Source organism: Pristiophorus japonicus, chromosome 2, assembly GCF_044704955.1.
Source record: "Pristiophorus japonicus isolate sPriJap1 chromosome 2, sPriJap1.hap1, whole genome shotgun sequence".
NCBI lineage: Eukaryota > Metazoa > Chordata > Chondrichthyes > Pristiophoridae > Pristiophorus > Pristiophorus japonicus.
In genome coordinates this window covers 348,976,578-349,120,756 of record NC_091978.1, presented here as the reverse complement: position 1 = coordinate 349,120,756, position 144,179 = coordinate 348,976,578, and the positions used below count along the sequence as shown (strand labels likewise).

Here is a 144,179-nt window from a genome sequence, read left to right as displayed (position 1 = left end):
ACCCTATTAGTGGGTGTCAATGGCTCCATCCCGGGCCGCATTCTCCACTGTGATGGCGTGAATGTCCGTTCAGCCTGCCATTGTCTCTGTTGAAGTCCTACTCTGGGAAGTGTCGGACTGCCCCTGCCTGCCTGCGGGGCTCTGAGTCGCATTGATGATGTTGACTCCCTGATCCATCGCCGCATTAGAGGTAGAATTGCGCGCGTATATTATTTTCGTCTCTTCCTCCCCCGCCATGAAAGTTTGAGCTATCAACGCCGCCGCTTCCAAGGTCAAATCCTTGGTCTCAATTAATTTGCAGAAAATTCCCGCATGACCAATGCCCTCGATAAGGAAATCCCTTAGCATCTCTCCCCTGCAAGTGTCTGTGAACTTACAGAGGCTGGCCAAATGCCGGAGGTCCGCTACGAAGTCCGGTATGCTCTGTCCTTCACGGCATCGGTGGGTGTAGATTCTGCATCGGGCCATATGTATGCTACTCGCCGGTTTGAGGTGCTCCCCGATTAATTTGCGAAGTTCTTCAAAGGTTTTGTCCGCCGGCTTTTCGGGTGCTAGTAAGTCCTTCATGAGTGCGTAAATCTTTGGTCCGCAGCTGGTCAAAAGATGAGTCCTTCGCTTGTCGGCCGCTGCAGCCCCCAGCCATTCTTTCGTAAGAAGCTTTGCTGAAACCTCTCGACAAAACCGTCCCAGTCTTCCCCAACACAGTACCATTCCTCTGTGCTACCGGTGGCCATTCTCGTGGGCCATGAATTCCCGTTTCTCGTCGCCAATGTAAGGTCCTTACTCTACAGCATGAAACAACACGAAGCACATTCTGGGGACAAGGTCACTCTCTGACCTTCGCTCTTTATTCATAGGACTCAAAAGATGATGACCCTGCGTAGGACCTCCCTTTTTATACCTGTGTGGTCAGGTAAGGAGTGTCTCCCACAAATTCACCCCTTGTGGTCAAGGTGTGCATCTAGGTTGAGTGTATACAGTAATACAGTGGTGCTACATTGTGGTTACATACATGACACTTATTTTGCATGCAGCAATGAGTTTCAGAAATGCAGTACTCCTTCTGGACCTTTTGCAGGCATGCAGCACTATTAACACCGAGCACTCACTGCTTCTTGATTCCAGCAGCTGATTTCATTCCACAGCACTCCTTCTGGCACCAAAAATCAAGCAGCTTCTTATCCCTTTAAAGATGGCCGATTGCCAAATTTCTGCGCTACTGCGCATGCGTGGACATCGCAACCCGACTCCAATGTGCAGACGCCCCGGCACTGTTTTCAGCGCAGAACACTGGCTCCACCCTGACTCCGCTGGCCACGCTGCACGACGACCGAGGAAAGGGCAGACAGGGTCCAAAGTGGGGAGCGATTTTTTTCGGAGCAGTTTTCAACACAGAAAGTTGCCGCATCTCCGGTGAGTGCGCCGAAAAAACGGGTGGGCCTTAGAAACTATTTCCTCTGATGGGGGAGTTAAAAATGAGGGGACTTAATCTTAAAATTAGAGCCAGGCCCATTTAGAAGGGAAATAAGGAAACACTTTTTCACACAAAGGGTAGTGGAAATCTGGAACTCGCTCCCCCAACAGTCTGTGGATGCTGGGACAATTGAAACTTTCACGACTGAGCTGAATAGAATTTTGTTAGGTAAGGGTATCAAGGGTTATAAGCTGAGGCGGGTAACTGGAGTTGAGGTACAAATCAGACATAATCTAATTGAATGGCGGAGCAGGTTCGAGGTGCTGAATGACCTTCCCCTGTTCTATATTCCCAAGAGGTTAGTTTGCACTGACACTAAACGTGCAATGGTAATGCACCCAAAGATTGTTCCACTAGCTAAACTATCATCAAGGGACCAGAATGGACACTTTGTAAGGCGACCTGGGCGTAATTTAACAACAATGACTTTCATTTATATAGTGCCTTTAATGTAGGAAAGCATCCTAAGGTGCTTCACAGGAGTGTTATCAAACAAACTTTGATACAGAGCCACATAAGGAGATATTAGGACCAAAACCTTTGTCAAAGAGGTAGGTTTTAAGGAGCGTCTTAAAGGAGGAGAGAGAGGTAGAAAGGCAGAGAGGTTTAGGGAGGGAATTCCAGAGCTTAGGGCCAAGGCAGCTGAAAGCACAGCCGCCAATGGTGGAGCATTTAAAATTGGGGATGCGTAAGAGGCCAGAATTGGAGATATCTGGCGGAGGGTTGTAGGGCTGGAGGAGATTGCAGAGTTAAGGCGAGGCGAGCTCATGGAGGGATTTGAAAACGAAGATGAGAATTTTTTAATTGAGGCGTTGCCGGACTGGTAGTCAATGTAGGTCAGCGAGCACAGGAGTGATGGGTGAATGGGAGTTGGTGCGAGTTAGGATATTAGGGGCAGCAGTTTTTTCGGGCAGCTCAAGTTTATGGAGGGTGGCAGATAGGAGACCGGCCAAAAAAGCATTAGAATAGTCAAGTATAGAGATAACAAAGGCATGGATGAGGGTTTCAGCAGTAGATGAGCCGAGGCAAGGGCAGAGATGGGCGATGTTACGGAGGTGGGTGGGCAGTTGTCACGATGGTGTGAATATGTAGTTGGAAGCTCATGTCAGGGGTCAAATATGACACCGAGGTTTGGTTCAGCCTCCGACAGTTGCCAGAGAGAGGGATGGAGTCGGTGGCGAGGAAACGGAGTTTGTGGCGGGGTTGGCTTCAGTCTTCCCAATATTTAGTTGGAGGAAATTTCTGCTCATCCTATACTGGATGTCGGACAAGCTGTGTGACAAATTAGAGACAGTGGAGGGGTCAAGAAGGCAGCCGTCGGTTGCCTGAGGAAGAGAATTTTTGAAGACCAGGACCTCAAATCTGGCACCAAGCTTATGGTCTACAGGGCTGTAGTGATACCCGCCCTCCTGTATGGCTCAGAGACGTGGACCATACACAGTAGACACCTCAAATCGCTGGAGAAATACTACCAATGCTGCCTCCGCAAAATCCTACAAATCCATTGGGAGGACAGACGCACCATCGTCAGTGTTCAGGCCAATATCCCCAGCATCGAAGCACTGACCACACTCGACCAGCTCCATTGGGCAGGTCACATCGTCCGCATACCCATCACAAGACTCCCAAAGCAAGTGCTCTACTTGGAACTCCTACATGGCAAGCGATCCCCAGGGGTGCAGAGGAAACGTTTCAAGGACACCCTCAAAGCCTCCTTGATAATGTGCAACATATCCACCGACACCTGGGAGTCACTGGCCAAAGACCACCCTGAGTGGAGGAAGAGAATCCGGGAGGGCGCTGGGCACCTCGAGTCTCATTGCCGAGAGCATGCAGAGACAAGCGCAGGCAGCGGAAGGAGCGTGCGGCAAACCAGTCCCACCCTCCCTTTCCTTCAATGACTGTCCCACCTGTGACAGAGACTTGTAATTCCCGTATTGGACTGTTCAGTCACCTGAGAACTCACTTTTAGAGTGGAAGCAAGTTTTCCTCGATTTCGAGGGACTGCCTATGTTGATGAGGTGAGGTAGAGCTGGGTGTCATCAGTGTACATGTGGAACCTGGTGCTGTGTTTTCGGATGATGTCGCTTAGGGGCAGCATCCAGATGAGAAACAGGAGGGCATCAAGGATAGATCCTTGGGAGATTTCAGAGGTAACAGTGCAGGAGTGGGAAGAGAAACCATTGCAGGTGATTCTCTGCTACGACAGAATAGTTTAAGAGCAGAGATGCACTGCTCTTTAAGTATTTAAGTATCAAACTTTTGCGCATGTGTGCATTCAGGGATGCACAGTGATGTCTCCAAACTGGTGATTTAAAGGGGAAGAAATTCAATATCATGCACCCACCTTACAGTCATAAAACAGGTGCAACGATGTTAACTTTAGCAGTGCAACGATCTGTCCCCGATCTGTGCGTTTGAGCAATACGGTGGAGGAGGATTTCCTGGAGTGCATAAGGGATGGTTTTCTAGACCAATATGTCGAGGAACCAACTAGGGGGGAGGCCATCTTAGACTGGGTGTTGTGTAATGAGAGAGGATTAATTAGCAATCTCATTGTGCGAGGCCCCTTGGGGAAGAGTGACCATAATATGGTGGATTTCTGCATTAGGATGGAGAATGAAACAGTAAATTCAGAGACCATGGTCCAGAACTTAAAGAAGGGTAACTTTGAAGGTATGAGGCGTGAATTGGCTAGGATAGATTGGCGAATGATACTTAGGGGGTTGACTGTGGATGGGCAATGGCAGACATTTAGAGACCGCATGGATGAATTACAACAATTGTACATTCCTGTCTGGCGTAAAAATAAAAAAGGGAAGGTGGCTCAACTGTGGCTATCTAGGGAAATCAGGGATAGTATTAAAGCCAAGGAAGTGGCATACAAATTGGCCAGAAATAGCAGCGAACCTGGGGACTGGGAGAAATTTAGAACTCAGCAGAGGAGGACAAAGGGTTTGATTAGGGCAGGGAAAATGGAGTACGAGAAGAAGCTTGCAGGGAACATTAAGGTGGATTGCAAAAGTTTCTATAGGTATGTAAAGAGAAAAAGGTTAGTAAAGACAAACGTAGGTCCCCTGCAGTCAGAATCAGGGGAAGTCATAACGGGGAACAAAGAAATGGCAGACCAATTGAACAAGTACTTTGGTTCGGTATTCACTAAGGAGGATACAAACAACCTTCCGGATATAAAAGGGGTCAGAGGGTCTAGTAAGGAGGGGGAACTGAGGGAAATCTTTATTAGTCGGGAAATTGTGTTGGGGAAATTGATGGGATTGAAGGCCGATAAATCCCCAGGGCCTGATTGACTGCATCCCATAGTACTTAAGGAGGTAGCCTTGGAAATAGCGGATGCATTGACAGTCATTTTCCAACATTCCATTGACTCTGGATCAGTTCCTATGGAGTGGAGGGTAGCCAATGTAACCCCACTTTTTAAAAAAGGAGGGAGAGAGAAAACAGGGAATTATAGACCGGTCAGTCTGACCTCAGTAGTGGGTAAAATGATGGAATCAATTATTAAGGATGTCATAGCAGTGCATCTGGAAAATGGTGACATGATAGGTCCAAGTCAGCATGGATTTGTGAAAGGGAAATCATGCTTGACAAATCTTCTGGAATTTTTTGAGGATGTTTCCAGTAAAGTGGACAAAGGAGAACCAGTTGATGTGGTACATTTGGACTTTCAGAAGGCTTTCGACAAGGTCCCACACAAGAGATTAATGTGCAAAGTTAAAGCACATGGGATTGGGGGTAGTGTGCTGACATGGATTGAGAACTGGTTGTCAGACAGGAAGCAAAGAGCAGGAGTAAACGGGTACTTTTCAGAATGGCAGGCAGTGACTAGTGGGGTGCCGCAAGGTTCTGTGCTGGGGCCCCAGCTGTTTACATTGTACATTAATGATTTAGACGAGGGGATTAAATGCAGTATCTCCAAATTTGCGGATGACACTAAGTTGGGTGGCAGTGTGAGCTGCGAGGAGGATGCTATTAGGCTGCAGAGTGACTTGGATAGGTTAGGTGAGTGGGCAAATGCATGGCAGATGAAGTATAATGTGGATAAATGTGAGGTTATCCACTTTGGTGGTAAAAACAGAGAGACAGACTATTATCTGAATGGTGACAGATTAGGAAAAGGGAAGGTGCAACGAGACCTGGGTGTCATGGTACATCAGCCATTGAAGGTTGGCATGCAGGTGCAGCAGGCGGTTAAGAAAGCAAATGGCATGTTGGCCTTCATAGCGAGGGGATTTGAATACAGGGGCAGGGAGGTGTTGCTACAGTTGTACAGGGCCTTGGTGAGGCCACACCTGGAGTATTGTGTGCAGTTTTGGTCTCCTAACTTGAGGAAGGACATTCTTGCTATTGAGGGAGTGCAGCGAAGATTCACCAGACTGATTCCCGGGATGGCGGGACTGACCTATCAAGAAAGACTGGATCAACTGGGCTTGTATTCACTGGAGTTCAGAAGAATGAGAGGGGGCCTCATAGAAACGTTTAAAATTCTGACGGGTTTAGACAGGTTAGATGCAGGAAGAATGTTCCCAATGTTGGGGAAGTCCAGAACCAGGGGTCACATTCTGAGGATAAGGGGTAAGCCATTTAGGACCGAGATGAGGAGAAACTTCTTCACCCAGAGAGTGGTGAACCTGTGGAATTCTCTACCACAGAAAGTAGTTGAGGCCAATTCACTAAATATATTCAAAAGGGAGTTAGATGAAGTCCTTACTACTCGGGGGATCAAGGGGTATGGCGAGAAAGCAGGAAGGGGGCACTGAAGTTTCATGTTCAGCCATGAACTCATTGAATGGCGGTGCAGGCTAGAAGGGCTGAATGGCCTGCTCCTGCACCTATTTTCTATGTTCTATGTTTCTATGTTATCAGGGCATTTTGGCATTGGAGTCATTTCAATATTGAAATAAGGGTCCTGCACCCATTTCAGGACCTGGTTGTTAAATTCATGAAGACTAGTTGGAGAATGCGCTGTGCATGCTCTGACTAGTTTTTATATTCCGACAGCAGCCTAGCCAATGGTCTTTAAAGGGACCACTAGATGCTGTAGATAAAAGGCAAATCTTTGTTTTTTAGCTCACAGTTATGTGACGCCTGAAGTGTGAGAAGCAGGGTTGCTCCTCTCGACTCCACGCTTGGCCCCCACCCCGCTCTCTTCCTCCGCCGCCCCCCCCCCCCCCCGCCCCGCATGACATCATGACATACCTTGGAATTGCTGCCGGCGAGGAAACTGGCTCAAATTCGATCCAGCCACACATGTGTGCTGCCACTGCAGGCATATCAGGCAGCAGCAGCTTGCCTTGAATGTTGCAATGACTGTCCAGCATGGGTTCGGGTGTGCGCTGGAATCGCGCCCAGTTATGTGCCCACAAATGGCCCATGTTGAATTTGTATGCCAAAATTTCAGCCCAGCAGTGTAAATAGGGTTCTGTCTGGCTGCAGCTACAGGTCTGAGACTGGTAGCTAGCCAAATGTACCCATATATATAGTGCTAAACCATCAGAAGTGTGGGATGTTAGCTATTTGTTCATTTATTGCCTTATCATCTCACATCTAATTGCTGCAAACAGCTTGAATGTCAGCTTGAACCAGCTGGGTCTATTTTCAGATTTATTAGTAAAACTGAAAGAAGGTATGACTGTATTTAAAGTATTTTAATATGGGACTACTTTGATCTGAAATGAAATACTTTCAGATGATGTTGCAGCATCTTAAGCCTCTAATGAGAAAGAAAGTTAACTGAGATACTGTTAGCGTGGCCTTGAGGAAACATTTAACAACAGCAACTTGTATTTATATAGCGCCTTTAACATAGTAAAACATTCCAAGGTGCTTCACGGGAGTATTATGAGATAAAAATTTGACACCAAGCCACATGAGTAGAAATTAGCGCAGGTGACCAAAAGCTTGGTCAAAGAGATAGGTTTTAAGGAGTGTCTTGAAGGAAGAAAGAGAGGTAGAGAGGCAGAGAGGTTTAGGCAGGGAGTTCCAGAGTTTGGGGTCTAGGCAACCAAGGCACTGCCACCAATGGTTGAGCGATTACAATCAGGGATGCTCAAGAGGGCAGAATTAGAGGAGTGCAGACATCTCACGGGGTTGTGGGGCTGAAGGAGAATACAGAGGGGTGAGGCCATGAAGGGATTTGAAAATAAGGATGAGTGTTTTGTAATTGAGGCGTTGCTTAACCAGAAGCCAATGTGAGCACAGCGGTGATGGGTGAGCGGGACTTGGTGCGAGTTAGGACCTGGGCAGTTGAGTTTTGGATCACCTCTAGTTTACGTAGGGTATAATGAGGAGGCCAGCCTGAAATGTTAACTCTGCCTGGGTGAGCGGGTGAACCCCTTAGGAGCGGCACAGCAGAGTTTAGCATCCCACCAGTCAGCTCCCCGCACCTCCAAATGGGGGTTAAGGTGCCATTGGGGTCCGATGTACATCATGGGATCATAATTTTGCATAAATGCATGAGGTTCTCACCTGATTGAGGCGGGAGCCCCCGAGGCCTAAAAAATACATCGGCCACGAAATTGCCGCAGTGCGGTACTGAAGCAGAAATCAATCGCATTCAATTTTAACTCCCACTTTACTAGGTTTCTGCCGCCAGGCAGGAGGTCGGGGGGGGCAAAGGTGTTGGGGATGAGGGGCGTGTTAATGTTCCCACTTTGGAGTCTAATGATGGCCAGCCATAACTGCTTGAACAGATGCCAACAGAAAGATCTTACAGTTTGAATTTAATATTAACACGATGTCTGAAAAATCAAATAGAAAATAAATCTTTTATATACTTCTGGGACAGAGAACTCTGGCAACAGTGTTTTCATAACCAGTAAAATATAGGGTCCTCTGCAATGTACAACAGGGTTGAGTAATAGTAAAGGAGTTATCTGAGGACATATAATTGCACAATAATATTTTCTTGCGTTTTGCTAGATTAACTCAATAACTTTCTTTAGATGACGCACACAAATGGCAAGCCACCTTGAGTAAAAAAAGCACAATAAAACATCAGTGAATTAAACTAAAATGCCTATATTAGTTTACATGCCAAGATGCATAATATAAAGTCCAGTTAAATCCACTTTTGTGCAATTTGAATGTGCCCATGATCTGTTATATAATTCACACTTGAAACAATCAGTTTTCCCTTATCACTTAAAATGCATATCTGTCTATTTAGATTCATGTTTCTATATAGAAGCTCCGATGAGAAACGAGGATTTCATTGCAGTCATTTAGGAATGGAATCCTCAAATTTTGCAATGGAATCCCCAAATAATTAAACAATTTAGACAATTCTAATAAATATAAATATTTTTAATTTCAATTTTACTCATAACTACCTTCATTACGCTAAATACAATAAAAATTTAGTTTTAGGAAAAATAATTTTAAACATTTTAATCCGGGCCAATATTTGCATAAACTAATTTTACGTGCTTGTGTGCCATTTTTTATTTTTAAATGGTTAAGATTTATAATAACCCTTACACTGATGAAAGCAGGCCCTATGCCTGCTTTTACCAGTTTTAAGAGTTTTGTGGAAAATTGCTGGGTAGTTGTTGAGCAAATAGCGCAACTCCTTACCAGCGAAACTGATTTTTGTTTCAGTTTGTATGATCTGTCAAAGCGTACATTGACAGATCGCAAGTTCCAGGTTTGTTGTGGGGCCTTTCAGAAGGATTACGACAGCATACGCTGAGTGTACTCCGTCAAAGACACTGTAATTTCAGGGCCATTGTTTCAATACATTGTACAGATTAGATTGGAAATCAGCTTTAAATGAAACCGGAGTGAATTGTGGTATGCCTGACTTTCAATGGTATTTAAAAAAATACAGGTAGAGAGTCCGAAATCTGGAGGGCCGAAATTCAGAATGTTCCGGGAATCCGGACACCAGGCCGATCCGTGGCGGGGTCGTCCTGAATCCAGAAAATGTTCCAAAAATCCAGACCTGCCACTGCCTCCCTGCTCTGCCACTGGACTCCCCCGCCTTGGGCCGCCGCCAACCTCACCCCTGCCTTGGGCCCCCACACGCCCCCCCGCTCGGCCACCCCCTCCTTAAGACTTTCCGAAATCCAGAACTACTCAAACCTCGGCCCGTGCATTTCTGGATTCGGGACGTCAGAATGACGTTATGAAATCTGTAAATACCCGATATCCGGAACGGCCTCGGTCCTGAGGTTTCCGGATTTCGGACGCTCCACTGTATAAATATTTTATCATAAGATGTGAGCTGTTAATTAAACTTTGTATTTGTGTGTAATTTTTTGATTGTCGATTATGGGTTGATAAACTTCAAATGATTACAACACAATGACTAATCCATCAGTCTGGACATCATCATCCTCATTAGCATGTATCAATCACACAGAGGGCACTATCAGTATCTGCCAATGTTATCCACTGTTAAGAACAAAATGGACCTGAAGCTAAATTAAACTTTCTCTTAAACTTCACAATCTATAAAAATAGTCAAATTATGACCTGGTCAAGGATCACAATCTACAGCATCTCTTTTTTTAGTGAGAAGTCACATTGAGCTCCGTAATGGTGATGGATAATGCAAGGCACAAACTCTGATGTAAAGAATTAATCTTTCATCAACTACCACTGAAAAACTCATTTTGGACACCAGAATTACAGGCTCAGGGTATGATCCCTGTGCCTGAATGGTGAAGGCCAAGCTACTCCCTATATTGGGGCTCTGGCTGCATTTCCAGAAATCGGCTGAGCCTCAGAGAATGAGAGGCAATTTGCTGGGGCAAGCGAGGTTGAAGATTGGGCCACTGCTATGCCGGCAGAGGCCCTCAGGTAATTGAGGAAGGGCATGACAGGGGAGGGAAGGGGACAGGGGTGATTTGTAGCCGGGTCAGGGCATCGCCAGCTGGGTGAGGGCGATTGGTGGCTGGGGGGATTGCTAACTGGGTCAGGTCGATTGGTGGCCGGGAGGGTTGGTAGGGAAGGGCAGCAGCCCACGTTATTTCAACTTGGGCACAGGAGGGGCATTGTCTGGCTCCACATTCAGCTAACTATATTTTTTAAAACTTACCTCGTTGGTTATGGTCCAGCAGACAATTCCTTTAAGGACCAGCTATTAGGAGGCATGTAGACTTGTTTTCCCTGAGTGGAGCCAGCACTGGTCAGGGCAAAACAATCTAGCAGTGGGGGCTTCAAACAGGTGTTAGGCCTCTATTTGTCTGTGCAAAGGGACCAACATTTGTTTCAGGCATGGATACTGCAACCGATTTTTTGACCTTTACCAATATGGCGGGTGGAACACTTCCAGCTCATAATGAGCTTGCGCTTCCTGCCCACCATATTGGAGGATTAGGAGGCCATTTAGCGCCTGTAAAATGGGCACAGATTTCTAGGCCCAGCTCTTTAGGCCATTGACATACAATTCTCATTGAAATATGTTGTTAATTTGATCTGGTCACGCTACAGTGATTTTCAAATTTATATGTGCAAGGAACCCTTTTCTGTACAAACATTCTCATATACTCCCAAGGATTCCCTGCAAATATTGACGCTCAGAGGTTTAAGAAGAGGGTGCCCCAAAGATTGCTGCAAATACACCTGAAGCCAGGCTGGATGATTAATTATCAACCCGGTTACCTGCCTGGTTCAGGTATCAGTCTACCAGGTCTAAGACAGAAGCTTACCTTAATTCTGAACATCAACTTGACGTCATCTCAATGCCAAAAAGTTCCATCACTAGTTGGTCTTTAAAGAACCGCAAAGTACAGGTTTGAGCTCTTTGTAGGTGCGCAGTAGGTAACACAAACACACAACTCATCGTAAATCATCATCCTTACCATCATCCTCCTGTTTACAGCATGGACACACATGCTCTGTCAATAGGAAAGGAGATGTAAGTGTATCTCCTGGTGTAGAGAGCCTTGGCGACTACCCTGGTACATCCGTGCGCTGTGAATTGTGAGATGTTGCTGATGTCACCTGTTGCTCCCTGAAAGAAGCCCATGCTTTAAAGTTGAGGGCGGCGGTGGTCTTGAGAGCCACAGTGATTGCCCATGGCCAGGTTTGAGGCTGTAGTCACAACACCACTGTTCTGGGAACATTCTATAAAGATGCACTAAGTTAACCAAAAATGTTTCCAATATGGAGTATCCGCTTTACTGCTGATACCGCCACTATTATAGTGGTGTTCATTTGGATGGATCTTTTACACACACTAACTGGGGGGGTTATTGGTGGAGAATTTGGCTAAATCCACCTACCCCCATTTATGTGCTGTGGAGAAAGCATTGGGCAGGTAATAATTGGGACTAGCCTTTCTGTGGGAGGAAAATGTTAGTGTCCAACGTTTTGACACAGCTTTGTGATGGTAAGCCAAAGAGCCTGATTTTGCTCCTTTTACCACCTCTAAAACAGTCAGTTTTAAGAAAGAAAATCCAGGACTTAGGGCTAGATTTTCCACTTTTGTGCAGGTCGCCCAAAAATGGGTGTTATTTCCGGCGTGGGCGGTAAAAATGGGTTTTCAGATCGCAGGCTTCTCGCCCATTCTCAAAGCACCTAGTCTTCATTTTTGAAATTGGGCGTTACCACGAGCGATATGAAATGGGTGGTAGCGTTAAATCTCTCTGACCTTCTGCTGTAAAGTGTCGCCGTCCTTAGCAACGGCATGGTAACGCTCGATTCCCGTGATTCAGAAGGTCAAAGGTCATCATTACATGCACAGAAGAGGAGACAGAGAGAGAGGGAGCCCAGAGAGACTGAAAGTGTGTGTGGCTGTGGTGTGTGCTTGACTGGCTATTGTGGGAGGCACGAGGGAGATTCACCAGCAGCCAAAAGCCGAATGAACACTAAGAACATAGTTGGCACCGTGTTTTTGTCCAACAAATAAGATATAACAAGGAAGGGATGGTGGAGGCCCTGGAGCTGGTAGCCAGGAACACTGGTGGCAGAGGGCTCCCAGTAGTCCCAGAGCGCTGCACTGCACCCCAAGGTGCCGCACCCCCATTGCCAACCACACACGAGAGCCAGGAGCAACATATTGCTTCTGGCTCGGAGCACGTTCCCACCGTCCTCTCCTGTATCCATCCAAGTAGCGGTTCGGCCGTCATACCCCCCCCACCACCGCCCCCCCCAAATGAAGCATCGCCTGAGGCGTTCCTCGGCCAGGCGGCTTGGAGCCAGTAGAGGAAGGGGAAGGGTTAGAGGTGGGGTGGAGAAGCTTGGGGGTGGGGGTGGGGAGGGGGGAAAGGTTGTTTTTTACAGAAATACTTATGATTTCAGACAAATGTTCGGTTTAAATGTTTTTTATTCCACAAAATCTTGTTGCGCATTGGCTCAGATACCTGCACCGTTACACACTGGTGATTCCTTAACATCAAAGAGTATAATTACACTTAACTTCAATCAACTTAAACTTTAACTGTCACCAGGTGATGCCCACCATTGATGTATGACCTGCACATCCAGCAGTGGGCCAGCCTTGTAAATACCACCAATGTTCTTTCAGGCAAAGCACTCATTGGTGAGCTCCTGACGTAAAGCTCTTGCAGCTATCATGCCACCACGGGCCCTTTCATGCGGTCTACAGGGGGGGTGGGGGCATGGCTTCAGCATCAGCCTGATTGTTTGGGCCGATGTCAGCGTCCGCCTCCTCGTCCTTCTCTTCCTCTCTCTGATGAGGTGGACTGTCAGACTCTTCAGGCAATTCTTGTCCCCTCCTGATAGCAAGTTGTGCAGCATGGAGCACACCACCACGAATTGAGCTACCTGCTCGGGGTGGTATTGGAGCTCGCCTCTTGAGTGGTCCAGGCATCTAAAGCGCTGCTTAAGCACGTCCGTGGTTTTCTCCACGATATTGCGCATGGCTCTATGGTTCTCATTATATCGCCTCTCGGCTTCGGTGTGGGTGTCATGCAGGTGGGTCATCAGCCAGGTGGCGAGGCCATATCCTTTGTCACCAAGCATCCAGCATTAACCTTGTGGCTTATTGTTAAACAAGTCAGATACAGTGCTCTCACGCAGGATGTGAGCGTCATGGATGCTGTCTGGAAATTGAGCATTCACTGCCAGTATAATTTGCTGGTGGTCGACAACGAGTTGGACATTCAGAGAGTGGAATCTCTTGCGGTTCCTGAAAACCTCTGCATCCTGAAAAGATGCCTGCATCGCGATGTGCGTACAATCTATTGCTCCCTGCACCTTGGGGAAGTTAGCAATTCTGGAGAATCCCAGAGCCCTCTCAGTCTGTGCTTCCCTGGTCATAGGGAAGCTGATCAAGTCCCTCCTGCACGCGTACAGGGCTTCAGTGACCTGTCTAATGCAGCAATGTGTGGCATGCTGAGACAGACCGCAAATGTCGCCAGCTGAGGCCTGAGAAAAACCCGACGCGTAGAACTACAGTGCCGCAGTGATTTTAACATCGATGGACAGTGCAGTACTGATGGTGCTGGCAGGCTGCAGACCTCCCCTTATGAGCTGGCATACCTCAGTGATAACCTCTTTGTGGAAGCGCAGTCTCTGAAGGCCGGTGGTGTCAGGCAAGTCAAGGTAAGACCGCTTGTCCCTGTACTTGCGGGGGGTGTAATGTCTGGTCCTCCTCATCAGTTTGGCATGTCTTACATTGGGCGCATAATGCTGTGGAGCATACCTTCAGCCATCTCGAGTCTGCAGTATGTAATTGGTCATCAAGAGAGCGTGAGAAAGGACAGGCCACATTGCAATAGCTCTTTTTTTTCCACCGATTGGTCACAAAGAATGAATGTCCCGACGAAGACACCTATTAAATTTCAATCATTCACAGTGTGGTAAAGATGTTTGTACAGATGTTCACATCACCTCCAAAGACCTCCAGAGTACATCCGTATTCCCCTGAGGTTGAAGCAGAGCAGCCTTTTAAAGGATGCGACATGTGATGTAAAACTAATGCCCGGTTAGTTCCACTTTTTCTGGGTGGTTTCTTGGGCGAGCGATATTATAGACGATATGTGTGCAAGGTGGTGAAAGTGAAGCTGGGTGATCTCCTGGGCGTTATTTCGGCAAATGTGATCTTTACGACAAAAGAAAGTGGGTGGGCGGTATTATTGAATCTCGGCGGCAATTCCGTGCGGAAACTAACGCTGGGCGATATTATGGGCATACTGTACTGGTGATTCCGCGCAAAAAAAGTGGGCGGGCGGTATTATTCTTTCCCAGCGTTACACACATGGGGAAAGTAATGTTCGCCAATAAGTTTCCGAAAAATGCCCGTGAGTTTCCATTTTGTGGCTAAATGGGCGATATATGGGCGTTATACATCATTTCAGTGGTAAAATGGATGTTAAGTGCGTGTTAAGAATGCAAAAAAAGTGGAAAATCTAGCTCTTAGACTTTGCTATATGGACAGGATGGCAGCAATGGTTTTAGGAAGTTAGTTTGTGGGAAAATACCCATCAATTGAAATGTTGCTTTCCATATGTAACGACCTGACAGCTATTTGCACAAGTCCTTGAATACTTATGAAATAATAATGTAAAATAAAACCTGATCAACAATGTGAACAAATTATGGGAAAATATTTTATATTATCTGTGAGCAACTCTTCCTACACACATAATTAAGTTTTACCATGAAGATTTCTGCACTTCAATTTAAAACTTTTAACTTAATATTCTATTTAATAAAGAATTCTTGAAGACTTTTAAGAAAAACTTGTGGCACATTAATAGGCGTTGCTACTAGCAAATACCTAAATGAAATGTTTGATTCATCTATCTGCATAAATAAAATGTTCTGTCTGATGTGTCTGGAGGACTCAAAGCATGCTATTTTGCTCAAATTTCACATTTCACGTGAAAAACAACCAGTCAAAAAATACATAAGACACAAACAGAAACAGTGCACTGCAGCATCTCTTAAAAAAAATTCCCATTTAAAAATAGGAACCGACTGCACACTTGAATATTTTTTTCTAAATGATCCTAAAAAATGAAAGTCCTTTCTGTAAGCATTTGATTCTCATTCACCTCACTACCTCACTGCATGCTGCTAAACACTACAGGGTCGAATTTCCATGAGGGGTCTCGTGATCTCTCACCGTAAATTGGGTAGACACCTCGGAGAAACAGTAATTTACATTGTTTCTCTGGGGTTTTGGCAGATCTATAGCCAAAGTTATGGTGGGAGATTGAGAGAACCCGCCATGGAAATTCTACTCCAACATTTTTTACAGTTGTCTGCCAACTTACTGCATACTTTTGTCTATACAAAAAAGTTAAAATAGAAATTAAATACATAAGTAAAAAGACTTGCATTTATATAGCGCCTTTCACAACCACCTGATGTCTCAACGCGCTTTACAGCCAACAAAGTATTTTTTGGAGTGTAGTCACTGTTGTAATTTGGGAAACACGGCAGCAAATATGCGCACAGCAAGCTCCCACAAATAGCAATGTGATAATGACCAGATAATCTGTTTTTTGTTATGTTGATTGAAGGATAAATATTGGCCAGGACGACAAGGATAATTCCCATGGTCTTCTTTGAAGTAGTACCATGGAATCTTTTACATCCACCTGAGGGAGCAGATAGAGCCTCGGTTTAATGTATCTTCCGAAAGACAGCACCTACAACAGTGCAACATTCCCTCAGCACTGCACTGGAGTGCCAGCCTAGATTTCTGTGCTCAGGTCCCTGGACTGGGATCTGAGTCCACAATCATCTGACTCACAGATGAGGGTGCTACCCACTGAGCCACGGCTGACACTGACTAGTAGAGGAACATGTGAAAGCCACACTGAAAGATTAGGAAACACACAGATAGAAATAGGGGATCATCATCATCATCATAGGCAGTCCCTTGGAATCGAGGAAGACTTGTTTCCACTCTAAAAGTGGGTTCTTAGGTGACTGAACAGCCCAATATGTCACAGGTGGGACAGACAATCATAGAAACATAGAAACATAGAAACATAGAAATTAGGTGCAGGGGCAGGCCATTCGGCCCTTTGAGCCTGCACTGCCATTCAATAAGATCATGGCTGATCATTTAATCTCAGTACCCCTTTCCTGCTTTCTCTCCATACCCCTTGATCCCTTTTGAATATATCCAACGAACTGGCCTCAACAACTTTCTGTGGTAGAGAATTCCACAGGTTAACCACTCTCTGAGTGAAGAAGTTTCCCCTCATCTCGGTCCTAAATGGCTTACGCCTTATTCTTAGACTGCGACCCCTGGTTCTGGAACTCCCCAGTAACGGGAACATTCTTCCTGTCTTTAACCTGTCCAATCCCGTCAGAATTTTATATGTTTCTATGAGATGCCCTCTCATTCTTCTAAACTCCAGTGGATACAAGCCCAGTTGATCCAGTCTTTCCTCATATGTCAGTCCTGCCATCCTGGGAATCAATCTGATGAACCTTCGCTGCACTCCCTCAATAGCAAGAATGTCCTTCCTCAGATTAGGAGACCAAAACTGAACACAATATTCCAAGTGTGGCCTCACCAAGGTTCTGTACAACTGCAGTAAGACCTTTCTGCTCCTATACTCAAATCCTCTAGCTATGGAGGCCATCATGCCATTTGCCGCCTTCACCGCCTGCTGTACCAGCAAGCCAAACTTCAATGACTGATGTACCATGACATCCGGGTCCTGTTGCACCTCCCCTTTTCCTAATCTGTCACCATTCAGAAATATACTGTCTTCCTGTTTTTGCCACCAAAGTGGATAATCTCACATTTATACGCATTATACTTCATCTGCCATGCATTTGCCCGCTCACCTAACCTGTCCAAGTCACCCTGCAGCCTCTTAGCATCCTCCCCACAGCTCACACCGCCACCCAGCTTAGTGTCATCTGCAAACTTGGAGATATTACATTCATTGAGGGAAGGGATGGGTGGGACAGGTTTGCCGCACGCTCCTTCTGATGCCTGCGCTTGTTTTCTGCATGCTCTCGGTGGCGAGACTCAAGGTGCTCAGCACTCTCCTGGATGCTCATCCTCCACTTAGGGTGGTCTTGGGCCAGGGACTCCCAGGTGTTGGTGGGGATGTTGCATTTTATCAAGGAGGCTTTGAGGGTGTCCTTGAAATGTTTCCTCTGCCCACCTGGAGCACGCCCGCAGTGTCGGAATTCTGAATAGAGCGCTTGCTTTGGGAGTCTTGTGTCAGGCATGTAAACAATGTGGCCCGCCTAATGGAGATGGTTGATTGTGGTCAGTGCTTCAATGCTGGGGAAGTTGGCCTGGTCGAGGACACTCACGTTGGTGTGTCTGTCCTCCCAGGGGATTTGTAGGATCTTGCGGAGACAGCGTTGGTGGTATTTCTCCAGCGATTCAAGATGTCTACTGTATATGGCCCACGTCTCTGAGCCATACAGGAGGGCGGGTATCACTACAGACTTGTAGACCATAAGCTTGGTGCCAGATTTGAGATTAGGAAACACACAGATAGAAATAGGGATGCAGCCTGGCCGGCGGGCAGGAGTGAAGTCCAGCGGCAGAAGACCGGCATTGGGGGTGGGGAGGCCGATGATCAAAGCTGGGGGAGGCAGAAGGCTTCCTTGAGGCACCTGGGAGGAACACTCCTGCTTCTCCTGGCCAACAAGGAGTGCTGAAAGAGGCACTTAACTTGTGGAGCCAGCAGCTCCCACTTCCATCTCACAGCTGAGTTTCCCGACTCCGGGAAAGCCGCGCGGCAACAACCACTTTTAAATCGGTTTCACAATGGCACTGTGGAAGCCCGATTTAAATATGCTAATCAAGTATCCCGCCTCTCCACGGCGGGATACTCGGACATCCCAAAATCCCCCATCGGCACATGCGTGGGTTGGGGTCACATTCCCTGCTCTTCGCTCTTTAACCCCTACTCTCTCCTGCCCATTGTCGGGGCGGGTTAATAACGAGAGCATGGACACTGCAAAGAGCTCATTATGAGAACCATAAAGAGAGAAAAAAAGTGAAAGGCACATAAATAGATTCAGAATGAAACAGAGAAAAATAAAGAGTAGGAAAATATAAGCGAGGCAACACAGGAACAGAAACAAATCTGTTTTTATTTTTCTCCTGGAGCTACACCAGTCCTTGGGCTATCAATTAGTAATATATATATACTTTGACATACACTTAAGGGTCCCTTTAAGGGGATGGAAGTGTGGCAGGGAAGGCTTCCATCCACCACTTACGCCAAACATTGCACCGCCCCTAGTCGCAGAGATGTGCCTGTAGCAGCTCAACAGAGGCGCAGCCTCCCTATCTCTGTAATCTCCTTCAGCCTCACAACCCCCCGGGACGTCTGCGCTCCTCAAATTCTGCCCTCTTGAGTATCCCTGTTTATAATCGCTTAACCATTGGTGGCCATGCCTTCAGCTGCCTGAGCCCTGGAGCCCTCCCTAAACCTCTCCGCCTCTCTACCGTTCTTTCCTCCTTTAAGACGCTGCTTAAAACCTACCTCTTTGATCAAGCTTTTGCTCATCTGCCGTGGCTCGGTGACAAATGTACTTGTTTTGTCTTACAACATTCCTGCGGAGTGCCTGAGGCATTTTACCTCGTTAAAGGTGCTATATAAATACAAGTTGTTGTTGTTGAGGTGGTAGTTAGATTGGAGCCCTTCTGCTGCTAGAGAGGTCACTCTGAGGCTGAGAAAGAACATAAGAAATAGGAGCAGGAGTAGGCCATTTGGCCCCTCGAGCCTGATCCGCCATTCAATAGAACTGAAGAGTGTCAGTGCCCTTCTTAAGGGCCAGCACAGGATCGCTGGGCCTATCTAGTAATGAGCTGTGTGGAAACTCCCTCAGATATGCCTCTAAAGTATAATCAGCGAGGCCTATGAGGAGCCCACCCTGTCCAACTGGATTTATTGGGTAACTTAAGAAGGGTAAAAATCTGGTGGATCTGGGTTTGCTCCAAATTGTGGTTCCTTGCCCGGAGCAGGTCCTCACTCTCCCCTACTCTTTGCAGTGTGGAATTCCTATCCTTTGTGGTTATGAAAAGCAAAGCAAAACTGCAGCATTGATTTATACATTTTGAACCCACAATTCACATGGCAAAAACATTTTATCCCGCATAGTCATTATCCTACGATCACAATCACATTTTTTCCACATCACCTTTTCTGTAAAATTCATTTTAAAAATAAAGATTGTGTTTGACTTTTGGATTCCAGTTGGTTATTAAGAAATGATTAATAGCTTTTTCTAATGATGAAAATATCAATAATAACATATTTGTGAATTATACTATACAAATATAGTTATAAGATTTACAATATATGATGAAACACAATAGATAATACCATGTTATACATAAAATTAAGTAGGATGCATTATAATTATCTATTGGGACTCATTAGGCTGTGACTTAAGTTAACAATAGTAATATTATTCCTCAGTGCCATCTGGAGGTGAAGTTGAAATGTGCACTGTTACACTTTAATATTTTTTTCCTCTTTACCCCTCTTGCGCTCTACTCTTCCGTCTCTTCCTCTCTTGTCCCCCAGTCGTGTCACCTTTCATTTCTCCGCTCTTGTGTATTTTTCTTCCTTGCTTCCCCCATCCCTACTCCAATGATTCATTATTCCTCGGCCTTCCTGCTACCACAATCCCAAGCTTGAATCCCTCTTGGGAATAAGCCCACAGCTATCGTCTGTCATGGCATTATCTGAAGGGCGTGCCAAGGCACTCGTCGTAGCCTCCTTACTAACTGCCCAATACTCTTCTCTCGCTGACCTTCTCTCCTCATGCCCCCACTGGGGGCTAATCTCACCAAGCTCCTTTCACTCTTACTCACTACACCCCCCCCCACACCCCCCCACCCGCTTCCCCACACTGATCTCTCGGACTCTATCAGCGAATCAACAATCCCTGCGCCTCTCTGCATCTGCCTCCAGAATGTCCATTCATTTGCAAAGGAGGCCCATGCCATCCATAATCTTATTATGGATGACTGCATTGACATCATGGCCTTGATGGAAACTTGGCTCACTGGTGACAACACCTTGCCCCTTACTGAAGCCTTCCCCGCCTGGCTCTACTTTCCACACCTGTCCTGCCCAAACTGCCACAATGGCTGTTGTAACGTATGTACCTTTGCGTATGCTCACAGGTTTGTAGAGCTGATGTATTGTGAGTGGCTTAGCCAGTCACGTGATGTTCACAAGACTCGCTAAAACCCCAGTCAGTTGGATCTAGGTTATCCACGATGAGGCATGCAGTTGTGAGCCTAGTGGATGAACTGGTAATGTGTAGTTTGATTGTTAAACCTTTGTTAATAAATCAACTAGTTCTTAATAGCAATAGGGCTAGACTTTCCCTAAAGGCTCTCACGCCAGATTGCCCACTGAGAAAAGCCGCTAACATTCGGTAAGACAAGCTGGCGAGAATTTCCATTTTAATGTTTAAAGTAAGTAAAACTAATCACCCGGCAAGAAAATGGACGTTGCATACTCATTCTCGCCGGGTAAGTGGAAAGTTAGCAACATGGGCGGTCGTTACCGGAATGGACGGTAAGTACTAAAATTTAGTCCGAGGCTGCGGTTGGGCCTTGGGAGGGGGGAAAACTTAAAAAAAAATATTTTCGTTTAAAAAAAATTAAAACATGCAAAGCATTCCCAAGACAGTTTTAAACATAATTGCCATTTTAACATTATAATAAACAAATAAAGAACCTTTAACTTAACCTTTCTTTGCAGGGTCTCCCCTTACCGCCCTGTTTGAGCAGCTTTTACAGGGCGGGTCTCTCGGCGATCTGGACATCGGCGGTTGAGGCCAAACTTACATCCTGGCGTTGCACATGGGCGGTTTGATCCCGGTGGACGACTTCAGATGTGGGCGAAAAAACTTAAGTGGAAACTCTCGCTGGGTGGAAAGCAGCTGTACCGCCAAGAAAATCGCCGACAATGAAGCCGAAAGTCTGGCCCCTTGTTCTTTACCTCCCACCCAAGCCATAGCCCGAGTTTCTCACCGAGATATCCTCACTCATTTCCTCTCTCATCCTCTGCACTGAACAATTCCGCATCCTCTGTGACTTCAACCTTCATCTCAACTCACCTTGCCTTTGCCTCCTCTTAAAGTGCCGTAACCTGTAGGTAATTGGGATTAGATTGGATAACTTCTTGTTGGCTGGCGCAGATATGATGGTAAGTACTGTAAGGAATCGAATACGGCCAGAGTGATCTGGACTGGTTTCGATCACCTGGATGGGTCGGAGAGGAATTTTCCCAGGTTTTTTTCCCCAATTGGCTAGGTTTTTATCTGGTTTTTGTCTCTCCCAGGAGATCACATGGCTCTGGTTCGGGTGGAGTGTAGAATTTTTCAGTAAGGAGTGTCTCAGTTGTGATGGGCGGACTGGTTGGGCTGGGTGCTCTTTACCTTTCCGCCATTGTTCATAGTAACCTTCAGGGCTGCTGACCGAGGGCCGTGCGGCTCTTTGTCAGCTGGCACGGACACGATGGGCCGAAATGGCCTCCTTCTGCACTGGTAAATTTCTATGTTTCTATGAATTCATTTCCCTCCTGTCTTCCCTTAAGCTCTCACTCCATGTAAACTCTCCTACCCATATTAATGGCCACCCTCTTGACCTTGCCATCTCAAATGGCCTCTCTATTCCCTTTTGTCTCAATCAGAGACAAGGCCATCACTATCACTTCCTGTATCCTTTACCACTCCTATCCCCTTTCCAACCCCAATTCCTTCTTCATTTGCATCTGGAAACAACTCTCCAAGTCACTTAACACGGTACTTTCAAACTTCCAACTTTCTAGATATTGGCCCTCTATTTGCCATATTTCTGCAGTTACCGATCTGCTCAATCACAATCTCACTTCCATCTTTGATGCACGTTGCTAGTAAATGCCTTACTTTCTTCCACCCTGGTTGTTCCTCCTGGTATGGCCCGCATCTTCACTCCTCAAGTCCAAGGGGACACACTTGAATGTAATGGCGCAGTACTGGTTTAGCCATTAATCGCTAGATCTGGGTGGACCATATCAAACAGTTCTGGGCCAGCTCTCATCTGCCAAAATGGCTCACTACCCCAGAATCATGCTGGAATGCAAAGATAACCCCCGGCTTCTTTTATCCACTCTCAACCATCTTCTTAAACCCTTCTCCCCTGACCCATTTATCTTCATCTCCAACAACAAGTGCAAAGTTTTCAAAGATTTATTTTGTCACTAAGATTCAGTTCAGCTGCCTCTGCCACATCCGCCCTCCCCCTTGCCCACCAAGCCAAGGTTAACCTCCACCCTAGCCATAAACCTGTGTTCTCTAGTTTCTCTTCTATCTCCCTTCATGCCCTCTCCAAGCTCATCTTGTCCAAGAGACTCACCTCCTGCTCTCGAGACTTTATTCCCACTAAACTGCTGACCACTCAACTTCCCTTCCTGGCCTCCATGTGAGCCAACACCTCTCATCTAATGTCCAGCTGAGTGCGACTGTCTTTGCTTGGTTCTATTTAAAAAAATCTAATTATAGAATCATAGAATGGTTATAGCACAGGAGGCCATTTGGCCTGTCGAGCCTGTGCTGGCGAGAGAATCATTGCTAGAGAATCTCCAGCAATAGTTTCTCTTCCTGCACTGTCGCATCTGTACTTTCCCAAGGATCTATCCTTCGCTGCTTCCTATTCCTCCTTCATGTTCTACCCCTCAGTGACATCATCCAAAGGCATGGCACAGAATATGATTCTACCTCTCCACCACCTTTCTCAACCCCTCCAGCGCCTCTGTACTGTCAGCCTGCTGACTCCTTTTGTGGTAGATTTTGACACCTCCCTTAAATACAATACCTCATAATTTTACAAATCCCTCCATGGCCTCGCCCCTCCCTATCTCTGTAATCTCTTTCAGCCCCACAAGATGTCTGTGCACCTCAAATTCTGCCCTCTTGTGCATCCCTGATTATAACTGCTCAACCATCGGTAGCCATGCCTTCAGCTGCTTGGGCCCTAAGCTTTGGAACTCCCTCCCTAAACCTCTCCACATCTCTACCTCTCTTTCCTCCTTTAAGACGCTCCTTAAAACCTACCTCTTTAACCAAGCTTTTGGTCATCTGCCGCAATTTCTTCTTCTGTGGCTCGATGTTAAATTTATCTGTTTTGTCTTGTATCACTGCTGTAAAGCGCCTTGGGACGCTTTACCAGGTTAAAGGCACTATATAAATACAAGTTGTTGTTGTTCTAAATGAGTTTAATTACAGAACGGGATGCTGTTAGCTGCATGTACTGTATATGTGTGGAACATCTTCCTTGAAGTTGTTATTACCAAATGGGCAATTTAACTTTGTCATTCAGATTCGAAGTCATGCATATACTTCCAAACTGCACTTTAAAAGATTTGTCAGGAAAATTACAAGCAGCAAATTATGTTCTTACTAAAAGTGCCACAGGGGACTGTTGTTGCTAGTTTTAATGCATGGAGTGATCCCCCTTTGACAATAAAAGGGGAACATGTTAAATCTACTCTTACAGTGTACTGGGGATATTCTCCATGTATGTCATGTCCAAGTTATATGAGACTACATTGAAACCTGTAAATTATGGACACCTTAGGGACTGGCATCAACTGTCCTATATTTGCAGGTGCCCTTATTTTCAAAATGGTCATTGTATGAACTAAAGATTTTCCCAACAATCTTGAAGAACCAGCTGAGATTATGATCAGCATCGAATGAGCTACAACAATGCTAAGTAGAATTGTAGCATCATAGAATGTTTACAGCACAGAAGGCCATTCGGCCCGTCGAGCCCGTGCAGGCTCTCTGCAAGAGTGCTTCAGCTAGTCCCACTCCACTACCTTTCCCCATAGCCCTGAAATTTTTTTTCCTTCCGATACTTATCCAAATCCCTTTTGAAAGCCATGATTTAATCTACCTCCACCATCCTTTCAGGCAGTGCATTCCTAATCATTTGCTGCATAAAAAAGTTTTTCCTCATGTTGGCTTTGGTTCTTCTGCCAATCACCTTAAATCTGTGTCCTCTGGTTCTCGACCCTTCTGCCAATGGGAACAGTTTCTCTCTACCAACTCTGTCTCGATCCCTCACAATTTTGAACCTACTCTGCTCTAAAGGGAACAACCCCAGCTTCTCCAGTCTATCCACATAACTGAAGTCCCTCATCCCTGGAACCATTCTTGTAAATCTTTTCTGCACCCTCTCTAAGGCCTTCACATCCTTCCTAAAGAATTGGACACAATACTCCAGTTGAGGTCGAATCAGTGTTTTATAAAGGTTCATCATAACCTCCTTGCTTTTGTACTCTATGTCTCTATTTATAAAGCCCAGGATCCCGTATGCGTTTTTAACCGCTTTCTCAACCTGCCCTGCCACCATCAACGGTTTGTGCACATATACCCCCAGGTCTCTCTGTTCATGTACCCCCTTTAGGATTGTACCCTTCAATTTATATTGACTCTCCTCATTCTTCATACCAAAATGTATCACTTCGCACTTTTCTGCGTTAAATTTCATCATGCGGCGTGTCTTCTTGAAGTCTATCCCTATCCTCCTCACTGTTCATTATACTTCCAAGTTTTGTGTCATCAGCCAATTTGAAATTGTGTCCTGTACTCCCAAGACCAGGCCATTAATATATACCAAGAAAAGCAGTGGTCCTAGTACCAAACCCTTGGGGAACACCACTGTATACCTTCCTCCAGTCCGAAAAACAACCGATCACCACTACTCTCTGTTTCCTGTCACTTAGCCAATTGTATCCATGCTGTCACTATCCCTTTTATTTCAGGGGCTTCAACTTTGCTGGCAAGCCTCTTTTGTACACTACGCCAACCACATTACCCTCATTAACACTCTCTGTTACATCATCAAAAAACTTGATCAAGTTAGTTAAACACAATTTCCCTTAAATAAATCCGTGCTGGCTTTCCTTAATCCACACTTGTCCAACTGACTGTTCATTTGGTCCCAGATTATTGTTTCTAAAAGCTTCCCCACTACCGAGGTTAATCTGACTGGCCTGCAGTTGTTGGGTTTATCCTAACACCCTTTTTTGAACAAGGTTGTAACATTTGCAATTCTTCAACCCTCTGGCACCAGCCCTGTATCCAAGGAGGATTGGAAGGTTTAGCCAGTACCTCTGCAATTTCCACCTTTATTTCCCTAAGCATCCCATCTGGTCCTGGTGACATCTACTTTAAGTACAGTCAACCTTTCTAGTACCTCCACCTTTTTAATTTTTATCCTATCCAGTATCTCAACTACTCTTTCACTATGACTTTGGTAGCATCTTCTTCCTTGGTAAAGACAGATGCAAAGTAGTCATTTAGTACCTCAGCCTCCAAGCGTAGGTCTCCATTTTGGTCCCTAATAGGCCCCACCTCTCCTCTTACGATCTGTTTACTATTTATATGCCAAAAGAAGACATTTGGATTTCCTTTTATGTTAGCTGCCAATCTGTTCTCATACTCTCTCTTTTTCCCTCTTATTTACTTTTTCACTTCCCCTCTGAACTTTCTATATTCACTTGTATTCCCAACCTGACATCTGTCATATGCCCCCTTTTTCTGCTTCATCGTACTCTCTATCTCTTTTGTCATCCAGAGAGCCCTGGCTTTGGTTGTCCCTACCTTTCTCCCTCGTGGAAATGTACCTCGACTGTACCCGAACCATCTCCTCTTTAAAGGCAGCCCATTGTTCAATTACAGTTGTGCCTGCCAATCTTTCATTCCAATTTACCTGGGCCAGATCCATTCTCAACCCATTGAAATTGGCTTTGCTCCAATTAAGTATTTTTATTCGCGATTGCTCCCTATCCATTTCCATAGCTAGTCTAAACCTCATGATACTGTGATCACTGTATCCTCCTCCCTCAAACCAATGTTCAGCTCTGTGCACTTAACAGTTTTGCATCCATATTCCCGTTTCATTTCAACCTGCTCTCACTTGAAGGAGAGTGTAACTTCAGTAATGCTCAGTTCTCCTTACAGCATTAGGGCCGTCACAGAACAAATAAAAGGGGGAAACCATAATGATGGATGTGCCGGTATATTGAAGCTTCCAAAGGCAAGTCTTAGAACAGATTGAGAACATTTGGGAGGGCAACCATAACCAGTGACATTATGTGTAGGAGTGAAGCTGCAGTTTTCTGGTTGAGCAGTGAGTCTGCAAAAAGACTAAGTGAGAGTTGGGACTCACAGGCCTGTCCACCACTCTATAGAACAGCACAGAGACCCGGGGCAGCCATCCACCTTCATCACCACCTCCCCCATCATCATAGGCAGTCCCTCGGAATCGAGGAAGACTTGCTTCCACTCCCAAAGTGAGTTCTTTGATGGCTGAGCAATCCGATACGAGAGCCACAGATCCTATTACAGGTGGGACAGACATTCGTCAAGGGGAGGGGTCGGTGGGGCTGGTTTGCCGCGCACTCCTTCCACTGCCTGCACTTGACCTCTTCACGCTCTTTGCGTCGAGCCTCAAAGAGCTCAACGCCCTCCCGGATGGACTTTCTCCACCTCAGGCGGTCTGCGGCCAGGGTCTCCCAGGTGTCAGCGGTGATGTCGCACTTTGCTAGGGAGGCTTTGAGGGTCTCTTTATAACGTTTCCGCTGTCCTCCTTTGACTCATTTACCATGAAGGAACTCCGCATAAAGCATTTGCTTAGGGAGTCTCATATCTGGCATGCGAACTATGTGACCTGCCCAGCGAAGCTGATCGAGTGTGGTCAGTGCTTCAATACTGGGGATGTTAGCCTGGTCGAGGACACTGATGTTGGTGCACCTGTCCTCCCAGGAGATTTGCAGGATCTTGCGGAGACATCGTTGGTGATATATCTCCAGCGATTTGAGATGCCTTCTGTACATCGTCCATGCCTCAGATCCATACAGGAGGGCGGGTATTACTATAGCCCTGTAGACCATGAGTTTAGTGGTAGATTTGAGGGCTTGGTCTTCAAACACTCTTTTCCGCAGATGGACGAAGGCTGCGCTGGCGCACTGGAGGCGTTGCTGAATCTCTGCAGCAGTGTCTGCCTTTGTTGATAAGAGGCTCCCGAGATATGGGAAATGGTCCACATTGTCCAGGGCTGCGCCGTGGATCTTGATGATTGGAGGGCTGTGCTGTGCAGTGATGACAGGCCGGTGAAGGACCTTTTGTCATACGGATGTTAAGCATAAGGCCCATGCTTTCATATGCCTCAGTGAATACATTGACTATATCCTGGAGTTCAGCCTCTGAATGTGCACAGACGCAGGCACTGTCCGCATATTGCAGCTCAATGACAGAGGTTGGGTTGATCTTGGACCTGGCCTGGAGGCAGCGTAGGTTAAACAGCTTCCCACTGGTACTGTAGTTTAATTCCACTCCAGCGGGGAGCTTGTTGATTGTGAGATGGAGTATGGTGGCGAGGAAGATTGAGAAGAGGGTTGGAGCGATAACACAGCCCTGTTTGACCCCGGTCCGGACGTGGATTGGATCCACCCCCCCAAGCCAAAGCCAAAGCCCCTCAAAGAAGTGGATCCAGCAACAGAAGCCGAGGGAAAGAAGACGATGGCAGGGTCAGGGGGAGGGGAGCTGCCAGCAACAGCTGAGTGTATGGACACAATGCTGGAGCAGGGAAGGATGGCCCCTCTCGCTGCTCACATGCCCCTTCCTTGATTCGGGAGGCTGGTGAGGTCAGTGCATGCAAGTCAGCATGAGGCGGTACGGGTTTTGTGAAAGAAATGGCTTTTGTCGACTGGGGAGTTCTTTACCCAACATCCATAGGGGCAGAGAAACCACTCTATCCCTGGAATAGAGCCATGCAGGCATTGAATCCTAGGGATGGAGCGGTTTCTCTGTTGCCATGAATGCTGGGTAAAGAACTTCCCATTCAACAAAAGTCGCTTCTTTCACAAAACATGCTACCGCCTCGCTCTGACCTGCATACACTCATCTTGTGAAAGTGACGGGCCCAAGAGAATTTGGGGGCAGAAAGAGAGCAAGCTGAAAGGGGAAGAACCATTGATCCCGACTCAGTGAAAGTCCCAGATACAGCAGTTTTGCAAATGGCTTTGGCCTGTGTTTTAAGTGGTAAAAGGGCTTGGTGCATTGAAGCCTGCTCGGAGTTCAAAATTCAGTGGTTTCAGAGTGCTTCTTACATATTTTACCATGTAAGTTATTTGGGTCTCTTAATAAGTCTCCCTTTTTTGGGGGGAATGTTTATTTATACAGGTTTCACAATACTTCTCTCTGGAGTTGGGTACGGCCTCAAGTCTAGGTTTGTACTGCAACCACTTCACAGTGATACTGACGTTGTTTAAATGCCCCCATTATTTGGAATGAACTCTTTGTTCTCTATTGACATTTGGATGTTGGTGAGTTCTGTGAGCCTGTACATATAAACAAATTTACTTGACCAGCATAAAGCACAAAGATAATAAAATAAAACAATTGTCCAATGGATCGCAGGCAAATTATTTATTGGGGCTACTGTTACTTATTACAAAAGAAGCATATGACAGCACGAATGGGTGAATGACTGAATTAAAATAGTCCCATTATTGTCATTATTTTGTGGTTAGTCGTGGCTTAGTGGGTAGCGCTCTCACCTCTGAGTCAGAAGGGTGTGGATTCAAGTCCCACTCCAGGGACATGAGCACAAAAATCTAGGCTGACACTCCAGAACTTCGGATGAGACGTTAAACCGAGGCCCAGTCTGCTCTCTCAGGTAAAGGATCCCATGGCAGATGGCACTATTTCAAAGAAGAGCAGGGGAATCATCCCCAGTGTCCTGGCCAATATTTATCCCTCAACTAATATCACTAAATGATCACATTGCTGTTTGTGAGAACTTGCTGTATGCAAATTGGCTGCTGCATTTCCTACATTACAACAGTGACTACACTTCAAAAGTACTTCATTGGCTGTAAAACGCTTTGGGATGTCCTGAGATCGTGAAAGATGCTATATAAATGCAAGTCTTTCTTTCTTTTCAAATGTCCAACATTTGGGGTGCAGCCACAGGGGTGGGGCCAGAGATGGCAATTTTCTGTGTCAGGTTTATTCCCACCACTATTTTGAATCATAGAAAAGTTACACTTGTCCCTCATGCTAGACCCTCATAAGATAAGTTCTGCCCTGATCCCAGACTACTGGGTGAATCCAAATTCAACTTTTGTATATGTTCCCGACTGAATCTTTATATGATTAGAAGAGGAATAGTAAATATAAGACTGTGAATAAATATCTTTTTAATGGACCAAACTGGTAAAGCATTAAATAGTTGACCTGTATATGGCAGAACCTTGATCTCAGATAACTGTCCTTGCAGTAAGACTTTTGTTTTTCAAAATCTTGTGTTGCTTCGTGAGGAAGAAACACGATGAGATAATCTGGGGGAATATTCTCCAACAAAAGCACATAATCGATACTCCAAGGGAATCTGACAAGACAGTTTCAACTCCGATAATGATTTCCTCAGATCCTGACCCTAAAAATAATAAAACAAAAATTAAGATGGAAACCTTAAACTTGTGAAAGATTTATAATGTTACTTCCCCTTTTATAACAAACAACTTTATTTGACACTTGGATCCAACTTGCAAACATGACAGGCGGCCATATCAACTATTATTTCTGGCAGATGCTGTCAGCAAACCATGGATGTTGATAGTTTCCATTTATCATCTCTAAGTTGGCAATTTTGGTACAGGTACTTCTGCGCTGATAAAATAAAGTTATAGAAGTTCAATGATTCTTCTCACTGACATTTTAAAGGAATCCTCACTCCTTTATATCACAAAAAATCAAGTACTGCTGTTAACAATAAACTATGTGAGTTTGTTGGTTACTAAGGTTTCAATTCAAGCTCTTAAAAAAAAATAGACATGCAATACTTATAGAAAACTCTCCACGATGCCAATTTTTATATTATACATATGACTCATTCTCAGACCACATTGATATATTCTAGCAGCTTTGCTCTCATATTTTATCATGTTATTGCTTTATAACACATACCAGCCCATACTATTATGTATTACCATGCTAACTGTATATTATCCCTAAATAACACCAGGTTCCAACTGGCATATTGTATGCGACACCTAGCCCACTCACAAATTATTTTTATTTTTTGCAATAAACTTGCTTTTGCGCTATTTTCTTTTGCTTTCTCACTAGTTCCATGTCCCCTTCCTTTCCTTCCTTAAGACATTGTTGAGATACTGTTCCATGTGCATTGGTCACCTTCCAGAGTCTGGCTCCAAGTGGCTTTTATTCAAGTGCAAGCTTCGACAGTGAGCTCTGCAATGCAGCAACACCACAAGTGACCCCTATCTTGCCCTCAACTGATGTCTATACAGTTGCACTAGCAGAAGGAGTCACCAGATGGTGAATATGCATGTAAAATCCAGTTTATTTGCCCCTTTATAAACCAGAGCAATTTTCATACCCTTACAGCCACCCCTGCTAAGATAAGATAATGCAGCACAGAATGTAAGCTGGAGTATGTCTTAGATATGTAGCAAAGATTGAGATTCAGAGACCTATCAGGGAAACTTAAGGTAGTCACTGTTCTATTCTAAATATCTAGCATCTTCTGGACCAGAAATTTTGGGCATGTGAGGAGGGAGCAGGGTATGTGCCCTGCACCTGAATGTTGAAGGCCGAGGCACCACTGATATTGGGTCAGGAGTGACAGCAATCGGTGAGTTGAGAGCAGCGACGATCGGGGTTGGTAGAGGGGGTGGGGTCAAGGGTCAGGAGCGGCAGTGATCGGGGAATGACAATTGGGGAGGGAGGGGAGCAGGCAAGGAGTGTCAGTGAGCTATCATTAAATGTGGGGTCAGGAGCAGCACTCCCCCTCCTCCCGGCTCCACATTCAGGTTGGCAAATGTGAAAAACCTACCTTGTATATTGCAGAGTGTCCCAAGTTCTGGTTTTACTGAGTGCAGCCTCACAGCAAACCAATCTTGAAGCGTGGGCCTCAAACAATAATTAGGCCCATTATATGCAAAGGGCATAACAACTATTTGAGGCGTGGGCCCTGGATGCTTATTTTATTTCCCTTTTTAATATGGCGGGTGGCACACATTTGGCCGAAAATGCGCGCTTGCTTCCTAAGCGCCATATTGGGGGCTTAGTAGGCCAGATTGTGCCCGAAAAATTCAATTTTTCAATTTATAGGCCAATATCTATGTAAAATTCCAATAATATATCTTTTTAAAAAAAAGTAATTTCCTATACTTCATCATTTGTATCCTCATGTGAGATTGCCATCTTTGCATATATTTTCTTTCTTCTTTGCTGCTTGTACTGTTGGCTACGATGTTGTAGTTTCAGTTCGAACTCCTTGCCTTTAGAAATGCTAGACATCAGAAGGAGAAACAATTACCAGATTTCAAACAGCTATTTCATACGAACGAGCAATGTCACTATTTTTAACAGAAGCTCATCTTATGAAGTGAACTAAGAGGTTGGGGTTGTGTGTGTATGTGTGTGTGTGTGTGGGTGGGGGGCAGAAAGATAGACAGTTCCTACAGGAACTGAGGACTGCAGGGGGTGAAAAGTGCTAGCATGAAATGAGGATGGAGAGATGGATGAGCGCCAGGATGAACTGGGAGGAGCAGGCGAGTGCGGCTATGAACTGAGGGAAGAAAGCAAGTAGATTGCCAAAATTAATTAGGAATAGGAGTTGAAAGGGAGAGAGAATTGAGGGAGATTGTTAAAGATTGGGAGTGCCTCTGTGAAGGTGGAGGGAGTGTCTGCTAATGGCAGGGGAGTGACTGCTGAGGTAGTCATTGGGAAAGTAATGACATGGTTGATCTTTTTGAACATGGATAAACCCAAATGTCAGTTATTCTCCTAATTTTTTTTAAAATAAAGTGAATGTGAAAGATCCCATGACACCATTTGAAAAAAAAATCAGTAAAGTTGTTCTGCCCAACTTTTATCCCTCAAGCAACACCACCAAACACAGAGGCCGGGATTTTGCTCACCGCAGCGGGTCCGTGACGGGCAATATCGGTGGCGGGCCTTAGCCTGCTCCATCCCGCTCTAAAAAATGAATTTATGTTAATGGGGCTTGTTGAACATGCCCAGTGCGTTTCCCAGCCCAATTAGAGGAAGCAGGTCTGGTGACGTCATTCATGACATGTTATCAGCCGGTTTTCTTAAAGGGACCATGGCCAACTTACTTTTGACATTTGTGCTGTCAGTGTTCTACAGCATCAAGGTGCTGCAAACACTGACAATCATTGCACAGAGGTGCAGGCTGCACCCAGGTTCTCCCATGACTCCCTCCATGTGCTTATGGATACGCAGTCACAACACGCAGGGAGGTCCGTTTCCCTTTCCATGGGCAGAAGGCACCTCCCCGTAAGACCAAAACAGCCTGGTTGCACATTGCAGAGGAGGGCACAAGCAGGGATGTGGTTAGGAGGACCAGGCTGCAGCGGCGCAAACCTTTCAATGATCTCATTAGATCACAAAATGTTAGTACGAAGCCACACACAACCTCATCCTGCTGTGCCTCTTATCATATCCCCATCACTCGGCCTTCCCTACCCTACTCCTGTACACCCTTACTCACACTAACTTACCTTGCACCTCCACTCATCCCTCTCTCTCTAACTACATTATCACTTCTCCATCTCACTAGCCACCCCTGACACTCACCCTCATCCTAGTTCAATCATACCAACTAACAACACACAAAGGGAGGTACTTAGGAGTTTTAGCCAATGTTCATGTAAAGTTAATGTGCTGTAAAAATTTGAAATCTTTATTTTCAACACTTGGACAGATTTGTGCACATCTTTGGAAGTGGCTCAGTGAGTTGCAGTGAATGGTGAGACACAACGTTACCGCCCGCAATGGTGATGAGTGTGAAAGGAATGGCTTGGCCATTGTGGGGATGTTTTATGGTGTTAGTGTGGAGTGGTGCCAGCCTGGCGCATCATGTGGCAGCCAGGGTGTACAGTGTAAAGCTAAATAAATCTGGCCCTGGCATTCTGGGCAGCAATGTGCTCAGGTGCTGATGCCCTCCCTCTTGTGCAGCATCACGTGATTGTGGAGAAGGTTGGTGTTGTTGTTGGTGTTGCTGGTGTGCCTGGTGCTGCTGGTGTTGGGGCTTATTGCGGTCCAATTCTGAGGACCAAGGTGAGAAAGTATAAAGGGCACCCAAGGTGATCGAATAGATGGCAGGTGAAGTACAGATGAAAGAAGTGATCTGTCAATGATGAGAGAGATAATGAGGTGAGACAGGATGGAGGTTTGTGGAAAGACTTGCAGCCTGGAGAATCTGTGCTGGAAATGCAGTGAGGAACAGATTGTGGCTGAGGAAAGTGATCTCTGTCAGGTGGGAGGTTTTACTGTCCATTTGAAGCTGTCAAGGAATCAGCTGAAGCAATGGCCACTGAACTCCCACCTCAGGTTAACAGACGTGGTCCCCGAACAGCGTGGTTCTCATGGCCATGAAGTTAAAGTTAAAAAGTAAGGTAAAAAAGTAAGGTTAAGGGTCTGGTAAGTACATTATAATGAGTTTAATTGGGTCACTTGCGGCTGCCTGTCGGGTCTCCTCAGCACTGACAGACCCGACATTGGGAAAGGCACGTTGTGACGGGTTGATAGCGGGTTCTTGACCCGCTGTAAAAAAGGAAACACTTTCCCATGCAACCCGCCACCGATCCTGCCCGCTGACACCCCGTAAAATTCCGACTAGATGAATTGGTAATGTTTGCTCTTTGTGAGACCTTGCTGTACACTAATTGGCTGCTGTATTTGATTATGTAACAACAATGATCACACTTCAAAAGTAATGTTTTGGCTGGGAACGTCCTGAGGACATGAAAGCTTCTATAAAAGAAAATCAAAGTTTTTTTGCTCTTTCTTCCATTTGGTTTACCCTGTCTGAGAAAATCACAGATTAAGCTTTTAAAAAGAATGTTGCATTTCCATTTTCTGTCAAGTAGGAAGTGAAGAGAGTTTATCGGGTAGATTTCTCTGCATATGGTTTTTGGTAGGCCGGCCGGAGGAGCACTGACTCTGGGCTGTCGCAATATTGGGCATTTAGTGGCCAGGCCGGCACTGCTGCTCCTCCCGGCCCCACAAGAATAAATTAAAACATACCTGCTTGGGGCCCTCTACAGTTGCAATGCAAGCTAATTCAGGGCAGAATGTGCATGGCAGGTACTCTCCCCAATACAATACTATAAAGGCAATCGGGGCCCTATGCACATTATAGGACCCTAATTTGCATATTGAAAGGTCCGACTGCTTGATTCAAGTGGAGGCTCAGGTCAACCAGCGACCTTGGGAAGACAAGAGTCAGTCAGCAAGACAGCCAGCTGGCTAGACTCTGTCAGCAAGAACCAAGCAAAAGTCATGCGCCACCATTTTGGGGCACTGCCACCATATCTCCATCTGGAGGGCGACCTGAGAATCTCCCCAGGAGTGACAAATCTGGGGGAAGTTGGTTGGTTTGCGTCCTGGGTATTAGAAAGAGTAGTACAGGAAGGCTTTCTATAGATTGATAACTCAAAAATTCAATAGCATATATTTGGCTAGAAATTAACCAGCCTTGCGCTCGTTTTTCTTAGCGATATTTCGCCTTTTTTGATGGTAAAAGGTACTCACCTAAATTGGACAAAGTTGCGTGCCGGCGGTTTTGAAATACCGCTGAAAAGCAGACCACCATCGTGCAACACCAAATAAAATGCGAACCGCTTAAAATTGGCCGTTCGGCACACCCGTAGTTAGAAAGGAAAAAAACGCCAGATAAAAAGCTGCGTTGCAGCCTCAGAAACAGCAGTAAGTACAAAGACCTGCGCAAAAAAGGTAAGTTAAAGTTTTTATTTTTTAATTCTTTTGCAGCGATTACTTAGTTGAGGGTCTTGTAAATGTTTTGTGATTTTTGATTTTTTGTTTTTTGCAATTTTTTTGTGTGTTTGCCCTCCTCCCAGGGCCTGTGTTTTTAGCGGTAATCGGTCTCGGGTTAAAGCTAAGGTTTCCACTGCGAATCTTCGTGCAATGCCGATTTGTACTGTCGGGCGCATTTTGTTACCAATTTTACCCTTTTAAAAAATAGCAGTATTTTTAACGGTATTTTGGACGAAAAATGCCGGAAAAAATCTGCTATCACCAAAAGACCAATTTCTAGCCCATGGGAGTATGTATATTTTTACATACTAAAAATTGTGATTACAGTTGTACACATCTTTGAAAAATGTCTAATCTTAAGGTACCTTACCTTGGTTCTTTTGCTTTTCCTTCTTTAGGCTCTTTTTGAATAATTTTTTCCATACTAGTGCTCAATTTATCTTCATTCTTTTTCTATGTAACGAATGTGTAATTGATAATCCAAAGAAAAAGAATAGATTTAATGTTATTGCTTTATGGAACTTAAGGCACTGGATTCTCCTCTGAAATTCCGCCTGAAATTGGTACGAGATCTCCAGAGAATGACCGAAAATTTGGGCAATGAGGCCTACTGACACCTCAACATTATAGCCAGGATCCCCCTCCCCGGGACTGCCATTGGGAAGCCGTGGTTACAATCCTGGGTTCCCCCAATGAAGGAAAAGAGCCTCATAACAATCTCTTCTTCCTTTCGTATAGCTTCTAGTTAATTTCTGGGTAGGCCTCAGTCCCTGCAAAGGTCTGCAAGGCCGTTGATTTTCCCATCTTCAGTCTCTTTGACTGCCTCTTCTGGTACTGCAGTGGCAGTACTGCCAGGGAATCATGGCCAGATCAAGGACGGGCTCCCTCTTAGTGCTGGGTCAGAGTTCACCTGTCGGGAAGGCGGGTGGAAGTCCCATCCCACCGGAACACCGTCCCACCCCAAATATTCACACAGGATTTCTTATGTCAATTCCACCAAGCCTTTATGTACTCTTCCAGGATCCACAGGGCATGTGACCGTTAGATCACGGAAACTGAACCATTTCACGTACAGAGATCGATACTCAGGTTTGAAGAAAATACCAAATAGCCTTAACTTAGAAGCTTATTTTTATCCCGCTAATATTTCACAGCCATTCTACAAGCTAAATACAGATCAAATGGATGAAAATCATAACTGCACATACAGACAACTTCACACCATTCACAAGTTACATTCAAAGGGCCAGCTTTCGATAAAAGTCATTAATCGCCGAATAGCTTAAATTCATGCACTTATGTGCATGGGCAGAACCCACAAGAGACATAGTATTCCTCTTTCTCTGATTAGAGTTCATTTTCCACATGCAAATGAATAGGAATTCATCCAAATGGACAGTGACAGGATAGGGTACGTTTAGAATTTTTTACAGGGACGGGGGAATTTTGAACTTCCATCCAAAATAGTAAGTCGACAGAGCAGTCATACTGCCTTCCTGAAGCTGGCATTGGAAGGCCCAACTGTTTTGGTTTTTGGACCTGATTTGAACACTGCTGTTGGTGCTCTACTACAGCTCGCTGGTTGTGGGAGAGGCGGGGGAGGGGTGGGGGACAGTAGTTCGGGCCTGGGGGGTTGGGGGAGAATCTGATCCCAGAGAGGGTTGTGCATTATGGCCAGCAGAAAGTCGCAGTATATTTGTGGAGTCAGGAGGCAAAATTTGTCGGCAAAGAGATTAAATGTTAGGACGTATTTGCTTTCACAGAGAACCATCGCCCTCTGGAACTGATTACTGAAGTGAGTGGTGGATATGAATTCACTGCAATCCTTCAAAAGGGAGCTGAACGAGTTGCTGAGAGAGAAGGACATTTCTAGGTATTGCAGGGTAGCTGAAAATAGTGAGATTTAAGATTAATTACAGACACTCGGAGCTTTGCTTAATTACTTTAGGGAGTCAGAGAGGCATATCCCAGAGTTATTCCTAAATTGGCATCAGGTTTTTTTTTTTACCTCTCCCACAATATTACATGACTGTGTTGGTGCTAGCAATAGTGTTAAGAGTCATGAGAACCGAAGTGCCAGAAGAGAGAAAACAAATACAAAAAATAAGTGGTTAAGAAATGGCTGAAGTACACTGAGCTAAATATTACCTTTTCACAACCTTACATACACTGTAGCAGCCATGGACACTCATTTCACATGGGAGTGAATATGAATGGATGTGCTGCGCACACAAGCATATTAGGAAATGGCATGCCGGCCATCCACATCCGTAAATTGATCTGTAAATAAAACTCCTCCCTGTTTCAGGCAGTCACTTCTTGCACTGTTCTTCCCTACCCATGGGTAATTGAGCAGGATACGAAATGGGTGGTGATCCGGCCTAGGAGATCTCTGCCCAGTTTTAGCGATTGGGATCACCAGATTCGCGATTAGAAAATAATCTTAGTTTAAAATTCTACTGACCTACTGCCAAGCGAAGGCAACAGGCAACAATGCTGAGCAATGACGATCTCAACTGAAGGTTAAAATGCAGAAAGGAACCAATTATGCTCTGAGTAGAAATGGTGAAGAAAAACTACAAGAAATTTGCATTAAAAAATTTGCAATGGTTAAATACGCTACTAAATTAACTAGTACAAAATGAATTGGAGAAGAGTATTGATTTAAACAGTGGTTGAAGAGCTGTTTACTGGGGGCGGGCGGGGGAGCTCCAGTAGAATGGACTTGTTACTGATGGGAGAAAAGGAAATCAGGAGGGCATTTATATTGAGACCTTACCTACAGCATGTCTCGGGGATCATCACATGGCGTGACCAAGGCAGGAAAGTCTCATTTGCACAATGTTTTATTTACTTGTATGTGGAGAATGAGAAGCAAACTGTAAACAGTACCAAAATTGCTATTTTAAACCTGACTGCCAGTAGGTAAATTCTAGTTTTCCCTTGGCTGACTATTTTGTTAAGTTTTCGGTTTACACAACATGGTTTCAATTTTAATTTTATGTGCCCAATGAGTAGTCGGTGGGTTGTTACCGGCATGAGGCCCAAGCTATTTTGAGGTCCGGGCCTCATTTATATGCTGCAGACATCAACCCTGCACAGAACTGGCCAGCAGTTGGCACCTGGCCCCATATATATATTAATTTTAAAATATCTTCAGCTGTTTTTTTGAGCAGCCTCCACAGTCACTCGAAAATTGAGGATTCATTTCTCTCATGTTGGGAAGGGGATTGGAATGCAAAAGTGACAAAGTGATGCTCCATCTGGAGTATTGTGTTCAGTTCTGGGCATTGAACCTCAGGAAGGGTATATTGGCCTCGGAAGATGGGCAGCACCAGAATGATACCAGAGCATAAAGGGTTAAAATATTAGGACAGTTTGCACAAACTTGGTCGGTGTTCACTTCAGTTTAGCAGGTTGAGGGATGATCCAATCGAGGCCTTTAAAATGATAACGGGATTCGAAAAGGTTGAGAGCAATTTTAACCTAAGCCACCCATTGGGAAACTGATGAGATCTGGTGCAATGCTGGCTTTCCCTGCCCAACTTTACACTCCATTGACTTCAAAATAATAGGGCCCAGTATAAAACCAGCATTGCACCCGATCTCGCAGCATCCTGACAGGCTAGGCAAGTTAAAATTATCCCTATGACCTCTGGTGGGAGAAGCCAGAACAAGGGGGCGTAATCTTAAATTTAGAGCTAGGCCACTTAAGAGTGAAATCAGGAAGTTTTTTTCTTCTTCACACGTATGCTAGTGAAAACCTGGAAAACTCTTCCCCAAAAAGCTGTAGGCGCTGGGTAAATTGAAACTTTCAAGACTGAGATCAATAGATTTTTTTTCGATAAGGGTATCAGGGGATATGGATGAAAGGCAGGTAAATGGAGTTGATGTACAAATCAGCCACGAGCTATTTGATTGGTGGAACAGGATCGAGGGGATAAATTGCTTATTTCTGTTACTTTGGCCCCAAGTTTCCACATGATTTGCTCCTGATTTTTAGGAGCAACTGGTGTAGAACGGAGTATCTTAGAAATCGGAATTCTCGTCATTTAGTTTGCTCCAGTTCTAGTCAGTTAGAACAGTTTCACTTTGGAACAGAATTTTTTTTCAAAAGGGGGCGTGTCCGGCCACTTACGCCTGTTTTCAAAGTTTCGTCAGTGAAAACTTACTCCAAACTAACTTAAAATGGAGTAAGTGAAGATTTTTGTACGCTCGAAAAAACCTTGTCTACACTTAGAAAATCAGGCGTAGGTTACAAATCAGGCGTAGGGAATGGTGGGGGGGGGGGGGTTTAAAGGGAAGTTTACAAACATTAAACACTTCAGTTTTACAAATAAAGAGCCATCATCAATAATAAATGATAAATACATCAATAAATCAACCAATAAATCAATCAAAAAAAATGAATAAGAAATAATTTTTTTTTTAAATCAATAAATAAAACATTTTCTATTTAGCGACAACAGCACCGGGAGCCCTCCAACAGCGTGCTGGGATGCCCCCCTCAGTGTGTCTCTATCTCTCTGTCTGTCTGTGTGTCTCTCATTCTCTGTCTGTCAGTGTCTGTGTTTCTCACAGCGAGGGGAGGGGGGGAGGGGGTAGAGGGAGAGAGGGAGGGAGCAGGGGGAGGGATGGGGGAGAAGGGGGAGGGGGAGAAGGGGGAGAAGGGGGTGGGGGAGAGAAGGGGATAAAGGGGAGAAGAGGGAGAAAGGAGATGGGGGGAAGGAGATTGGGGGGGAAGGAGATTGGGGGGGGAAGGAGATTGCGGGGGGGGAGGAGATTGGGGGGGGAAGGAGATTGGGGGGGTGGGGGGGAAGGAGAAGGGGGAGGCAGGCTGAACGGGCTGAGCCCGAGCCTTCGGGCAGGGCCCGTCCCCAGCACCAGATTTACGGGTAGGTGGCGTTGGGTCGAGTCGGGGGGGTGGTGGGAGGGAGGTCGGTTCGGTTCGGGTCGGAGGGAGGGAGGGAGAGGGAGGTCAGGTCGGGGGGAGGGAGGTCAGGTCGGATCCAGTCCGGGGGCGGGGGGGGAGCGGGAGTCGGGTCCGGAGGCGGTGGGGGGGGGGGGGAGCGGGTGTCGGGTCCGGTCCGGGGGCAGGAGCGGGTGTCGGGTCCGGTCCGGAGGCGGGGGGGAGCGGGTAGGGAGGAGCGGTTGTCGGGTCCGGTCCGGGGGGGGGAGCGGGTGTCGGGTCCGGTTCGGGGGCGGGCATGGGGGTGGGGAGCGGGTGTCGGGTCCGGTCCAGGGGCGGGGGGGGGGGTGGAGTGGGTGTCGGGTCCGGGGGCGGGGGGGGGGGGGGGGGGAGAGCGGGAGTCGGTGTCGGGTCGGGTCCGGAGGCAGGAAGCGGGAGTCGAGTCGGGTCGGGAGGAAGCAGGAGCTGGCCGTGGGAGGAGCCTTATTCACGCAGCCCCAGTGAGGCCATTGGGCCAGGGCTAGGGGCTGCGTGCTTCGGGCCCCTCCCACACAGTTTCGGGCGCCTGGAGCTACTGCACTTGCGTGCCCACTGTAGTGCGCATGTGCAGAGGTCCCGGCACTGTTTTCAGTGCAGGGACCTGGCTCCGCCCCCTGCAGCTCATGCTGCGCTGTGCCGAGGGCCAGAGGACTGCAGGGAGGTGGAGAATCTGGAGGGTTTTTTTAGGCGCACTTTGTGGCGCAAAAAATGGGTGTCCAGGTTGGAACTGCGCCGTTCTTGGCGTGGCTCGAAACTTGGGCCCTATGTTCCTGTGTTCATTCGTACTATGTCATCGAGCCGGGAGCACTAAATTGAGGCAATCGTGATCCTGTTCTCACTAAAGATCTACACATGCGCACTTTGCGGCAAAGGTCACCAAACAGCAATCAGGAGTGAAAAGGGTAGCCGATTCTTCCTTCCTCAGGCCAAGAATGCCAAATGCAATTACAGCATCCTTCCTGTCACCCCCAGCTGAGATCAGATAACTCAACATTTGGGACCTTCTGATCTGTATCGTTCAGTCACAAATTGCCCTTTTCAACAAATATTAGGTGACCACTATCGGACTTTTAGAATAAAATGTCACTGAATTAGTCAGGCCAGATTTTGCTGGAGCAGGGCATCTTGCAGTGTGCCCCGTTAGACTTTTTTCTGCACCCTTCAGTCGTTTGTGCGAAGCAAATAACGGAGTGGCGCAAGTTGAGCAGCAAGTTCAGGAGAACGCACCTCGCGGCCTATCTATTAATCCCCCGAGCTTGCTGGCCCATTTGTAAGATGCAGCAAGATTTCTGCCACCGATTAATATATCTGACACAATTCTCCTCCTTTAGATTATTTGAACTGGCAAGAAATTAACATTTTCTCTTTCTCTCTAGACCCAAAGCACTCAAACAAACTTGATGCAGTGTATCTATTATTTTACCTGACCAGTCATTAACGGTACCAGCTTCTTATCACATTGTATATTCAGTTTCTTCAACTGTTTCTTCTTCCTTCAATCAAAAACATATGAAATTAATAATCAACACGTGATGTTATCAAATATGCAGTTAGAAACACACACACACACACACACACATATATATATATATATATATATCCGTACACAGATCCAACAGGAAACCATTGTAACGGGATTTAAAATTCTGTTGCTAACATGTGAAAAGACAGATCCAAATAATTTGGAAAAATCGCGTTCCAAACACTGTGCTCATTTGTATTAGCTCATTCTCCCTCTCACAGACTCTCTCTCACACTTGCACATTCTCTCTCTCTCACACACTCTCACTCACCGTAAAAATCACCCTCTTCTGCCCTTGCTTTGCTGGTGTGTGTGTCGCAGACGTTGGGAACGGGGGCAGGGCCCGCACCGGGTTCCAGGCACAGAACCTGTACAAGCATGCTGGTAATGTCCATCTTTTGTTACTGTTTGTAGCTGATTGTATTGATTCATTAAAGTTTTAACTTATAAATGTAAACTCGCCCTAACGATTGTATTTATTCATTAAAGATTTAACTTTAAAACGTAGACTCACCCTAACGGAAAAATCGTTTACCCGGAATAGCCCAATCCCCGAGGGACCCGGATAATCGAGAATTGCCTGTAATTCTTTCAAATATCAAACTACAAACCCATGAAAGAGCTTGGTATTGTTGGATTGGCTCAAGATTTACGAATTATGGCTGCTGCCTTGCATAATTACAAATCGATGGTTACATACATTACATGGTTACATACCATCTGCACATTAACCAAGTGAAAAATCTGCAAAAGGACATAGACAGGCTAAGTGAGTGGGCAAAAATTTGGCAGATGGAGTATAATGTTGGAAAGTGTGAGGTCATGCATTTTGGCAGAAAAAAATCAAAGAGCAAATTATTATTTAAATGGAGAAAGATTGCAAAGTGCCGCAGGACAGCGGGACCTGGGGGTACTTGTGCATGAAACACAAAAGGATAGTATGTAGGTATAGCAAGTGATCAGGAAGGCCAATGGTATTTTGAGCTTTATTGCAAAGGTGATGGAGTATAAAAGCAGGGAAGTCTTTACCACAGCTAAATAAGGTATTGGTGAGGCCACATCTGAAATACTGCGTGCAGTTTTGGTTTCCATATTTATGAAAGGATATACTTACTTTGGATGCAGTTCAGAGAAGGTTCACTAGGTTGATTCTAGGGATGAGGGGGTTGACTTATAAGGAAAGGTTGAATAGGTTGGGCCTCTACTCACTGGAATTCAGAAGAATGAGAGGTGATCTTATCGAGACATATAAGATTATGAGGGGGCTTGACAGGGTGGATGCAGAGAGGATGTTTCCACTGATGGGGGAGACTCGAACTAGAGGGCACGATCTTAGAATAAGGGGCCGCCCATTTAAAAGAGAGATGAAGAGAAATTTCTTCTCTCAGGGAATTGTGAATCTGTGGAATTCGCTGCCTCAGAGAGCTGTGGAAGCTGGGACATTGAATACATTTAAGACAGAAATAGATGGTTTCTTAGACGCTAAGGGGATAAGGGGTGATGGGGAGTGGGTGGAGAAGTGGAGCTGAGTCCATGATCAGATCAGCCACGATCGTATTAAATGGCGGAACAGGCTCGAGGGGCCGTATGGCCTACTCCTGTTCCTATTTCTTCTGTTCTTATGAAAGCTCTTCTGATGTTTCCACAGAACTGCTGGGGGCCTGCCCAAATAGCTACCATTATTCCCTAGCGAACACCACAGATTGGTAGAAGCTCTGAAACCGTTGGTAGTGTAGCCGCTGCTCTGTCCTAAGCTCAGAGGGCATAGCCAAACAGCACATCAGGCACCTACATGTTGAATGGTTCCACGTACCAAAGAATAGTTTACTTCTGTGACGCCCTCATTTGCACAGCTTGGAAGCATCTGCAGCATTAACATTGAATGCAGTCTTTATCTTGACTTCCACAGGGAGGGCAGTGCTGACTGACTGTTAGCCATGAAATATGTCATTCAGAAGGTAGCACAGGTCAGTAGACATTTCTTGGCAATGCAGTACTTTCCCTGAGGGACAAGTTGCTGCGTGTAAGTCCATACATAGGGCCCTGGGGTAGTTAGTATGGGTGATTGCTAGTCTACTATGAAGCCTTTTCTTCTGCTTTCCCCTGTGTCTCCTATGGAGATACGGATAACACACATTGCAGCTGTAATATTCATCAGCCAAAGATACGAAAAGGTTGATTTTCATTTCTGTGCCTCCTCCGGTCGCCTGACAGTCGAGTAGGCTGAAGAGGTGCCACATCTGGGAAGGAAGTATAGCCCAATTTTCCTGAGCTGGACTATTTACATTGCCCAGGCACAAGCCCAGTAATGGTATGCACTCTGGCATGGACTTTCCTTGGGATATAGGAGGACAGGTGAGGCCAGCAGCAACATGAGCCTTCGGGCTGCGGCTGGAGTGGATCACCACAGGGTCCTTACAGAAGCCCCACCACCAGATTACTTTGGGTGCCTCTCGACTTCCGCACCCAATGGGCAGGTGAGCAGGAAAGTGAGGTGGGAGACTAGGAATCTATCAAAATTCCCTGGATTCTGGGGCGGCCCCAGCGGATTAGAAAACCACAAATGTAACGCCCCTATTTAAAAAAAGCAGACAAAAAGCAGGAAACCATAGGCCAGTTAGCCTAACATCTGTCGTTGGGAAAATGCTGGAGTCCATTATTAAGGAATCAGCAGCGGGATATTTGCAAAAGCATAATTCAATTAAGCAGAGTCAGCGTGGTTTTATGAAAGGGAAATCATGTTTGACAAATTTGCTGGAGTTCTTTGAGGATGTAACGAGCAGGGTGGGTAAGGGGAACCAGTGGATGTGGTGTATTTGGATTTCCAGAAGGCATTCGGTAAGGTGCCACATAAAAAGTTACTGCACAAGATAAAAATTCATGGGATTGGGGGTAATTTATTAACATGAATAGTAGTTTGGCTAACTAACAGAAAACAGAGTCGGGGTAAATGGGTCATTTTCCGGTTGGCAAACAAAAACTCGTGGGGTGCCGCAGAGATCGGTGCTGGGGCCTCAACTATTTACAATCTATATTAATGACTTGGATGAAGGGACCGAGTATAATGTAGTCAAGTTTGTTGATGACACAAAGATGGGTGGGAAAGCAAATTGTGAGGAGGACACAAAAAATCTGCGAAGGAATATAGACATGCTAAGTGAGTGGGCAAAAATTTGGCAGATGGAGTATAATGTAGGTAAATGTGAGGTTATCTACTTTGGCAGAAAAAATAGAAAAGCAAATCATAATTTAAATGGAGAAAAATTGCAAAGTGCTGCAGTACAGAGGGACCTGGGGTCCTTGTGCATGAAACACACAGAGTTAGTATGCAAGTACAGCAAGTAATCAAAAAGGCAAATGGAATATTGGCCTTTATTGCAAGGGGTTAGAGTATATAGGCAGAGAAGCCCTGCTACAACTGTACAGGGCATTGGTGAGGCCACATCTAGAGTACTGCGTAGTTTTGGTCTCCGTATTTAAGGAAAGATATACTTGCATTGGAGGCTGTTCAGAGAAGGTTCACAAGGTTGATTCCGGAGATGAGGGGATTGACTTATGAAGATAGGTTGAGTAGGTTGGGCCTATACTCACTGGAGTTCAGAAAAATGAGAGGCGATCTTTTCGAAACATATAAGATAATGAGGGGGCTCGACAAAGTGGATGCAGAGATGATATTTCCACTCATAGGGGAAACTAAAACTATGGGACATAGTCTCAGAATAAGGGGCCGTCCATTTAAAACTGAGATGAGGATGAATTTCTTCTCTCAGAGGGTTGTAAATCTATGGAATTCTCTGACCCAGAGAGCTGGGGAGGCTGAGTCATTGAATATATTTCAGGCGGAGATAGACAGATTTTTGAGCAATAAGGGAATAAAGGGTTAAAGGGAGCGGGCAGGGAAGTGGAGCTGAATCCAGGATCAGATCAGCCATGATCTTATTAAATGACGGAGCAGACTCGAGGGGCCAGGTGGCTTACTCCTGCTCCTATTTCTTATGTTCTTAACACTCTCTCCAACCTCGTTACTATGCTTTTAATGGTCCTGTATCTACTCCAAGAACAGCCCACTTATGAGTTTCTGGTAAGACCCAGGAAATCCCATGCAGCACAGTGGGAGTGGAGACCTGATGCAATGGATCTCCACTCTCCCTTTCTCTGGATTGTATCTGGAAACTAAGCATTCTTTCGGCACAATGAAGAGGAAAATCTCTACCATTGTTTATTATGTCTGTAGTGTACTTGTGAATGACTCCACGAGGCAATGTGTTGTACTCAAACTGTAGTGACCTTGGTTCTTTATTCCAAACTCCAGAGTGAGCCACAAGCATGGTGTGTAGCCTTCTATACTGGGCCCTGCTACCAGGGCAGGAAACCCCCAGTCTCCACCAGTTGCACCCTCTAGTGGTGCCAGCATAGTATATACACAGTGTAAACCTTATTGATGGTACATCAGGTAAACAAGTCTCCATCTTATGCAACCACGCAGTGACTACATAGAGAGTACATCCATAGTCTGCATATGCAACAAAGTTCAACTCAGGTTAGGAGTAGTGGGCACCATCAAAACATTTATTGCACCCAAAGAGAAACAATATCAACCTGTGTTAGGACCCATAAACAAGCCCTTAGTAGAATGATTGAGCAGTGGATAATAAAACAATGCCAGATGTGAATACTAACAATTCTGTTTTCATGGGGCAGAACACCAGGAAACTGCCACAAATGCCTGCTGGCACTTATCTCACTCTTTCCTTGGCTTTCCACCACTTTTAATGTGAACCTCCATTGTTGTTAACAACGGAAAACATACCCCTTAGTCAAGAAAGAAGGTATTTAGAAAAGTATATAAAATTTAAATTTGTATAAAGTAAACGCAGATTAATACTTCAAAATAAACCCAGAGAGTGGGATAAAAGGACATGCAGGGAAATTGGCAAAAAGTAAATTTGGAGCAGATACAATTAAAAAAAAACAATTTTTTCTGTTTTCCTCAAGGCACTGACTTGTGCTGTGTTACTGTTCCAGATGTGTCAGGCATCCTCCAGGACTTTGCCTGAGGCAATAATCATGTGGGAATTGTGACCGTGAGTGTTGGCAGGCTGTTCAACCGTGTGGGCCTTCACAGCTGCTTTCTATCTTCATTGTATTTCTAGCAAGATTTTCTTGACAGCAATTAACAGTGGGGACTCTTGATTAAGATGCTTTCCTTAACTCAGGTGCACCAAGACCAATTGTAACACACCTTCGACTGCCCATTGCTGCCAGCTAACATAATACAGACTAGAGAACGAACTTGGGACATTACTGGTCTGTACGGTTCAGCTAATCACTTGACAAACTTAAGGAGCTTTCTGGAAAGCTTTTGCCAGGACAAATGTTGCTACTCAATATTTGTACAAATCCTCCAAGTTACATTAATAGAGATTAAGACATCGGAGTTATTCAAAATATATATGGATGCCATGATGAGAGAATGAATATAGTAGAAGAATGACCTTTGATCGGCTGAATTATTTTTTCTCACCATTGACTTTATGCACTTATGACACCTGATCAAATGTTATTTGGTATTATTCAAACTTACCAAGTCAATGAGTGAGAAAAAGGCATTTGACATCAATGCCGAAATATTCCGAAGCATCCAATATTTCCCCCGTCCTGTGCCAGAAGCACCCTGCCCACCATATTGGATCAGGCTCCTCCGTAGGCGTCCAGGATGCATGTTGGAATGATTTAGGAAGCTCACTGCAATATTTAACGAACCTACGCTGGTTGTAGGACACTTGTGTGAAATTGGGCTGCCACTGTGCTTGACTCGCCATGTGATAAACTCGTTCAGCAACTTGTGGCGCTGTCAGCAAGGACTCTGCAGGAACACTATTTAAAAGACTCATCCCTCTCTATGCAGGTAAGTTGCCGCTTTGTCCTTGTAGGCTGCTGGTTAGCATCTGAGCGTTTTTTGGCTCATTCCTTTAAATTCTGCAAATGAATTCTGACCAGATAAGAGGTTTTTGCTGGTGCAGGACTGCTTTTGGCTGCCTTCAAAACAGTTTTATTGCAGTCATGGGTGGTCTGGTAGGGCTGCTTTTATAGCTGGAAGATGAGGGGGAGAGCTGCCAAGAACACAGGAAGGAGCAGGAAGAAGAGGGAGGAGGACACCGCACAGGAGGCCATAATCACAGCGGGTCTTCAGGGAACACGTCCCGAAACTCAACTTCACTGAGGAGCAATGCCTGACGAAAGGTCATCGACCTGAAACGTTATCTCTGTTTCTTTCTCCACAGATGCTGAGTACTTCCAGCATTTTCTGTTTTTAGTTCCAATTTCGAGCAGTGACATGACAACAGTATTCTGCTTGAGTTTTAATGTCTCAGGGACCTCCACTTCACAAAGGAGTCTATCACCAAGCTGTGTCACCAGTTGCAGCCACAATCGGGCCTCGGACCAGGGCGTGGACAGGGCTGGCAAGGTCACCGTGGCCCTTAAATTTTATGCAACAGGTTTCTTCAAAGCTGCCGCAGGAGACATCACCAAAATCTTTATATAATGATACAGAACAAAGAACATTCCACATCAATAGGTTATCTTATTTGGTTAAGCAAGATCGCTTCCAACTGTTTCTCCAACACTTCTGACCTTTTAACGTCAGCAAACTCCCTCATCGCTTTCTCTTTAAAAACCTGACTGCCAGTGCAGCATTCTGCTTCAAAAAGCCTCTCTGCCAGACTATAATTGCCCAAGTTTCTCGAAAGAAAGAAAAAGGCGCAAACTTACATGGATGCTCGTTTTCTTCCGGCCCCTCAGTGCTGAAAATAAAAATGCAGAGTTTTCTCGCCACACGCGCACCCTCTGGCGCTGGCGCTATCCGATCCGAATCTGAAGGGCGGAGCCTCCAAAGTGCGCTGAAACCGCACAGTGCATGCGCTGAAAAAAAAGGGGCAACAAATCGCGCATTCGCACCGTGCACAGAATTTTTTTCTTTAACCCACTGGGCATGCACGTTGCACATGCGCAATTTGGTGCCCGTTTTTTTTTCCAGCACATGCACTGCAGTTTCAGTGCATTGCGCATGCACATAAGAAAAAAAAAATACCCATTTGAACATGTGCAGTAGAAAGTATTAAAAAAACAGCCCGTGTGGGGACTGTATGGATCACCATTGAGAATCCATTGGTGGCAGAGGTGGATTTGCAGGTAGGAAATACAGCTTCATTCACGAGATGGCTGCAATGGAACAGCGCAGAGTGGGCGAAAGGGCCAGCGATGGAGATGGGGAAATCTGCAAAAGGACATAGACAGGCTAAGTGAGTAGGCAAAAATGTGGCAGATGGAGTATAATGTTGGAAAGTGTGAGGTCATGAACTTTGGCAGAAAAAATCAAAGAGCAATTTATTATTTAAATGGAGAAAGATTATAAGTGCTGCACTAGAGCAAGACCTGGGGGTACTTGTGCATGAAACACAAAAGGATAATATGCTGGTACAGCAAGTGATCAGGAAGGCCAATGGAATCTTGGCCTTTATTGCAAAGGGGATGGAGTATAAAAGCAGGGAAGTCTTGCTACAGCTATACAGGGTATTGGTGAGGTCACACCTGGAATACTGCGTGCAGTTTTTGTTTCCATTATTTACAATATACTTGCTTTGGAAGCTGTTCAGAGAAGGTTCACTAGGTTGATTTCGGAGATGAGGGGGTTGACTTATGAGGGGGTTGACTTATGAGGAAAGGTTGAGTAGGTTGGGCTTCTACTCACTGGAATTCAGAAGAATGAGAGGTGATCCACCTTGTCAAGGCCCCTCATAATCTTATCGAAATGTATAAGATTATGAGGGGGCTTGACAAGGTGGATGCAGAGAGGATGTTTCCACTGATGGGGGAGACTGAGTCCATGATCAGATCATCCATGATCTTATTGAATGGTGGAGCAGGCTCGAGGGGCCGTATGGCCTACTACTGTTCCTATTTCTTATGTTCTTATGTAAGGAGGAAGAGATTCCTCGCGGAAGAAATTGAGCCCCTGGTAGACTTAATTGAGAGTAGATGGGGTGCTCTTGAGAACAAAGGGAGCTTCAGTAAAAATAAGCTTAAAGCTTCTGCACTCGCAAAAGTTTGGGACCAGGTCGCAGTAGAGTTTAATACAATGTCTATGACCCCGAGAACTGGTGCGCAGCTCAAAAAGAAGTGGCAGGACCTCGGACAAGCAGTGACTGTAAGTAATATGTTAAATTTACATTTATTTGGGCTTTTAAATATATGCATATTAATGCACTGCAATAACATCTGTAAATGTGATTCATGTGTGTGTGTGGGTTTGTTCAGAAGGACCCTGTCTTAAAAAATTCCATTTCGTCTTTGCAGCATCATAGAAACATAGAAAATAGGTGCAGGAGTAGATCATTCGGTCCTGCGAGCCTGCACCGCCATTCAATGAGTGCATGGCTGAACATGCAACTTCAGTACCCCATTCATGCTTTCTTGCCATACCCCTTGATCCCCCTAGTAGTAAGGACAACGTCGAAATCCTTTTTGAATATATTTAGTGAATTGGCCTCAACAACTTTCTGTGGTAGAGAATTCCACAGGTTCACCACTCTCTGGGTGAAGAAGTTTCTCCTCATCTCGGTTCTAAATGGCTTACCCCTTATCCTTAGACTGTGACCCTTGGTTCTGGACTTCCCCAACATTGGGAACATTCTTCCGGCATCTATCCTGTCTAAACCCGTCAGAATTTTAAACGTTTCGATGAGATCCCCTCTCATTCTTCTGAACTCCAGTGAATACAAGCCCAGTTGATCCAGTCTTTCTTGATACGTCAGTCCCGCCATCCCGGGAATCAGTCTGTGTACCTTCGCTGCACTCCCTCAATAGCAAGAATGTCCTTCCTCAAGTTAGGAGACCAAAACTGTACACAATACTCCAGGTGTGGCCTCACCAAGGCCCTGTACAACTGTAGTAACACCTCCCTGCCCCTGTATTCAAATCCTCTTGCTATGAAAGCCAACATGCCATTTGCTTTTTAACCGCCTGCTGTACCTGCATGCCAACCTTCAATGACTAATGTACCATGATACCCAGGTCTCGTTGCACCTCCCCTTTTCCTATTATCTGTCACCATTCAGATAATAGTCTGTCTCTCTGTTTTTACCACCAAAATGGATAACCTCACATTTATCCACATTATACTTCATCTGCCATGCATTTGCCCACTCACCTAACCTATCCAAATCACTCTGCAGCCTCACAGCATCCTCCTCGCAGCTCACACTGACACCCAACTTAGTGTCATCCGCAAATTTGGAAATACTACATTTAATCCCCTCGTCTAAATCATTAATGTACAATGTAAACAGCTGGGGCCCCAGCACAGAACCTTGCGGTACCCCACTAGTCACTGCCTGCCATTCTGAAAAGTACCCATTTACTCCTACTCTTTGTTTCCTGTCTGCCAACCAGTTCTCAATCCACGTCAGCACACTACCCCCAATCCCATGTGCTTAACTTTGTACATTAATCTCTTGTGTGGGACCTTGTCGAAAGCCTTCTGTAAGTCCAAATATACCACATCAACTGGTTCTCCCTTGTCCACTCTACTGGAAACATCCTCAAAAAATTCCAGAAGATTTGTCAAGCATGATTTCCCTTTCACAAATCCATGCTGACTTGGACCTATCATATCACCTCTTTCCAAATGCGCTGCTATGACATCCTTAATAATTGATTCCATCATTTTACCCACTACCGATTTCAGGCTGACCGGTCTATAACTCCCTGTTTTCTCTCTCCCTCCTTTTTTAAAAAGTGGGGTTACATTGGCTACCCTCCACTCCATAGGAACTGATCCAGAGTCTATGGAGTCTTGGAAAATGACTGTCAATGCATCCGCTATTTCCAAGGCCACCTCCTTAAGTACTCTGGGATGCAGACCATCAGGCCCTGGGGATTTATCGGCCTTCAATCCCATCAATTTCCCCAACACAATTTCCAGACTAATAAGGATTTCCCTCAGTTCCTTCTTCTTACGAGACCCTTGTTTGTGTCCTCCTTAGTGAATACCGAACCAAAGTACTTGTTCAATTGGTCTGCCATTTCTTTGTTCCAGTTGACTTCCCCTGATTCTAACTGCAGGGGACCTACGTTTGTCTTTACTAACCTTTTTCTCTTTACATATCTATAGAAGCTTTTGCAGTCCATTTTAATGTTCCCTGCAAGCTTCCTCTCGTACTCTATTTTCCCTGCCCTAATCAAACCCTTTGTCCTCCTCTGCTGAGTTCTAAACTTCTCCCAGTCCCCGGGTTCGCTGCTATTTCTGGCCAATTTGTATGCCACTTCCTTGGCTTTAATACTATCCCTGATTTCCCTGGATAGCCACGGTTGAGCCACCTTCCCTTTTTTATTTTTACGCCAGATAGGGATGTACAATTCTTGTAGTTCATCCATGCGGTCTCTAAATGTCAGCCATTGCCCATCCACTGTCAACCCCTTAAGTATCATTCGCCAATCTATCCTAGCCAATTCATGCCTCATACCTTCAAAGTTACCCTTCGTTAAGTTCTGGACCATGGTCTCTGAATTAACTGTTTCATTCTCCATCTTAATGTAGAATTCCACTATATTATGGTCACTCTTTCCCAAGGGGTCTCGCACAACGAGATTGCTAATTAATCCTCTCTCATTACATAACACCCAGTCTAAGATGGCCTCCCTCCTAGTTGGTTCCTCGACATATTGGTCTAGAAACCATCCCTTATGCACTCCAAGAAATCCTCCTCCACCGTATTGTTTCCAGTTTGGTTAGCCCAATCTATATGCATATTAAAGATCATCCGAGAACGGTCACAAACTGGAGGAGGTCTGCCAAGTAGGCTGCAACTAACAGCCGTGGAGCAGAGATAGCATCAATGATTAAATGTCACGGGAGAAGACCAACAATCAATGTGGAAGCTGGGCCCAGTTTTCCATTAGATGGTAAGCCCTACAAATTACACAGTCTGGTTGGCTAAATGTTACATACTGCGTGTGCTTCCTACACTTCTCCTTCCTCAATGCTGCTAACCAAGCATCTATCTTTTGTTTCGCAGAGGTTGAGCATCAGGAGGAGACAGAAGGTACATCTGAAGTTCAAGAAAACGCCACGCCAGATATTCCAATTCAGGAGAATGATGGGCAGCAAGAAGTCATAGACGATGAGATGGTTACCCTGGATTTGGAGGTGCTGAACCCCTCGAGGATTCCAAGCCCTTTCATGACTGAATCAAGCGATAGGACTTTTCTAGGTGTGACGTCTGAGGCTGCGGGTACAAGTGTGTCGCTGCAAGCCATACCTGAGAGATGTCGCAAGAGGGCGAACTCCAGACCTGATCCAGAAACACTGGACTGTGAGAACATAGGACATCTTGTGAGGATGAGCGGGGAGAACATCCAACAATCTCGATTGCTCCTGGAAGCCTTTGGTGCAGTGAGGGCAGAGTTGGGGGGACTGACATACAGGTGGTCAGACTTTCGCGATGGTTGAACGAGGCAATAGCGGGGTTCACCCAGGCTGTCCTTAATGCAAGGAGCGCTTTCCACTCTGCACCAAAATCAAGGGTAGATCCTGAGGCTGAGGTTGACTACGAAGAGGAATCCGGGCATTCCACAATGACACATTTTGGCTCTGTCCCTGTTGTAGCCCAACAGCAAGAAACGCCGCGCCGGAAAAGAAACAGATTACACGTGGGGTTACGGGGGGGCAAGGAAGCAGAAGTCTGCAACTACGGGCACGCGCAGGGGTAGCGGCATCTACTGGGGCAGGAGTGGCGCACAGTGCTAAGAGGAGGATAGATGACTTGCTTGTTTTTTGGTTGCTTTAGTTGATTGTTCTTTGTAAAGTTTGCCACGGTTTTGAATAAAGTTTTTAAAGTTATGAAGGTTTAAAGATAAGTAATGTTAAGCTAATTACAACTGTGCTTTACAAATGTTTAATAAACATTTTAATTTTGGACTTTTAACCTGAATCCTGAACTTCATTTTTTTTTATTTTGTACCGATAAATATTACAGGATAACTGGACTCAACATGTAAAATGGCCTCACCCCTTGCAACCTATTAGTTTAAATGATACATGGCAGGTTCCAGTACTCACCATCATCATCATAGGCGGTCCCTCGAAACGAGGATGACTTGCTTCCACGCCAAAAAAGGATGAGTTCACAGATGTTTCAATGAAGGACCTAATATTCCAGGTCCTGAACTACATCCTGAAGGATGGAAGATGCCTGTGCGTGGATTTTTTTAACGTGTGGTGGCCGTTGCACACCAACCACCACACGGGCTTGACAGAGTTAGATCTTAAGTCCAGTGGCAAGGGTTACCCAAGATGACTGGAGACCAGCTCTGCTGCACGGACCTAGTGTGCACACATATCACAGTGTGGGCTGGCCTGTGCTGCCCCTGGGCCCCTGGCCCCGAACTCACACGTCTCCTGGGCCCCGAGCACATCCTTCCACAGTCTCTCGCCGCTCCTGCTATATCTGCCCACGCTCCAATCACTGACCTGGACCTTGATGACGTCACTCTTCGCTGCCGTCGCCCTCCTGCATCTCTGAAGTGGCATGACTCCACGCTGCTCCTGCTGCCACCACATCCACTGGTTCCCCCTTATCCACCCTGCTCGTTACATCCTCAAAGAACTCCAGAAAATTTGTCAAGCATGATTTCGCTTTTATAAAACCATGTTGACTCTGCTTGATTGAATCATGCTTTTCCAAATGTCCTGCTAGTACTTCCTTAATAACGGACTCCAGCATTTTCCCAACGACAGACGTTAGGCTAATAGGTGTTCATGGATCCTGCCTTGTTCTGGGTCACTGATACATGCAACGAAGGACCATGGTGCATGTATCCGTGATCCTCACTTAGTCTGGACCCATGAACAACTGCGTATTATTGTCCACCTAAGCACTCCAACACTCCAAAACTCCATTAAAACATAAAAGATTTATGATGGGACTATTTAAAAAACATAATGAAATGTCCACCTAAGCACTCCAATACTCCATTAAAACAAAAGATTAGTGATGGGAATATTTAATAAACATAATGGCCCAGAAATTCCGCTTTCTCCTTCCTGCGGGTGTTCGACTAGATTTGAGTGAAAAAATGCGCACCTACCTGAAGCTGCTGCGCCCGCTCGAGATCCCGGTCCACAGGCCCCCTCTCCCTGCGCGTCGCAGCATGTGCGCGTCGCAGCATAAGCTGGAGCTGGAGTCACATGGCTCTGGGCAGCCAATCAAGATACAATATTTTCTCATTCATAATAATGGGAACTCCGTAAGTTGGAATTCCCATTATTATGAATGAGAACCCCCCCCCTCCCCCAAGCACCCAAAACACGAATAAAAAATAGAAAATATACACTACATATTTAAGATTCATTTAAATTAAAGTTATTAATTTCTTATAAAAAAATATTTTCCCGATTTTTAAAAAAAGTTCTTTTAATTATGCCTTAAAATAAACTTACCATAGTGGGGTGGGTTTTTAACAATAAAGTATGTTTTCATAACTTTATTTTTATATGTTTTTGTGTGTTTTAAAACACTTGTGCCTGTAAAAGTAGGCTATGCACCTGCTTTTATCAGGCGCAAGATTTTTGAGGACAAATATCGCAAATCCTGCCCGTGCAAATTCCTCGCTCCCGATCTGGCTACGCTCTGTCAAGCTGCATTGCACGCTGAAAACTGGCTTTTCCGGTGCCTTCCCGGGTCCACAGAAACTTCGAACGGGCTCGGGACGTAGGAATTTCTACCCCAATGTAATGTCCACCTAAGCACTCCAACACTCCTTTGAAACATAAAATATTTGTGGTGGGAATATTTAATATAAATTATGTATTTTCCACCTACGCACTCCAATACTCCACAAAAACATATGTTTTTTAATTCAATGTAATGTTCCACCTTTATTAGAAATCGCTGCTGTTTCCCTATGAGCCTGGAGTGTCTTGCACTGTCTTTTGTGTGCAGACCTTCGGCCTGGGATAGCAGCGTGCCCGCGTGGGTGGAGAATCTTCGGCTGGGGGCCAGCAGCGGCTGCATTTGACATCGAGGAGAATCGGGAGAAGGCTGTACTGGATGGCAAAAGAAGAAGACTCCAATTTGTCTGCTGCTTTTTCATTATTGGATGATTTAAATGGTTTCCCTGCACTATCTGGATGATTTTGGGCATTGAGAAAATTGATGGAAAAAGGTAAAGATTTTTTCTTTTTTTGCCAGCATTCATTTATCATCGCAGGAGCATCAGTTTTAGTAAGTTTATATTTATTTTTAATTTTATACCTGCATATAGTTAGTATTCGCTTTTAAAATTACCTTAAAGTTTATTTATAAGAGACAGGGAGTCCCTTCGGTCGGGGATAGGAGCGAGCCAACTCGGATTTCTCTAACTGCAGGTAAAGGTTTTTCCTACGGTGTTTCTAGGGTTTGTGTGCCGGTTTAAAACATTTAGTTGATGGGGAAAGTTTGCCTTATGTACAGAAATGGCATGCAACCTTCTTTTAAATGTACACCAGTGCCAGAATGTATGGCGCCAAACATTCTGGCGCTGCTAGTAGACGCCGGCGCCCTGACATTAGGGAATGTTTCAATTGGGCTTCGACGCCAAAAAACGACGCCCAATGATGGGCAAAATTGGGGCCTTAGTGCCACTCTTTTATATCTCTCTATTTACAGCCACAGACTTTCCAATACAATTGGTGAGAGGTCTTTTCTGATTGCCATGATGGACTAACAAATTGCTTAGTACTTCATTGGCTGTAGAGCGTTTTGAGATATCCGGTGGTCGTGAAAGGCGCTATATAAATGCAATTCTTTCTTTTTTCTGTTACTTACAGCCCATTGTGAAACAACTGCAAAGGTTGCTCATTAATAGGTAAACTTTGTTGTTGCTATCGCCCAGCCCTTTTCTTGGTCCAAAAATCCCAAAACATGACAATGAACTGCATTTTTCTGACCTTTTTTAAAAAAATTCTAAATATTGACCAAATATAAGGATTATTTTGAGGATTAAAAACTGCCTTACTAATTCCAGAAGGATACAACATTACTTGGACCATTTTAACACATTTAAGGGTTGAGGTAAATGCATCACTAAATCTCCCAAAAAGTATGCGAAGAGAAAATTGAATACAATAAACAAAAGTTCACATCAACAAAGGAAGCAATGAAGCTAAGGATATTGTTTTAAATTGACCTAGGAAGATGATAGGAAAACAGGTCTAAATATTTAATAAGATAGATAGCACCTACTGAGAGTCACTACTGTGGCAAGTATAACATACAGCTATTTTAATAACGGTTCCAAGTAGCAAAGAAGCAAGTTCAAAATATTTTCTTTAAACTAATCGTAAATGGCATTTTATAAAATCTTGAATATGCATCCATATTCCTTTACTGTACTTGAATTGACTAAATTATTTTTTGCTTTTCCAGTGGCTGCAGCTGTCTTTCTGAATTTCCAGAGCATGTTAGTCCAAAGTAGTTAATGGAATAAGTCCTTCATGTCTCCACATGAGTGATCTTCATCCAGGTTTGTTCAGTTAGCCCTGAAGCGACTGCATTTTGGAGATGGATAGGGACCAGCTTTCACATTGTATTGTTCAGTAGTGGGAAGAACGGTTAACCAGTTTCTAGATCCTCCACGACATCCTTACAATATTGGTGGCTCCTTTTAGATCCCCCTCCCCCAATCCCCCAAGGAGAAGGTGCAGAAAAGATTTACGAGAATGATTCCAGGAATGAGGGACTTCAGTTGCGTTGATAAGACTGGAGAAGCTGGGGTTGTTCTCCTTGGAGCAGAGAAGATTGAGAGGAGATTTGATAGAGGTTTTCAAAATCATGAGGGGGTGAGACAGAGTAGATAGAGAGAAACTGTCCCCATTGGCAGAAGGGTCGAGAACCAGAGGACACAAATTTAAGGTGATTGGCAAAAGAACCAAAGGCGATGTAAGAAAAAACGTTTTTATAGAGCGAGTGGTTGGGCCTGAAAGGGTGGTGGAGGCAGACTCAATCTTATCTGTCAAAAGAGAGTTGGATAAGTATCTGAAGGAAAACAAATTTCAGGGCTACAGGGAAAGGGTAGGGGAGTGGGACTAGCTGAGCATCAACACGGGCTCCACGGGCCAAATGTCCTTCTTCCATGCTGTAACCATTGTATAATTCTATGAATCGCTTATGCTTCCCCCACTCTACTTGTTTATCAAATCCTCTGCCCCTTCACCTTGCCCCTACCCTCTATCTCCCCTTTCTACCATTCCCTCACTCCCAATAATTTTGAAAAACTGAGCAGAAACTGTTAGAACTAATGAGAAACATTCCATCAGTACAGGTTTACTGAATGGTACTGAAGCATTCTGGGAAACTAGGTATATGTTTAAACAGCACAATATAAATTCAGCCCGCAATGTCACACTTCTGGGCGAAAATATCAAATCCAAATCTCGGCATTTGGTAGAGTTGTGCAAGTAAAAACTTTATTGACGGCATTAAACAACAACAACTTGCATCCTAGCACCTTTAATGCAAAAAAACATCCTAAGGTGCTTGACAGAAGTGAAAAACTGGTTGTGGAGCCAAATGAGATTAGGTGAGGTGACCAAAGAGTTTAGTTTCATGGAGGGTCTTAAATGAGGAGAGGGAGGTGAGATATGGAAGGGTTTCGGGAGAGAACCTAGGCAGTTCAAGGCTCGGTCACCAATGGTGAGCCATGACAATAGGCCAGAGTCGGGGAAACAGATATTTTGGTGGGGCAGGATGTAAATTAGGGTTTGAGGAGGTTACAAAAATAGGGAGGAGTGAGGCCACAAAAGGATTGAAACATGAAGATGCAAATTTCAAATTTGATGAGTTGGAAGACTTGGAGTCATTGTCGCTCAGCAAGGGCAGGGGTGGTGGGTGAGCACGACTTAGTGGGGGATAGGACACAAAAGATAATTGTGAATATGTAATTTTAAAATTTTGTTTAAATGCTTATTTTGATATTAGAAATGTCAGGTACTGAGAAACAAAATTGGCAAATGAAAACTATTTAGAATGCGTTTTAAAAAATCTATGAGGAAAAGCCACCAGTGGCCAGATTATACAGTTACAGGGCGATGAGTTCACATTGGTGACTTCCATTATAAATGTGGGCAAACAAATGTAGGATTGAAGAAGTTGACACAAAATGTGTGACAAAAAGAGTAACAACAGGAATTTTAAAATAATATTTAAAATAAAATGCTAATTAATAATTAAATAATCAGGTTTTGTAGGCAGGAAATGTATGCCCAAGGAAATTTTTTCAGAAGGTATTGCGAGGATGCAATACAACAGCAACAGCACAATCTCCTCAATCAAATATTACCTGATGGGAGTGTTAGCATTTGGTGAAAAAAAAATTGTTGTAACCTTAAAACAACAGGAGAATGCCAGTCCATTGCTCCAACTTGATGGATCCGTATTCAATTTGTGTCAAGGGCAGTATTCACTCGGCAGCTGAGAAAAGTCCAGGATTGCTGGAGTGAGTCTCTTGGACAGTATAATGAATTCCATTACCTTCAAACATCAAGAAACAAGTCCACCAGGATGTGAGTCTGCACCACTCCTTCTTACATGACTTTGTCAGTAATTGCTTTGTGGATAAGACGACAACGACAGTTGTTTCAAACCCAGCCATTTCAATATTTCCTGTTCATCAGCTACAGCAATAATGTTGAACCAAAATGTCAACTAGGAACTTAAATTCCTTCTGTTTAACTGAGAGCAGATTTTCCTCTGATAATCCCATTTGAATTTCTTTAGATTGCTAATATTAGACCAGATAAATGCATATGGAAGACTATAGCACTCCTAGCTCATTTAGGGTCTATTATTCATGACATTAAAAATTAGTGAAAAAAATGTCAAGTCTTCTCAAGCAAATCAATGAGATTCAATTGTAATGTACTTTGACTGAGTATAGTTCCCATTTATGTGGCTGTAGAACATATTGGCCCCAAGTTTCCACACGCGGCAAAACAGGTGCCCCTCCGAGCTGGGTGCCCGTTTTTCGCGCCGAAAATGGCGCCTGAAAAAAAACGCGCTATTCTCGAGCGCTTTGCAGCTCGATGTCAGCTTGGCGCGGCGCCCAGGGGGCGGAGCCTACCACTCGCGCCGATTTTGTAAGTAGGAGGGGGCGGGTACCATTTAAATGAGTTTTTTTCGTGCCGGCAACCCTGTGCGTGCGCGTTGGAGCGTTCGCGCACGCGCAGTGTGAAGGAAACATTGGCACTCGGCCATTTTTGTAGTTCTTTGTAGCTGTTCAATTTTTAACATTTTTTAATAAAACCACATTGCCCTTCCATGATCAGCACTGAGGCTTCTTGCAGCAGTGAGAAGGCTGCAGGAAGCCTCAGAAGTTGAGGCAGCCGTTTCCCGACGGGCCCAACCCCCCTCTGCCGTCGGGAACGGCTGCCTCCTCCGTGCCTCCCCCCCGCTGCTGTCGGTCGGGCCCTCACTGCCTCCTCCCCCCCCTGCCATCGGGAACGGCTGCCTCCTCACTGCTTCCCCCTCCCCCCCTGCCTTCGGGAATGGCTGCCTCAACTTGTGAGGCTTCCTGCAGCCTTCTCCCTGCCTGAAAGGCCTGCCTGAAGCACTTTCACACAGGTAGGAACATGGTTTATTTAATCTTTTCTTTGCTTATAAATTTTTATTCAGGTTGGAATTATTTGTATAATATTTGTATAAGTATAACTAAGGATTTATTGTAGAATGTAATGACTTCCCTTCCCCCCCCACTCCCCCCCACCTCGTTCTGGACGCCTAATTTGTAATCTGCGCCTGCTTTTTAATCTGTAGAACAGGTTTTTTCAGGCCTACAAAAATCTTCACTTGCTCCATTCTAAGTTAGTTTGGAGTACGTTTTCACTGTGGAAACTTTCAAATCAGGCGTCAGTGGCCGGACACGCCCCCTTTTGAAAAAAAAATTCTGTTCAAAAGTGAAACTGTTCTACATGACTAGAACTGCAGAAAACTTAAATGTGGAGAATTGCGATTTCTAAGATACTCCGTTCTCCACCAGTTGCTCCTAAAAATCAGGAGCAAATCATGTGGAAACTTGGGGCCATTGTTTCTTGCAACATAAATCAGCTTTTGCTGTTTTGTTGATCGGGTGCTATAAATCATGATACATTGAATATTTCTTGACAGAGCATAAGGGAATTTCATACTGCACTTTCATTTGATATATTGTATGTTAATGGCTCTCCTTTAGCTAGAGTATGAGATTCTGAGATGACAGATGCACAACATTCACTCTGAGGATTCAAATGATTTTCCTTTCTATAAATGGGCTTTTGTTCATAACATGGTTCATACATCGTAGGGATCTAAAGGGAGGGTTGCTACAATATTTGCAGTTTCTCTTCATGCCCACCATTCTGCAACTTCCTGTGTGTCCATCTGCCTTCAATGCATTAATACAGTGTGATTTATGTCGAGTGAAACCCTCAACTTCTGGCACAGGGAGACTCTCTCAGGTACCACTGAGGACTAAACTTCACTTGAATGGGCTACCAAGACAATGTTGTGTCTTTCAAACACAGCTCACTTTTTGACACCATTGCTTAGAACTTATGCAATTGATGCATTCCTTTTTCTGTTTGAAGTGATGTAAAATCGCTAAACATTTTTCACCCAATTTGTACATTTGCAGATATGGGTTGGGGGGGGGGAGCATTCTCTTTCTTGGGATGGAGTTCTGAAAGGGCGGAATTCCACCTGCCCGTCCATATCTGCTCCGACCCAGACCCTGAATTTGGGCTTTTTATGTGTGTACGACACGTTTCCAGTGGGATTCCCACCATCAAGCGGAGCCTACCAATGCAACGGAGGAGAATCCCAGTGGTGCTGCTGCAGGTATGTCACTGCAGCACCAGAAGATCGAGCAATGGATGTTAAAGAGAAAGAAGCAACCCAAAATCAGATTTGATGTGCCATTAAAAGCCTTGGCCAAGACTGGGGTCTTAAACAGTAAGGTTTGGGGGCTAAATGGAGGGAGAAGTGGCCATTACAAGGAGTTCTCCCACCAATGGGGCACTTCAGGGCCGCCACTGCTGCTTCCATGAGCCTATCACCACCTTCCCCATGGTGGCTCTGGGGGAAGGGATTGTAACACAGGCGAAATGAAGGACTTGGGCTGATTCTTCTGCCACCATTTTCATGGGACGGGCGGGGAAGATGTGGTCACGGTAACAATGGTCCCGGAACGCACAGGAAGAGGGAAATCTTGGTTGCGGCAGTTGGGAGGCAGTATAGGAAAAACACTTCCATGGTGTTCAAAGGCACTAACAGCCTGACTACGAAGTCGGCACCTGACATTTCCAAGTGCTGGCCTGTTTTCCAGTCCTTGTGATGCACACCTGCTGCAGATGTGTCAGAAGAGCTGTGGAATGTTAGCAACTAGTTAGACCTTAGGTAAATGGCATCATAACCAAACACATACAAATATGGAGGTTCCTACTTGACCTACCGAGTGGCATAGAGACAAGGTAGAAATTTCTGCCAAAACTGTAATAGACCGAGGATCAGGATGCTAACCATCCTTTTGCAGATGACTCAGCAAGGCTGAAATTGCCCGCCTCAAGGCCTGTTACCATCGCAAATCAGCGGCTACGCTGCGGAGTGGGGTGACCGCCGACTTTTCGTGGAATGGCCGCTGCTAGCCCAATTGCCCTTTCGAGGTTTCCCGGCGGTGCCCCGATCGCTCCCCCCCCCCCACTGCTTCGCTGCTGCCGATCCTCGGTATGCGCGTCATCACCGTGCGCACCGCCGATCTATACCCCCCATCCCACCCCCTCTGAAAATCTTCAGCCCTCCCGGCGGTGCCAAAGTCTGTTTTTTCCCGGTGGTCTAGTGAGGCTGTGGCCTTCCCCAATGGTGGAGCGGCTTCCCTTAAAGGCGAGGGCGCACTGCTGCTGCCGCCATGGTTTTTTTTGTTGGCCGACTACTGCCGGCCCAACAATTATGCCCACAGGTTCGACCGGGCTGCCAATAGGTAGCTTGGCACCGGCTCTTGGGTGCCAGGCCGCTGTTCCAGCTGAAATCTTCCCTGGTGGCCCAGTGGACCGAAGTTTTAAAATCGCGGAGGCTCTCCCCTTTAAGTGAAGGGGGGAGCAGTGATGATGTCATCATGGCGGTCTCTCCGCACCTCCCCAACTTCCGCCCCTCAGGTGTTGCCATTGCCGCGTATCCGCCCCTCTCGTGTAGTCACCTCCTCCATTAAGAGCAACTTCTGGATCCGAATTTAAAAAAAAACAACAAAGACCAGAATTTCGCTCAAGAGGCGACCTCGACCACCGCTGTGGTAAAAGCCATTAAAACGGGGTGCGTGCGCCCTGTTTCAGGTGGGGGGCAATTTTGGCCCCAGCCTCTCCGTGTAAACACCCCTATTGCCACTTCGCGAAAAACATTTTTGAAGCCGAGATAAATGCTCATACCTTGGCAGCGATTTCTACAGAATTTTGCGGCACCTTGTGGTTGGCGGGTTTCTGAGAGGTACCTCTAGTGGTAAAGGCGCCCGCGGTTTGTATCCTAATTAGGTGCCCTCCCCTTGACCCTGCATACTGCGGCGTGTCTGGAGCTGCGGGCACTCTGGGCAGGATACCGGATCCCTAGCTGTGCATTTTTGGGGCTTAAGTAATTTGTTCAGAAATGTCATGCAGACATTTGGAATCATTCCTAAAATACTGAGCTATGAATGCCTTTTCTAGCTCCTTTATGGGGCGCTAACTTTCCTGGTAGCGCAAAAGTATCGGCGGTTACTATGCGATTGACTCCGAAGCGACCTTCCGGTTTAGCACTCCAGGAAGGAAGTGAAGTGCTAAATCAAGCGCTACCACTTCCCTTAGAGTATTAAAGTCAGCAAGAGGGATGTTAGTGGTGCAGTCTGTCCAATGTTCAGGCCAGCGCTGCCGGGATCGGAGGCTTTTGCCCTCCCTTAAAGGGTAGGGCCATTGCTGCAGGCTCTGCATGAAGTAGATGTCCCTTGTCACCGACGGCAGCCGTGATCCGCGACAATCAGCCGTGATCTTACTGAATGGTGGAGCAGGCTCGAGGGGCCAAATGGCCTATTCATGCTCCTATTTCTTATGTTCTTAAATTGGTGAAAAATTTACCTAAGGGATTCAAAAACATTTTTTATTGACACAAGCGGCCTTACCTTTAAATACCGCTCCCCAAGCAGCCGGCCTCCCTAACAACGCCTCCTGCTGCTGCCAGTGTTGACGCGCGGCGACGCTGCAGGGGGCAGAACCGAAGTTCGGGTCCAGGGCGCTACTCGGGCGATGCGCAGCACAATGACGTCACAATCTCTGGGACGCAAGAGATCATGGCGCTAAGGGTTACTGCCGCCGCAAACCTCCACGGGAATTTCGCGGGCGTCGGTACACTCAGAGCCCGTAGTGCCCCATTATGGCGACCCCCCCCACCTGAGGTGCTAACGGGGGGGGGGGGGGGGCGCAAAGGAGGTCAATTTCTAGGCCTTAAGTGCATCTGGAACCTATGAGGCTGATTTTCCCGTGTGCCGTGTGCCTGTGTCAGACTGGCATACAAAAAGGATGATCCATCTGCAATAGCCTGAACCCATCTGTACTATATAATTTACATGAGCGACAGGCACCTTTGCTGCAGTCCACCCCCTCCCCCCCTCCCCCTGCCTCCCTACTGACAGTGCCAAGTAGCTGGAAACAAAGGAATAAAGTCAACTAATGTTGCCTTCTGAGATGCCTGCAGTACTGGGAATTTGGGCCTTCTGGCTGCTGTCCAAATATAGCAACCAAAAGGCCTTCAGTGCCAATCATTTAAATAAAAAATTGGTACCTTTACATCTCCAGTTAGCGCCTGCACTTGGGCAGGACTGGAACTGATGTCCTAGGGGTAACATTTGCTAATGCAGTTCGGGAGTGTTTAAACTCATCTGGCAGGGGGATGGGAACCGATGCAGCGAGATAGGGCGAAGTAATATGGAGTCAGAAACAGATGGTAGAAAGGTAAAAATAGTGGAAGGCCGAGTAAACAAAGGCAAGAAACAAAAAGGGCCACACTACATCATAATTCGAAAAGGACAAAGGGTGTTAAAAAAACAAGCCTGAAGACTTTGTGTCTTAATGCAAAATAAGGTGGATGAATTAACTGTGCAAATAGATGTTAACAGATATGATGTGATTGGGATTACAGAGACGTGGCTCCAAGATGATCAGAGCTGGGAACTTAACATCCATGGGTATTCAACATTCAGGAAGGATAGAATAAAAGGAAAAGGAGGTGGGGTGGCATTGCTGGTTAAAGAGGAGATTAATGCAATAGTTAGGAAGGACATTAGCTTGGATGATGTGGAATCTATATGGGTAGAGCTGCAGAACACCAAAGGGCAAAAAACGTACAGACCTCCAAACAGTAGTAGTGATGTTGGGGAGGGCATCAAACAGGAAATTAGGGGTGCATGCAATAAAGGTGCAGCAGTTATCATGGGTGACTTTAATATGCATAGAGATTGGGCTAGCCAAACTGGAAGCAATACGGTGGAGGAGGATTTCCTGAAGTGCATAAGAGATGGTTTTCTAGACTAATATGTCGAGGAACCAACTAGGGGGGAGGCCATCTTAGACTGGGTGTTGTGTAATGAGAGAGGATTAATTAGCAATCTCGTTGTGCGAGGCCCCTTGGGAAAGAGTGACCATAATATGGTGGAATTCTACATTAAGATGGAGAATGAAACAGTTAATTCAGAGACCATGGTCCAGAACTTAAAGAAGGGTAACTTTGAAGGTATGAGGCGTGAATTGGCTAGGATAGATTGGCGAATGATACTTAAGGGGTTGACAGTGGATGGGCAATGGCAGACATTTAGAGACCGCATGGATGAATTACAACAATTGTACATTCCTGTCTGGTGTAAAAATAAAAAAGGGAAGGTGGCTCAACCGCGGCTATCAAGGGAAATCAGGGATAGTATTAAAGCCAAGGAAGTGGTATACAAATTGGCCAGAAATAGCAGTGAACCCGGGGACTGGGAGAAATTTAGAACTCAGCAGAGGAGGACAAAGGGTTTGATTAGGGCGGGGAAAATAGAGTACGAGAGGAAGCTTGCAGGGAACATTAAGACGGACTGCAAAAGTTTCTATAGATATGTAAAGAGAAAAAGGTTAGTAAAGACAAACGTAGGTCCTCTGCAGTCAGAATCAGGGGAAGTCATAACGGGGAACAAAGAAATGGCAGAACAATTGAACAAGTACTTTGGTTCGGTATTCACTAAGGAGGACATAAACAACCTTCCGGATATAAAAGGGGTCAGAGGGTGTAGAAAGAAGAAGGAACTGAGGGAAATCCTTATTATCGGGAAATTGTGTTGGGGAAATTGATGGGATTGAAGGCCGATAAATCCCTAGGACCTGATGGACTGCACCCCAGAGTACTTAAGGAGGTGGCCTTGGAAATAGCGGATGCATTGACAGTCATTTTCCAACATTCCATAGACTCTGGATCAGTTCCTATGGAGTGGAGGGTAGCCAATGTAACCCCACTTTTTAAAAAAGGAGGGAGAGAGAAAACGGAATTATAGGCCGGTCAGCCTGACATCGGTAGTGGGTAAAATGATGAAATCAATTATTAAGGATGTCATAGCAGCGCATTTGGAAAGAGGTGACATGATAGGTCCAAGTCAGCATGGATTTGTGAAAGGGAAATCATGCTTGACAAATCTTCTGGAATTTTTTGAGGATGTTTCCAGTAGAGTGGACAAGGGAGAACCAGTTGATGTGGTGTATTTGGACTTTCAGAAGGCTTTCGACAAGGTCCCACACAAGAGATTAATGTGCAAAGTTAAAGCACATGGGATTGGGGGTAGTGTGCTGACGTGGATTGAGAACTGGTTGGCAGACAGGAAGCAAAGAGTAAGAGTAAATGGGTACTTTTCAGAGTGGCAGGCAGTGACTAGTGGGGTACCGCAAGGTTCTGTGCTGGGGCCCCAGCTGTTTACATTGTACATTAATGATTTAGACGAGGGGATTAAATGTAGTATCTCCAAATTTGCGGATGACACTAAGTTGGGTGGCAGTGTGAGCTGCGAGGAGGATGCTATGAGGCTGCAGAGTGATTTGGATAGGTTAGGTGAGTGAGCAAATGCATGGCAGATGAAGTATAATGTGGATAAATGTGAGGTTATCCACTTTGGTGGTAAAAACAGAGAGACAGACTATTATCTGAATGGTGACAGATTAGGAAAAGGGGAGGTGCAACGAGACCTGGGTGTCATGGTACATCAGTCATTGAAGGTTGGCATGCAGGTACAGCAGGCAGTTAAGAAAGCAAATGGCATGTTGGCCTTCATAGCGAGGGGATTTGAGTACAGGGGCAGGGAGGTGTTCCTACAGTTGTACAGGGCCTTGGTGAGGCCATACCTGGAGTATTGTGTACAGTTTTGGTCTCCTAACTTGAGGAAGGACATTCTTCCTATTGAAGAAGTGCAACGAAGGTTCACCAGACTGATTCCCGGGATGGCAGCACTGACATATCAAGAAAGACTGGGTCAACTGGGCTTGTATTCACTGGAGTTCAGAAGGATGAGAGGGGATCTCATAGTAACATTTAAAATTCTGATGGGTTTAGACAGGTTAGATGCCGGAAGAATGAACCAATGTTGGGGAAGTCCAGAACCAGGGGTCACAGTCTAAGGATAAGGGGTAAGCCATTTGGGACCGAGATGAGGAGAAACTTCTTCACCCGGAGAGTGGTGAACCTGTGGAATTCTCTACCACAGAAAGTTGTTGAGGCCAATTCACTAAATATATTCAAAAAGGAGTTAGATGTCGTCCATACTACTAGGGGGATCAAAGGGAATGGGAGAAAGCAGGAATGGGGTACTAAAGTTGCATGATCAGCCATGAACTCATTGAATAGCGGTGCAGGCACGAAGGGCCAAATGGCCTATTACTGCACCTATTTTCTATGTTTCTGGCGTTAAGGCAGTAGTGCCATGGCGAGGCAAATCCAGCGGCACATGCCAAACCCCCCCCCCCCCTCCCCGGAGCGCTGCTGCGATGAGTTAGCGCCGGGGACTTCAGCGGCAGACAGATCGTGGCACCAGTGAGCATGCAGCGCTCACTGGGCATCCCGTCTGCAAAATTCATTGTCGCCCCCTGCCTTAGCGCCTTGTCCCGATAGCGGCAGGGAGAGGAGGCGTCGAGCAGGTGGATGTCGACTCCAGGGGCACAACTTAAAGGGACCATGAGGAATGAGTCGCGGCTGTCAGGTTAGTGCTGTTTCACTGCTTCCTTGTCAGTTTGACATTTGCAACAGTTGAATGCAGTTAGTTAAAGGTTGTTTAGTTTCTGGAGTGTTGTGGCTACTGAGAATTTTTATTCTGACAGCATATCAAAGTGCTACACAAGAATAAGGTTCTGCAGCATCAATGACCCCTTTAAAAACTGGAAAGAGCCTGTGGCAATGATGACTTGCAATTAGACTGCACTTGATATTGCTTAGCGCTTTGAGCCTAACGCCACTGAGCTAGGCAATTTGCGCTTAATTTAGCGCTCCAATCCTTTCTTTGAGCAATGAGACTTAATTTTGCGTGCAACTTGCTTCATTAACGCCTACCGCTAAATCTCAAACTTTTCTAAAGTTACCACCCATTCCTGGGCTATAATGAATTTCTCCTCCATTGTTTCTACAAGAAAAATACAGACTTACCTTGGATCCTGTGTGTTTGCTGCCTGCTAATGATCAAAGGAGAACACAAAGCAGAAGACCCACGTATATTCTCCCCCCCCTCCCCTCCCCCCATATTAACATAGAGAGGCACTGAAGTGGGTGCAGAGAAGATTTACAAGGATGATACCAGAAATGCGAGGGTATACATATCAGGAAAGGATGAACAGGCTGGGTCTCTTTTCTCTTGAAAAACTTCTCTTCCAGCTGCTCATTTAAATGTCTATGGAGATGGGCAGGTGGGAGCTTCCAAAATCTTTAAAATTATGAAAGGTTTTGATAGAGTGGCTACAGAGAGAATATCTCCACTTGTGGGGAAGAGCATAACTAGAGGTCATCAATATAAGATAGTCACCAAGAGATCAAATAGGGAATTAAGAAGAAAATTCTTTACCCAACGAGTGGTGAGAATGTGGAGCTCACTACCACAGGGAGTGGTTGAAGCGAATAGTATTTAAGGGGAGGCTAGACAAGCATATGAGGGAGAGGGGAATAGAGAGTTATGTTGATAGATTTAGATGAGGAAAGACGGGAGGAGACTCAAGAGGAGCATAAATGCCGGCATGGACTAGTTGGGCTGAAAGGATATACGATACAAAAACAGTCCAATGTAATCCGATGTAACCCCTTAGCCTGCCCCTGTTCTTTTCCTGTGTTTTGCACCCGGAGAATGTGTGTTCTGAGTGCAGAACACAGGAATATCGACATCTCTATGTTCCAGACCTTATATAACCAAAATAATGCTTTTTTGATTAGTTTTAGTTTGTAGGTGCCCCTTTATATCCAATAATGGCCTATCAGAGGCTGGATTTTCAGTTTAACTGCCCAATATCAGACGGTTTTACTAAGAATGCTGACATACAAGAGCTGTTCAACGTTGATAGTTGGCTCCTAACAGGCAGAACGGCATTTAAAACATGCTTCACAGGATCGTTAGATTACTATCATTTAGCTTCTTATAGCTGAGTGTAATTTTTTCCTTCATGGTGCTAATTTTAGCATTGTTCCTTGTGCTCCTTTTCTTTTAATATGCTCTGTGTGGCTTGAGTCATTCAACAGGAGACAATGTTCTAGCCTTTCTGCTCTAACTGTGCTATTTAGAGAAAGATGACGAGGAAGAGAGACATGGGGAGACCAAGTTAATCACAAGGCATGTGACACTCACACGCAGATACACCCACTGTGAAGGTGCTCTCATCTCGACCTGAGCAACAGGAACTGCTTTAAAAAGTCTGCACTTAATTCATGAGAGTATACTGTAGTTGTGCTACAGGCTCATCCCAAACCTGGAGCCCACTCCACCAGAGCCATTGCATGGCCACTATCTGTGAATGTCACTACTGTCCTCAAATTCTATACCACAGGGTCATTTCAGGTTGTATCGCGGGAATACATAAGAACATAAGAGGTAGGAGCAGGAGTAGGCCATTCGGCCCCTTGAGCCTGCTCTGCCATTCAATAAGATCATGGCTGATCTTCGACCTCAACTCCACTTTCCCGCCCGATCCCCATATCCCTTGATTCCCGTCGAGTCCAAAAATTCAAGCTATGCAACATTAAGTAAGCAGCTGTACACAAATGCATTAAACAAGTCACTGGTGTGCTGTTTTCTAGAGTTGGCCAAATCATAACCCTATCGGTTGTGCATCTGTAAAGCATGCAATCCCATGTTCCGCCACCAGGGGGCTCATCCCCTGAAGTCCCAAGGGATCCCAGCATCCCTTGGGAGCACTGTATATAAGCCGGCCCCTAAGACCTGTTCCTCACTCTGGAGTGTCTTATTAAAGACTGAGGTCACTGTTACTTTAACCTCCCTGCATGCAGTCTCATCTGTGTTAAGAACACAATAACTGGCGACAAGAATACGAATCCAACGCAAAGATGCAGCAAACTGTGGGCATCCTGGAGAAGTTCTCGGAGGGTGAGGACTGGGAAGCCTATGTTGAACGGCTAGACCAGTACTTTGTAGCCAATGAGCTGGACGGAGGAGGAAGTGCTGCAAAAAGGAGAGCGGTCGTCCTCAAAGTCTGCGGGGCACCGACCTACAGCCTCATGAAGAATCTTCTGGCTCCAGTGAAACCTACAGATAAGTCATATGAGGAGCTGTGTACACTGGTTCGGGAGCATCTTAACCCTAGGGAGAGCGTGCTGATGATGAGGTATCGGTTCTACACGTGCCAGTGATCTGAAGGTCAGGAAGTGGCGAGCTACGTCGCCGAGCTAAGGTGACTTTCAGGACAATGTGAGTTTGATGGCTACCTGGAGCAAATGCTCAGAGACCTTTTTGTACTGGGCATTGGCCACGTGACCATCCTACGAAAACTTTTGACTGTAGAGACACCGACCCTCAGTAAGGCCATTGCGATAGCACAGGTGTTTATGTCCACCAGTGATAACACCAAACAAATCTCTCAGCACACAAGTGCTAGCAATGTTCATAAATTAACTGGAACTGTGTTTGCGAACAGAAATGTACAGGGCAGAACCCACGAGTCTGCAACTGCCAGCAGGCCTCAGGTGACCCAGATGACTCAGAGTCCCCAACAAAGGATGAATGCAAGGCAATTCACACCTTGTTGGCGTTGTGGAGGCTTCCATTCAGCCTATTCATGCCGCTTCAAAGGGTATGTTTGCAAGAGCTGTGGAACAATGGAGCAATGAAACAATGCTGCAAGCTCTGCAAATCCTGCTAACCACCACGTGGCAGAGGAAGATCAGTCCATGGTGGATCAAAGCAATTTCGAGCCTTAGAGAAGGCTGATACTGAAGTACACGGGGTGCACACATTTTCGATGATAATACTAAACGTAAAATTGAATGGCTTACTCGTAGCCATGGAACTGGACACTGGCGCTAGCCAATTCATCATGAGTAAAAAGATGTTTGAGAGACTGTGGTGCAACAAGGCATTCAGACCAGCCCTGAGCCCCATCCACACAAAACTGAGAACGTACACCAAAGAGCTTATCATTGTCCTGGGCAGCGCCATCGTCAAGGTCACCTACGAGGGCACAGTGCACGAACTGCCACCCTGGATTGTCCCGGGCGATGGCCCCACACTGCTTGGAAGGAGCTGGCTGGACAAAATCCGTTGGAACTGGGATGACATCTGAGCGCTATCACATGTCGATGAGGCCTCATGTACCCAGGTTCTTAACAAATTTCCTTCCCTTTTTGAGCCGGGCATTGGAAACTTTTCTGGGGCGAAGGTGCGGATCCACTTGGTCCCAGAGGCACGACCCATTCACCACAAGGCGCGAGCGGTACCTCACATGATGAGGGAGAGTGTAAATTGAGCTGGACGGGCTGTATCGCGAGGGCATCATCTCCCCAGTGGAATTCAGTGAGTGGGCCAGCCCAATTGTTCCAGTACGCAAAAGTGATTGCACGTTTGGATTTGCGGCGATTATAAAGTAACTATTAATCGTTTCTCGCTACAGGACCAATACCCGCTACCTAAGGCAGACACCTATTTGCGACGCTGGCAGGAGGCAAGACGTTCACCAAGCTCGACCTGACTTCGGCCTACATGACACAGGAGCTGGAGGAGTCTTCGAAGGGCCTCACCTGCATCAAAACGCACAAGGGACAACAGATGCCTGTTTGGAATTCAGTCGGCTGCAGCGATCTTCCAGAGAAACATGAAGAGCCTACTCAAGTTGGTACCACACACGGTGGTATTTCAGGACGACATATTGGTCACGGGTCGGGACACCGGTGAGCACCTACAAAACCTGGAGGAGGTCCTCCAGCGACTGGATCGCGTAGGGCTGTGGCTGAAGAGGTCGAAATGTGTCTTCATGGCAACAGAAGTGGAGTTTTTGGGGAGAAAGATCGCGGCGGATGGCATTCGACCCACAGACGCCAAGACAGAAGCTATCAGGAACGCGCTCAGGTCACAGAATGTCACGGTGCTGCGGTCGTTCCTGGGACTCCTCAACTATTTTGGTAACTTCCTACCGGGGTTAAGCACCCTTTTAGAAACCCGACATGTGTTATTGCGCAAAGGTGAGAACTGGGTATGGGGAAAAAAAAAGTAATTGCTTTTGAGAAAGCCAGAAACATTTTATGCTCCAACAAGCTGCTTGTATTGTATAACCCGTGTAAAAGACTTGTGCTAGCATGTGACGCGTCGTCGTACGGAGTCGGGTGTGTATTACAACAAGCTAACGTTGCGGGGAAGATGCAACCTGTCGCCTATGCCTCCAGGAGCTTGTCTAAGGCCAAGAGGGCCGACAGCATGATTGAGAAAGAGGCATTATCGTGTGTGTTCGGGGTAAAGAAAATGCATTAGTACCTGTTTGGCCTCAAATTTGAGATGGAAACTGATCACAAGCACCTCACAGCCCTGTTCGCTGAAAACAAGGGGATAAATACTAATGCCTCAGCCCGCATACAAAGGTGGGCACTCGCGCTATCAGCGTATAACTATACCATCTGCCACAGGCCAGGCACCGAGAACTGTGCGGATGCTCTCAGTCGGCTACCATTGCCCACCACGGGGGTGGAAATGGCGCAGCCTGCAAACTTGTTGATGGTGGCGCAGCCCGCAGACTTGTTGATGGTCATGGAAGCGTTTGAAAACCTGTCACGGCCCGCCAGATTAGGACTTGGACCAGCCAAGATCCTCTGCTGTCCCTACTAAAAAAATGTGTACTGCATGGGAGCTGGGCCAGCATCCCCGTTGAAATGCAAGAGCCAATCAAGCAGTTCCAGCTGTCCATTCAGGCAGACTGCCTGTTGTTGGGTAACCGCATAGTGCTACCCAAAAAGGGCAGGGAGACGTTCATCTCGGATCTCCACAGCACACACCCGGGTATAGTAATGATGAAAGCGATAGCCAGATCCCACGTGTGGTGGCCCGGTATCGACTCTGACTTAGAGTCCTGTGTACGGCAATGCAGCGTATGTGCCCAGTTGAGCAACGCGCCCAGAGAGGCACCACTAAGTTTATGGTCTTGGCCTTCCAGACCATGGTCGAGGATCCATGTCGACTATGCGGGTCCGTTTGTCGGTAAAATGTTCCTGGTAGTGGTGGATGCTTTTTCAAAATGGATTGAATGTGAAATAATGTCGGGAAGCACTGCCACCGCCACCATTGAAAGCCTGAGGGCCATGTTTGCCACCCACGGCCTGCCTGACATAATGGTCAGTGACAACGGGCCATGTTTCACCAGTGCTAAATTTAAAGAATTCATGACCCGCAATTGGATCAAACATGTCACCTCGGCCCCGTTTAAACCAGCCTCCAATGGGCAGGCAGAGCAGGCAGTACAAACAATCAAACAGAGCCTTAAACGAGTCACAGAAGGCTCACTCCAAACCCGCCTGTCCCGAGTACTGCTCAGCTACCGCACGAGACCCCACTCGCTCACAGGGGTGCCCCCGGCTGAGCTACTCATGAAAAGGACACTTAAAACCAGACTCTTGCTGGTTCACCCCAACCTGGATGATCAGGTAGAGAGCAGGCGGCAGCAACAAAATGTAAACGATGGTTACGCCACTGTGTCACGGGAAATTGATCTGAATGACCCTGTGTATGTGCTAAACTATGGACATGGTCCCAAGTGGATTGCGGGCACGGTGACAGCTAAAGAAGGGAGTAGGGTGTTTGTAGTCAAACTAGACAATGGACAAATTTGCAGAAAGCACCTGGACCAAACGAGGCTGCGGTTCACAGACTGCCCTGAACAACCCACAGCAGACACCACCTTTTTCGAGCCCACAACACACACCCAAAGGATCAACGACACCGCGCCGGACCAGGAAATTGAACCCATCACGCCCAACAGCCCAGCAAGGCCAGGCTCACCCAACAGCCCTGCAAGGCCAACAATACGCCAGCCCAGCGAGGGCACAGCCAACACACCAGAACAGACATTTGTACCGAGGTGGTCCGCCAGAGAAAGAAAGGCTCCCCACCGCCTCACCTTGTAAATAGTTTTCACTTCGACTTTGGCGGGGGAGTGATGTTGTGTATCTGTAAAGCATGCACTCCCATGTTCTGCCACCTGGGGGCTCATCCCCTGAAGTCCCAAGGGATCCCAGCATCCCTTGGGAGCACTGTATATAAGCCGGCTCCTAAGGCCTGTTCCTCACTCTAGAGCGTCTTAATAAAGACTGAAGTCACTGTTACTTTAACGTCCCTGTGTGCAGCCTCATCTGTGTTAGGAGCACAATACTATCTATGAACACTGCGCATCACCGTGAGAAGGCTGTCCACGTTTATAAAATGGGAGGATTTCCTGATTGACCGCACTCACACCACCATGAGTGGCCCTTTCTACGATGCAATCAGCTTGCCCAACAGGAAAGGTTTAAATTTGATGACTGTTCAACGGGTTAGTGATCACAAGCACCTGTATATGTGAGGCTCGATATCCAGGAAACTGCTGTCATAATTTTTTATTCTGGCAGTTCACACTATCGCCTCTATTTGCAACTAAGAGGCAGGTGTCTGGATGACTCCTTGGAGATCAGGGTTTTCCCTGCGGCAGTGCTTGGTGATCCTAGTTCAGTTCCTTCAGACCACAGGCAAGCATCATGATCATGTCACTGGATTTATTATCGAGCAGACAACTGATAGTCTGAAGGTAAACTTCAGGCGGCCAGGCTGTCTCATATAGTGGTGCGTGCTGCATACTGCACAATCTTTCTGTTTAAAGATTGCCTGCCTCGGTGGGTGAAGAGTAACAAGCACAAGATCAGCAAGGTGATCAGGCCCAGCTGCAGGAGAATGTTGCACATTTACAAACTGCAAGACATCCATCGAACTCATATGAGACACGTTTTCCTAAATACTACCCATAGCCATCCAAAAAACGGTCCTGTCCATCAAACCACTGTGACTTCTTTAAAAATCTCTGTTATTTCTTCAACAAATTCTGTAAGATTGGCCAAGCACAAACTGCTACTTAGAAATCCACGATGGTCCTGATTACATAGAAACATAGAAAATAGAAGCAGTAGTAGGCCGTTCGGCCCTTCGAGTCTGCACCGCCATTCAATATGATCATGGCTGATCCTCTATCGCAACACCATCTTCGCACTTTTTCCCATATCACTTGATGCCTTTTGTGCCTAGAAATCTATCTATCTCCCTCTTAAATATATTCAATGACTTGGCCTCCACAACCTTCTGTGGTCGAGAATTCCACAGGTTCACCACCCTCTAAGTGAAAAAATTTCTCCTCATCTCGGTCCTAAATTTCCTACCCCGTATCCTGAGGCTGTGACCCTTGTTCTAGACTTCCCAGCCAGGGGAAACATCCTCCCCGTATCCAGTCTATCCAACCCAGTCAGAATTGTATACGTTTCAATGAGATCCCCTCTCATTCTTCTAAACTCTAGTGAATACTGGCCTAGTCGACTCAAGTTTCTCTAAATTAGGGTCACCCTGGAAGATTTGACTGTGTGCTGTTCAAGCACGTTGCTCGCACTCAAACACCACAGCAATCAGCAAGTCTATTCTGAATTGTATATTGTTTTGCGGCGAAGAGCAGTTCTGATGATGAATTATTCATTTTTTATGCAAAGCAGATCAGTTTCTGGATGCATGTTCAGATCATCTCAATTGCTTGGCAATGAAGGTACCTTTTGTTGAAAAAAAAACACATTACACTTTGGAGATTGCATTAGGGGGCGTCATTGGTTCAACTCAGTTTGTTCCGGTGAAGCAGTTTCATTATATATGTGTGACCTTCGCACAAGTGAATGGAAGTGAAAGATATATATATATTTTAAAATAACATACTCAGCCGTGACTCATTTAAATGCTCCGTCAAGGCTGTATGTTTTTTCTCTCATACATATGTAATTAACAACGGGGACCTCTTATTCGTAAGGAAATGGGTACTATTAAAACAAGATACAACAAATTACATGACATGGCATTCAGTTTTATTTTAAATACAGGTAAAGTGTTCGAAATCCAGAAATCTCGGGACCGAGGCCGTTCCGGATTTCATAGAAACATAGAAACATAGAAAATAGGTGCAGGAGTAGGCCATTCGGCCCTTCTAGCCTGCACCGCCATTCAATGAGTTCATGGCTGAACATTCAACTTCAGTACCCCATTCCTGCTTTCTCGCCATACCCCTTGATCCCCCTAGCAGTAAGGACCTCATCTAACTCCTTTTTGAATATATTTAGTGAATTGGCCTCAACAACTTTCTGTGGTAGAGAATTCCACAGGTTCACCACTCTCTGGGTGAAGAAGTTCCTCCGCATCTCGGTCCTAAATGGCTTACCCCTTATCCTTAGACTGTGACCCCTGGTTCTGGACTTCCCCAACATTGGGAACATTCTTCCTGCATCTAACCTGTCTAACCCCGTCAGAATTTTATATGTTTCTATGAGGTCCCCTCTCATTCTTCTGAACTCCAGTGAATACAAGCCCAGTTGATCCAGTCTTTCTTGATAGGTCAGTCCCGCCATCCCGGGAATCAGTCTGGTGAACCTTCGCTGCACTCCCTCAATAGCAAGAATGTCCTTCCTCAGGTTAGGAGACCAAAACTGTACACAATACTCCAGGTGTGGCCTCACCAATGCCCTGTACAACTGTAGCAACACCTCCCTGCCCCTGTACTCAAATCCCCTTGCTATGAAGGCCAACATGCCATTTGCTTTCTTAACCGCCTGCTGCACCTGCATGCCAACCTTCAATGACTGATGTACCATGACACCCAGGTCTCTTTGCACCTCCCCTTTTCCTAATCTGTCACCATTCAGATAATAGTCTGTCTCTCTGTTTTTACCACCAAAGTGGATAACCTCACATTTATCCACATTATACTTCATCTGCCATGCATTTGCCCACTCACCTAACCTATCCAAGTCGTCTATTTCTGGATTTCGGAACGTCTTTCCGTCATCCCGAATCTGGAAACGCCTGGGCCGAGGTAAGGGGGGGGGAGGGGGAGGCGAGGTCAGATGGAGGCAGGGGTCCATTGGCCGAGTGAGAGGAGATCGGGTAGCTGAGCGGGGTGGGGGGGATGGCGGGTCCGGATTTCGGAACATTTTCTGGATTCCAGACGACCCCACCACAGACCGGCCCAGTGTCCAGATTCAAGAACATTACGAATTCCGGAACTCCAGATTTCGGATGCTCAACCTGTATATACTTTAGGCAGTTTTGCCTCACTAGGTGCATTTTCTCCATAATAAACTTTACAAAAACAAATGGTGTATTTCAAGATGCTTTTGTGACAAATACTAGAAAGAAATAATAAATAGTAAGGTAATTTTCAACTAATTGTAGACAGATCATAGAATAAGGAGTTAGCAGCACACTGCAGCCCAGATTTGTATCTGCTTACTTTAAAGAAAAAATTATTGCAGTGCCCGAGGTGGTGCAGTGTAGATTCACCAGAATGATACCAGGATTAAAAGGGTTAAATTATGAGGACAGGTTGGTATCTAGGCTTGTATTCCCTTGAATAAAGAAGATTTAAGGGGTGATTAAAGGATTTGATTAGGTAGATGGAGAGAAACTATTTGCTCTGGTGGGGGAGTCCAGATTAAGGCACTGTAAGCTTAAAATTAGTGCTAGGGCATTAAGGGGTGATGCCAGAATGTACTTCTTCACACAAAGGGTAGTGGAAATCTGGAATTCTCTCCCCCAAAACACTGTTGAGGCTAAGTCAATTGAAAATTTGAAATCTGAGATGGATAGATTTCTGTTAGGCAAGTTACAGAACCAAGGTAGGTAGTTGGAGTTAAGATGCAGGCGAGCCTTGGCCTGAATGGACTACCTCTGTTCCTATGTTCCCAATACCTGTCTATATAATGTATGGTAAGTATCCTTTCTCAGCAATCTCTTGGGCAATAGTGACCTTTCCAAGGAGTGATTTTATCTGGCAAACTCATTAGCTATTGGGCCAGAATTGACTGTAAGAAAGACTTGGATTTATATAGCGCCTTTCACGACCACCGGACGTCTCAAAGCGCTTTACAGCCAATGAAGTACTTTTGGAGTGCAGTCACTGTTGTAATGTAGGAAATGTAACCGGCGAATGAACGGCGCCCACCATTAGTAAGACTAGCCCTTGCCTGTTTAATTTCCATGAGACATTGGCCCGGAGTTTATGGTGTTTCCGACAGCATATGCACAACATATGCTGTCTGAAGCCTTCAGAATAGCCCAGTAAGTTCTGGGTTTCCACATGCACTACGCATTTGTGCAAAAGCCCGGAACTTGAGATCTGTAAAGTTTTGCTTGGACAGACCCACCGCATCCGCTACAAATTCAATTTTGCTGGCATAGAGTTGGGCTATTTACCCAACTACTGGTCAGCAGATGCCCACGAAACCCTTATGCCTGGTAAATGCAGGCGTAAGGCTTTTTACCAGTGTAAGGGTTAAAATAAGTGTTAAAATAATTTGGTTTAATTATTTAAACATACACATACAGTTAAAATTAGTTTAGGTAAGTTTTGTCCCATTTTAAAATGTGGAAATTTATTTTTCAAAAAATTAACTTTTTATTTTAAATATTTAATTAAGGGGTCTTTTAATTAATTTTGAACATTTATTTTTATTTAAGTTTTATGACATGTTATTTATTAGGTGATTTCTATTATGCTTATTTCTATTCCGTACGTAAATGGAATCGCCATAAGCATCATAGAAATCACCCTTTTTGATTGGTTGGCCTGGCCCATGTGATCCCAGGGTCGCTTGTGAACCGCCTGCGGCCCTGGGGATCTGTGGGCCTTTACACAGGCGTACATCTGCAGGTCCAGGACCAAAACAGATCAAAGCTCCGGAGACACTGGGTAAGTTCGTACTTTTCTTTCGGTTCGGAGGCGTGTACTGGCAGCAAGTCTCCGACCGCAATTTCCAGGCCAATGTGTGGCAAGTTGCTGGAAGTGGGAGTTGGAAACGCCACGGCGCCGTCTACAGGGCATCTAGGATCTATGTGTACAGGAAAAGCAACTGTGCATCTCCTTCACCAATCAGGCTGAAGTACTTTGAAATGAACAACACAGAGTCTGAACCAGGAGATGCAAGCTAAAATTGTAAATTCAATGTCAAATCAGGTACAGAAAGTAAAATAAAGAGAGGGAAAGAAAGATTGGATTAAGAGAGAGAGGAAAAAAAGAGATAGAAAGATAAAGTAAGAAAAAAAAATAACATTTCAATTTTTAAAAAATCTCCCAACAATTAAAGCTGAAGGAATGAGACATCACACTGTTAAAACGGATACTTAGGCTGAAATGGACAAGACTTCAGCTAACTGTTCTATTTATGTTGTGTTCTAGCATCTTCATTGCTTACAGTTAGGCTTGTGACCAAGAAGATAGTTCCATGTTTGATTGATAAGACATTGGACCAATGTCAGACTTTCAGGGAGGAAAGGAAAATGATTTGACACATTTCTTTTGGTCACTGAAAAATGCAGGACTATTTCTATGTTAACCATTGTCTTTTGAGCGCTGTGGTTGGTCTATGAGAATAATGTAACAATTTGGCTAAAAATCCCATTTGCGATTGGTTCATGGTGATCGCTATTCTTTGCTCCCTGGAAATTATTTCAATGTTTGAAGATATGACGGGACAGTTTCAACAGATGTTTCTTTCATTAAAAAAATTAAAATAAACAGCGTTATAAATGTTATTTTTAAGGGCATGTGGTGAAACTGCTGAAATGCATTTAGCGGGATCACTGAGGAGCTACCACAGTGGTTTTGGCTCTAGGTATTATTTTGAAGGGATGTGATTGATTAACATTTTTTGGTGGGATGTGATCAGTTTTGATTGGTTATATGATTAACGAGGAACACGAGATTTAACAAAAATGTTCAAAAAGGGGGAAAAGGCAGAACTGGGGAACTTCAGGCCTATTGGCATAGAAATTGGTATGTGGTGTACCCGTTCTTTGGGCACAAAGCATACAATTTAACAGTGCGGATGCCTAAAACAGGCGTTTGGCCCCCTGAGTTTGTTAGTGAGGAGCCTAATGAAGAGCCCCTTGTTGAAATTAGTCAACAAAGTTAGGCAGGCCCCTGTTACCGCCAACTAAAGATAATTGTTAGAACCATTTTTTAAATATATAATAAAACTCTTCCTGTGGAATCAGAAGTGCTCCAGCAACCCCCTTTAGGCATCACTATCATCCCCCCCACCCCCCCCAACCCAAAGCCCGCTCCCTAACTCCTTTCCCAACATTTACCAGGCGGCACAATATTGATGCCTTCCCTCGGGTAAGCTACTTGTGGAGGCACAAACAGTGCCAGCAGATCACCCAGAATATGTTGATGAGGCCAGAGGACCAATTTCCATTGATCTTCAGGACACTTGTTACAGTGGATAAAGAATTGGCTACCTGACATAGATAGAAACTTGTTATCATTGGCTGTGGACCTGGTTGGAGACTGATTACCAGTGGTGTCCTACAAGGATTGGTGTTAGGATCTTTGCTCTTTACCATCTATATTAATGACCTAGATGAAGGTATTGGGGGAATGGTCCGCATGCTAATGGACGATGAGAATATTTGTGGAGATGTTAGGCCTGTGGAGGAGACTAAACAACTGCAAACAGTTCTTGATGTGTTGGGAGAAATGGGCCCTCATTTGGCAAATGGCATTTAACGTAGGGAAGTGCAGTGTCATGCATGTGGGCAGGACCAATTTTAAGCATACATGTACCTTACAAGGAGCAGAATTGAAGTCAGTCATGAAAGAAAGAGATCTTGGTATCATAGGGCCCGAGTTTGGTGAAACCTAAGTTCCGCCCAAGTACCGCCCAAATGACCGCTAAGATCTTGACGGTACTTTGGGTGAAAGTTTCGTGAAAAAATGTGGGAAAGGCCACCCGGCGGCAAAAATGGGCCTTGCACACCGCTGGGTGGCAGTGGGCGGTAGGTCCCATTCTGGGTAGCAAATGCAATCCTTGGCAAAGTACCGCTGAGGATAGAGTCGGGCCCAGGGAGGGGGCGAACAGATAAAATTAAAACATTTCAAAACATTTAAAAAAAACACCAGAAATCCTTCAGGCGACCCCATCCACCTAAATCCCTGCAAAATAAATGAAGAAAACAAGTGCACTAATCTTTTTTTGCAGGTCTTCATACTTACCGTTCAGGTAAGAACTGACTCTACACGTCGGTCTCTTCTGCTGCTGGAGTGACAACTCAGCGGGAGGACTCTTGTGGGCGTTGCATGCCGGCGCACACCAGCGGACGGTCCCCAGTGGTATTCTCTCCCTGCCAGCGTGAGGACCTGATGAAACTCGCTCGGAGGGGAGACTGCCCAGAAAACACCAAGACCGCCGAGTTGCCAGAGGTGAGTCGACCAAACTCGGGCCCCAGTTCATAGCCCTCTAAATGTTCACTACCTATACTGTAAAACTATAGCTAAAGCAAATAGGGTACCGGGTTGCATTCACAGGACTATCAATTGCTAGATGAAACGTAACGGGCTGGATTATCGGTTTTCTGCTGTCCCTGTTAGCACCCCGGAGGGGTGGCAATGATGGCACTCCTGGGCAGGCGGCCAGCTTCCTGCACCCAGCCGGGACATTCGGTGTCGGTTTTGAGGGGGCGCAGAGCATTAACGCCCGGAAGTGGCAAGCCGGTGTGCAACGCCCCTAGTTGCGACACCGGCTCGATACTTGGATCGTGCCCGCTTAGCGCCCTGTAGCGCGCCCTAGTGGGAACGCCTGTGGAAGCTGGTGTTCCAAGCTGTTGCGGCTGCAGTGAGGTAAGTAATGACGACTTAAGGTGAGTGTGATTGTTTTTTTTTCGCGACTTATGTTGTGGTGGTGTGAGTTATTTATTGGGAATGTTTTTAGTGTTTTTTTTCCAGATTTATCTTTCCCCGAGACCTCTCTTGGGTCGCTCCGAGGCCGACTATTAAGCTAGCGATTTTCACTTGCTCAGCTGGCCTAGCGCCCTAAAAGAGGTGTGAAATGCCTCCCTTAGTGCTCCGCTCCAAACTCAGGGCCCAGCTGCTGAATTTTGCGGCGGTAGATGCAACCCATTTGCTGGTGCAAAACTTACCACTCCGCCTGGATTCGCGTCACAACAAAACCGCGACCGAAATTCCACCCCAACATTTTGTACTTGTTTCGGTCTCATTTGGAATACTGTGTCCAGTTTTGATCCCTTCATGGTGGGTACTATTATGGCTTTGGATAAGGTTCAGAGGGGAGCCACAAAGTTCCTTCCCAGTTTAAAACGCCTTAGATGGCCGAAGAAGTGAAGTGAAGACTCAGAGGCAATTTGATTGAGGTCTATAAAATAATGAAAGTACTAGATTGTGTATACGTTGACAAATTATTTCAATTAGATAGGTTGGGGAGGACCAAGGGTCATGCATAGAAACCACACAAGGGAAAATATAGGTTCGATGTTAGGCTTTTTTTCTTTCCCCAGAGAATACTCGGTCGATGGAACAAGTTGCCAGCTATTGTGGCAATTGCTGATTCTTTGTATACCTTCAAGAAGGAGCTGGACTGGTTTCTGGCTGAAGTGGAGATTGCATCATACAAGAAGTCGCAAATGACATGCCATGGTTGATGTGGTCTCCTGGACTGCTTGGGGAGCAGGGTTTTGGGTTGGGTAGGTCAAGGAAGGTAGGGCCATGGATATGGCTAGCAGGCCCCCTTCAAAAGTTAATGCTCTCTTACAGCTGATGGTCTCCTTTACAAGAGAGACAATCTTCGGCAGGCATCAATTTATAGTCTCCCAGGCTATAACCCCAGCCTAAAGTTATAGATGGACCCCACTTTTACCCCAAAAGTGGTCTATTGGCTGGTTTCATCCTGGCATCCAGACTGCGATCAGAAAGGAGACAGGAGCACTGAGAATTCCGGTGAGGGATGCTGTCCTATTGACCCCTTCCTATATTGGGCATCTGCTTCAAGTCACACAGCATCCTGACTTAGACATATATCGTATTCCTTCATCATCAGTGTGGCAATATTCTGGAATTCTCTCCCTAACACCATTGTAGAGCACTGCTACCACAAGGACTGCAGCAGTTCAGGGAAACTAGGGTAATAAATGTATCCAAGGCAGAATCGCCCACATCCAAAAACATTTTTTTTTAAAAAGGGTCCCTGTATGGAGTGGATGGAAGCTCTGTGTGCCCCAGGCCTCAATGAAAAATCTGTGTGTAGACTTGGGTGGTGATTTTCTGCAGGGGTTCTACTGGTTGTCCACCGTTACTTCAGCGAAAGAGTCATGGACTGCTTAGAAAAACAGTGTGAACATCTTTTATGTAATATTTCCAGGATTTCCTGGAATTACAGTGGACGAGAAAGAAAATCCTAAGAAAGTCATCCACTTGGCGCTTCCCATTAACCTTCTCCCCAGGGACCAAGGAAACTAGAGGTCAGAGTCTTCAACATAACCACAAAGAAGAAACTTAACCCAAGGTAGATGACAAACTCAGCAAATCTCAATGTAGAATTCACATACTGTACATGACATGTGCAAAACATATTATTTTAAAGTTATGCACAAGAGGCTAATTCTTATAGCATTTGCTTCAATAGATTACATGCAGTAAAGCCACATTTAATAATCTGTTTACCTTTGTATTTGCTCTGTATAATTTGGCTTTTCCACCAATTGTTGTAAGGCAGGACACATAGTTCCCCTGACTTTTCTCCTCTGATGTAAAATGCCAATCTGGTCCTTGGGGTTTGCCTTTATTTCAACATCTTGTTTGTTGTCACCACTGTGAATGTAATATTTAATTTTTTAATGAAGAAAATATGCAATACATCAAGGTTAAAAAAGTGGAAAAAGGTAAGATTTTGAACACTTTGGGGGGGAAATTGATCTGTACATAACAGTCGACAGCTAAATGACAGTAAATTGGAAAAAAGCATCAGGCGAGTGTAAAATGCTATCAACGTAGACCAATTTCATGCACTTTAAGTGGTTCGCTTCTAATTGCGAGTTTCTTTACATATGAATCAACCTGTATTCTAGTGTCAGCTGTGGCTCAGCGGGTAGCATGCTTGCCTCTCAGGCAGAAGGTTGTGGGTTCAAGTCCCACTCCAGGGACTTGAGCATATAAATCTAGGCTGACACTCCAGTGCAGCGCTAAGGGAATGTGACACTGTTGGAGATGCTGTCTCTCGGATGAGAAGTTAAACCGAGGCACTGTCTGCTCTCTCTGGTGGGTGTAAAAAATCACATGTCACTATTTCGAAGAAGAGTAGTGGAGTTATTTCCCGGTGTCCTGGCCAATACATATCCCTCAATCAACATAACAAAAACAGATTATCTGGTCATTATCATATTGCTTGCTGTGCGCAAAATTGGCTGCCGCGTTTTCCACATTACAACAGTGACTACACTCCAAAGAAAATATTTAATTGGCTGCAAAGCGCTTTGAGACATCTGGTAGTTGTGAAAGGCACTATATAAATGCAAGTCTTTCTTTATTTATACCTATCAAAACAGAGATTTATACTTTTAAATCAAATATTAGAGCAGCAAAACAGAAGGAATTTGAGCAAAAAGCCAAGTGTTTGTGAGTTTCCCAGGCAACTCTTCTCTGGGGACAAGTACTCAAGAGTTATTCTGCTACCATATTAAAAATAACACAAGCATCGAGGTTTATATGTAGCATAACATGAGGAAACATTTGGTAAAAAATTATTTTTGATTTCGGTTTCTGATCTGTTTTATCGCCTCACCCATGAGACTGCATGGCATCTAAAGGATAAGAAGTCTTTTGATGTGGTGCATTAGGCATCACAACTGTATGGGACAGGCTAGACGGACACAGTTGGTCTTATCCTGTCCAACACTTTTGTATGTTTGTATCTTCGTAACACAAAGTAACTAATTAGAAAGGAAAGGTACAAGGGGGCAGAAAATTGTAAATTTGACCTCCACTCCTGACCCTACTGGAGTATCTGGGTGGGACATCTGTTTGACATATCTTGCTGGGCAGGTGGAAAAGGATATCAGCAGGAGAGCATTTTGATGCTAGTGATCGTAATTCAGTTAGATTTAGGGTAGTTATGGAAAAGGACAAAGATAGACCAGGAATAAAAATTCTCAATTGGGGGAAAACAATTTTCTAAGCTGAGATATGATTTAGCCAAAGTGGACTGGAAACAGCTACTCGAAGGTAAATCAGTGTCAGAACAGTGGGGAGCATTAAAGGAGGAGATCTTGAGGGTTCAGAGCAAGAATGATTCCTTAAAGATAAAGGGTGGGACGAACAAATCTAGAGCCCCTTGGCTGTCACGGGGCATACAGGGTAGGATAAAGAAAAAAAGGGAGGCTTATGAGAGATACCGAGGGCTCAATACTGCAGAAACCCTAGAGGAGTATAGAAAGTGCAAGGGTGAAATTAAAAATGAAATTAGGAAAGCAAAGAGAGAACATGAAAAAATGTTGGCAAGTAATATCAAGGAAAACCCAAAGATGCTTTATAAATACATTAAGAGCAAGTGGGTAACTAAAGAAAGAGTGGGGCCTATTCGAGACCATAAAGGTAATCTGTGTGTTGAGGGGAAAGATGAGGGTCTGGTTCTTAATTAATACTTTGTGTCTGTTTTCACAAAAGAGAGGGGCAATGCAGAAAATGCAATCAGGGAGGACTGTGAAATATTAAATGAAATAAACATAGTAAGACAGGAAGTATTAAGGGGCTTAGCAGCTTTGAAAGTGGATAAATCCCCAGGCCTAGATGAAATGTATCTCAGCCTGTTAAGAGAAGCAAAAGAGGAAATAGCAGAGGCTCTGACCATCATTTTCCAATCCTCTCTGGCTACATGTGTGGTGCCAGAGGACTGGAGGACTGCTAACATTGTACCTTTATTTAAAAAGGGAGAAAGAGCTAGACCGAGTAATTACAGGCCAGTCTGCCTAACATCGGTGGTGGGAAAATTATTGGAAAAAATTCTGAGAGACAGGATAAATCTTCATTTAGAAAGACACAGATTAATCAAGGACAGTCAGCATGGATTTGTTAAGGGAAGGTCGTGTCTGACTAAGTCGATTGAATTTTTTGAGAAGGTTTAAAGAGGGTCGATGAGGAAGTGCATGTGATGTAATGTATATGGATTTTAGCAAGGCTGTTTGATAAGGTCCCATATGGCAGACTGGTCATGAAAGTAAAAGAACATAAGAACATAAGAAATAGGAGCAGGAGTAGGCCCTATGGCCCATCAAGCCTGCTCCGCTTTTCAATAAGATCATGGATGATCATTGACCTCAACTCCTCTTTCCCGCCCAATCTCCATATCCCTTGATGCCCCTAGATGCCAAAAATCTATCTATCTCAGCCTTGAATATATTCAGAGACTCAGCTCTCTGGGGCAGAGAATTCCAAAGATTCACAACACTCTGAGTGAAGAAATTCCTCCTTATCTCTGTCTTAAATGGCCTTCCCCTTATCCTGAGACTGTACGCCTAGTTCTAGACACTTCAGCCAGGGGAAACAACCTCTCAGCGTCTACCCAAAATTGGCTCAGAGACAGGAAGCAAAGGATAATGGTGTCTTTGTGACTGGAAGGCTGTTTCGAGTGGGGTCCCGCAGGGCTCAGTGCTATGTTCCTTGCTTTTTGTGGTATATATTGTGTTCTTAACACAGATGAGACTGCATACAGGGAGGTTAAAGTAACAGTGACCTCAGTCTTTATTAAGACACTCCAGAGTGAGGAACAGGCCTTAGGGGCCGGCTTATTTCCAGTGCTACCAAAGGATGCTGGGATCCCTTGGGACTTCAGGGGATGCACTCATGAGTGGCGGAACATGAGAGTGCATGCTTTACAGATACACAACATCACTTCCCCCCCAAAATCAAAGTGAAAACTATTTACAATCTGAGACGATCGGGAGCCTTTCTTTCCCTGGTGGACCGCCTCGGTACAAATGTCTGTTCTGGTGTGTTGGCTGTGCCCTCGCTGGGCTGGCGTGTTGTTGGCCCTGCAGGGCTGCTGGGTGAGCCTGGCCTTGCTAGGCTGTTGGGCGTGATGGGTTCGATTTCCTGGTCCGGGGTGGTGTCGTTGATCCTTTGGGTGTGTGTTGTGGGCGCGAAAAGGTGGTGTCTGCTGTGGGTTGTTCAGGGCAGTCTGTGAACCGCAGCCTCGTTTGGTCCAGGTGCTTTATGCAAATTTGTCCATTGTCTAGTTTGACTACAGACACCCTACTCCTTTCTTTAGCTATCACCGTGCCCGCAATCCACTTGGGACCATGTCCATAGTTTAGCACATACACAAGGTCATTCAGATCAATTTCCCGTGACACAGTGGCACGACCATCGTTTACATTTTGTTGCTGCCGTCTGCTCTCTACCTGATCATGCAGGATGGGGTGAACCAGCAAGAGTCTGGTTTTAAGTGTCCTTTTCATGAGTAGCTCAGCCGGGGACACCCCTGTGAGCGAGTGGGGTCTCGTGCGGTAGCTGAGCAGTACTCGGGACAGGCGAGTTTGGAGTGAGCCTTCTGTGACTCGTTTAAGGCTCTGTTTGATTGTTTGTACTGCCTGCTCTGCCTGCCCATTGGAGGCTGGTTTAAACAGGGCCGAGGTGACATGTTTGATCCCATTGCGGGTCATGAATTCTTTAAATTCGGCACTGGTGAAACATGGCCCGTTGTCACTGACCAGTATGTCAGGCAGGCCGTGGGTGGCAAACATGGCCCTCAGGCTTTCAATGGTGGCAGTGGCGGTGCTTCCCGACATTATTTCACATTCAATCCATTTTGAAAAAGCATCCACCATCACCAGAAAAATTTTACCGAGAAACGGGCCCGCATAGTCGACGTGGATCCTTGACCTTGGTCTGGAGGGCCAGGACCACAAACTTAGTGGTGCCCCTCTGGGCGCGTTGCTCAACTGAGCGCACACGCTGCATTGCCGTACACAGGACTCTAAGTCAGAGTCGATACCGGGCCACCACACACGATAATGCCTCTTTCTCAATATGCTGTAGGCCCTCTCTGCCTTAGACAAGCTTCTGGAGACACAGGCGACAGGTTGCAACTTCCCTGCAAAGTTAGCTTGTTGTAATACACACCCGACTCCGTACGACGATGCATCAGATGCTAGCACAAGTCTTTTACACGGGTGATACAATACAAGCAGCTTGTTGGAGCATAAAATGTTTCTGGCTTTCTCAAAAGCAATTAGTTGTTTTTTTCCCCATACCCAGTTCTCACCTTTACGCAATAACTCATGTAGGGGCTCTAAGAGGGTGCTTAACCCCGGTAGGAAGTTACCAAAATAGTTGAGGAGCCCTAGGAACGACCGCAGCTCCGTGACGTTCTGTGGCCTGGGCGCGTTTCTGATAGCCTCTGTCTTGGCGTCTGTGGGCCGAATGCTGTCCACCGCAATCTTTCTCCCCAAAAACTCCACTTCTGTTGCCATGAAGACGCATTTCGACCCCTTCAGCCGCAGCCCTACGCCATCCAGTCGCTGGAGGACCTCCTTCAGGTTTTGTAGGTGCTCGACGGTGTCCCGACCCGTGCCCAATATGTCGCCCTGAAAAACCACCTTGCGTGGTACCGACTTGAGTAGGCTCTCCATGTTTCTCTGGAAGATTGCTGCAGCAGACCGAATTACAAACGGGCTTCTGTTGTAGATGAACAGTCCCTTGTGCATGTTGATGCAGGTGAGGCCCTTCGAAGGCTCCTCCAGCTCCTGCGTCATGTAGGCCGAAGTCGGGTCGAGTTTGGTGAAAGTCTTGCCTCCTGTCAGCGTCGCAAATAGGTCGTCTGCCTTAGGTAGCGGGTATTGGTCCTGTAGTGAGAAACAATTAATAGTTACTTTATAATCGCCGCAAATCCTGACCATGCCGTCACTTTTGAGTACTGGAACAATCGGGCTGGCCCACTCGCTGAATTCCACTGGGGAGATGATGCCCTCGCGTTGCAGCCTGTCCAGCTCAATTTCCACTCTCTCCCTCATCATGTGAGGTACCGCTCGCACCTTGTGGTGAATGGATCGTGCCTCTGGGACCAAATGGATCCACATCTTCACCCCGGAAAAGTTTCCAATGCCTGGCTCAAAAAGGGAAGGAAATTTGTTAAGAACCTGGGTACATGAGGCCTCATCGACATGTGATAGCCCTCGGATGTCATCCCAGTTCCAGCGGATTTTGCCCAGCCAGCTCCTTCCAAGCAGTGTGGTGCCATCGCCCGGGACAATCCAGAGTGGCAGTTCGTACACCATGCCCTCGTAGGTGACCTTGACCATGGTGCTGCCCAGGACAGTGATAAGCTCTTTGGTGTACGTTCTCAGTTTCGTGTGGTAGGGGCTCAGGGCTGGTCTGAGTGCCTTGTTGCACCACAGTCTCTCAAACATCTTTTTACTCATGATGGATTGGCGAGCGGCAGTGTCCAGTTTCATGGCTATGGGTAAGCCATTCAATTTTACATTTAGCATTATAGATGGATATTTCGTCGAAAATGTGTGCACCCCATGTACTTCAGCATCTGCCTCTTCTCTCCGAGGCTCGAAATTGCTTTGATCCACCATGGGCCGATCTTCCTCTGCCACGTGGTGGTTAGCAGGTTTTGCAGAGCACGCAGCTCGTCTGCAAGCTCGTTGGAGGTGCCCCATTGTTCCACAGCTCTTGCAAACATACCCTTTGAAGCAGCATGATTAGGCTGAATGGAAGCCTCCACAACACCAACAAGGTGTGAATTGCCTTGCATTCATCCTTTGTTGCGGACTCTGAGTCATCTGAGTCACCTGAGGCCTGCTGGCAGTTGCAGACTCGTGGGTTCTGCCCTGTACATTTCTGCTCGCATAGTTCCAGTTAATTTATGAACATTGCTAGCACTTGTGTGCTGAGACATTTGTTTGGTGTTATCACTGGTAGACATAAATGCCTGTGCTATCACAATGGCCTTACTGAGGGTCGGTGTCTCTACAGTCAAAAGTTTTCATAGGAAGGTCTCATGGCCAATGCCCAGTACAAAAAAGTCTCTGAGCATTTGCTCCAGGTAGCCATCAAACTCACATTGTCCTGCCAGTCGCCTTAGCTCGGCGACGTAGCTCGCCACTTCCTGACCTTCAGATCGCTGGCATGTGTAGAACCGATATCTCGCCATCAGCACGCTCTCCCTCAGGTTGAGATGCCCCGAATCAGTGTACACAGCTCCTCACACGCTTTATCTGTGGGTTTCACCGGAGCTAGAAAATTCTTCATGAGGCTGTAGGTCGGTGCCCCGCAGACTGTGAGGAGGACCGATCTCCTTTTTGCAGCGCTTCCTTCTCCGTCCAGCTCGTTGGCTACAAAGTACTTGTCTAGCCGTTCGACATAGGCTTCCCAGTCCTCACCCTCCGAGAACTTCTCCAGGATGCCCACAGTTTGCTGCATCTTTGCTTTGGATTCGTATTCTCATCGCCAGTAATTGTGTTCTTAACACAGATGAGACTGCACACAGGGAGGTTAAAGTAACAGTGACCTCAGTCTTTATTAAGACACTCCAGAGTGAGGAACAGGCCTTAGGGGCCGGCTTATATACAGTGCTCCCAAGGGATGCTGGGATCCCTTGGGACTTCAGCGGATGCACTCGCTGGTGGCGGAACATGGGAGTGCATGATTTACAGATACACAACAGTATGGGCCCAAGTTTCCACACGATTTGCACCTGATTTTTAGGAGCAACTGTCTTAGAAATCGCAATTCTTCACATTTTTTTTTCTGCAGTTCTAGGCAGGTAGAACAGTTCCACTTTGGAACAGAATTTTTTCTTCAAAAGGGGGCGTGTCCGGCCACTGACGCCTGATTTGAAAGTTTCCACAGTGAAAACGTACTCCAAACTAACTTAGAATGGAGCAAGTGAAGATTTTTGTAGAACTGAAAAAACCTGTTCTACACATTAAAAAATCAGGCGCAGGTTACAAATTAGGCGTCCAGAACGAGGTGGGGGGGAGGGGGGGGGGAAGGGATGTCATTAAATTCTATAATAAATCCTTATTTATACTTCTATAAATATTATACAAATAAATCAAATCTGAATAAACATTTATAAGCAAAGAAAAGATTAAATAAACCATGTTCCTACCTGTGTGAAAGGCAGCGGTTTGTCATCGGGACCGAAGGCTGAACGGACCGGGCCCGAGACTTCGGGCAGGGCCCGTCCCCAGCACCAGATTTACAGGTAGGTGGCGTTGGGTCGGGTCGGGGAGGGAGGTTCGGTTCTGGTCGGCGGGGGGAGGGAGGGAGGGAGAGAGGGAGAGGGTGAGGGAGGGAGAGGGAGGGAGGGGGAGGGAGAGGGAGGGAGGGAGGGGGAGGTCAGGTCGGGGAGGGGGAGGTCAGGTCGGGGAGGGGGAGGTCAGGTCAGGGAGGGGGAGGTCAGGTCGGATCCTGTCCGGGAGCGGCAGTCGGGTCGGGTGGGGTCCAGTCGGGGGGGAGCGGGAGCGTCAGTCGGGTCGGGTCGGGTCCAGTCGGGGGAAGCGGGAGCGGGAGCGGCAGTCGGGTCGGGTCCAGTCGGGGGGAAGCGGGAGCGGGAGCGGCAGTCGGGTCAGGTCCAGTCGGGCGGAAGTGGGAGCGGGAGCGGGAGCGACAGTCGGGTCGGGTCCAGTCGGGGGGGAGCAGGAGCGGCAGTCGGGTCCGGTCCGATCCGGGGGGGGGGGGGGGGCGGCTGCGGGTGTCGGGTCCGGTCCAGGGGGGGTGGAGCGGGGGTCGGGTCTGGTCCGGGGGTGGGGGGTGGGTGGGAAGCGGGAGTCGAGTCGGGTCGGGAGGAAGCAGGAGCTGGGCGTGGGAGGAGCCTTATTCACGCAGCCCCAGTGAGGCCATTCGGCCAGGGCTAGGGGCTGCGTGCTTCGGGCCCCTCCCACACAGTTTCGGGCGCCTGGAGCTATTGCACTTGCGTGCCCACTGTAGCGCGCATGTGCACAGGTCCCGGCACTGTTTTCAGCGCAGAGACCTGGCTCCACCCCCCCTACAGCTCCTGCTGCGCTGCGCCGAGGGCCAGTGGACCTGCAGGGAGGTGGAGAATACAGAGATTTTTTTTAGGCGCACTTTGTGGCGTGAAAAACGGGCGTCCAGGTCGGGACTGCGCCATTCTAGGCGCGTGTGGAAACTTGGGCCCTATATATCATGATTTAGACTTGAATATAGGGGGTATGATTGAGAAGTTTGCAGACGATATGTAAAATTGGCTGTGTGGTTGATAATGAAGAAGAAAGCTGTAGACTGCAGGAAGATATCAATCATCTGGGCAGAACAGTAGCAAATGGAATTCAATCTGGAGAAGTGTGAGGTAATGCATTTGGGGAGGGCTCATCATCAACATAAACAGTCCCTCGAAACAAGGATGACTTGCTCCCATGCCAAAAAAGGATGAGTTCACAGGTGTTTCAATGAAGGACTTAATATTCCAGGTCCTGAACTACATCCTGAAGGGTGGAAAATGCCTGTGCGTGGATTTTTATTTTAACTATGGTGGCCACTGCACACCAGCCACCACACGGACTTGACAAAGCTAGGTCTTGGTCCAGTGGCAAGGGTTATCCAAGATGACCGGAGACCAGCTTTGCTGCACACAGTGTGGGCTGGCCCATGCTGCTCCTCGTTTACTGCTACATTGGTAGCATCCTCTTTAGTGAAGACAGATGTAAAGTACTCATTTAGTACCTCGGCCATGCCCTCTGCCCCCACAAGAAGATCATCTTTTTGGTCCCGAACCAACACCACCCTTCCTTCGACTATCCTTTCACTATATGTTTATAAAAGATTTTCGGTTCCCTTTTTATGTTAGCTGCTAATCTATTCTCATATTCTCCTTTTGCCCTCTTACTCCCTTTTTTAGATCTCCTGTAGATCTTTCTGTATTCAGCGTGATTCTCTACTGTATTATGAACCTTACATTTGTCATAAACCTCCTTTTTCTGTTTCATTTTAATCTCTATATTGTTAATCATCCAGGGAGCTCTAGCTTTGGATGCCCTGCCTATCCCACTCATGGGACTGTGTCTACTCTGTACCCAAACCATCTCCTCTTTGAAGGCCTTCCATTGTTCAATTACAGTTTTGCCTGTCAATTTTTGATTCCAATCCACCTCGGTCTTTTCAAATGAGCTTTTCTCCAGTTAAGTATTTTTATGTTTGATTGTTCTTTCTCCTTTTTCATAACTATTCTAAATCTGATATCACCAAAAGCTTTCCCACTGAAACATACTCCATTTGCCCCACTTCATTCCCCAGAACTAGATCTAGCACTGCTTCCTTCCTCATTGGCTGGAAACATGTTGATCAAGGAGGTTCTCTTGTACACATTTCAGGAATCTCTCCCTTTCTTTGCCCTTTACATTGTTATTATCCCAGTCTATATTAGGAAAATTGAAGTACCCCATTATCACTACTCTGTTGTTCTTGCATCTTTCTGTAATTTGCCTGCAAATTTGTCCTCTATCTCCTCCCCACTATTTGGTGGCCTACAGTATTGTTCCTTAACTCTAACCAAATCGATTCTGTCTTTGAACTCTGAATTACACATTCCTTTCCGTTGCTGTAATAGTTTCTGAATTCCAATGAGTAGAGGCCCAATCTACTCAACCTTTCCACATAAGTCAACCCCTTCCTCTCCGGAATCAACCTTGTGAACCTTCTCTGAACTGCCTCCAAAGCAAGTATATCCTTTTCTAAAGATGGAAACCAAAACTGCACGCAGTATTCCAGGTGTGGCCTCACCAATACCCTGTACAACTGTAGCAAGACTTCCCTGCTTTTATACTCCATCCCCTTTGCAATAAAGACCAAGATTCCATTGGCTTTCCTGATCACTTGCTGTACCTGCATACTAACCTTTTGTGTTTCATGCACAAGTACCCCCAGGTCCCGCTGTACTGCAACACTTTGCAATCTTTCTCCATTTAAATAATAACTTGCTTTTTGATTTTTTCTTCCAAAGTGCATGACCTCACACTTTCCAACATTATACTCCATCTGCCAAATTTTTGCCCACTCACTTAGCATGTCTATGTCCTTTTGCAGATTTTTTGTGTCCTCCTCACACATTGCTTTTCCTCCCATCTTTGTATCATCAGCAAACTTGGCTACGTTACACTCGGTTCCTTCCTCAAGTCGTTAATATAGAATGTAAATAGTTGGGGTCCCAGCACTGATCCCTGTGGCACCCCACTAGTTACTGATTGCCAACCCGAGAATGAACCATTTATCCCTACTCTCTGTTTTTTGTTTGTTAACCAATCCTCTATCCATGCTAACCTGTGAATTTTTATCTTGTGCTTAACCTTTTATGTGGCGCCTTGTCAAATGCCTGCTGGAAGTCCAAATACACCACATCCACTGGTTCTTCTTTATCCTCAAAGAATTCCAGCAAATTTGTCAAACATGACTCCCCCTTCATAAATCCATGCTGACTCTGCCTGACCGAATTTTGTTTTTCCAAATGTCCTGCTACTGCTTCTTTAATAATGGACTCCAACATCTTCCCAACCACAGATGTTAGGCTAACTGGTCTATAGTTTGCTGCTTTTTGTCTGCCTCCTTTTTTAAATGGGGCATTACATTTGCAGTTTTCCAATCTGCTGGGATCTCCCCAGAATCCAGGGAATTTTGATAAATTACAACCAATGCATCCACTATCCCTGCCACTACTTCTCTTAAGACCTCAGGATGCAAGCCATCAGGTCCAGGGGATTTATCCTCCTTTAGTCCCATTATCTTACTGAGTACCACCTCCTTAGTGATTGTGATTATGTTAAGTTCCTCCCCTCCCCCCCCATAGCCCCTTGACTATCCACTGTTGGAATATTGTTAGTGTCCTCTACCGTAAAGACTGATACAAAATATTTGTTCAGAGTTTCTGCCATCTCCATGTTCACCATTACTAATTCCCTGGTCTTGTCCTCGAAGGGACCAACATTTACTCTAGCCACTCTTCCTTTTTATATATCTATAGAAACTCTTGCTATCTGTTTTTGTATTTTATGCTAGTTTATTTTCATAGTCTATCTTCCCTTTCTTAATCATTTTTTTAGTAATTCTTTGTTGGCTTTTAAACGCTTCCCAATCTTCAGTCCTCCCACTAGTTTTGGCCACTTTGTATGCCCTTGTTTTTAATTGGATACCGTCCTTTATTTCTTTAGTTATCCATGGATGGCTATCTTTTCTCTTACGCCCTTTCCTCCTCACTGGAATATATTTTTCTAGAGAGTTGTGAAGTATCTCCTTAAATGTACACCACTGTTCATCAACCGTCCTATACTTTAATCTATTTTCCCAGTCCACTTTAGCCAACTTTATTTAAGCTTAGTATGCTGGTTAGAGATCCAACTTTCTCACCCTCCATCTGAATTTGAAACATCAATCATGCTATGATAACTCATTCCAAGGGGATCCTTTAATAGGAGAATGTTTATTAATCCTGTCTCATTACACAGGACCAGATCTATGATAGCCTGCCCCCTGGTTGGTTCTGTTACATTTTGCTCAAGGAACCCGTTCCTTATGCACTCTATGAACTCTTCCTTAAGGCTACCCTGATCAATTTGATTTGTTCAATCAATATGGAGGTTAAAATCATCTATGATTATTGCTGTTCCCTTTTTACAAGCCCCCACTATTTCCTGGTTTATGTTCTGACCAACAGAGTTGCTACTGTTAGGGGGTCTATAGACTACGCCCACCAGTGACTTTTTCCCTTTATTATTCCTTATCTCTACCCAAACTGTTTCAACATCCTGATCATTTGAGCCAATATCGTTTCTCACTATTGCAGTGATTCCATCCTTTTTCAATCGAGCTACCCCACCTCCTTTTCCTTTCTGTCTGTCCTTCCGCATTGTCAAATACCCCTGAATATTTAATTCCTAGCCCTGGTCACCTTGCAACCACCTCTCTGTAATGGCTATCAAATCATATCCATTTGTCTCAATTTGTGCTGCCAACTCATCTATTTTGTTACAAATGCTACATGCATTTAGACAAAGTGCCTTTAAATTTGTTTTTTTACCTTTTTTTCCTGCTTGTTTCCTCTCTCCTTCAAAATCACTTTCTTTATTTTTGCTTTCTAATTCCAGCTTTACTCCCCTCCCTACTGAATCTATTTTCAGGTTCCCATCCCCATGCCAAGCTAGTTTCAATCGCCTGGATGGGTTGGAGAGGAATTTTTACAGATTTTTTTCCCCCCAATTGGCCTGGGTTTTTAATCTGGTTTTTGTCTCTCCCAGGAGATCACATGGCTCCGGTTGGGGTGGAGTGTAGAATGTTTTAGTGTAAGGGGTGTCGCAGATGTGTGGGGCGGACTAATTGGGCTGGGTGCTCTTTACCTTTCCACCATCGTTCATTGTTCATAGGCTTATAAGTGACCTTCAGGGTTGTTGACTGAGGGCCGTGCGACTCTTTGTCGGCCGGCACGGACACGATGGGCTGAAATGGCCTTCTTCTGTGCTGTAAATTTCTATGTTTCTATGATCAGCTGCTTGTGGTTAGGGCTGGTATGCTCCCTTCATAAGTTAAAGCTCTCCGGTTGACTGGGCTCCTTTACAAGAGGACCACTCTGAAAACTATAGGCACCAATTCTGTAGTCTTCCAAGTTACAACCCCAGCCCGAAGATATCGATGGACCTCGCTTTCACCCCAAAAATGATCTGGTGGCTTGCTTCTGTGAAAAGCACAAATCAGTGGACTTTCTTTTCTGTCAGATGTTAATTGCTCTGCTGAGGTGTTCCAGTATTCTCTAATTTTTGTTTCAATTTTCCAGCTTGCACAGGTTTGCTTTACCTCACGTAATTATGACTCACTGGTACAAAATATATCCAATTAACAAAATTGATTAAATAATGCATGATGATATTTCCCCAGTGTATTTTTCTGTTGTAGTGTGGGTCAAAGACAGGTCTTCTTGTGATATAAATTTTAGGTAAAACAAATTAGTAACAATCAAAAGAAAGAAAGGGCTAGAAACTCCACTTTTTTTGCATGCTTAACGCCCATTTTACTGCAGAAGTGATGTAGAACGCCCATATATCGCCCATTTTGGCACAAACTGGAAACTGGCGGGCATTTTTTGGAAACTTATCGCCGAGCGTTACTTTCCCCATGTGCTTAACACCGAGAAAAAATATTACCACGCGCCCACTTTTTTGGGGCAGAATCAGCAGAATGGACGAATTCAACGCCCATAATATCGGCCAGCGTTACTTTCCGCACTGATTTAACGCCGAGATTCAATATTATGGGCTCACTTTTTTTTGTCGTAAAGAGCATATTTACCGAAACTAGCAGCCATGAGATCACCCAGCATGAATGTCAGCATCTCGCACACATATCGCCCACAATATCGCTCACCCAAAAAACCACCCACAAAAAGTGGAACTAACTGGAACTAATCACAGCGCTATGGACGCCATGTTCTAGATCACATGTTGCGTCCTTTAAAAGGCTGCTGTGCTTCAACCTCGCCGGAGTTCGGATGTACTCTGCAGGTCGTTGGAGCTGATGTGAACATCTGTAAAAACATCTTGACCACACTGTGACGGATTGGAATTGAAGAGGTGTCTTCGTAGGGACATTGCTTGTTTGTGACCAATCGGTGGAAAACAGAGAGCTACTGCAATGGGGTCTGTCCTTTCTCACCCTCTCTTGGTGACCAAATACATGCAGCAGATTCGACATCGCCGAAGGTACGTTGCACTGCATTATGTGCCCAATGTAAGATGAGGAGGACCAGATGTTACGCCCCCCGCAAGTACAAGGAGAAGCATTCTTACCTCGACTTGCCTGACACCACCTGCCTTCGGAGACTGCACTTCCACAAAGGTGTTATCACTGAGGTATGCCAGCTCATAAGGGCAGATCTGCAGCCTACCAGCACCATCAGTACTGCACAGTTTGTCGAGGTCAAAGTCGCGTGGCACTGTCGTTCTATGCCTCGGGTTCTTTTCAGGCCACAGCTGGCGACATTTGCGCACTTTCTCAGCATGCCACACATCGCTGCATTAGACAGGTCACTGAAGCCCTGTATGCACGCAGGAGGGACTTGATCAGCTTCCCTATGACCAGGGAGGCACAGAGTGAGAGGGCTCTAGAATTCTCCAGAATTTTAAACTTCCCCAAGATACAGGGAGCAATAGACTGTACGCACATCGCAATGCAGGTTCCTTTTCAGGACGCTGAAGTTTTCAGGAACCGCAAGGAATTCCACTCCCTGAATTTCCAGCTGATTGTCGACCACCAGCAAATTATACTGGCAGTGAATCCTCAATTTCCGGCCAGCATTCATGATGCTCACATCCCGCGTGACTTGTTTAACAATGAGCCACAAGGTCAATGCTGGATGCTTGGTGACAAAGGATATGGCCTCTCCACCTGGCTGATGACCCCACTGCGTGACACCCACATCGAGGCTGAGAAGCGACACAACGAGAGCCACAGGGCAACTCACAATATCATGGAGAAAACCATTGGAGTGCTCCATGTTACACAACTTGGCTATCAGGAGGGGACAAGAATTGCCTGATGAATCTGACAGTTCACCTCACCAGAGAGCGGAAGAGGAGGACGAGGAGGGGGACACTGACATCGGCCCAGACAATCAGGCTGATGCTGAACCCATGCCCCCGCCCCGCTGTAGACCGCATGAAAGGGCTCAAGAGCCTTACATCAGGAGATCATCAATGATCGCTTTGCCTGAAAGAACGTTGGTGTTATTTACAAGGCTGACACACTGCTGGGTGTGCAGGTCATACATAAATGGTCGGCATCACCTTGGTGACAGTTAAAGTTTAAGTTGATTGAAGTTAAGTGCGATTATATCCTTTGATGTTAAGGAATCACCAGCGTGTAATGGTGCAGCTATCTGAGCCAATATGCTACAAGGTTTTGTTAAATAAAAAACATTTAAATCAAACATTAGTGTGCAATCATCGTATTTCTGTACAAACCAACCCTTTCCTCCCATCCCCCCACCCCGCTTCTCCACCCCACCTCTACCCCTTCCCCTCCTGACTCCAAGCCGCCTAGCCGAGGAGTTCCTCAGGCGCTGCATCATTGGGTGGAGGGGGGAGGGGGGGGCGTGACGGCTGAAGTGTTACTTGGACAGATATGGTAGAGGACAGTCCCGAGGTGGGAATGTGCTCCGAGTCAGAAGCAAGATCTTCCTCCTGGTTCTCATGTGTCGTTGGCAATGGAGGTGCGTCATCTTGGAGTGCAGTACAGCGCTCCGGAACCACTGGGAGCCCTCTGCCACCAGTGTTCCTGGCTAATAGCTCCAGGGCCTCCTCCATCCCTTACATGTTATATCTTATTTGTTGGACAAAAACTCAGTGCCAACTATGTTCTTGGTGCTTAGTAGGCTTTTTGCTACTGGTGAATCGCCATCGTGCCTCCCACAACAGCCAGACAAGCACACACCACAGCCACACATGCTTTCAGTGCCTCTGAGCTCCCTTTCTCTCTGTCTCCTCTTCTGCACATGTCATGATGACCCTTGACCTCCTGAATCGCGGGAGTTAAGCATTGCCATGCCGTTGCTAAGGACGGCCACACTTTACGCAGAAGGTCAAAAAAATTTAACGCTACCGCCCATTTGATATTGCTCGTGGTAACGCCCATTTTGAAAAATGGAAACTAGGGGCTAGAACCTCCACTTTTGTGCTTATCGCCCAAAAATGGGCATTATTTCCGGCGTGGGCGGTAAAAAAGGGTTTTCAGATCGCCAGCTTCTCGCCCATTCTCAAAACACCTAGTTTACATTTTTGAAAATGGGCATTACCGTGAGTGATATCAAATGGGCCGTAGCGTTAAATTTTTTTGACCTCCTGCCGTAAAGCGTGGCTATCCTTAGCAATGGCATGGCAACGCTCGATTCCCGTGATTCTGGAGGTCAAGGGTCACCATGCCATGCGCAGAAGAAGACAGAGAGAGAGGGAGCGCAGAGGGACTGAAGGCATGGCTGGATGTGGTGTGGCTGCTTTGGGAGGAAGGAGGGAGACTTTAGAGCTTCACAGCAAATAGGCAAGCAAAAAGTAGCTGTTACCAGCCACATATTTGACTGAATTTTCCCTATAATGGAGGGGGGGGGGGGGAGAAGGCATTACAGCATGCTGTGGAGACTGACACTGGAGAGGGCAGTGAGGTGGGAGAGGAGCACATTGGAGGCGGCAACAGAGCCAGGAGGTTCTCGGATGAGGCAAATGCCTCCCTCCTGCAGGAGGTCGAGTTGCGCTGGGGTGATTTGACACAGGGAGGGTGTGGGAAGCCCACCCCAAAGGCCTACTAGAGGATATGGACTGAGATAGCAGAGGTGGTCTCGTCAGCGACCAACGAGGTGCGTGAGGGCAACCAATGCCGCAAACAATGGAACGACCTTATGGGATCCGCAAGAGTATATATTACATTGATTTACATGTACTTATCTATTTATATAATTTGATTTGTAACAGTCATGAGTGACTATCAGCAGATGTGAGGTCTTCCACTTTTACCGGGAATGTTTTACTCAAAGCCTGCGGTCACGGTGTAAGTCTTTACTAAAGAATGATAAGAATCATAATAATGATGATTACATCTGTCGGTTATGTGTTGTATCAGTGTCTGTGACAGTACCTAGCAATGATATCACGCATTGATTTCATGCCATGTCATCCTGTCACCTTTTACAGAAGAAGCTATCAACGATGAGGTCCGTGCAGAGGTGAACGGGTGGGGGGGCCACCAGTCCCCAGCGACATCACAGAGATGGAGGAGCGAGTACTCGCACTCGTGGGGAAGCATCCCCCGGACAGCCACAAAAGCATCTGCAGACCCTGAAGTGATGCCACGTGAGTAAAGCTTACACCATTGCGTGATGTAAAGTCAATAGATGCCACACCAACTCATATCCGAACAATCATTTATAATAGATGATTTCTAAAAGTGTCATAGAAATAATCTGGCCTAATAAAAATCATTGCAATGCACAATGTGTTGATGGTCATGAAATGTGATGTCTGCAATAATTTTGACAGCGATGGTGCTTTTGTCGTGCACGTGCTGTATGTGGTGCTGGACTCACCTCGTCACCCTAGCATCCCCTTCACCTCCAATAACCTCATTTGTGTCTTGCAGCTCAGCCAGCAGCGTGGCCCCAGGCAAGGCCACAGAGGCCAGAAGGTGGGGGCATGGGGCAGGAGTCGGCAGACGATCCTACTACATCTGGTGCTGAGGAGCTCCGATTGTCGCCCGTCAATCCACTGGGTCTGTTCTCAACGGAAGAGAGCGTGCACTTCGAAGAACCTGCATTGCCACGCTCCAGAAGCCATTCCAACCCAAGGCCATCAAGTGGTCCTCCGGTCATTCCCGCCTCGACTCTCGAGGTGCCGGCCCCAAGCACCTCTCCACAGGGCACCCCATTTGTCCCCAAGACGGCGCCGACCCTGTGGAGGCCTCGTGGACGCGGCAGGTCTGTTCCACGAGCACAACATGACAGCGGAGAGATGGTACAATTGTCCAGGAGGACTGTAGACATTGGTGACCAGCTTATCGAAGCATCGGGGGTCATATACCGACACCTGGCCACCATGATCGAGTACATTCCACGTGTGGCGGAGTCCCTGGATCTGTTAGCCAGGAACACTGCTGCCACAGGCCTCCCAGTGGTCCCCGAGCGTGGCACTCCACCCCTAGGTTCCGCAACACCACTGCGAACGACATGAGAGCAAGGACCAAGATCCTGCTACTGCATCAGAGAATGTTGCCCCCTCGGCACCCCCCACTCCCGTACCCGTGCAACCAACGCATCTGCCTTCATTCCCCCCAATGAGGCACCGTCTGAGGAGCTCCTCGGCCAGAAGCCGTGGAGCGAGGAGGGGAAGGGGTCGAGGTGGGGAGAAGGAGAGGGGGGAAGCAAGGTGAGGTGCATGTGCGCAGGTGATGGCTGTGTAATATCTCCATCTGGATGTATGCAATTTGTTACAATGTCTGGGGGCTGGGGACCACGCTCCTGCTTTGCCTTTGTATTCTGTGTTGCTGGACATGTTGAACATGTGATTTATGTCAATGGTGAAAAAAGTGGGGTGTGGGCGGGGATTGGGTGTTATTGGCTGTGATACATATGATTTCAGACCAATGTTGGTGTTAAATTTTTGTTATTGTACATAACCTTGTTGCGCATTTTCTCAGATAGTTGGACCGTTACACACTGGTGATTCCTTACCAAGAAAGGGTTAAATACAACTTAACATCAATCAACGTAAACTTTAACTGGCACCAAGTTGATGGGCACCATTGATGTCTGAGCTGCACACACACAGCAGTGTGTCAGCGTCGTCACTCACATCAATGCTCTTTCAGGCAAATCTTTCCAGTATCAGCTCCTCACGGAAGAGTGGGATTTAACAAATGCCAGCCACACCGCTGGCGTTCGTTCCGGTTAGTTCTATTTTTTGTGGGCGGTTTTTTGAGCGAGTGATACTGTGGGCAATATGTGTGCAAGGTGATGAAATTGACGATGGGCGATCTCCATGGCCGCTAGTTTGGGTAAATATGCTCTTTACGACAAAAAATAGTGGGCGGGCGTTAATATTGAATCTCGGTGTTAATTCCGTGTGGAAAGTATCGCTGATTATGGACGTTGATTTTGCCCATTCTGCTGATTCCGCCCAAAAAGAGAGGGCGGGTGGTAATATTTTTTCTCGTCGTTATGCCATTGGGAAAATAATGCTCGGCGATAAGTCTCCTAAAAAAGCCCGTCAGTTTCCATTTTGTGCCAAGATGGCCGATATATGGGCGTTACATGTCATTTCAGCAGAAAAATGGGTGTTAAGTGAGCGTTAAGCATGCAAAAAAAGTGGAGAGTCTAGACCTGGGTGTTTTGAGAATGGGCAAGAAGCCTATAATCTGAAAACTCTTTTTTAAAGCCCACGCTGGAAATAATGCCCATTTTTGGGCTATAAGCACAAAAGTGGAGGTTCTAGCCCATAGACTTTTATATATAAAATATTTATATAAAGCCTTTCACGACCACTGGGCATCTCAAAGTGCTTTACTGCCAAATAAGTACTTTTGAAGTGTTGTCACTGTTGTAATGTAGGAAACACGATAGCCAATTTTGCACATAGCAAACTCCTACAAACAGCAATGTGATAATGACCAGATCATCTGTTTTTGTTATGTTGATTGAGGGATAAATATTGGCCAGGACCCCAGGGATAACTCCCCGGCTCTTCTTCAAAATAGTGCCATGAGATCTTTTATGCCCATCTGAGAAAGCAAGCGAGGCCTCGGATTAACGTCTCATCCGAAAGACAGTGCAGCACTCCCTCAGCACTGCATGGAGTATCAGCCTAGATTTCTGGGCTCAAGTCTCTGAAGTGGGTCGACACACCCACAGCCTTCTAACTTAGAAGCGAGAATGCTACCCACTGTGCCACAGCTGACACTAAAGAACATCTGTCACAGCTGACACATCAAGCACTGCTCAACATAACAATGGAGATGAGGTGGAAGTTATGCACTACTTGTGAGATTGTACTACCTGTGAGTCTGTTATGTAATTGTAAGCCATAGTGTTGCAATATCTCATAGTATTAGTTTAAACAATGGTTTATATTTGTTATAAAAATGATTCTTCAATTTGCCTTTTACTATTATTTCCCTTTCAGGATTGCATTCACAGTTACAGTAGTTAAACAATTGCTACTTTGCATGATGAAACATTCCATACCTTTGTAAAAAATTGTTTTTGATGTTCCTGCAGCACTCAGGTTTATGTATTAACTGTGCATGAAGTGTGTGTCCCCGGACTGATATTAGAGGTTCTATTGCTCCTTGGAGCTTATCTTCAATCTGGCTCTCAGAACAATCCACCAGTGATTCTCGAACCTTTCTTGTTTTAAGGGGCGGGTTTGCTATTTTAATGGGATGATTCGGATCTGTAGAATTTATGAAAAAAACACAAACAAGTAAAATAATAAGAATATTTTACATTGTTCCCAAAATGTTGTACACCTCCAATGCATGTGGAGCTGGATCTTTATATCTACAAAACTTAAATGAAAAAAGATACAATTTTTGTCCCTTGCAGTAATTGTCTGCAGAAGTTTAGCAAGTTGCCTCCCTCCCCATCCCATAAGATAGTGTCAACAAAAAAATTAACATTTTCAAACTAAATACTGGCAGGTACATTAACAATCTCTGTCACTTCAGTCTCTGTCCATTGAGAAGGCCTAACTATGGGTGATTGATATAATGAAAATTTCGCCCATTCGGGCTCAAAGTCGGTGGAAAAAGCGCCACCTGGAGGCAAAGGGACAATTTTTTTTCTGGAGTTATGCTGGATGCGGTCAAAAAAAAATTGCCCCTTAAGGAATTTTCCACTGAAGTGACCGGAGATGTTGTATACATCTACCTAAATATGGCTGGCATACTCAAATAACATGTGGGTGATAGAAAATATCATAGACGCATTTCTCGCCATTAATGCCAAAGCAACGCCAGGAATGCCTATCCATTCCTGACGAGCAGTGTTGCTATGGGCGGCAGTGCATTTGACGATGGGGCGTTCGATTACACTTGCTCTGCCCAGGAAATGTAAACATTTTAAATGTAAACATTTTCAACTGGCATCAGGCAGCCAACTACACTCTGCTGATACAGATCAGCTTCGCTGGGCGGGCCACATAGTCCCCATGCCAGACACGCGACTCCCAAAGCAAGTGCTCTACTCGGAACTCCTTCCCGGCAAAGGAGCCAAAGGTGGACAGAGGAAACATTACAAGGACACTCTCAAAGCCTCCCTGATAAAGTGCGACATCCCCACTGACACCTGGGAGTCCCTGGCCAAAGACCGCCCTAAGTGGAGGGAGTGCATCCGGGAGGGCGCTGAGCACCTCGAGTCTCACTGCCGAGAGCTTGCAGAAATCAAGCGCAGGCAGCAGAAAGAGCGTGCGGCAAACCTGTCCCACCCACCTCTTCCCTCAACGACTATCTGTCCCACCTGTGACAGAGTCTGTGCCTCTCGTATTGGACTGTTCATGCCTCTCGTATTGGACTGTTCAGCCACCAAAGGACTCATTTTAAGAGTGGAAGTAGGTCTTCCTCGATTTCGAGGGACTGTCTATGATCGATGGTTGATGCAGACACACACTCTGCAGGCATCTGAATATGATCCTGCAGGATATTGCTCAATTTTCTGCAGTTGCCATGATGCTTTTATCTTACATCAATCCTATATTGCACCATTGCTTGACTCTAGATAGCTACTGCAATGTTGGCTCTTTGGAGACCAAGGTGACAGACTGAAGTCTTGGCTATGACACCTGTGCAACATCCACGAAACAACAACAACTTGTATTTATATAGCACTTTTAGCTTGGTGAAACATCCTTCACAGGAGTATTATGAGACAAAAAAATTTGACACTGAGTTGCCATAGGAGAAATTAGGGCAGGTGACCAAAATCTTGATCAAAGAGGTAGGTTTTAAGAAGCGTTTTGAAGGAGGAAAGAGAGGTGGTGAGGTTTAGGCAGGGAGTTCCAGAGCTTAGGGCCTAGGCAACAGAAGGCAGGGCCACCAATGGTTGAGTGATTATGTTCAGGGATGCTCAGAAGGGCAGAATGAGGAGCGCAGACATCTCGGGGGGTGTGGGGGGGGGGGGGGGGGGGTTGGTGCTGGAGGAGATTACAGAGATAGGGAGGGGTGAGGCCATGGAGGGATTTGAAAACAATTTTGAAATCGAGGCACAACTTCAAAGAGGTCCATGCTTCTACAAGGATCACCATCAAGCACATTATCGGGATTTTGAAGCAACAATCATGATGCTTAAATAAGAACAGAAAATGCTGCAAATACTCAGCAGCTCAGGCAGCATCTGTGGCGAGACAGAAACTGCGTTAACGTTTCAGGTCGATTACCTTTCTGCTGCCTGATCTGCTGAGTGGTTCCAGCATTTTCTATTTTCATTTCAGGTTTCCAGCATCCGCAGTATTTTGCTTGTGTAACCATGAAGCACAAGATAATTGGGGGTAATATATTAGCATGGATAGAGGATTGGCTAACTAACAGAGAACAGAGAGTTGGGATAAATGGTTCATTCTCTGGTTGGCAACCAGTAACTAGTGGGGTGCCGCAGGGATCAGTGCTGGGACTCCAACTAATTACAATCTACATTAACGACTTGGAAGAAGGGACTGAGTGTAACGCAGCCAAGTTTGCTGATGATACAAAGATGGGAGGAAAAGCAATTTGTGAGGAGGATACAAAAAATCTGGAAAAGGACATAGACAGATGAAGTGAGAGGGCAAAAATTTGACAGATGGAGTATAATGTTGGAAAGTGTGAGGTCATGCACTTTGGCAGAAAAAAAATCAAAGAGCAAGTTATGATTTAAATAGAGAAAGATTGCAAAGTGCTGCAGTACAGCGGGACCTGGGGGTACTTGTGCATGAAACACAAAAGGATAGTATGCAGGTATAGCAAGTGATCAGGAAGGCCAATGGCATCTTGGCCTTTATTGCAAAGGGGATGGAGTATAAAAGGGAAGTCTTGCTACAGCTATACAAGGTATTGGTGAGGCCACAACTGGAATACTGTGTGCAGTTTTGGTTTCCATATTTATGAAAGGATATACTTGCTTTAGAGGCAGTACAGAGAAGGTTCACTAGGTTGATTCCGGGGATGAGGGAGTTGACTTATGAGGAAAGGTTGAGTAGGTTGGGCCTCTACTCATTGGAATTCAGAAGAATGAGAGGTGATCTTATCGAAACGTGTAAGATTATGAGGGGGCTTGACAAGGTGGATGCAGAGAGGATGTTTCCACTGATGTGGGAGACTAGAATTCGAGGGCATGATCTTAGAATAAGGGGCCGCTCATTTAAAACAGAGATGAGGAGAAATTTCTTCTCTCAGAGGGTTGTAAATCTGTGGAATTCACTGCCTCAGAGAGCTGTGGAAGCTGGGTCATTGAATCAAGTTAAGACAGAAATAGACAGTTTCTTAAACAATAAGGGGATAAGGGGTTATGGGGAGTGGACGGGGAAGTGGAGCTGAGTCCATGTTTAGATCAGCCATAATCCTATTGAATGGCGGAGCAGGCTCGAGGGGCCATATGGCCTACTCCTGTTCCTATTTCTTATGTTCTTATGTTCTTAAATGGGTTGGAGTCTTTTTCCTATACAGACCAGCCAGAGAATGATGATATCTTTTTGTACATTGCACAACTTTAATGTGCAGTGAGGAACACACCAATTTGAAATAAGACTCAGGCCGATTTCTTTGCCGCATGCTCCGCCTACTTATCAACGGTTACCCGCCCAAACCAATTTCTCAGCCATTGGCCTATAAATTCAGCCATGCAGCATCCATTGTTTTGGACACTACCTGGGGAGGGTAGGATGCATGTGCACATTTCCTGCCGGAAGTATGCCACCCACCACATTAAGAAAGAGAAAAAAAAGGCATCTTTTACCCAAGCCTGAAGCAGATGTTAGGCCATTTGCATAGGAAATAAGGGGGCTAATACCTGTCTGAGGCCCCCACATCAAGATTCGCTTTCCCTGAGGCAGTCCACAGCAGTGCCAAACCTTGGGACCCCCTGCAACCTACAAATTAAGTTTTTCACACTTATTTGCCTGAATAAGGAGCCCGTGGAACAGCAGTGCTCCTCCCGAATCCCGACTTAATGAAAGCACATCCTACTCCCGGCTCCCCACCCCTATCGCCGCCATTCCTGACCCCCGCTCACAACAACCTCCACACGACCCCGCCCCCCCCCCCGACCTCTGATCCCAAACCTCCTGATCGCAACCACTCCTGATCGCTGCCACTTTCGATAACACCCAAACCCCATTCGCCGCTATTTCCAACCCAGGATCTTTCCCCCACCCATGGCCCTGTTCGCCAGCCATACCCCCAGCCAGACACTGGGGTTCAGGTCTTGGTGCTTTTTTTTTGGAGCGGGGCGGAAATGGTCTCATCATCGGGGCGGAAGTGACGTCGGATTGGAGTAGCCACCGCTAGCGGGGCAGAAGTGGGGGCGGGTCGGAGTGGTCGATGCTCCAAGTCAACAGCGCCGTGCTGATGGTGTAATCGCGCTGGCACGTCACAACGTCCCTCCCCTTCAGTTAAAGGGGAGGGCCGCTGCAAACTCTGCAGCCACTTTAGTGGTGAACACTGGGTCACCAGGGAGGGTTTGGGCCCGGGCCAGCGACCTTGCACCCAAGAGGGGCTGCTAGGCTGCTTGTTGGCGGCCCAACCTGGCAGTCGGCTGATAATAACAAATAAAATGGTGTCACCGGCAGCGGCACCTCCCCTTTAAGGGCGGCCACACCGCCCAGCCACAGAAAGGGTACCAAGAGCAAAAGCTGTCAGTGGCACTGACCGGTGGCGGTTCTGCTCCCGCCGGGCAATTTTCGAAAGGGGCAATTTTCCACGGGGCAATTTTGGGAGGGGGTCACCACCGGTCGGCAAAGGTTCAGCGCGTGCATGACACGGCGGGAAAACGGGCAGGGCAGTCCCCTACACCACTTCGACCCTGAAGGAGGCCCCTCTGTGGAAACTCGTTGGCCAGTCCACACCGACCCGTGGCCACCAATTTCAGGCAGCCACGGGCCTTATAGAAAGGGCCCATATGGGATAAATCAGAGGGAACAAATAGAAGCAATGCACATTCTTTGAGGCACACAGAATGGTGTATCCCAGCAGTCAGTTACAAAACATGTTTCACCAGGGGCTTCAGGAAATGCTGAAGTTTATTTAACAACTCAACCAGAGATTAATTTCTGATTTTAATTCACTCCCAGGTATTTTAAATTTCGTATATGCAACATATAGGTAATAGTCAGTCTTCTAATGATGCATTCTGGCATTGAATCATTGCGAGCTTTAATTATATATATTGCTTAGGCTTTGTTCTATCACATGCAAATCTCAAACTTTTTCAGTAAGGGAGTCTTAAGACTTCAAATTCAGCAGGTCTTGGCTCCAGAACTAAAAAGGTTTGAAAAATTTGGTGAGGAGGTGGGTTAGGTTGATGTCTGAAAAACTGATGATTGGACATGCATTCGTGTTCCTATGTAACACGCAATAAAATAAATCCTGATTTCACTGAGGTTCCTGCCATAGTAGCATGCGATACACTGGGACTTCATTCTACGTACAATAAGCTTTGCTGCTGGAAGATACAAGAAATGATTTTTGCTTGTAATGGCTGCTTTAGTTGTAAAAATTCAAAATAATAATAATACATTTCCAGGACCCTACCTGTTTCTTGATTTTGAGCGTGACGATGATGTCTAGTGGCCCACTGCCTAAGAAATGAAAGAATAATTTGGGTGCCTAATTGTATTATATCCAAAGGGGGAAACTGAAGTGGACAATTCCTCAGATGAAGTGCTTTAAGAGATAGTACGTTTCCTGAAAATAAAACAGTAACCAAAATTTAATACCAAATTCTGCACACAAAATAAGTTCAATTTGCTTGTTTATAAAGTAACTCAATTGAACTAGAATCTTTTAGCAAAAGATACATACTTTTCCCACTAAATGGAAGTAATGGACATTAAAATTACTGTTTTACTCTCAATAATTATGTAATAATCCTTACCTAGTTCAACCGGTAACTCTCTGAGTGGGTTTGTCTCCAACAAAAGTGTTCTGAGACATCTGGAAAAGAAAAAAACCCTTTACTGTCTTTGTGCCTTGTTGAAATTAAAATCTAACTATTTTCTACTTACATAACTTTTATGTCTATAGAGTAAGAAAATATTACAGCTAATGACAAAAATAGCATTATGACTGCTTTTACTTTTATCACACCTTCCCCAAGCAGTTCTTTGGCTGTCAGTTTAAAAATCTCCTAAATGAAGGATTAGATTAAGCAGGACCATTTGTGGAACAGACAGCACCTCCAATAGTGCAGCATTCCCTCTGTACTGCAATGAAAGAGCAGCTTAGACTGCATGTTCAAGTCCTGGAGTAGATTTGCTGTCACAACTTCTGACTTAGGAGTGAGAGTGCTACCAATTGAGCCAAACTAACACATTGAGCAGAGTCATCCTGAAACAATCCAGTGGTATTAACACCAAACACAGGGATGTTAGAAACCAAGTACTCATCTCTAAAAAGCTTAGATCAAAGCTGTGTGGTCCAATTGCAGCAACATGAGTTATTATGGGCCCAAGTTTCCGGTTCTGGCGAAAACAGCGCACCTCCGAGACTTACGTGACCTGCCTCGGCTCGAAGGTGCGCCGGAATCTTCTTCAGCAATTCTCCGGTCCTCCTGGAGCGTGGCGTGGCGCAGCGTAATCTCCCTGGGGCGGAGCAAGCCGATGGCAGTCTGCAAGGGGGCAGGGCTAGGGAACATGCCCTCGTGTCAGTGCCGGCAGCATTGCGCAGGCGCATTGGAGCATGCGCGCCTGCGCAATAGCTCGGGGGAGCTTGGGTACCGGGGAGGCGGGGGAGCGTGGGTACCGGGGTGGGGAGGGGGTACCGTGGCAACAGGGATGGAGGGGGAGCGTGGCAACAGGGATGGAGGGGGGGAACGTGGCAAGGGATGGAGGAGTGTGGGTTGGGGGGCACTCGAAATGATCGAAGGGCCAGAGAGAGCAGGGATGCCTCCTTTCAGTCTCCCCCCGCCTCCTCCATACACACAACCCCTCCCACCCCCCACACACAGCCCCCCCACACACACAGCCCCCCACACACACACACACACACACAAACACACATCACACATCTCACACAACCCCCCCCCCCCCCCCACCCCTCACTGTCAGATACAGAGAGAGAGAGACACTACAGAGAGAGACAGACAGAGACACCTTCCCTTCACATAAAGGTAGGACTTCTATTTTTTATTAATTCATTGCTTATTACTTTTTGTGCTTCGTTTAGTGCTTGGTGCTTTAAATGTACTGCTTTGTTTAGTGCTTAGTGCTTTAAATGTACTTTGCTTCTTTAATGTTGTTGTGAAAGTGTTTATGGAAAATCCTCTAACTTCACTCCCCCTCCCCCCAGTTGTGATGTTGATGTGTCCTTTGTGTTTAATGCTTCCCACCCGCCGTCTCTGGCTGTGCCTGCACTAAACTCAACTCTAGGTAAGGTTTTTCAGAACTTATAAAAGTGGACACTTACTCCATCCTAAGTTAGTTTGTATTAAATTTTCACTGCTGAAACTTGCAAAACAGGCCTGAGTGGCTGGACATACCCCCTTTTGAAAAAAAAATACCTTACCTAAAGCCAACCTAAACTAACTCACTAGAACTGGAGCAAACTAATATCCGAGAATTGCAATTTCTAACATACTCCAAACTAAACTAGTTGCTCCAAAAAACTAGGAGCAACTCCACCTGAAACTTGGGCCCATAAAAAGTACACGTTCTTCATGGTTAGTAGCTAATGTCCTGGCATGCCTGATGTACAGCAACACTACAATCATAATAGTGGTCTTTAAAATTATGAAAGGTTTTGATAGCGTGGATACAGAGAGACTGTTTCCACTTGTGGGGAAGAGCATAACTAGAGGCCATCAATATAAGATAGTCACCAAGAAATCCAATAGGGAATGCAGAAGAAAATTCTTTACCCAAAGAGTGGTGAGAATGTGGAACTCGCTACCACAGGGAGTGGTTGAAACGAATAGTATAGATTTAAGGGGAGGTTAGACAAGCATATAAGGGAGAGGGAATAGAGGGTTATGTGGATAGATTTAGATGAGGAAAGACGGGAGCATAAATGCCAGCATGGACTGGTTGGGCCGAATGGCCTCTTTCTGTGCCGCATACCCTATGTATATATATTTTTTGTTATTCAAAACCTGAGTCCAAGATAGATCCTATCCTTTTAAGTAACTAAAAATGTTCATTGTTATTATTACTCATTGTTGTTAGAAACTGAAATTAATTGCCTGAAAATATGGTGGAAGCAGATTCAACAGCAACTTTCAAAAGGGAATTGGATATATACTTAAAATGGAAAAAGGGCTATGGGGAAAGAGCATGGGATTGGGACGAAGTGGTAACTCTTTCAGAGAGCTGGCACAAGCACACTGGGCTGAATGGCCTGCTTCTGTGCTGCATGATTCTATGATTAGTCGGATCTTTCATTTTCCAGGCTAAGGAAACGTTTTATATGGTTGGAAAGTTCATTAGTCTAATTCTAAAGACAGGATCTGCCTGTGAAATTAAATTAAGATACAGACCAGCCAGGATCTAATTGAATGGCTTAATAGTTTCGAGGAGCTGATCTTGTTCTTATGTTCCTCTCGATCTGATCTGAGAAAATCATCCTCTGGAATAGATAAACCCCATTTGAACTGAAGGGAATAACTATCTTGGGTGATTTCTTTGATCCATATCTCAAATGCAATGATATCGTAAGTCTCTGAAAAATGTAATCTCATTGAATGCTTAGAGAGTGGAAAGAGGCAGATTAAGAGGTAATATCTTGGTGTTATTGCCTGAATGTTGTGGAAGGAGAACTTCCAAAGGCACTTAAGATCACCAATGTCCTATCACTCACCTAAAGAGCATCAATAATGTATTGTTAATGGAGTTTTGACTTCTGCAAAGTGTTATCCACCAAGGGAAGTGTAATGTCTTTTATAGGATCCTGGCCTATGTTGACCACAAATCAAATTATGACATCCTTATCTCAATGACTTGCCGATCAAAGCAGATGCTGTGTCACAGGGCTCACCAACAACACGGTGAGATGTGGAGACTGGCTGAGGATAGCAACACAAACCTTTGCATTAAAAAGGCTTGTAAAGTATGAACAACTTCATACCAGCACATATTTTGAGCTATAGGCCAGTGATACATCTTTATTCTGCACGGAGATTAAGACATTTTTAGGGTCGTTTCAAAAATGTGTCAATTTTGGTTCCAGCTGCCTGAATTTAACTACAAAATCAAGAAACATCAGGCTAGAAATTGCATTGCACTCCATTTGGAGCAATAACTTTTCAGCGAGTGCGAAAGTATCAGCAGGCAAAAAGATTTTTTGCTCCCGGGAAGTTCTGTAGCGCTCCAAGAGGGAAGTGGAGTGCTAAATCAAGCGCCATCACTTCTCTTAGAACGCTAAAGTGAGTGAGAGGGGTGGTAGTGGAATTGCACTGAACAATGTTCCGGGCAGCGCTGCCGTGTTTGGAGGCTCCTTCCCTCGCTTAAAGGGAAGGGCCAATGTTGGTTTGAATCAATCCTCATGCTATCTCTGTGGGGCCACGGGACCTGCGCAAACAGCCCCAAGCACTCTAAGAGAGTGGAGGGCTGAGGACTCGTGCAGAAATCATCGGTCAAAATCCATCAGAAGGCACCACACTAGTGCCAGTAATAAAGTTTGCCCTACATGACTACCAGTGCCTTTAAATATCGCGCCTCAAGCAGCCAGCTGAGGTGACACTGCCTCCTGTAGCTGCTGCTCTCGATGCCCGGTGGTGCTGCTGTCAATGCCCGGTGGTGCTGCTGTCAATGCCCGGTGGTGCTGCAGGGGATGGGAGCGAATATCGCATCCGGGTCGGTAATGGGGCACTGTGCACCGGATTATGTCACGGTCTCCGGGGCGTAAGAGAGCGAGGCAGTGTAGCGCCAGCGCAAAACCATCAGGGAAGTTCACAGGCATCGGTGATTTCGCTACACCCGGTCGGTAACCTTTTAGCGCCCCGTTACCGCCTCCCGCAGGTGCTACCGGAAGGCGCAAACCAGGCCATTTTCTCCCCCATAATAAGTACAAGAAAAACAGAAGACTCAAAAAGGCTCTGATATAGATCAGAGAAGAAAAGAATGTCGTGCTACCCAGGTTTTGGCATCAATTTACCATGGTAATGGGAGACATCATGTGGTGTGTGGGACATTACCTCTGTGTGAAACTCTTTTGGTTCTACAAAGGAATACGGGAGATGAATTTCCTCAGGGCTTCCCCAGCAGCACTGCTGAACTTTCAGTGGTAACCACGTTTACTGAGACGGAGGGGAGACGCCCCGAGGAAATGCACTTCCAATGTCACTAGTGAGTTCCCATGGAGGATGATGCGTTGTTTGCTGGTACAATGGTTAGTTCCGCTGTTGGATGATGGGTTATTTGTTGGTACACTGGTGCCATTACAAAAGAATGTCTTCCCTTTGTTCTATGTTGAATTCTTATTGGCAAAATCACAGCTGTGTATTTTTATTCTTATTGTATGATTTTTTTTAAAGTTGCACTAACGTGTAAGTTATTACCCCATAATTAAAGCTGCATTCTATGATATTTGTACCAGCATTGTTCTGTAGATCATATGATATTTTCTGTTATACACCATATACAATATAATAGAAACACCCAAGCTGCACAGAAATCTAACTGGAAATATCACACCAAAGGAATTAACAGATTGATCAATACGAACTCTCCATGTGTATTGTTCATTACCACATACACCAGATTGTTCTTAAAACCATTGTAAAGTTTGAATAATCTATTCTACTACCAATCGCCCCAGGGAAATTGTATCCATTAGAAACTGGAAATAAGTTAAACCATTTATTTTATTTTGTCACGGGGAGGCCATGAATTTTGGGCAGAACCTGATTGTGCCACGATTTTGTCCCAATTAGACTAACCCTTTAAATTATAGAAAAGAGTTATAGAAATTTACAGCACAGAACGAGGCCATTTCGGCCCATCGTGTCCACGCCGGCCGACAAAGAGCTATCCAGCCTCATCCCACTTTCCAGCTCTTGGTCCAAAGCCCTGTAGGTTACGGCACTTCAAGTACACATCCAAGTACTTTTTATATGTGGTGAGGGTTTCAGGCGGTGAGTTCCAGACCCCCGCCACCCTCTGGGTGAAAGAATTTCTCCTCAACTCTCCGCTCAACCTCCTACCAATGAATTTAAATCTATGCCCCCTGATTGTTGACGCCTCTGCTAAGGGAAATAGGTCCTTCCTATCCACTCTATCTAGGCCCCTCATAATTTTATACACCTCAATAAGGTCACCCCTCAGCCTCCTCTGTTCCAAAGAAAACAAACGCAGCCGATCCAATCTTTCCTCAGAGCTAAAATTCTCCAGTCCAGGCAACACCCTCTTAAATCTCCTCTGTACCCTCTCTAGTGTAATCACATCTTTCCTGGAATGTGGTGACCAGAACTGCACGCAGTACTCTAGCTGTGGCCTAACTCGTGTTTTATACAGTTCAAGCATAACGTCCCAGCTCTTGTACTCTAAGCTTCGGCTAATAAAGGCAAGTATTCCGTATGTCTTCTACCCCCACATCAGGGGAGTGTGTTTGGGGGAGATCCTATCCTTCCCAGGAAATTTCAGCCTTTACAGCCTCCTTGGACCTCTGAATTTCACACCAGCTGAGCATTGGTGAGTGTCCCATTGAAGACTGTAAAAAGGGCCCAAATTTTTACTGGAGCAAGAGCCCCATTTGCTCCATTAGGAGCAGAGACTCTGAGAAGAGCAGTTTCTTCGGCATCTAGCTGGGTACACCCCCGTGCCATCGGGGCAGCATTGTGCCACTCTGACAACTTGGGCAAATACTGCTGATGTACCTTCCCTGGTCATGCAAATGATCACTTCCCTAGCATTTGGGACAGGACCAGCAACTAGAGGGGGCATGGGGGTGGTGGAGGTTGGGGGGAAGACGGTTCCTCTCCTTATACCAGCGAAGTGGACCCCAGGAATTTTAGGGCCAATATTCCCTCAAGGTACCTAAGATCAATCACTGTTAGGATCCTGGACCCATACCTGTGACTTCCAATTCCAGCAGGTAGCTTCTGCAGTCTGTTCTTTCTCAAGTCCAACCAGACTAGCTGTGGCAGATGATCAAACAGTCCATCTGGCAACTGCTGAAGCAAGTTGCCTTCCAGATACAGATGCTGTAGGGGAGCAAAAGCCATGTAGGAGTTGTCAAAACAAATGAAAATGTTTACCATTTTATAAACTTTAATATACATACACACAGATTTGTCCAAAGTAGACCTGTATTGCTTTTGATAATGTATGTCTTATCAAGATTTGCAACATAAATGCAGACAAAAAAAATTACAAAATGATAGAGAAACAAATAGGGGAAGCAACTTTGACTTTGGCTGACAGTGTAACATGGGTGATATCGATTCAGCCTCCCGTTATACATCTCTTTATTGTCATTGACTTCAATGGGAACTACCACCATATGGAGAAATAGGCACATAGCACAGACAGGTGTAGGTAGGCAGAGATACACTGATCTACCTACTATACAAACATAGACATTAAAAAATTAGAAAATCAGTTATCAGCTGCACTCGTCTGAATACTGTACAATATTTTAGTTACTATCTAATTTCAGACCAAGTATATTCAACACACGTTACATTCATATTGGAAAATACTGTTTTAGGGCTCACTTGAGTGTTCAGCAAGTCTATCCATTAAGTCACTGAGTTATGCAGAATAAGTTTCATCCTTCTGTTCTAAGTTAGCAGAGTTGGATAGTAGAAGGGCAGTACCGTTGGACTCAGCATCCCTAGCTTAGGGAAGGAAACATCTTCCAGGGTTCTTTTTCCTGATTGTTATTCAGCGACCGCTTCTGAAGGTGGACATTGGGTGAGGATAGGATGATAATCAGCTGCAATGTTTCTCTTACTAAAATAGCCTACTGACATTCGTGGTCAACATTCACTGATGAATAGTCTTGGCAAGTTAGTGGATGTCTACTGGTGACCATATGACTGTACCTCAGCAAGGGTTCAGTGCCTTCAGAATAGAAGTGATGGGAAGAAAATTGGTTAAAAAAAGTACTGTCGTTGAAAAAACTAGCTCCAATTTTAAGATCATAAGAAAAATGGGTTTGAGATGGCCCATTCTACAGTGAAGACGGCTGGCCTTGCCTGGCCCAATTTTCCAATGGGAGTGACTCCATCTCATTTTGAATAGATTACAATGCATGGAAAGTTTGCTCACCGATCTTGGAAAATCTGATGAGGAAGCAGCTCTTAGAGGAATGCAACTAGCCATTAAATAGCAAGTTGTGGTGGTGACATGGTACAGCAGAGACATGTGGGCAATACTACATGCTGTAATGCTGAAGAGTTAAGAGGTACGTTGACAGAGGTGTGGCAAAGGAGACTGTTCCTATTTCTTGCTGAAGATCGCCACCCAGTGAAAACACATGTACAAACTAAATCAAAGGAGGCTGCTAATATAGTCCATATAGTCACCCAAATTCCTGGCACCTAGCTGAAACTAAGGAAGAAATGTGATGGTAAAAGGAACACAACTTGCCTTTAACAAATCCAAGTTGGTTGTCCTTGATTAACCCATGCATTTCTAAATGATTACTAATTTTGTCTTGAATTATGGATTTTAAGAGTTGCCCTACAACTGATGGTGCCCATAACTGGTCTATGCATTTCTGCCCCCACCCCCACCCCATTCTAGAGTGCGCACACTACACTTCATTTTGCAGCCTATTCCCTGTGATAGTAACACCCAACATGCGTCGCTAGGTGTGTGCTTTAGTTTAAATGGTAGAGTAAATAGAGAAAGGCTATTTCCTTTGGTTATGAAGTCAATAACGAGGGGTTATCAATTTGAAATTATCACTAAGATAGTGAAGAGAGAAGTAAGAAGAAATTTGTTGAAGCATGAAATGCTGTGCCACGGAGTGTTTTGAGCAGAGACCACTGCATCTTTTAAGGGAAAATTGGATACACATTTGAGGCAGAGGAAGATACTGAGTTATTGGGAGATAGCAGGGCAGCGGGATTAGTTTTGAGTTGTTCTAGCATAAAGTTGACACAAACACAAAGAGCCAAATGGCCTCCTACTGCATTGTAAACTTTTATGTTCCAGTGTGTAATTCACAATACCCACAGCTAAATGCAGTGAGAGTTGTTAGGGTTAGATGTTAGGGTGTGTGTTGTTCGGTGACAGACCAGGGTCGTGCCTGGTCATGGGCTACTGAAAGCGGGTGTGGCTACAGCGGCAACTGTTGGCTTTGTATAGGCTCTTAGAAGGTACCCTCTGGGGTTGGTCAGATTGTGGGAGCTTGGAGTGGGTATGAGGCTGGTCCACATATCTTCTGTTGTTTTTCCAGCTCCATGCACAGCATGTACATTACTCACTCTGACTCGTAGGTATCTCAAGTACTCAGACACCATTGTGAGTGGAGAAATACTGTTTTTTTTGTGATGTATTTATTGCTAAATATAATCTATGCATTTTAATTATATGATTTGTGTTGCTATCCCGACAGTTTTGCTTCTGTTTGTTTCTGTAATAAAATGAAACTTAGAAATTTAAAAAATATATATAGTTATTAATTGAATACTGAGAATTAAGAAACATATTGTGGCTTGTAAATTTAGTACTTTTCTACAGAAGGACAGAAACATTTTGAAACAGCACAAAATGTTTAAGACATTAATTTTACTCTTTAAGACATACATTTAGATGTATGAACTTTCTCTTATTATTAAAGGGGAGGAATTCTGCTCTACTATTAATATTAGAAGTTCTGAACATTAAGTTTAGACAATGCCTACCTGTATATTATGGAGCTCGTCATAAATTGCAGCAACTTTCTTGCATTCTGTCACATTACCTGTACCTTAGATTTGATTCAGATATGTTGTCCCGGAATAATATTTGCTTATGCCTGACAGTAAAACTTGTGAATAATATTTGCTATGTGATCTCGTTCCATGTCTAGTTAAGTTCTAAAATTATGAGATATCTCACTTATAGATAAACTGTACAGTACTTACCTCTATACCTCTTGCTGTCATTGCTTGGTTTGTGAAGCCATGGTACAAAATCACATATACAAGCTCAATCTCTTAATCTGGGCTGTTTCTTTATGTTCCTGGTGAAATATCCAGTGGAATAGTTCGATACAATTATGGAATACAACTATCTTGCATGGTATATATTGCACCACATATATACTGTCTCAAATTACCATATTGTAGATGCTGACCCAATCATGTTGCATTGCTATTCTCTCGTCCACAGCCCAAATTCTAATGGCTCCTGTATTTTGCTTAGTGTAAAAGAACACACAAATATGGAGTGGAATTAAATCCTAAAACTAACTTAAATGCATTGTGATGTTTATATATGTGAAATAATGGAAGGTCTCAGTCAGAGGAAATGGAATTGAAATGATGTGATAAATATTTAGGAAATTATCTTCTTGCCATGGATGGCATAGCAATTTTGATGTACTTCAGGCTAATGTTTGGAGAAAAAAATATCTGCCCACAATTATATGCCATATTGTTTATCATGACAATACTGGAATTTCTGCGTGTAAATTTTTATTCTGCTGTTGGAAAATAAAGACATCCAATTAGAATTTCGCTGCAATTATTGGAAGTTACAATTTAATATCGTAAAATTCCAGCAAGTTTTCTAAAATACTCATGTAAAAATGCTGATATGGTATTTGATAGCAAGAATGTCCATAAAGTATACTCTTTATTTTACAGATTTTTATACGTTTATATTCGCAGCGCATGAAGATTAGAATGTTAGATAAAGACAGTTCTGTTAATGTACTGAGGGGTGGGCGGGGGGGGGGGGGGGAGAGGGGGAGGAGGGTGACAGCAAGAGATCCAAGGTGTCCTTGCAGGGACCAGGGGAGCATTCCTGGCCCACAAGGATTCCGTGTGAAAATTATTTTCCAAAACTTACCTTGGCTTCTTCTGGCCACTCTGAGAACGTCCGCCATAGTTGAGATGTTGGGGTGGGCCCTGTGCGGTTCTTCCGAATATGGTAGTTAAAGTGCTATCGCGGTGCCAACTATATCATCACGCCATGATTTTAAGATTTTAATTAGGCCTCCGCCTGCCTACAGTGGGAGCTTTGGATGACATATAGGGATCAATTTTGCCCAAGCTGCATTTTGACGTATTGCCAGAGTACGGCCATTTTTCTAGGCCACAACGACTCCAAAAATAAATGTGCCAAGTTGTCCCGCTCTATTTTTTGAAATTGGCGCCGCTCAGCCTGTCCTGTAGCCTCGCGGAGTGGAGGCAAACTTCTGCGCCGAAAAATGATGCCGCCCCTTCTGCGCATGCGCGGAATAAAGTACATGTTTGACGTGTTTCCTATGGGCGCGCATGCGCAGCACAGCTCCCAGTTTGCAATCGTCCATTTTTAAAGAGCCAGTTATGTGTGTGAGAACTTTGAGTGCTGTATGAGAACTTTAATTCTCATTGGAAAAATCGGAGCTGCAATACAAGATGCAATGAGGTGCAAGGACCAAGAATTTCTCACAGGATGAAGTGGAGGCACTAGTTACTGTGATTGAGACCAGATGGCAGGAACTGGACACCAGCAGAGGTCACATAAAAGTTCCACCCAAAGAAACACTGCAACCAACTTGCACAAGATTACTGTGCAATGGTGACCACCCCAAGGTCTGGGGGCCAGTGCAAAAAGAAGTGGCAGGATCTTGGTCAAGCAGTTAGTGTAAGCAATATTTTCATTTTTCAATGGAATTGCAATTGTAAACAAGCCCATCTGTATATGACCCATCCAGCAGAAGACACCCTCCCTAAAAAGTTATATTTTCATCTTTGCAGAGGAAAGTGGCACACAACAAATGAGAAAGAATTCGAACAGGAGGAGGCCCGGTAAATCTGCACCCACTGACACCCATGGAAGAGAGGGTCGCTGCTTTGATGGGTCCTGCCTGGAGAAAAGCAACCACTACTGCACAAGCTGGGCCCACACTCGAGGGAAAGGGTAAGTCCTGCAAATTCCACACTCTGGCTTTCCTAACTGTTAAGTACTGCGCAGACTAGACATGTTTCGGTTCATGGAGATGTCTCTGTCAGCTACGCTTCAGTTGATGCTGTTATGTACGCAACCCTATGTAACCAGCATTCTACCACCACCAGAGGGCATATCTGTTGGAGTCCCAAGGGTTCCCAGCATCCCTTGGGAGCACTGTATATAAGCAGGCCTCCTATGCTGTACCAACACTCTGAAGTTAGAATAAAGAGACTAAGGTCATACTTACTCATGTCTACAGTACTCAATCACATTAGTTTATTCTGGACATAACAGATGCAATGTGCTATCATTCATCGTGGTCCTTCAAATTAGCCTGCTGCCTGTGCTGTGTGAGCCTACTCATGCCACCCACCATGCCCCCTCCTCTGCTGCTAACCATTTGTCTGTTCTGATATATTTTGCAGAACATGAGGCCAACCCTGACGATGCAGAAGTAGATTCAGACGAGGACAAGCCTGAAGAGGAGAACTTCTTCCAATCTCACCTTCCGGACCAAGAGCATCGGGGTGGGGGGGGCGGGGGGGGAGGGGGTGTGGATGGATGAAGTCCCCACTGTTGTACTCACTTTGGACGAGGTGCAGGTGCCACCCATTGAGGTGTTAGCCCCTTCCCTGAGTAGGGATTTGTGTGTTGGTGGGACATTCCATGGTTTCTCACCGTCCGAGGCTGGGGATTCCACTGGGATGCTGCGAGCCACACCCAGGGTGAAGAGGGGAAGGAGAACTTAACAGCGCTCTCCTGAGGTACAGGATCTAACCGATGCGGTGCACATGATGGCTGTGGAGAGCACTGACCTTACACGATCACTTCTGGACACCATCAGTGGGGTGGGTGATGAGGTATCGGGACTGTCGGGAGAAGTAACAACACTCTCACGAGAAATGGGAATACTGTCTGGGTACATGTGGGAGGGAATATCTCAGTCAGCAGAAACAATGTCGATGCACATGAGGGAGTGAATGTCGCAGGTAGCTGATGCACTGTTAGTGAACATGAGGGAGGAAATGGTGCAGGTAGTTGGCACACTTTTGCTCAACATAAGGGGAGGCATGTCACAGGTAGGTGAGAAACTGTCGGTGAACGTGAGGGAATGGTGGAGATAATTGAGACACTGTCAGGGCACATGAGGGAGGGGATGTTGGAGTTAGCTGCTGCAATAATGGAACACGCCCAGACCCAGCGCCCATTGACAGAATCAACTGCCATTCCCACTCTAATCCCCAGACCAGCCTCTGAAGAGGCTCAAGCCGGGCCTTCCACATACCGGCTGCCCGTCCCATCAAGAAGTGCGCATTACCCGAGATGTTTGAAAGAATAAGCAACCCAAGAAACGCTGCACCACCGCTTGCAGGCAGGGGTGGTGGAGTCACCAAGACCAAGCGCAGCAGGCAGTCTTGGCATAAGGTGGAGGAGAGATGAGTGCAGCCTTTCTTTGCTGCTGTTATTGTTGTTATTGCTGTTATTATTATTGTTGTTACCGTTGTAACTGTTCTCAAATTAAAAGCTTTTTGTAAGTTATGTAAATTTACAAGTTAGTAAAAGTTAGTAAGTGATCTTAAAGTTTTTAAGTGATCTTAGAGTTTGTAACTGATCTTATTTATAAGTGATCTTAGTGAAAACTTTAAAGTTTGATACAAGAATATGTTTATTAAAGTTAAATTAAATACAAACAAATGTTTGTTAAACTTTTCAATAAAATATATTTTAAATTATAACTGAAGCATTTCCATTATTAACACAACTTTTGGAAATCAAGAATCATTTCCATTATTTGTTTGATTATTAACAAAACTTTTGGAAATCAAGAATCATTTCCATTATTTGTTCAATTATTAACACAACTTTATGAAGTAAACAAAAATAATTTCCATCATTTGTTCCGTTAACATTACAGAACATTTCCAAACAGTAAACATGGTCCATGTGGAAAAAATGGTCACATACGCCGACCTAGGAGACGTTGTTTGGGGGCAAACTTACATAATTGACAAAACCTGGTGCAGACATCGGGTTACGCCCCCTATGACGCAAAAAAAACTAACCTTAAAAAGTCATAACTAACTGAGTTACGCTGGCGTGAACTTACGCCAAAATAAGCGCGGTGCCAAAAAAATGGCGCAAATCACTGGGGAAAATTGAGCCCAATAATTGGTGGAGAAATGTAGCCGGGTGAAAAAAGTGCAGCCTCGGGCCAGTAAGCAGACTCAGATGATTTTAACCACTCCCATGCACAATTCTCGCTGTGCGAGGGGTGTTAGAATCACCCACCAAATCTATGGGCTAGAACCTCCACTTTTGTGTTTATTGCCCAAAGATGGGCGTTATTTCCGGCGTGGGCGGTAAAAAAGGGTTATCAGATCGCCGGCTTCTCGTCCATTCTCAAAACACCGAGTTTACATTTTTGAAAATGGGCGTTACCATGAGCGATATCAAATGGGCGGTAGCATTAAATGTTTTTGATCTTCTGCCGTAAAGTGTGGCCATCCTTAGCAACGGCATGTCAACGCTCGATTCCCGCAATTCTGGAGGTCAAGGGTCACCATGAAATGCGCAGAAGAGGAGACAGAGAGAGAGGGAGCTCAGAGGGACTAAAGTCGTGGCTGGGTGTGGTGTGGCTTCTTTGGGAGGAAGGAGGGAGACTTTATGAGCTTCACAGCAAGTAGGCAAACAAAAATTAGCTGTTACCAGCCACACATTTGATCGTATTTGCCCTATAATGGAGAGAGAGGAGGAGGCATCAGAGCACGCTGTGGAGACAGACGATGGAGGGAGCAGTAAGATGGGAGAGGAACGCATTGGAGGCCGCAAAAGAGCTAAGAGTTTCTCGGACGAGGGAAATGCCACCCTCCTGCAAGAGGTCAAGTTACGCTGGGGTGATTTGACACAGGGAGGGCGTTGGGAAGCCCACCAGGTGGTCTCGTCGCGACCAGCGAGGTTTGTGAGGGCAACCAATGCCTCAAAGGATGGAACGACCTTGTGGGATCCACAAGATTATTACATTGATTTACATGTACTTATGTATTTATATAATTTGATTTGTAACAATCATGAGTGACTATCAGCAGATGTGAGGTCTTGCACTTTTACCAGGAATGTTTTTACTCAAAAGCCTGCGGTCACGGTGTACGTCTTTAGGTAAAGAATGATAATAATCATGATTACATCTGTCGGTTATGTGTTGTATCAGTCTCTGTGACAGTACCTAGCAATGATATCACGCAATGATCTCATGCCATGTTGTCCTGTCACCTTTTATGGAAGGAAGGACGATGAGGTCCATGCAGAGGTGGGGGGGCCATCAGTTCCCAGCGACATCACAGAGATGGAGGAGCGAGTGCTCACACTCATGGGGAAGCACCCCCGGACAGCCACGGACACATCTGCAGACCCTGAAGTGATGCCACGTGAGTAAAGCTTACACCATTGCGTGACGTAAAATCTACAGATGCCACATCAACTCATATCCGAACAATCATGTATGGTAGGTGATTTCTACAAGTGTCATAGAAATAATGCTGGCCGAATGAAAATCATTGCAGTGTACAATGTGTTGATGGTCATGAAATGTGATGTCTGCGATGATTTTGAGAGCGATGGTGCTTTTGTCATGAATATGCTATGTGTAGCGCTGGACTCACCTTGTCACCCTAGCACCCCCTTCTCCTCTAATAACCTCATTTGTGTTTTGCAGCTCAGCCAGCAGCGCAGCCCCAGGCAAGACCACAAAGGCCAGAAGGTGGGGGCGCTGGGCAGGAGTCGGCGGACAATCCTACTACATCTGGTGCTGAGGAGCTCCAATTCTCGTCCGTCAATCCACTGGGTCTGTTCTCGACGGATGAGAGCGCGGACTTCGAAGAACCTGCATCGCCACACTCCAGAAGCCATTCCACCCCAAGGCCATCTAGTGCTTCTCCAGTCATTCCCGGCTCCACTCTGGAGTTACCTGCCCCAAGCACCTCTCCACAGGGCACCTGATTTGTCCCCAGGACGGCGCCGACCCCATGGAGGCCTCATGGACGTGGCAGGTCTGTTCCACGAGCGCAATATGACAGCGGAGAGATGCTACAGTTGTCCAGGAGGGCTGCAGATAATGGTGACCAGCTCATTGAAGCATTGGGGGGTCATATCCCGACAGCTGGCCACCATGACCGAGTACATTCCATGCATGGATGAGTCCCTGGATGCGATAGCAAGGAACACTGTTGCCAAAGGAACGGCAGTAATCATGGGGGATTTTAACCTACATATCGATTGGTCAAATCAAATCGCACGGGGTAGCCTTGAGGAGGAATTCATAGAATGCATACGGGATTGTTTCTTAGAACAGTATGTTACAGAACCGACAAGGGAACAAGCTAACTTAGATCTGGTCCTGTGTAATGGGACAGGAATAATAAACGATCTCCTAGTAAAAGATCCTCTCGGAATGAGTGATCACTGTATGGTTGAATTTGTAATACAGATTGAGGGTGAGGAAGTAGTGTCTCAAACGAGTGTACTATGCTTAAACAAAGGGGACTACAGTGGGATGAGGGCAGAGTTGGCTAAAGTAGACTGGGAACACAGACTAAACGGTGGCACAATTGAGGAACAGTGGAGGACTTTTAAGGAGCTCTTTCATAGTGCTCAACAAAAATATATTCCAGTGAAAAAGAAGGGCGGTAAGAGAAGGGATAACCATCCGTGGATAACCAAGGAAATAAAGGAGAGTATTAAATTAAAAACCAATGCGTATAAGGTGGCCAAGGTTAGTGGGAAACTAGAAGATTGGGAAAATTTTAAACGACAGCAAAGAATGACTAAGAAAGCAATAAAGAAAGGAAAGATAGATTACGAAAGTAAACTTGCGCAAAACATAAAAACAGATAGTAAAAGCTTTTACCGATATATAAAACGGAAAAGAGTGACTAAAGTAAATGTTGGTCCCTTAGAAGATGAGAAGGGGGATTTAATAATGGGAAATGTGGAAATGGCTGAGACCTTAAACAATAATTTGGCTTCGGTCTTCACAGTGGAAGACACAAAAACTATGCCAAAAATTGCTGGTCACGGGAATGTGGGAAGGGAGGACCTTGAGATAATCACTATCACTAGGGCGATAGTGCTGGACAGGCTAATGGAACTCAAGGTAGACAAGTCCCCTGGTCTTGATGAAATGCATCCCAGGGTATTAAAAGAGATGGCGGAAGTTATAGCAGATGCATTCGTTATAATCTTCCAAAATTCTCTGGACTCTGGGGAGGTACCAGCGGATTGGAAAGCAGCTAATGTAACGCCTTTGTTTAAAAAAGGGGGCAGACAAAAGGCAAGTAACTATAGGCCGGTTAGTTTAACATCTGTAGTGGGGAAAATGCTTGAAGCTATCATTAAGGAAGAAATAGTGGGACATCTAGATAGGAATAGTGCAATCAAGCACACGCAACATGGATTAATGAAGGGGAAACCATGTTTAACTAATTTACTGGAATTCTTTGAGGATATATCAAGCATGGTGGATAGAGGTGTACCGATGGATGTGGTGTATTTAGATTTCCAAAAGGCATTCGATAAGGTGCCACACAAAAGGTTACTGCAGAAGATAAAGCTAAGCGGAGTCAGAGGAAATGTATTAGCATGGATAGAGAATTGGCTGGCTAACAGAAAGCAGAGAGTCGGGATAAATGGGTCATTTTCGGGTTGGAATTCGGTGGTTAGTGGTGTGCCACAGGGATTGGTGCTGGGACCACAACTGTTTACAATACACATAGATGACCTGGAAGAGGGGACAGAGTGTAGTGCAACAAAATTTGCAGATGACACAAAGATTAATGGGAAAGCGGGTTGTGTAGAGAAAACAGAGAGGCTGCAAAGAGATTTAGATAGGTTAAGCGAATGGGTTAAGGTTTGGCAGAAGGAATACAATGTCGGAAAATGTGAGGTCATCCACCTTGGGAAAAGAAACAGTTAAAGTGAATATTATTTGAATGGGGAGAAATTACAACATGCTGCGGTGCAGAGGGACCTTGGGGTCCTTGTGCATGAAACTCTTTTTGGACATGAATCCCAGAAAGTTAGTTTGCAGGTGCAGCAGGTAATCAGGAAGGCGAATGGAATGTTGGCCTTCATTGCGAGAGGGATGGAGTACAAAAGCAGGGAGGTCCTGCTGCAACTGCACAGGGTATTGGTGAGGCCGCACCTGGAGTACTGCGTGCAGTTTTGGTCACCTTACTTAAGGAAGGATATACTAGCTTTGGAGGGGGTACAGAGACGATTCACTAGGCTGATTCCGGAGATGAGGGGGTTACCTTATGATGTTAGATTGAGTAGACTGGGTCTTTATTCGTTGGAGTTCAGAAGGATGAGGGGTGATCTTATAGAAACATTTAAAATAATGAAAGGGATAGACAAGATAGAGGCAGAGAGGTTGTTTCCACTGGTCGGGGAGACTAGAACTAGGGGGCACAGCTTCAAAATACGGGGGAGCCAATTTAAAACCGAGCTGAGAAGGAATTTCTTCTCCCAGAGGGTTGTGAATCTGTGGAATTCTCTGCCCAAGGAAGCAGTTGAGGCTAGCTCATTGAATGTATTCAAATCACAGATCGATAGATTGTTAACCAATAAGGGAATTAAGGGTTATGGGGAGCGGGCGGGTAAGTGGAGCTGAGTCCACGGCCAGATCAGCCATGACCTTGTTGAATGGCGGAGCAGGCTCGAGGGGCTAGATGGCCTACTCCTGTTCCTAATTTTTATGTTCTTATGTTCTCCCAGTGGTCCTCAAGCGCGGCACTCCACCACTCGGTTCTGCATCACCACTGCGAACGACAGATGAGAGCAAGGACCAAGATCCTGCTTCTGCATCAGAGAATGTTGGCCCCTCGGCACCCTCCGCTCCCGTACCCGTGCAACCACTGCATCTGCCTTCATCCCCGCCCAATGAGGCACTGCCTGAGGAGCTCCTCGGCCAGGTGCCATGGAGCGAGGAGGGGAAGGGGTAGAGCTGGGGAGAAGGAGTGTGGTGAAGTAAAGTGAGGTGCATCTATGCAGGTGATGGCTGTGTTATTTCTCCCTCTGGGTGTATGCAATTTGTTGTAATGTATGGGGGCTGGGGAACATGCTCCCGCTTTGCCTTTGTATTCTGTGTTGCTGGACATGTTGAATATGTGATTTATGTCAATGGTGGAAAAAGTGGAGTGTGGGCAGGCTTTGGGTGTTATTGGCTGTGATACTTATGATTTCAGATCAATGTTGGTATTAAACTTTTGTTATTGAACATAACCTTGTTGCGCATTGTCTCAGATAGCTGGACCAATACACACTGGTGATTCCTTACCATGAAAGGGTTAAATACAACTTACCGTCAATCAACGTAAACTTTAACTGGCACCTAGGTGATGGGCACCATTGATGTCTGAGCTGCACACACACAGCACTGTGTCAGCATTGTCACTCACATCAGCGATCTTTCAGGCAAACCTTTCCAGTATCAGCTCCTCACGTAAGAGCTGGGATTTAACAAATTCCAGCCACACCACTGGCGTTCATTCCGGTTAGTTCCACTTTTTGTGGGCGTTTTTTTGAGCGAGTGATATTTTGGGCAAGGAGGTGAAATTGACGATGGGTGATCTCCACGGCCACTAGTTTGGGTAAATATGCTCTTTACGACAGAAAACAGTGGGCGCGCGTTCATATTGAATCTCGCGTTAATTCTGTGCGGAAAGTAAGGCTGGCCGATATTATGGGCGTTGAATTCACCCATTCTGCTGATTCCGCCCAAAAAAGTGGGCGGGCGGTTATATTTTTTCCCAACGTTAAGTACATGGGGCAAGTAACGCTTGCCGATATGTCTCCTAAAAAAGTCCGTCAGTTTCCATTTTGTGCCAAAATGGGTGATATATGGGCGCCATTTCAGTGGTAAAATGGGTGATAAGTAGGCGTTAAGCATGCAAAAAAAGTGGATGTTCTAGCCCTATATTCTTTTCCTGTGTCTCTCTTCTTGCATCCCATGAGAATATAAATATACTTTCTAGCACCTTTATTCTTTTCTTTTTGCTTCCAGACCCCCAATTATGAATGCAGTAGGAGCATTTTTAAATCTCAGTTAACTTTCTTTTCCACTAGTCCTATAGTAGCTTCCCCAGCGCTCTCAACAGCCTTGAGTAGACACTACCCTCACACACTTTTCTCCCTGCAATCCTCAGCATGCTTGAATTGACACGCCCTCACTGCTTCAACAGCCATCAATCAATGTCCTTCACTGCTTCCTTCTTGCCACGCTCCAGGCCGAGTTGACACATCTTCACTCTATTTCTGTTTCTCCCTGATGCTGTCAGTGGCTTTATGTCCAAGCTCGCCTATGCATTTCCTGGCTGCCATCTTCCATTGCCTTGTGCCAATGTTCTCTTGCTGTTTCTTCCCCACTGCTCTTGCCTTGATGTCCACTCTCTTTTTTTTCTCCGCTTCTCTTGGCAGCCTAAATTCCACACTTCCTTTTCCTCCCTGTTGCGTTTTAATGGCCTGGACCCTCCAGGTCTGTTTCTCTCTACTGAGATTTGGTCAGTTGCATCGAATTGTTTTCAATGGGAAATGAATTGCAGGGTGAAGATTACATTGTCATCTATGGTAACTGAAGCAATTATTCTACAAACTTCAAACAGCCATGATCAGTCCTGCAATTGAGATACAGAGGTGCAAGTTTACAGGCCTTTGTCACCTCAGTGTGTCCCATTTATTCAAGTAAGAATTATGAATCAAGTGAAAAAAAGGAAGGGAAAAATATTTGTTAACTTGTATGGTAGGAGATTATGATCAGACTTTTTTCCTGTAGATTACACAACAAATGGAACAATATTCCTGTTGGTCATACCAAATCAAACACATCTTAAATAGTGAGTTAAAGGTTGCAGGGGCAAGGTCAAATGTGCGTGGAATTGAACATTGCAGGGGTGAAGTTAGAGGAATTGAGATTGAGTACCCCTCCTTAATAAATTTCATTTTAGCCATTAAAAGCACATTCACATTCAAGCAAGTGACTCATATTAGTACCTCTAAAATCCAATTCTACTTCACGGGATGGAATGGCTGTAGAAAGAGTTGACATTATTCGTCACATTGCATATGCAGAGGACCATTTGGTAAAGTTAGGAAATTCAAAATATATTTTACAATTATTATCTCCGGGAGGGACAAGGAGTTGTCCTTGAATTTCACATTATTTCTTCCAGTATTGGCAAAGTTCCAGCCTTACCGTACTCTGGTCTGTCTTCTGGAACTGCAGATATAGTGGTTTGCCATGTGCAGTTTGAGTCTCAGAAAATTAGGTGCTGGGACGGTGAACTTTTGGGTCTGCGGGTCAATGCAACCCGAAATCGCCAGCATTTACACAACCATCTTCAGCAGAAACCGCTTTCCTGCTATGCTTAAAATGGCGAGTGAATGCACCCTTCCATTGAGACTGTAGCTCAAAACATAGAATTACATAGGATATAGGGCACAGAAACAGGCCACTTGGCCCAACCAGTCCATGCCGGCGTTTATGCTCCACTCGAGCCTCCTCATCTAATTCTATCAGCGTAACCCTCTATTCCGTTCTCCCTCATATGCTTATCTAGCCTCCCCTTAAATGCATCTATACGATTCGCTTCAACCACTCCCTATGGTAACAAGTTCCACATTCTCACCACTCTCTGGGAAAAGAAGTTCCTTCTGAATTCCCTATTGATTTCTTGGCGACTATCTTATATTGATGGACTCCAGTTTTGCTCTTCAATAACAAGTGAACAAGCAATGTTTGAGTTGATGTGGCCAGATGTTGAATTACAGCAGTCATAAATTGGGAAATGTGTTCAATTTACGAAAGTACATGTTATAGAATTATAGAATCGTTACAACACAATGGGCCCAAGTTTCCACATGATTTGTGCCTGATTTTTAGGAGCAACTGGTGGAGAACGGACTATCTTAGAAATCGCAATTCTCCACATTTTTTTTTCTGCAGTTCTAGTCAGGTAGAACAGTTCTATTTTGGAACAGAATTTTTTCTTCAAAAGGGGGCGTGTCCGGCCACTGACGCCTGATTTGAAAGTTTCCACAGTGAAAACGTACCCCAAACTAAAGTAGAATGGAGCAAGTGAAGATTTTTGTAGAACTGAAAAAACCTGCTCTACACATTAAAAAATCAGGCGCAGGTTACAAATTAGGCGCCCAGAACAAGGTGGGGGGGAGGGGGGGGAAGGGAACTCATTAAATTCTACAATAAATCCTTATTTATACTTCTACAAATATTATACAAATAAATCCAACCTGAATAAACATTTATAAGCAAAGAAAAGATTAAATAAACCATCTTCCTACTTGTGTGAAAGTGCTTCAGGCACGGAGAATTCTGCAGTCAGCCTGAGGCGCCCGTTCTTCCCGCGGGGGGGGGGGGGGGGCGGGGAGGCGCCCGTTCTGCCAGCTAGGGGGGGGGGGGGAGAGGGGAGAGCAGGCGCCCGTTCTTTCCCGCAGGGGGGGGGAGGCGCCCGTTCTGCCCGCGGGGGGGGGGAGCGGAGGGGAGAGGAGGCACCCGTTCTTTCCCGCGGAGGGGAGGGAGGGGAAGGAGACAGCGGTTTGCCGCCGCGGAGGGGAGGGAGGGGAAGGAAACAGCGGTTTGTTGCCGCGGAGGGGAGGGAGGGGAAGGAGACAGTGGTTTGTTGCCGCGGAGGGGAGGGAGACAGCGGTTTGCTGCCGCGGAGGGGAGGGAGGGGAGGGAGACAGCGGTTTGCCGCCGTGGAGGGGAGGGAGGGGAAGGAGACAGCGGTTTGTTGCCGCGGAGGGGAGGGAGGGGAAGGAGACAGCGGTTTGTTGCCGCGGAGGGGAGGGAGGGGAAGGAGACAGCGGTTTGTTGCCGCGGAGGGGAGGGAGGGGAAGAAAACAGCGGTTTGTTGCCGCGGAGGGGAGAGAGGGGAGGGAGGGGAAGGAAACAGCGGTTTGTTGCCGCGGAGTGGAGGGAGGGGAAGGAAACAGCGGTTTGTTGCCGCGGAGTGGAGGGAGGGGAAGGAAACAGCGGTTTGTTGCCGTGGAGGGTGGGGAGGGGAAGGAGACAGTGAGAAGGCTGCAAGTGCTGATGTGCTGATGTGCTGATGGCAATGTGCTTTTATGAAAAAAATGTTCAAAAATTAAACAGCTACAAAGAACTACAAAAATGGCCGAGTGCCAATGTTTTTTTCACACTGAGCATGCGCGAACGCTCCAACGCACACGCGCAGCTTTGCCGGCAGGAAAAAAACTAATTTAAATAGTACCCGCCCCCTCCCACTTACAAAATCGGCGCGAGTGTAGGCTCCGCCCCCCTGGGCGCCGCGCCAAACAGACAAGGAGCTGCAAAGCACTCAAGAATAGCGCGTTTTTTTTCTGGCGCCGTTTTAGGTGCGAAAAACGGGCGCCCAGCTCGGGGGGGCGCCCGTTTTTTATCCTGTGGAAACTTGGGCCCAATATGAGGCCAATTGGCAGATCGAGCCCTTGCTGGCTTTCTGCAAGAGCACTTCAGCTAGTCCCACTCCCCCGCCCTTTCCCCGTAGCCCTGCAATTTTTTATTCCTTCAGATACTTATCCAATTCCATTTTGAAAGCTACTATTGACTATTGAATCTGCCTCCACCAACCTTTCGGGCAGTGCATTTCACATCATAACCACTCACTGCATAAAAAAGCTTTTCCTCATGTCGCCTTTGGATCTTCTGCCAACCACCTTAAATCTGTGTCCTCTGGTTCTCAACCCTTCCACCAATGGGACACCAGTTCTCGCTATCTACTCTGTCCAGACCCTTCATGATTTTGGACACCTCTAGCAAATCTCCTCTCAACTTTCTCTGCACTAAGAACAACCCAGCTTCTCTAGTCTATCCATGTAACTGTAAGTCTCTCATCCCTGGAACCATTCTTGTAAATCATTTCTGCATCCTTTCTAAGGCCTTCACATCCTTCCTAAAGTGCAGTGCCCAGAATTGGACACAATACTCAAGTTAATGTTTTGAAAAAGAAACAGCACATAATTCCAGCCGATTTAGCGAATGGATACAAAAGAGCAAAGGAACAACATTTTTTAAAAATGTATTCATTCACGGGATGTGGGCATCGCTGACAAGGCTAGCATTTATTGCCCATCCCTAATTGCCTTTGAGAAGGTGGTGAGCAGTCTTCTTGAACCACTGTAGTCCTTGTGTGAAGGTACTCCCATAGTATCGACTTTATTGTAGCAGTTTGGTACAACTGAGTGGCTTGCTAGGCCAGTTCAGGGGGGCAGTTAAGAGTCAACCACATTGCTGTGGGTCTGGAGTCACATGTTGGCCAGACCGGGTAAGGGCGGCAGATTTCCTTCCCTAAAGGACATTCGTGAACCAGATGGGTTTTTACGACAATCCGGTGGTTTCATGATCACCATTACTGATACTAGTTTTTTAATTCCAGATTTATTTAATTAACTGAATTTAAATTCCCCATGTAGACAGACCAAACAAATTAGTGACGGGGTAATATATATTATATTAAATTAGTGACAAGGTAAAACCTAACTTACCTCGATACATCTGGGCATGTCACAGTGCAGGCAGGTTAGGTCTTTCTTGCACAGGTCGAGTGATTTGTCAGTGCACCAGACATTACAGATTCTCGGACGTGCAGCCTCGCCGTAGTCGGAGGCGGGGGTGCAGAGATGCCGAGCTTCAGGCTCGCTCCACGAGCAGGGATCGGGCTGCTCGACCCTGCCCTCCATGAGGAATTAAAACCACCGCACAACAGCGACACTATTTAATGGATGACTTGTCACACTTCACGAAAAGACATTGCAAGACCGCGGGACGAAACGGAAGGCGGTTCCCATTCTTGAGCTAAAGTGCACGGGAAAATATGACATGGAAACCCCACAACAACAACAACAAAAAGCATCGACTCTCGTGTCTTTCCGCCAGCAAAATGTTCACTTCAGTGTTGCAGGGACGTCTCCCGGTAACCATGGAGATTCTTGTAACGTCTGGTTGTTGTCAACCCTGTTGCAGGCGGGCACTGAACCCGCCTTTATATGGCGGGCGTGCATGGGTACTGGGCGCGTGTTTTGCAACGCTAACTTTGCGAAAGAATGCATGTTAGCGGAGGCGCACGCCGCCCCCCTCTAGCCGGCGCCTCAGCTCCCCGTCACCTATTGCAACATCACAATGGTGTGTCTGGAATCCCCACACACACCGAATCCCACCCCAGCAGCAATAATTTGCACTGTACTCTGCGCCTTTCATGTGATTGCACTGGAAAGCCTACAGAGGAGATTTACCAGGATGTTGCCAAGGACTGGAGAATTTAGATCCAGTGGATAAAACAACAACATGAATTTATATAGCACCTTTAACGTAGTAAAACCATCCCAAGTTGCTTCACAGGGGTGTTATAACACAAAATTAAATAAATCTGACACACCGAGCCGCATAAGAAGAAATTACGGCAGATGACCCAAAAGTTTGTTCAAAGAGGGAAACATAGAAAGTAGGTACAGGAGTAGGCCATTCGGCCCTTCGAGCCTGCACCACCATTCAATATGATCATGGCTGATCATGCAACTTCAGTACCCCATTCCTGCTTTCTCTCCATACCCCTTGATCCCTTTAGCCATAAGGGCCACATCTAACTCTCTTTTGAATATATCTAACAAAGGTTTTAAGGAGTGTCTTAAAGGAGGATAGAGAGGCGGAGTGGTTTAGGGAGGGAGTTCCAGAGCTGAGGGCACAGGCAGCTGAAGGCACAGCCACCAATGGCTGAGCAATTATAATCAGGGATGCTCAAGAGGGCAGACTTTGAGGAGCGCAGATATCTGGGGGAGAGGGGAGGCAGTTGTGCTGCTGGAGGAGATTACAGAGATAGGGAGGGGCGAGACCATGGAGGGATTTGTAAACAACGATGAAAGTTTTGAAATAGAGGTATTGCTTAACCAGGAGCCAATGTAGGTCAGCAAGCACAGGGGTGATGGCTGAGCAGGAGCTGGTGCAAGTTAGGACACGGGCTGCTGAGTTTTGAATGTTCTCAAGTTTACATAGGGTAGAATGTGGGAGGCCAGACAGGAGTGTTTTGGAGTAGTCAAGTCTAGAGGTAACAAAGGCATGGATGAGGGTTTCAGCAGCGGATGAGCTGAGGCAGGGGTGGAGACGGGCAATGTTATGGAGGTGCAAATAGGCGGTTTTGGTTATGCTGTGGATATGTGGCCGGAAGCTCATTTCAGAGTCAAATATGACACCTAGGTTGCGAACAGTCTGGTTCAGCCTCAGACAGATGCGAGCGAGAGGGGTGGAGTCAGTGGCTAGGGAACGCAGTTTGTGGCAGGGACCTAGAAAGGACCTATTTCCCTTAGCAGAGAGGTCAATAACCAGGGGGCATAGATTTAAAGGAATTGGTAGAAGGATTAGAGGGGTGATTTTTCACCAAGAGGGTGGTGGGGGTCTGGAACTCACTGCCTTAAAGGGAGGTAATGGCAGAAACGCTCATCACATTTGAAAAGTACTTGGAAATGCACTTGAAGTGCTGTAATCTACAAGGCTACGGACCAAGAACTGGAAAATACAATTAGGCTGGATAGCTCTTTTTTGGCCGGCACAGACACAATGGGTCAAATAGCCTCCTTGTGTGCGGTATATTTCTATGATTCTATGAAAACGACCCAAGGCATTTTACAGGAGTGATTATCAAAAAAATGTGACACTGAGCCACATAAGGAGATACTTAGGATTGGTGACCAAAAGCTTGGTCAAAGACGAAGGAAGGCTATGTTTAGAACAGGGCAACGCATTTCTGTTTGGTCCAGTGAAATGCAACAGTTGCTTTTGTTTAATTTTCATCTGTACTAGCCTTTATTCATTTTTAAAACATACTGTTAGGTTTTAAAACAGAATACATTAAAAAAAATCATATTACACTCACTATGGTTTCTAGAGGAAACGCAAATAGGGAAAGAGCTTTGGCTCAAACAAATCTGCCCCTTTTTGATGGTGGTATTTAGTCACGAGTTCAGAGATGTTAAACATATAAACATAGAAACATTGAAAAATAGATGCAGCAGTAGGCCATTCGGCCCTTCGAGCCTGCATCACCATTCAATAAGATCATGGCTGATCATTCACCTCAGTATCCCTTTCCTGCTTTCTCTCCATACCCCTTGATCCCTTTAGCCGTAAGGGCCATATCCAACTCCCTCTTGAATATATCTAACAAACTGGCATCAACAATTCTCTGCGGAAGAGAATTCCACAGGTTAACAACTTTCAGAGTGAAGAAGTTCCTCCTCATCTCGGTCCTAAATGGCTTACCCCTTATCCTTAGATTGTAACCCCTGGTTCTGGACTCCCCCAACATCGGGAACATTCTTCTTGCATCTAACCTGTCCCGTCTCGTCAGAATTTTAGATGTTTCTATGAGATCCCCTCTCATTCTTCTAAGTTCCAGTGAATACAGGCCCAGTCGATCCAGTCTCTCCTCATATGTCAATCCTGCCATACCAGGAATCAGTCTGGTGAACCTTCACTGCACTCCCTCAATAGCAAGAACGTCCTTCCTCAGATTAGGAGACCAAAATTGAACACAATATTCCAGGTGAAGCCTCACCATAGCCATGTACAGCTGCAGCAAGACCTCCCTGCTCCGATACTCAAATCCCCGAGCTATGAAGGCCAACATGCCATTTGCCTTCTTCACCGCCTGCTGCACCTGCATGCCAACCTTAAATGACTGATGTACCATGACACCCAGGTCTCGTTGCACCTCCCCTTTTCCTAACCTGTCGCCATTCAGATAATATTCTGCCTTCATGTTTTTGCCACCAAAGTGGATAACCTCACATTTATCCACATTATACTGCATCTGCCATGCATTTGCCCACTCACCTAACCTGTCCAAGTCACCCTGCAGCCTCTTAGCATCCTCCTCACAGCTCACACCGCCACCCAGCTTAGTGTCATCTGCAAACTTGGAGATATTACTCTCAATTCCTTTATCTAAATCATTGATGTAAATAGCAGGGGTCCCAGCACTGAGCCCTGTAGCACCCCACTAGTCATTGCCTGCCATTCTGAAAAGGACACATTTATCCCGACTCTCTGCTTCCTGTCTGCCAACCAGTTCTCTATCCACGTCAATACATTACCATTACCCCCAATACCATGTGCTTTAATTTTGCACACCAATCTCTTGTGTGGGACCTTGTCAAAAGCCTTTTGAAAGTCCAAATACACCACATCCACTGGTTCTCCCTTGTCCACTCTACTAGTTACATCCTCAAAAAATTCTAGAAGATTTGTCAAGCATGATTTCCCTTTCATAAATCCATGCTGACTGGGACTGATCCTGTCACTGCTTTCCAAATGCGCTGCTATTTCATCTTTAATAATTGATTCCAACATTTTCCCCACTACTGATGTCAGGCTCACCGATCTATAATTCCCCATTTTCTCTCTCCCTCGTTTCTTAAAAAGTGGTGTTACATTGGCTACCCTCCAGTCCATAGGAACTGATCCAGAGTTGATAGACTGTTGGAAAATGATCAACAATGCATCCACTATTTCTAGGGCCACTTCCTTAAGTACTCTGGGATGCAGACTATCCCAGGCCCTGGGGATTTATCGGTGTTCAATCCCATCAATTTCCCTAACACAATTTCCTGACTAATAAAGATTTCCTTCAGTTTCTCCTTCTCGCTAAACCCTTGGTCTCCTAGTATTTCTGGAACGTTATTTGTGTCTTCCGTCATGAAGACAGAACCAAAGTATTTGTTCAATTGGTCTGCCATTTCTTTGTTCCCCATTACAAATTCACCTGATTCTGACTGCAAGGGACCTAGGTTTGCCTTCACTAATCTTTTTCTCTTCACATATCTATAGAAGCTTTTGCAGTCAGTTTTTATGTTCTCCGCAAGCTTCCTCTCATACTCTATTTTCCCCCTCCTAATTAAACATTTTGTCCTCCTCTGCTGAATTCTAAATTTCTCCCAGTCTTCAGGTTTGCCGCTTTTTCTGGCTAATTTATATGCCTCTTCCTTGGATTTAACACTATCCCTAATTTCCCTTGTTAGCCACGGTTGAGCCACTTTCCCCGTTTTATTTTTACTCCAGACAGGGATGAACAATTGTTGAAGTTCATCCATGTGATCTTTAAATGTTTGCCATTGCCTGTCCACCATCAACCCTTTAAGTATCATTCGCCAGTCTATTCTAGCCAATTCACGTCTCATACCATCAAAGTTACCTTTCTTTAAGTTCAGGCCCCTAGTCTCTGAATTAACTGTGTCACTCTCCATCTTAGTAAAGAATTCTACCATATTATGATCACTCTTCCCCAAGGGGCCTCGCACAACAAAATTGCTCATTAGTCCTTTCTCGTTACACATCACCCAGTCTAGGATGGCCAGCCCTCTAGTTGGTTCCTCAACATATTGGTCAAGAAAACCATCCCTAATAGTGATCCCTCCAGGAAATCCTCCTCCACCATACTGCTACCAGTTTGGTTAGCCCAATCTATATGTAGGTTAAAGTCGCCCATGATAACTGCTGTACCTTTATTGCACTTATCCCTAATTTCTTGTTTGATGCTGTCCCCAACCTCACTACTACTGTTTGGTGGTCTGTACCGAACTCCCACTAGTGTTTTCTGCCCTTTGGTTTTCTGCAGCTCTACCCATACAGATTCCACATCATCCAAGCTAATGTCCTTCCTTACTATTGCGTTAATTTCTTCTCTAACCAGCAACGTTACCCCACCTCCTTTTCCTTTCTGTCTCTCCTTCTTGAATGTTGAATACCCCTGGATGTTGAGTTCCCAGCCTTGGTCACCCTGAAGCCATGTCTCCGTAATCCCAATTATATCATATTCGTTAACAGCTGCCTGCGCAATTTTTTAACCCAGTTTTTTAACCCAATGCTTGTATCCACGGAATGTGTAATTGCAATGTGATATGGGAATATTACAATTGGCAAGCTTTACTTTCAGAAGATAAGATGCAATAAGAATAGCATTACAGAGCATAGTTGATAGCGTACAGTATATAAATTATAGTAATTTGTCTCTGAATGTGGGGCTATTACGTTCTACCTAATCGCAACCACAGCGTGAATGCATGACATTGAAATGGGAAATGGGAATGTGCATTCATATTATTTAAGTGTTGAAAAATATTTTGTATGCCGGTTAGTTCAGAGTTTTCCATGAGGACGGGTTGGACGGGATTATTTGCTGAAAATTGACTGCAATGAAACAAATAATGGGCCTAAAATTGAGGTCGGAGGCTTCCTTCATACGAATGCCTCCGACCTGAAATAAATCTACGAATCTACCTGTTGTTCTTGGAGAAACGTAAGATCCCGGTCGGAGGCTTAGATTCGCTGTGCAGTGCATGGGAACCTGTCTTCGAGGTACGTAATTGCAAGCTGGAGTCACGTGGGCCTGGACAACCAATCACGATGCAGTATTCGCATTGATAATAATGGGAACTCCGTTTGTGCAAGTTCCCATTACTATCAATGAAAAAAATCCCTCAAACACCCAAACACAGCATAATAAATAAATAAAACACCTCACATATTTAAAATTAAATGAAACGAAATGTTTTAGAAAAAAAAATTTTGGAATTCATTTTAATGTGTTTTAATAGTGTTAAAAATAAACTTACCTTAATGGACAGGGTTTTTACTATAAAAATGTGTACTTAAATTAAATTTTATATGTTTTAAAACTCTTACGCTGGTAAAAGTAGGCTTTGCGCCTGCTTTCACCAGGCGTAAAAGTTTGAAGGAGATTCGCTGGGCAAGAGATGGGCAAAGAGCCCAATCTCTCCCGCATGAATGTCCTTCTCCCGGGGATACGAAGGAGCTGACAAGAGAAATCTTGACAGATTGGAAACGCCGGTTTTCAGCGTATGTGCACCACGCCCCAAAAATCGGCTTTTGCAAAGCCTTGCCAGGTCCATGCGCAGCTCATACGGACCCGACGAGGCCGGAATTTTAGCTCCATATAATTTTGTAGCTCTAAAATATGGTTGCATGAATTTATAATCAAACCTCATAATTCATCTTGAAACTGTGGTTGCAGAAGAAATCTGGAATGCATTATCTCAAAAGATAATTCAAGCCGATTGAATAGGAACTTTCAAAAGAGAATTGGATATATAATTGAAAAGGAAATAATGTAGGGCTATGTGGAAAGAGCAGGGGAGCGGGACTAATTTAATAGTTGGTTCAAAGAACAGTCACAGGCATGATGGGCCAACAGCCTCTTTCTGTGCTGTAAGATTCTATAATAATGTTGGCATAACATTGCACAACAACTCCTATGCTCATTTTAAGTGTCAACTATGGCTCAGTTGGTAGCACCCTCGCCTCTGAGTCAGAAGGTTGTAGGTTCTAAGTCCCACTGCAGAGACTTGAACACAGAAATCTAGGCTGACACTCCACTGCAGTGCTGAGGGAGTGCTGCACTGTCTGAGGTGCCATCTTTCAGATGAGACGTTAAACCGAGGCCCCGTCTGCTCTCTCAGGGTGAATGCAAAAGATCCCATGGCACGATTTCAAAAGAGTGCAGGGGAGTTATCCTCGGTGGTCTGGCCAATATATATCCCTCAGACAACATCACTGAAAAACAGATTATCGGTTCTTTATCACATTGTTGTTTGTGGGAGCTTACTGTGTGGAAATTTGCTTCCACTACTGCAGTGACTACACTTCAAAAAGTACTTTATTGACTGTAAAGCGCTTTGAGATGTCCGTGGTCGTCAAAGACGCTGTATAAATGCAAGTTTTTTTATAGTCAAGACGAGAATATAACGTAAATGGAAACACCGCCATTTATTTTGTTTACATTGTTTATGTTTGTATATTACAGCACTTATCAGAACGCATTAACTATGCTTCAGACGCCCCCCCCCCCATTAAGTAACTAACTTGCCCATTGCATAGAAGACAGCAAATCATTATTCCGCAGAAACACTATCCTCCCCACCATATTAAAAAACATGCCTTATGGTTAAAATAATACTGTATATTGATTCAATATTCTAAGGTCGTTGTGTAAGGTTTTAACTATTATGGCACAATTTAAAGCCACTCGATCTCCGAAGCAGAAGTTTTCATTTCACGAGTTCGTCGAGAGGATCTGGTGGAGGAGGCGGGTGTTCCAGTGCCTCGCAATCGTCAACAAAGAACACAAGGTCCTGTGAAATGACAAGTGTGATTAATGGCACTGAAGTGGATACACAGGTTATGAAGAAAACGTGCTCTTGCTGCGCCCAATACTACCTAACTAGAAACAAACTAAAACGAGGATTAGTATATCAAGAGTAGGCTTATAGAATCATACAATAATACAGCACAGAAGGGCTTTTTTCCAAGAGCAACCCAAGTCCCACTACCCGCTCTTTCCCCATATCATTGTTAGTGTTGAGGTGTCGTCCGCTGGTAACACATCTTCGACGCGAAAGCGCGAACGACAGCCCTATCTATAGTCCTGACCGGGAAAAATAGCAGAACCAGAAAGGTGACAACTGTATATACGTTACCCGGTAGCAGAGTCGGTTGATCATATTATACAAGCGCCCGATGCGCACTTTCAGGAAAGCAATTCTTTTTAGCCCCTGGCAGTGGGGAGTGATGAGATTCTCCAAAGCATAGATATGATTGCGAAGTTTGGCCATCACACAAGAGTTCTGAAACGCCAATATATGCCTTCGTCAATATGGAAATCAAAGATAAATCAGTACAGACTCTGAAACAATATCACACCCAAACTGAAGTCACAATTACTCACATGCACGTTAATGTAGAGCTTTGGCAGGTTCGCAAGGCAGCGTCTCTGTGGGAGAAAGATATTCGGGTCACTAGTGTGCAAACACAAATGAATAATGAAGTCCACAGATTGCCGGTATGATTTACCGTGATCGGAAAAGTTTCTAATCTTTCCATAGACTCCGTAATTGCTTTACTTAATTTCAGAACCGCCGAGTAGCAAGTCGGTGGGGCAGAATCAGCAATTATAAGGAGCGTGGACAGCAGAACCGTTTTTCTTAACAGATCCATAACTCTTTCCGTTTTCGCAATGTAACAGCCTGCATTCAGTTCCTAAAGCGAAGTTCCCCTGTTGACGCCTCCCTTCTATTTGCGGGGATTTAAAGTGCGCCCAGTACGTAACATGCTCCAATTTATGAAACTTGCTCATTACCCCTGACTTTTCAGATGCGGAAACGACTCTTGCTGACGTCGGTATGGATGGACTCCATCCCAAGGGGCAGAAATGTGAACCAGATTGAATTGAACGAAACCTAGGAGTTCCTATGTTGCCTACCAAACCTCAACACATAGCCGTTTGTTGAATAATGTTAGAGCTTTTAGAAAAGGCTATAAGGAACAACAACGTCTCTGTTCACAAAGAGCGCTGTTTCAAATGTGGGATTTATATTAGATATTCTTTCAAGTGCAGTGCCAACAGTCTCTCCCATAATCAGGCTCTGCATCCCTTACAACCTTTGCTATCTAATACTTAGTCATGGCATACTGTGAGCCGGGGTCTTGACAATGATAGTCCTCTGTGTGTGAATTGGATACTGTAATCTCACACTTATCTCAATGTGCACCTAACATGAATCATCTTCGGGAAGGTGGACTATTAAACACACTCGGGGGGGGGGGGGGGGGTTGAAACCAATTCTAAACCAACAAACTGGAATATTTTACATGCAACATATAAATCAACAGAATACAGTTTTCTGTAGATTTTACTCTATTTCATAGCACTCCTTGTAACGTAGAAAATAACAAAATATGGGACTCTCGTAGAATCATAGAATAGTACAGCACAGAAGGAGAACATTAGGGCCATTGAGTGTGTGCCGGCTCTTTCGAAGAGCAGTCCAGTTATTCCAACTCCCCTGCTCTTTCCCCATAGTCTTGCAATTTTTTTCTACTTCAGTTATTTATACAATTTGCTTTTGAAGGCTATTAAATCTGTACTCACCACCCTATCAGGCAATGCATTCCAAATCCTAACCACTCCTTGCGTAAATATGTTTCCCCTCATGTCGCCTCTGGTTCTTTTGGTTAATCTCTGGAATTCCCTACCGCAGAGAGTTGTTGAGGCCAGTTCATTGGATATATTCAAGAGGGAGTTAGATATGGCTCTTACGGCTAAAGGGTTCAAGGGGTATGGAGAGAAAGCAGGAAAGGGGTACTGAGGTGAATGATCAGCCATCATCATCATCATAGGCAGTCCCTCGAACCGAGGATGACTTGCTTCCACATCATAAAGTTCACAGGTGTTTCAATGATGGACCTAAAATTCCAGGTCCGAACTAAATCTTGAAGGGTGGAAGATGCCTGTGCGTGGATTTTTTTAACATGTGGTGACCGTTGCACACCAGCCACCACACGGGCTTGACAGAGCTAGGTCTTGGTCCAGTAGCAAGGATTAACCAAGACGACTGGAGACCTGCTCTGCTGCATGGATCTAGTGCGCGCACATATCGCAGTGTGGGCTGACCCGTGCTGCCCTCGCCTCTTCTGGGCCCCAAACTTGCGCCTCTCCTGGGCCCCTATCACGTCCCTCTACAGTCCATGCTCCTAAGTGACGTCCCTTTTCACTGCCGTTGCTCTGCTGCTCCAGCACCTGCTTCTCCCTGGAGTGGTATGCTGCCACGCGGCACCTTCCGCTCCCCGGCCTGCTCCGATGATGCTCGCAGGCCGGGGGCCACGCAGCCATGATCATATTGAATGGTGGTGCAGGCTCGAAGGGCCGAATGGCCTACTCCTGCAACTATTTTCTATGTTTCTATGTCTATGTTTGCCAATTGCCTTAAATCTGTGCCCTCTGGTTATCGACCCTTCAGCCACTGGAAACATTTCTCTTTACTTACCCTATCTAACTGCCTCATGATTTTGAACACCTCTATCAAATCTCCTCTTAGACTTCTCTGCTCCAAGGAGAACAAGCCCAGCTTCTCCAGTTTATCCACATAACTGCAATCCCTCCTCCCTGGAACCATTTTGGTAAATCTGGAACTCTACCACTGTTAATGAAGTAAATGCGCTCGACAGAATAGTCAAT

The 144,179-nt window shown here is 45.6% G+C and overlaps 1 protein-coding gene and 2 long non-coding RNA genes across 3 annotated transcripts; all 3 read right to left on the bottom strand.

Annotated features, from left to right (window-relative positions):
• Positions 1-41,608: 41,608 nt before the first annotated feature.
• On the bottom strand, positions 41,609-104,140 carry LOC139234907 (uncharacterized). Its single transcript, XR_011588360.1, has 3 exons — positions 104,070-104,140; positions 84,011-84,157; positions 41,609-41,683 (listed from the first exon to the last, which is right to left on the bottom strand). It is a non-coding gene; the product is annotated as an uncharacterized lncRNA (long non-coding RNA).
• Positions 104,141-104,241: 101 nt separating this feature from the next.
• Positions 104,242-116,138, bottom strand: LOC139234903 (uncharacterized). Its single transcript, XR_011588359.1, has 4 exons — positions 116,074-116,138; positions 109,947-110,005; positions 109,604-109,756; positions 104,242-104,277 (listed from the first exon to the last, which is right to left on the bottom strand). It is a non-coding gene; the product is annotated as an uncharacterized lncRNA (long non-coding RNA).
• A 25,021-nt stretch (positions 116,139-141,159) lies between these two features.
• On the bottom strand, positions 141,160-142,159 carry cytl1 (cytokine like 1). The gene is made up of 4 exons (XM_070865756.1): positions 142,016-142,159; positions 141,891-141,935; positions 141,643-141,789; positions 141,160-141,297 (listed from the first exon to the last, which is right to left on the bottom strand). Exons 1-4 carry the CDS (start codon positions 142,157-142,159, stop codon positions 141,214-141,216), a joined length of 420 nt encoding a protein of 139 aa, XP_070721857.1. The 3' UTR covers positions 141,160-141,213.
• Between the last annotated feature and the right edge of the window lie 2,020 nt (positions 142,160-144,179).

What these genes read in the sequence shown, in the direction of transcription:
- cytl1 (XM_070865756.1), bottom strand. Translation starts at nt 142,159, where the DNA reads ATGGATCTGTTAAGAAAAACGGTTCTGCTGTCCACGCTCCTTATAATT. An exon ending in AGCTCTACATTAACGTGCAT is followed by an intron (nt 141,790 to 141,890) that starts GTGAGTAATTGT and finishes TTGGCGTTTCAG; the next exon opens with AACTCTTGTGTGATGGCCAA. An exon ending in TCAACCGACTCTGCTACCGG is followed by an intron (nt 141,298 to 141,642) that starts GTAACGTATATA and finishes GTCATTTCACAG; the next exon opens with GACCTTGTGTTCTTTGTTGA.